Source organism: Hyperoodon ampullatus, assembly GCF_949752795.1.
Source record: "Hyperoodon ampullatus genome assembly, chromosome: 4".
NCBI classification, from domain to species: Eukaryota; Metazoa; Chordata; class Mammalia; order Artiodactyla; family Ziphiidae; genus Hyperoodon; species Hyperoodon ampullatus.
In genome coordinates, this window is record NC_136917.1 from 29,851,736 (window position 1) to 29,977,138 (window position 125,403).

A 125,403-nucleotide genomic window follows, 5' to 3' on the forward strand; every position below is an offset into this window, starting at 1 on the left:
GGACAGCCAATCAGGACAGAAGGAAGAAAACCTTCAGTGTCCCTTAAGGTTCTAGATATCCAGAGGTACCCCTTTTCTTTTAGTTTCAAACACCAAATTATAAATCGATCAGAAATGTATGAAGACGCTCTCCTCGCAAAAAGCATTTGATGCAGGTAAGGCTAAAGCCCGCCTCCTCAATTTGGCAAGTTTTTATGTTCTGAATATGTAAGTAGAGTCGACCCTCTTTATTTGCAGGGTCCATATTTACAAGTTTGCCTGCTCACTAACATTATTTGTAACCCCCCAAATTAACGCCTGTGGTGCTTTTGTAGTCACCTCTGGAAATGCGCGGAGCACTGGCAAATTTTAATGACCCAACATGCACGTTCACGGCTGAAGGTCGAACAAGGTGCCTCCTTGCTTCGGCTCAGACTGTGAATGTGTGTCTTTTGGGGGTCGATTTAGTGCTCTGTTTTTTTGCATTTTTGTTGGTGATTTCACTGTTGAAAATGGCCCCCAAGTACAGTGCTGAAGTACTGACTAGTGGTCTTGAGTACAAGAAGGCTGTGAGGCGCCTCATGGAAAAATTATACACATGTTAAATAAGCTCCATTCAGGCATGAATTATAGTGCTGTTGGCCATGAGTTCAATGTTAGTGAATCATCAGTATATCTTAAGGTGTCCCTGAACAGAAATACACATTACACAAGGTATGTACTGATCAGCGGATAAAAATGTGACCGGGGGGCTTCCCTGGTGGCGCAGTGGTTGAGAGTCCGCCTGCCGATGCAGGGGACACGGGTTCGTGCCCCGGTCCGGGAAGATCCCACATGCCGCGGAGCGGCTGGGCCCGTGAGCCATGGCCGCTGAACCTGAGCGTCCAGAGTCTGTGCTCTGCAACGGGAGAGGCCACAACAGTGAGAGGCCCGCGTACCGCAAAAAAAAAAAAAAAAAAAAAAACATCTACACGTGGGACAATTCTCACAGCAAACCGACTGGAAACTGACAGAAGAACCCTTATACAACCAAAGCTGCAAGAAAGATCTCTATATAACTGGGTTGGACAAGAAAGAAAAAAAAAAGCATCAGGACAGGACCGGCAACCTGGGAAGGATCTGTAAGGAAGAGAAGGTCCACACGGGCAGACCCTCGCCCTGGGGAGCCCCGCTGCCTGCTGGGAAACTCGCTGGGACAGATAGAGGGGCTGGAGAAGCCCAGCCTCCACTCACGAGGAGTGCATGCATGCCGGCTTGCTAATAGTCAGGGTGGGGAGAGACAATCAGAGGGCTGGCAGCTGCCGCCTCGCTGCACTTCTCCAATCCGAAGGACCCAGTGTCCTTGTCTCACACACTCCACCATAGAGCCTGGTGTAAGATCAGGGCAGAGATTCAGTCTAGCTGCGCAGAGACAGACCGGGGCGCATGGGGGTGATCCGGGCCAAACCAAAGAGACCACTGTCCACACACGCACAGGAGCGGCGGATGGAACTGGGCGGACACTGTCAGCGTGCACACGGGGCAGGGCCACAAATATTCACAGCCATGAGGCACTGAATCTCAGGCAGACAGGCCCTGGAAGAGGACTTGATCTACCTGCAGGGGACAGCCTTGAAGGCCTGGGGTCTCACCCGGGGGGGAATTGTGGAGCCCGCTGTCAGCACGCACACGGCAAAGGGGGTCTGGCACTGTCCGTGTGCACACCGAATGGCACCACGGAAACACAGAGCGGCTGGGCACTGAGTCTCAGGCAGAAAGGCCCTGAGCAGGAGCAGGTGGTGATTCGTTTCCAGCGGGAGCGCCCCAGCTCCACCCACTCTACACAGCAGCTTGGAGTCAGATCTGGGGCGGACAGGTCTTGTGAGAGGCCTGCCACGAGGCAGCCCAGGTCTACTCCACGACATAGCCCGGCACTAGGTCTGGGATGAACATGATGGAGAAAGGGATGTGACCTTGGGCTACACTCTGGGCATCGCTGTGACCACAAGGGCCTCGCTTGCTTCAGCAGTCACCTCCTTGAGGGCAGGCACTCAAGGGCAAGGGAGTCTCATCAAACCCAACCCTCAAGACTTCTACCCCAATAACTGGGGAGCAGACCCCACCCCAGCAGGGTGGTGACAGCCATGGAGCAAAGAGGAAGCCCTGCCCAACACCCAGCACAGGCTCTGGATACCACAACACCAACCAAACCCCCTATCAAGGGGGTAGCTGCCAGCACACCCCGAGGAAAGATGTGGTTGGCTCCATACCAAAACCAGCCCTTGCGCCAAAAGTACTGGACTCAACACAGTCTACACAGGGATGCTCCCACAGAAAAACTCCCCTTCAAGACCACAGTAGATAACTGTTTCTCCTAAATTCATGGAGACAGAGAAACTTAAATAAAGTGAAAAAGCAGAGGAACTACTCCCAGTTGAAAGAATGAGAGAAATCCCCTGAAAGAACAAATAATGAAAAAGATGTCACCAGTCTACTAGACCCCAAGTTCAAGAAAGAGGTAATAAAAATGTTAAAGGAATTAAGAAAGATTATTAATAGAAATGCAGATCCCTGTAACAAGGAAGTAGAAACTATAAAGATGAACCAGTCAAAATTAGACAATTCAACTGGTGAGATAAAAAGCAATCCAGAAGCAATGAATAGCAGACGAAATGACACAGAACATATAAGTGATCTAGAAGACAGAATAATGGAAATCACCCAATCAGAACAGCAGACTGAAAGACAAATTAAAAAAATGAAGATGACATAAGAGCTCTATGGGATAATATAAAGCATGCCAACCTATGCATAATAGGGGTTTCAGAAGAAGAGAAAGGGATCAAAAATGTATTTGAAGAAATTATGACAGAAAACTTCCCAAGCCTAAAGAAGGAAACAGATATCCAACTATAGGAAGCACAGAGGGTGCAAACAAATAGGCACACACAAAGACATATCATAATTAAAATGGCCAAAGTTAAAGAGAAGATTTGAAAGACAGCAAGAAGAAAACAGAGTCAGTTATAAGGGAACCCCCATAAGACTATCAGATGAATTCTCTGCAGAAACTTTGCAGGCCAGAAGGGAGTGGCATGATGCACTCAAAGTCCTGAAAGGGAAAAACCTGCAACTTAGGATACTCTACGCAGCAAGGTTATCATTTAAAATAGAGGGAGGAACTTCCCTGGTGGCACAGTGGTTAAGAATCCACCTGCCAATGCAGGAGACACGGGTTCAATCCCTGGCCCCGGAAGATCCCATATGCCGTGGAGCAGCTAAGCCCGTGCGCCTCAACTACTGGGCCTGCACTCTAGAGTCCACGAGCCACAACTACTGAAGCCCGTGCACCTAGAGCCCGTGCTCCGCAACGAGAAGCCCACGCACTGTGACGAAGAGTAGCCCCCGCTTGCCACAACTAGAGAAAGCCTGCACGCAGCAACAAAGACCCAACGCAGCCGAAGGTAAAAAATAAATTTATTTAAAAAAAATAAAAAATAACAAAATAAAATAGAGGGAGAGGGACCTCCCTGGCAGTCCAGTGTTTAAGACTCCACACTTCGACTGCAGGGGAAGCAGATTTGATCCCTGGTTGGGGAACTAAGATCCTGCATGCTGCATGGTGTGGCCAAAAAAAAAAAAAAAGGAGAGATAAAGGATTTCTCAGACAAGCAAAAGCTAAAAGAATTCAGCAATACTAAACATACCCTAAAAGAAATATTGAAAGAGCTTCTTTAAATAGAAAGGAAACAAGACTCTATAAGAAAGGGAAAAGCACAATAGGAAAGGCAGATATAGAAAAGGATTGAAAATCACTTAAGCCAGTATACAGATTTTTTAAAAATCAAAAAGTTTTGTAGAAGTGATTCTAACTACAGTTAACAGCAAAAGAAGAAGCATGAAGACCTAACATGGGACATCAAGATCACAAAATGTGGGGGAGGGGAGTATAAAAATGTAGATCCTGTAGAATGTGTTTGAACTTGTATGACTATCAGTGTAAAGCAAGTAGATACAGTTATGGGTCAGCATACTTGAAATCCAGGGTAACCACAAATCAAAAACATAGATTCACAAAAAACAAAAAGAAAGGAACTCAAGCGTTTCCCCCCCATACATAAAAACCCCATCAAAGCAAAAAAGGAAAAACAAAAAGACAAAATGAACAAAAAACTACAAAAACAACTGGAAAACTAGGTTTAAAATGGCAGTTAAGTACATACCTATTAATAATTACTTAATTCTTTTAAATTCATTTTTATTGGAATATGGTTGCTTTACAATGTTGTGTTAGCCTCCACTGCACAACAAAATGAATCAGCCACACACATACAGATATCCCCTCCCTTTTGGGCTTCCCTCCCATTTAGGTTACCGTAGTGCATTTAGGTAGAGTTCCGCTGTGCTATACAGTATGTTCCCATCAGTTGTCTACTTTATACACAGTATCAATAATGTATATGTGTCAATCCCAGTTTCCCAATTCCTCCTACCCCACCCCTTTCCCCCTTGGTATCCATACATTTGTTCTCTACGTCTGTGTCTAATAATTACTTTAAATGTCAAAGGACTAAATGCTATGGTCAAAAGACACAGAGTGGCAGACTGGATAATAGAACAAGAACCTACAATATGCTGCCTACAAGAGACCCACTTAAGGGCAAAAGACACACGCAGATTGAAAGTGAAGGGATGGGGGGCTTCCCTGGTGGCGCAGTGGTTGGGAGTCTGCCTGCCAATGCAGGGGACACGGGTTCGATCCCTGGTCTGGGAGGATCCCACATGCCGCAGAACAACTAAGCCCGTGCACCACAACTACTGAGCCTGCGCTCTACAGCCTGCGAGCCACAGCTACTGAGCCCCTGTGCCACAACTACTGAAGCCCGTGTGCCTAGAGCCCATGCTCTGCAACAAGAGAAGCCACCACAATAAGAAGCCCGTGCACTGCAACAAAGAGTAGCTCCTGCTCACCGCAACCAGAGAAAAGCTCACAGGCAGCAGTGAAGACCAAACGCAGCCAAAAAAAAAAAAAAAAGTGAAGGGATGGAAAAAGACATTTCATGCAAATGGAAACGACAAGAAAGTGGGTGTGTAGAATACACATATCAGACAAACTAGACTTTATCATCTTTTTTAAAATTTAATTAATTTTTCTATACAGGAGGTTATTAGTCATCCATTTTATACACATCAGTGTATACATGTCAATCCCAATCTCCCAATTCATCACACCACCCCCCACAACCCCTGCCACTTTCCCCCCTTGGTGTCCATACGTTTTTTCTCTACTTCTGTGTCTCAGTTTCTGCCCTGCAAACCGGTTCATCTGTACCATTTTCCAGGTTTCACATATATGCATTAATATACGATATTTGATTTTCTCTTTCTGACTTATTTCACCCTGTATGACAGTCTCTAGATGCACCCACGTCTCTACAAATGACCCAATTTCGTTCCTTTTTATGGCTGAGTAATATTCCATTGTATATATGTACCACATCTTCTTGATCCATTCGTCTGTTGATGGGCATTTAGGTTGCTTCCATGACCTGGCTACAAAATAGACTTTAAAACAAAGTCCACAAAGAATAACAATGAAGAATGTTATATGATGACAAAAGGACCAAAACAAGGGAGGATATTACGTTCGTTAACATATATGTACCCACTGTAGGAGCACTTAAATATATAAAACAAATACTAATAGACATAAAGGGAGAAAATGACAGGAATACAATAATAGTAGGAGACTTTAACACCCCACTGACATCAATGGACAGATCTTCCAGACAGAAAATCAATAAGGCAACAGAGGTCCTAAATGATACAATAGACCAATTGGACTTAAATGATGTCTACAGGGTACTACGTACAAAAAGAAAAAAAAAACCCAGAATACACATTCTTTTCAAGTGATCACTGAACGTTCTCTAGGAGACCACACAGTAGGTTACAAAACAAGCCTCAGCAAATTTAAGAGGATAGAAATTATCTCACGCATCTTCTGACTACAATGGTATGAAACTAGAAATCAACCACAGAAAGAAAAACCAGAAAAGAATGAACACATGGAAACTAAACAACATGCTGCTAAAAAACCAATGGGTCAACAATGAAATCAAAGAAGAAACCAGAAAATATCTAAAGACAAGTGAAAATGACAAGACAACCTTACAAAATCTATGGGATGCAGCAAAAGCAATTCTAAGAGGGATGTTCATAGTAATACAGGTCTTCCTCAAGCAACAAGAAAAAAATCGAAATAAACAATCTAAACTACCCCTTAAAAGAATTAGAAAAAGAACAAGCAAAACCTAATGTCACCAGAAGGAAGGAAATAATGAAGATCAGAAAGGAAATAAATAAAATAGGGATCAAAAAAACCCAGAAAAGATTTAAAAAACCCAAGTGGTGGTTTTTTTGAAAAGATAAACAAAATTGACAAACCTCTAGCTGGGCTCACCAAGAAGAAAAAGAGAGGACCCAAATAAATTAAGAAATGAAAGAGGAGAAATAACATCTGATACAACAGAAATACAACAATAACAAAAAATACACAAGAGAATACTATGAACAATTTTATGCCAACAAACTAGACAACCTAGAAGAAATGGACAAATTTCTAGAAACATACAGCCTGCCAAAACTGAGTCAAGAAGAAACAGATAGTTTGAACAGACTGATCATTAGAAGTGAAATAGGATCTGTAGTTTAAAAAACTCCCGGCAAACAAAAGCCCAGGACCAGATGGCTTCACTGGGGAATTCTACCAAACATACAAAGAAGAACTTATACCCATCCTTCTCAAACTATTCCAAAAGATTGAAGAGAAGGGAAGACTCCCAAACTCATTCCATGAAGCCACCATCACCCTGATACCAAAACCAGACAAAGACACTGCAAAAAAAGAAAATTACAGGCCATTACCTTTTTTTAAAATTTATTTTTATTTATTTATTTTTGGCCACACTGGGTCTTCGTTGCTGGGTGTGGGCTTTCTCTAGTTGCGGTGAGCGGGGGCTACTCTTCATTGCAGCGCCCAGGCTTCTCATTGCGGTGTCTTCTTTTGTTGCAGAGCGTGGACTCTAGGCGTGCAGGATTCAGTAGTTGTGGCACATGGATTTAGTTGCTCCGCAGCATATGGGATCTTCCCAGACCAGGGCTTGAACCCGTGTCCCCTGCATTGGAAGGCAGGTTCTTAACCACTGCGCCACCAGGAAAGCCTCCGGGATGTTATCTTTGATGAACACAGAGGCAAAAATCCTCAACAAAATATTAGCAAACCGAATCCAACAATACATAAAAAGGATCATACACTATGATCAAGTTGGATTCATTCCAGTGTTGCGAGGATGGTTCAACATATGCAAATCAATCAATGTGATACACCACATTAACAAAAGTAAAAACAAAAATCACATGATCATCTCAATAGACACAGAAAAAGCATTTGACAAAATTCAACATCCATTCATGATAAAAAAAACTCTCACCGAAGTGGGTACAGAGGGAACATATGTCAACATAATAAAAGCCACTTACAACAAACCCACAACCAACATAATACTCAATGGTGAAAAGCTGAAAGCGTTCCTGCTAAATTCAGGAACAAGACAAGGAGACTTCTATTCAACCACTTCTATTCACCACTTCTATTCAACATAGAATTCGAAGTCCCAGCCACAGCCATCAGAAAAGAAGAAGAAATAAAAGGTATCCAAATTGGAAGGAGATAAAACTCACTATCTGCAGATGACATGATACTATATAGAAAGAACCCCAAAGTCTCCACACAAAAACTATTAGAATAAATGAACTGAGCAAGATAGAAGGATATAAGATTAATATACAGAAATGGGTTGCATTTCTTTACACTAACAATGTAATACCAGGAAGAGAAAATTTTAAAAAAACAATGCCATTTAAAATCGTGTCAAAAAAAAAAAAAAAAAAACCCTAGGAATAAAGTTAACCAAGGAGGAGAAAAACTTATACACTGAAAACTGTAAAACACTGATAAAGGAAACTGAAAATGATTCAAATAAATGGAAAGATATCCCATGCTCTTAGATTGGAAGAATTAATATTGTTAAAATGGGCATACTACCCGAAGCAACCAACAGATTTAATGCAATCTCTATCAAACTACCCATGACATTTTTCACAGAACTAGAAGAAATAATACTAAAATTTATATGGGAACACAAAAGACTCAGAAATGCCAAAGCAATCCTGAGGAAAAAGAACAAAGCTGGAGGCATAACCCTTCCAGACTTAAGACATACTACAAAGCTACAGTAATCAAAAGAGTGTGGTGCTGGCACAAAAACAGACATATAGATCAATGGAACAGAACAGAGAGCCCAGAAATAAACCCACACACCTACTGTCAATTAATCTATGACAAAGGAGGCAAGAATATACAATGAAGAAACAACAGTCTCTTCAACAAGTGGTACTGGAAAAGCCAGATAGCTACTTGTAAATCAATGAAATCAGAACACTCCCTCACACCATATACAAAAATAAACTCAAAATGGTTTGAAGACCTAAATATAAGACAGGACATCATAAAACTCCTAGAAAGAACATAGGCAAAACATTCTGGGACATAAATTTTCTTATATCAGTTTTCCAAGGCAAAAGAAATAAAAGCAAAAATTAACAAATGGAACCTAATCAAACTTAAAAGCTGTTGTATAGCAAAGGAAACCATCAACAAAACAAAAAGACAACCTATGGTATAGGAGAAAATATTTGCAAACAATGCAATCAACAAAGGGTTAATACTCAAAATATACAAACAGCTCATACAACTCAATGTCAGAAAAACCCAAACAACCCAATCAAACAATGGGCAGAAGATTCAAACAGACATTTCACCAAAGAAGGCATATAGATGGTCAACAGGCACATGAAAAGATGCCCAACATCGCTAATTATTAGAGAAATAAAAATCAAAATCACAATGAGGTACCACCTCACATGGGTCAGAATGGGTACCATCAAAAAATCTACAAATAACAAATGCTAGAGAGGGTGTGGAGAAAAGGGAACCCTCCTACACTGTTGGTAGGAAAGTAAATTGGTGCAGCCACTGTGGAAAACAGTATGGAGAATCCTTAAAAAACTAAAAATAGTGCTACCATATAATCCAGCAATTCCTCTCCTGGGTATATATCTGGAAAAGACAAAAACTTTAAGTCAAAAAGATACGTGCACCTCAATGTTCATAGCACTACTAATTATAACAGCCAAGACATGGAAACAACCCAAGCGCCCATCAACAGATGATTGGCTTAATACGATGTGACTATATATATAAACATGTGTGTATACACACACACATCTCACGTATAATGGAATATTACTGAGCCATAAAAAATAATGAAATATTGCCATTTGCAGCAACATGGTTGGACCTAGAGAATTATTATATTTAGTGAAGCAAGTCAGACAGAGGAACACAAATATTATATCACTTAAATGTAGAATCTAAAAAATAATACAAATGAATCTATATACAGAACAGAAACAGATGCACAGGTTTCCAAAGGGGAAAAGGAGAGGGAGAGAGATAAATTGGGAGTATGGGATTAACAGATACAAACTATACATAAAATAGATAAGCAACAAGGATTTACTGTATAGCACAGGGAACTACATTCAATACCTTTTAATAACCTATAATGAAAAAATATGAAAAAGAAAAATATATGTATAACTGAATCACTGTGCTGTACACCTGAAACTAACACAGCATTGTAAATCAACTATACTTTTTTTAAAAAAGTTGTCAAAGCAGTTCAATGCAAAAAAGATAACTTTTTCAACAAACAATGCTGGATAATATGCAAATAAATAAATAACTTAGAAAACTTAGAATTTTACCTCATACCATATACAAAAATTAACTCAAAATGTATCATACACCTATAATATAAAATCCAAAACTACAAAAGTGTTGGGAGAGAAAAAAACATAAAGGAAAATCTTCGTGCCCTCAGATTAGGTAATGATTTCTTTTCTATTATTATTATTATTTTACTTAAAATTTGGTATTTGTTAATTACAATTTGTATACTCTTTTTTAATTTTATAAATAATTTTCAACAGTTTGGAAAAAGATAATATTTGAAAACAAATGTGAAAATAATTTTAATTTTTGGTTTTTCACATTTAGTATATAATTTTTATGACAGTATCTTCAAATTTTATACATTTTAAATAAAACACATTTTATTTCATTTTTTAACATATTTATTGGAGTATAATTGCTTTACAATGTGTTTTAGTTTCTGCTGAATAACAAAGTAAATCAGCTATACATATACATATATCCCCATATCCCCTCCCTCTTGCGTCTCCCTCCCACACTCCCTATCCCGCCCATCTAGGTGGTCACAAAGCACTGAGCTGATCTCCCTGTGCTATGCGGCTGCTTCCCACTGGCTATCTATTTTACATTTGGTAGTGTATATATGTCAATGCCACCCTCTATGTTCCAGCTTAGGTAATGATTTCTTAGACATTACACCAAAACACAAACCATAAATGAAAGAAATGACAAAACTGGACTTCATCAAAATTTAAAATTCTTGCCCTTCAAACCATACTGTCAAACAAATGTCAGCTTTGAAAATGAAGACAAACGTATTTAAGAATCATGTATCTGCTGAAGGACTTGTAGCCAGAATACACAAAGAACTCTTACAATGCAATAGTAGAAAGACAAAAGATTCAATTTAGAAATGAACAAAGGATTTGAATGAACATTTCTCTAAAAACATACAAATGGCCAATAAACACATGAAGAGATGATCAACATCATGAGCCATCAGGGAAACTCAAAGCCAAACCACAACGAGATACCACTTCACAACTACTATGACAGCTAACATAAAAAATCTGATAGGGCTTCCCTGGTGGCGCAGTGGTTGGGAGTCCGCCTGCCGATGCAGGGGACACCGGTTCGTGCCCCGGTCCGGGAAGATCCCACATGCCGCGGAGCTGCTGGGCCCGTGAGCCATGGCCGCTGGGCCTGCGCGTCCGGAGCCTGTGCTCCGCAACGGGAGAGGCCGCAGCAGTGAGAGGCCCGCGTGCCGTGAAAAAGGAAGAAGAAAGAAAAAGGGAAAGGAAAAAAAAAAATCTGATAATACCAAGTGTGGCTGAGGATGTGGAGGGACTGGAACCCTCACACATCACTGGTGAGAATGTAAAATGGCACAGCTACTTTGGAAAACAGTTTAGAAATTTCTTAAAATGTTAAATATGGAGTTACTATATGACCTAGCAATTCAGCTCCTAGGCATATATACGCCCAAGAGAAATGAAAGCATATTCACACACAAAAAGTTGTACATGAATGTCCATAGCAGCATTATTCATAATCACCAAATGCTGTGGAAAAGTCCAAATGCCCATCAACTGACTTGATAAACATGATACATCCAAATAATGAAATACTGATCAACCATAAAAATGAATGAACTATTGATACATGCAAATGAACTTGTGCTAAGTAGAGAAAGCCAGACACAAAAGACTACAATGCTGTATTATCTCATTTATGTGAAATTTCTACCAAGGGCAAAACTACCTTGACAGATCACAGATCAGTGGTTTCCTGAGGCTGGGATTAGGAGCAGGACTGATCTCAACAGGCACAAGGGAAGTTTTTGGGGTGATGGAAGTATCCCCAAAGTAGATTGTGGTGATGGTTTCATGCTGTAGGAATTTATTAAAAGTCGTTGTACTGTTACAAGAGGTGAATTTTATAGTTTGTAAATCATAGCTCAAAAAATCTGGGAGATGGACTTCCCCAGTGGCACAGTGGTTAAGAATCTGCCTGCCAATGCAGGGGACACGGGTTCGATCCCTGGCCCGGGAAGATCCCACATGCCATGGAGCAATTAAGCCAGTGCACCACAACTACTGAGCCCACACACCACAACTACTGAAGCCTGCATGCCTAGAGCCCATGCTCCGTAACAAGAGAAGCCACTGCAATGAGAAGCCCGCACACCGCAACAAAGAGTAGCCCTCGCTTGCCGCAACCAGAGAAAGCCCGCATGCAGCAACAAAGACCCAATGCAGCCAATAAATAAATAAATGAATAAAAATTCTTTTTAAAAATCTGAGGAAAAAAAATCATCGGTGGGGCTGGAAGAGTATGTTCCAAAAACAAGCCCTAGTTCACCAGTCTAGAAGGCTCCATCATCATCTACAGCAGCTGACAGTGGAATCACGCTGTACCTGCTGTGACCAGGAAAACGGCTTATACTCAAGAGGCCGCTGAGTCAGGAAACTGTCGGCCAAGGCAGAAAGCTGATGCCACTGCTGCTGGCCCCAGAAGAAGCTCAGCAACCAACCTGGCTCTCCCTGTCACATGTGGCACTTCCAAATTAGTCATGATTAGCAGAACCCAAGTTATGCCCAGAAACTTCCCTGCATGGGATTCTGGGGAATACAGTTTTTAGCTTTCTAGCTTCCGACTGTTAGAATAGGGTTGGGATCCATCATCCTCCAGGCAGTAGTGGTTGTCCTAGTGGCTTCTCTCAGGTAGCATAAGTTCATTTGTGCATATCAACAGTTTGTTTTTATGGCTGAGTAGTATTCTATTACCTGGATGTACCACATACATCCATATGCATATCTTCTTTGGAGAAACGTCCATTCAAATTTTTTGCCCATTTCTGGACTGAGTTCTTTGTCTTTTTATTGTTGGCTTACAAGAGTTCTTTGTATATTCTGGTTACAAGTCCTTCATGCTGTTTTAATGATTATAGCTTTATAAGGTGTTTTGATTTTGGCAGGACAAGACCTCCTTTGTTATTTTTTCTTGGAATTTACTATCTATGTAAACTATTTTTTAATATTTATTAATTTTACTTATTTATTTTCTTTATTTTTGGGGGGGGGCTGCATCAGGTCTTAGTTGAAGCACGCGCAGGGTCTTCATTGAGGCATGCAGGATCTTTCGTTGTGCCGTGCAGGCTTCTCCCTAGTTGTGGCATGTGGGTTTTCTCTCTCTAGTTGTGGTGTGCGGGTTCCAGGGCATGTGAGCTCACTAGTTGTGGTGCGCGGGCTTAGTTGCCCCGCTGCACGTGGGAACTTAGTTCCCCAACCAGGGATCGAACCCACATCCCCTGCACTGAAAGGCGGATTCTTTACCACTGGACCACCAGGGAAGTCCCCCTGTGTAAACTTTAAAACCAAGCTAAGTTCCATAAAAATTCCTGTTGGGATTTTTATTGAAATGGCATTTATATTGATTAATCTGTGGAAGAATAACCTCTACAATGTTGATCCAGCCTTCTCATTCATTAATATGATGTCTCTTTCAATTTATTCATGTCTTTTCTTTAGTAAACCTTAATAATTTTGTTTTTTGGCCATGTCCCAAGGCTTGTGGGATCTTAGCTCCCTGACCAGGACTGAACCCGTGCCCCCTGCAGAGAAGGCACGGAGTCCTAACCACTAGACTGCCAGGGAATTCCCTAAACATTAAAAATTTTATCTTTAATTATCTCGTATAATTTCTAGTCAACTTAATTCTAGTTTATAGTTTGTTTCCATCGTGGATGTGATTTCTCCCTTTTTCTAGGTGGTTAATGTTGATATATGGGAAAGCTGGGTTTTTGTGTGTTAATATTATAACTAGACACTTCACTGTCAACGTATTTCTCAAAACATATCGGTTTTTTTTTTTTTTTTACAGAGATGAGCATATATCTTCAGCAGTATTTTTTTTACTTTCTTTTCAATATTTATCCCTCATAAAGGAAATACATATAGCTGATTATATTGTACAAAAAATGCTCAAACTCAGTAGAGAAATACATGTATTTTCTCAACGGCTCTCATCCTGGCCTCACTGTTCTCTTAACAGCTGTTCTTTAAGAAATGAAAGGCTACTAAGTTCAGAAAGGCTTATATATATATATATAAATTTACTTATTTGCTTTTATTTTTGGCTGTGTTGGGTCTTTGTTGCTGTGCACGGGCTTTCTCTAGTTGCGGTGAGCGAGGGCTACTCTTCGTTGAGGTGCACGGGCTTCTCATTGTCATGGCTTCACTTGTTGCGGAACATGGGCTCTACAGCACAGGCTAAGTAGTTGTGGCGCACGGGCTTAGCTGCTCCGCGGCATGTGGGATCTTCCTGGGCCAGGGATCGAACCCGTGTCCACTGCATTGGCAGGTGGATTCTTAACCACTGTTCCACCAGGGAAGCCCAGAAAGGCTTTTTTTTTTTAACTTATTTTTTAATTTGTGGTAAACACAAAACTTACCATTTCATGTTAATTTACCATTTAAAAATACCTAGTTCAGTGTGATTAAGTACATTAGGTTGTTGTGCATGTTGCAAAGCTGAAGCACTATTCACATTAAACAACTCTCCACACCCCCTCTCCCCTGGCAACCACCATTCTACTTCCTGTCTCCATGAATCCCACTAATTTAAGTACATAATAAGAGTGGAATATTTATCTTTTTGTAATTGGCTTATTTCACTGAGCATAATATCCTCAAGGTTCATCCACATCATAGCATGTGTCAGAATTTCCCTCCTTTTGAAGGCTGAATAACATTCCATGGGACCACATTTTGTTTTTCCATTCATCTGTCAACGGACAATGGGTTGCTTCCTTTTGGCTACTGTGAATAATGCTGCTGTGAACATGGGTGTGAAATCTCTCTTCCAGTCCCTGCTTTCAATTCTCTTGGATATATACCCAGAAATAAGATTACTGGGTTATATGGTAATTCTATTTAATTTTCTGAGGAACCAGAGAGGTTTTTAAATGATTTCTCAGTTTATCAATCTCAACAGCATCCAACATATTTGAAAATGCAGCTGTACACACACAGGAGACTATCTATAGATCATGCCTGGTGGGCAAATGAATTCATGAACCCCCAGGTACAGCGACTCAAAGTCCTTGATCTTTTGGGAGCCCTAGGTCCTGTTGACCCTGCCTTGCTTTTGGAAACCCTCTGCTTCCTTGGCCTCCATGACACCACACCTTCCGAGTCTGCCTCCTCCATCTCACTACTCCTTTTCAGGCTCCCTTATGAACTCCTTCTCTGAAAGCCAACAATGAACGCTGAGCAGTGACTCTGGAATCCCTCTAGCTGTCAGACTTGAACCCAAGACTCTGCCGCCAGCTCTTCCCTGGATACTGTCACCTTGGGAACCATGGGCTGTAGGGGCACAGGGTGAAGGGGCTTCTTGGGTGGACCCCTGCCCCCTAAGACTGGCCTCTGCAAAGGCACAGCAGGCTGTGTTGCCATGATGGATGCAGGCAGCGGAATCCACAGTGATGTCATAAGAGCCGGCCTCAGGTAGGAATGTTCTGGATGTCTAGGCTGGAGACTACTGTTCCTCCTGTGGCTAGGCCGGCGGCGGCGGGGGCGGGGGGAGCGGCGGGGGGTTGACCACAACAGATGAAAAGAAACTGGCGACAGGACTAGGCACCGCCTTCCTAACGACAGAGAGGGGTGAAAATGTGTTGTGGGTGGAAGGCAGGGGCTGGGAGCCCAGCTATTTCGGCGTCCACCAGGGATGAATCTCTGCGCGTGGGTTGGGGGGGTGCCGAAAATACCAGAAAACAATTCTTTACTAACACGGCCAACAGGACCCCACGTGATCTGGCCCGCACCACCTGTCTTGTCTCATTTCCTTCCACACCGCCCACTTTTCCTTATCCTCCAGCTCCAACCATCTACGTCACATCACTCTCTTCTCAGACGCTTCTCGCTCCCTTTGCCTGGTCAACTCCTACCCACTGTTCAGAGAAGCCTTCCCTGACCACCCCGTGATTCGGGGTGAGCCCAGTGCCTCCCCATCGCTGGTCACTCCCCGCCCTCCACTCGGCTGCAACTGTGCTTGTATGAATATCTGTCTGCCCAGTCCTAGGAGACCAGGTGCCCCGCAGACAAGTGCAAACAGACGTGAAAGTAACCTGGACACCATGTCCTCGGCCAAGATACTGAGTTCAACAAAGGAGAGACCTCACCCACCAGTAATGAAAGCCAGTGGTGGCGGGCTCCTTGGGCCCTGGCTGTGGTTGGTGAGGCTCCCAGACAGACTAGTTTGAGGGTTGGGCCCCTCAGAGACGACCCAGGGGCTCTGAGCCAGCTTTGGGATCCTTGAGGTCCAGTCAAGATCTTTTTTTTGGAGAGGGGGACACTGTCTCTCTGCCTGGACGCTAGGAGGGAGTATGTGTGTGTGCAGGTGGTCACTCACGGTCAGAGGCGCCTGGTCCGGGAGGGGAGGGGTCTAGAGGACCAACAGTTAGACTGAGTTGCCTGCTTGCTGGTGGGTCTGCTGCTGTCCTCTGCTCTCTGGGCCAGTGCATCTGTCCACGTGTCCCTGTGTCCTTTCGCTATCAGCGAGCCCCTGTCTTTCTCACTGTATCCCTCACGCCTCTCCCCTCACCCCACTCTCCCTCAACTTTCTCTGCCTGCATTGAGACAGGCTGGGACCTGGGACCCTTTGCTGCAGTGCTTGCACCTGGACACACCTCTCCTAAAGCAATAAAATACAAGGAAGCCATATGGGACTAAAAACTGCGTGCATAAGCAGATGGGGCAAATTATGAACAACAAGATACAAAACGACCAAAACCCCTCACAGTACCACCAAGGGGGTGGGCCAACCGCCTGAGCCACCCCTCGCGCCCGACCCCTGTACCCACACCATATAAGGAACCAGCAAGCAAAGGGACTTGTGACTTGTTTTTTGCTCGTTCCTGCTGCAGCAGGAGCCGCAATAAAGCCTTGCCTGAATTTCCCTCACGCCTCCTATCAATTTCTGTAGACTAAGGAAGCCAAGATCCCTGGTTGGTAACACCATCAGTGCCACACCCCCGCCCCTGTGCCCGTCCTCCCCCGTCTTTCTCACCTACCTGGGGTCTGGGCCTGCCCTCACACCACCGCGGTTGGACCACAAAGCGGGATGGCGACGTGTGCCTGCTGGCACGAGGTCTCCTTCGTCAGAGAGGCGCCCATCACTGTGCACGAGATGGTCTCTGGCACGGCCATCAAGTACGCCAACTACATGGCGCTTGGCTCCAAGCAGAGGCACACTCTGGCACCTGCGACCCCCCATCAGGTACCACGAGGAAAGCCAGCGCGCGGACCGGGCCTTCCGCAAGGTGCCCTCCTGTGCCTGCGCACCGCCCCCTTCCCCCTCCTGCGCCTGCGCGCCACTCCTTGGCGCCGCTCCTTCCCTGCTGCGCCTGCGCACCGCTCCTTCCTTCCTGCGCCTGCGCACCATCTCTTCCCTCTCGCACAGGGCCCTCGTTCCCCTCTGCGTCTTTGGCCGGTTTCTTTAAGGCTGCCCGAATTCATGGGTTTGAACCTCAGCTCCACCACTACCCGCGTATTCTTGCTCAAATCACTTAGCTTCACTCATCAACATGTGTACATTAAATTCGTGTGATTTTTTTGTGGAAAAAAATAAACCTACTTAGCATCACGGTGCCTCAGTTTCCCCATCTGTAAAATGGGGTATTATAGATAGATATAAATAATATCAAAATGTTAAAATTTATATGTGAACAGATCCATTTTATAGTTTAAATTTAAAATGTATTTCTTATACTGGCATTTTTACATAAATATATTCAAATGTATGATAGCACCTAGCACAAAGATTTGCTACAAGGATTCCGTGAGTTTATGCATAGCAAATAGATCCTGGACTTCCCTGGTGGCTCAGTGGTTAAGAATCCGCCTGCCAATGCAGGGGACGCGGGTTCGATCCCTGGTCCGGGAGGATCCCACATGCTGCGGAGCAACTAAGCCCGTGTACCGCAATTACTGGGCCCACGTGCCGCAACTACTAAGCCCGCACGCCTAGAGCCCATGCTCCACAACAGAAGCCACCATAGTGAGAAGCCTGCACACCACAACAAAGAGTAGCCCTCGCTCGCCGCAACCAGAGAAAGCCCGCACGCAGCAACAAAGACCCAATGCAGCCAAAAATTAAAAACAAAAAAGACAAAAGACTCAGGAAGTCTTTCTTAAAATATAATTAATTTTATAATTAATTTTAAAAATAGCTCCTGGCACACTAAGCATTGCATCAGCATTAATTATTGCTGATGCTAATTAATAGTTGCTGTTATTAACTATGTCTCTTCTCCAGCGAGTCTCATCCATGGCCAGGTCGTTCTTGATCACCCTGGCTCCCCAAACTCACCACCCAGACTCACTCTCTGTCACACACCCTTTTAAAATGTTCTGCCCAGCCCTATTGGCCGCCTGCTACCATGGTTGTATCATTTATTTGTTTAGTTGGTCAATTTCATAAGGGCGAGGGGCGGGGCTGCCTTGTTCCACGTGGGCCCCAGGATCTAGGATAGCACTGGCCCCTCAGGTGTGTGTTCAATGAATAAATGTTCATTTTCCAGATTCGGACAGGGGATAAGAGACTTCCAGGGGCTTGTCCAGTCAACATAATAAAGTATCCAGTGAGTACACAGTGATCCAGAGAAAACTGAAACGTGAAGGGGGTGGACTAGTCAGGGCTGGGGCTTGAAATTTTAACATATGGTGGCCAAGGAGAACCTCTATGAGAGAGAAATTTCAAGAAAGACTTAAATGAGGTGGGGGAGGGAGCTACGTATCTGGTGGAAGGTGCTCTAGGCAGAGGTAATGGGGCAGTGTTAGGGCCCTGGGGCAGGAACGTGGCTGGCAAGCTGGAGGAACAGAGAGGAGACCACTCTGGCTGGAGCAAAGTGAGGGGGTGGGGGGAGTGGGAGAAGGTGAGGGCAGGAAGGGGACATGGCCTCGTGGGCTGCAGGGGCAGGTGAGGGGAGGACCTGGGGCTTTTACCCCGAGGGAGCCCTGGAGGGCTGTGGGCAGCCCAGAACCGAACCTGACTCAGGTGCTCACAGGCGCCCTTCGGTGGCTTCAGGGAAAACAGGCTGGATGGAAACATCAGTTGAGGTTGAGATGAAGATGCTTTGGACCTGGATGGTAGTTGGGGAGGGGATGAGAAGCAGTCAGATTCTGGAGGCAGAGCCTTGACGGATCAGGTGTCTGAGAGAATGAAAGGCGCAGAGGATGGCCGAGATTTCTGGCCTGTGCAACTTGCAGGATGGAGCTGCCGTTAACTGAAATTGTGGAAGGCTGGGGTAGGAGATGACATCAGGGATTCTGTTTGGGTCATGTTGAATTTGAGATGCCTGTTAGACGGGGACACAAGGAGTGGGCAGTTGTAGCTGACAGTCTGGAGTGGAGGGGAGAGGCCCCACCTGGATCAGAGGGCATCACCTGGTTCTGTCAAGATGAATGAATGGTGTGCCATCTTGAATTTTCAAGTCAATCCAGACAACAGCACAAGTAATCATGTGTGTAGGCATAGCTGAAGCTACGAGGATGTTCACCCTGACACTTTTATCTAATAAAAGTGGAGGGAAGAAAACAACCCACCTAAGTATCAAACAATAAGGGGGATCATTGAATGATGATCGGGTGGCACAGGGCTCCCTGACGGACATGCTGCGACAGGTGAAGCCCACCACGTTCTACGGCGACCCCTGGGTTTGGGACAGATTGCTGGATGACCTGAAGACCAGCCAGCTGGCCTTGAACCCGTTCCGGAGGAAGACTGACCAGTGTGCCATGGGGCTGGGGCTCAGGGTCAACAACAGGCGGCTGTCCAGGGGAGGCTGGGGCGCAGGTGCCCACCGAGGTGCCCACCTGAGCCGGGAATGGGAATCCAGAGAGATGGCAGGTGGATCTGCGTGTGGCCCGCCTGGCCCCTAGGAGGCAATGGGGGTGGGGACCCAACCACCCAGGGTGGAGGCGAGAGTGACACATGACCTGAGAAGGGGAGCCCCCGGCCTGGGAAGCTGGGTTTGGGGGCTGCTGGTGGATGCAGGGGCGGCTTGGGAGCTCCCTGACCCCTCAGTCCCAAACAACAGTGCCCGATCAACGTGCACACGGGAGAGCCTCAGGATGTGCTGATCAGCGAGGCCGTCGCCTTCTGCCGGCAGCTCAAGAGCCTGTCCAGCGGGCTGTCAGACGTCGTTTACGACGGAGACCCTGTGGTCATGGAGTTCATTGGGCAGGCAGGGCACTGACACTGTGAACGTGGAGGTCACCTCAGTGCCAAGATCCTCAAGTGGACCATCCTCAAGCTGGGTGAGCGGGTCCGGGCAGGGTCGCTGCACCTGAGGCCCTGGGGTGCTTCTTAAAATGCCATCTCCCTAGCGGGGACCCCCGGCATCTGCGTTTTAAACCAGTGCCTCCGGGGAGTCTGACACGCAGGGGAGGCTGCGTCCACGACAGGATGGAAGTTCTCCTGGCACCTTGGGATGGGCCTATTGCACCCCTGTTCTCGGGGCTCCTCAGTCAAGACCTCCCGCCATTCCGATGCTACTTGGCCCCCTGTATCCTTAGAGCAGACTCGGCTACTGACACCTCGTCCTGTGGTGATGGGGGCTCCTGTTAGGGGTGGAGGGAAGGCCCCACCTGGAACTTGATGCCTTTACAGGGGTGACCATGAAACTGAAGAGGGCTGTGGTGCCCAAGGAAGCCTAGCTGAAACTGCAAGATTTTACAGGGAATATGACAAATACTAGGGGCCGGGAGAGCACTGTGGGCTCCTTTCCTCAAGGAAGTGGCTGCCAACACCCACCCCATCCCCTGCCCACCTGTCTCCTGTTTGATGATAGAGGAGCCGCCTTCTAGAGGGAAGGGAGCTGCTCCCAGCGAGGGAGCCGGTTTGAACTAAGATGCCCCTCTCTGGGGAAGCATTTTAAATGTAGGAGAATAATAACCTTGGTTTCACTAGAGCAGTGGTTCTTACCTGGGTGATTCTGCCCCTCCTAGCCCCAGCCCAGGAGGCACCTGGCAACCATATCTGGAGACATCTGTGGTTGTCACAGCTAGGCAGGCAGGTGCTCCTGGCAACTGGTGGATGGGGGGCCAGGGATGATGCTCAACACCCCACAGTGCCCAGGATGGCCCCTCCCCGGGAGGGACTGCCCGGCCCGGAAATGTCCATAGTGCTGGGGTGGGTGAGGAGTTTCACGCTGAGGGCTCCAAAAGAGACAGCGAGGGGGCCTGGCTGGGTTCAGGGGTTCACACACTGGACTTGTGGTTCAAAGGGTACATACTAAATGCCACCCAGCACCTGACCCATAGAAAAGAGGTAAGAATTAACTGGTAGGTGTGATCGTGCTGCACAGCAGGGCCTCTGGCTCAGATAGGGGAATGGTGGGGGAGGGGTGGGCATGGCTGAAAGCAAGGCTCAGAGGGAGGCTGATGAGGCCGTCACAGCCCAGGACACACTCAAGGGAACCCTCCTTCAATAGTCGTGTTTACAGACTTCCCTGGTGGTGCAGTGGTTGGGAGTCCTCCTGCCAATGCAGGGGACATGGGTTCGAGCCCTGGTCCGGGAAGATCCCACATGCCGTGGGGCAACTAAGCCCGTGCACCACAACTACTGAGCCTGCATGCCACAACTACTGAAGCCCACGAGCCTAGAGCCCGTGCTCTGCAACAAGAGAAGCCACCGCAATGAGAAGCCCGTGCACCGCAATGAAGACCCAATGCCAGCCAAAAATTAAAAAAAAAAAAAAAAAAAAAGAGTCGTGTTTACAAACAAGGAACATGAAGTGTCCAGAGAGGCCAACATCAGGAGACAAGAGGCTGACACAGAAGAACTGACACCCAGGGAAACAGAGCTATTTCCTTGGAGGGGGACTAGGAAATCACATCCAAGAGATAAGCTAGCGGAGTTGGTTAGAGCAGTTTGCAGTCTGACAGGTAAAGGACTTGGAGGCCGGCACTTCTGTACTCACAACAAGAATGCTGAAAAACTGAGAATTGATGACACTTCTTGGGTCCGTCAGTGAGTTGAGGTCGCAGAGCAAACCTCTACCCTAAAAACAGGAGAGGGGTGGATACAGAGACACTCCGCTTACCTGGAGCAGAAACCACAGCTGGAGCCAGTGTCCGGTGGGGTGTGGAGTTGACTCACTGCTGGAGAGTGAGCGTGGAAGAGCTTGAGGGGTAAGAACACCTGGAGACCCAGGCTTGGGTGGGGGGGACATATTTCAAGAGCCCTCCAGGTTCTCACAGTGAAGATCTGAAAGAAAAAGTAAAAATAAAATCAACGCTGGTGCTTCCTGCAGAAGGAGAGGGAAAGTAACTGTTTTGAAACACGTCTCAGAGCACTCTGTTCTCCTTAACAAAGGCCTGCCCTCAAGGGAAACTATCTTAGCAGGGCCTGACCAAAGTGGGTTTTACCAGCATTTAATTGACCTGGGGGAAGGGAAACACCCATCTCCAGCCCTCTCTAGGCTTCCTCTCACCTAAGGATACCAAACAAAGCAAAACAAAAAGCTGAGAAGCACTTGTGAAGGTCACGGCCCAAGGGCACAAGCTCCCTAAAAGGTGGAGACCACAGAATGCTTCCCCTGTCTCACATTTTACCACCACACCAATAGGCCTCCTGTATAACAGGGTTTTACAGATAAAAAGGACCGCAAGGGGCTTCCCTGGTGGCGCAGTGGTTGGGAGTCCGCCTGCCGATGCGGGGGACGCGGGTTCGTGCCCCGGTCCGGGAGGATCCCACGTGCCGCGGAGCGGCTGGGCCTGTGAGCCGGAACAGGAGAGGCCACAACAGTGAGAGGCCCGCGTATGGGGGGTGGAGGGGGAAGGACTGCAAGACTCAGACCCTATTTTAAATACAAAGAGTCACTAGGGAAACCCACGGTTTCAGGATAGACAAAAACAAGAACACCTCCAGCTACAGCAAACAGTGAATGCAGCCTAACTCCTGGCCAGAGGAACATAAACCCTCATCCTAAAGGCCTGTTCAGCTGTTCCTTTTCTCCAGTATACTGTGTCTAGCTTTCAACAAAAAAATTATAGAACATTCTAAAAGGCAAAAAACACAGTCTGGAGAGACAGGGCAAGGGTCAGAATCATACTCCAAGGCAGTGGAGATTTTGAATTTATCAGACTGTGAACCTAAAACAACTATGATTAATATGATTAACGTGCTACAGCTAAGGCCCTATTGGACACCATGCAAGAACAGATGAGTCATGTGAACAGGGAGATGGAAACTCTAAGAGAAAATCAAAAGGCAAGGCTAGAAATCAAGAACTTCCCTGGTGGCACAGTGGTTAAGAATCCACCTGCCAATGCAGGGGACATGGGTTTGAGCCCTGGTCCGGGAAGACCCCACATGCCGCAGAGCAGCTAAGCCCGTGCACCACAACTACTGAGCCTGCACTACAACTACTGAGCCTGCATTCTAGAGCCCCCTAGCCACAACTACTGAGCTCGTGCGCCACAGCTACTGAAGCCCACATGCCTAGAGCCCGAGCTCCACAACAAGAGAAGCCACCGCAATGAGAAGCCCGTGCACCCAACGAAGAGTAGCCCCCACTCACTGCAACTAGAGAAAGCCATGCACAGCCATGAAGACCTAGTGCAGCCCCCCAAAATAAATAATTTTTAAAAACCCAGAAAATTAAAAAAAAAAAGAAATCAAGAACTATAATAGAAACGAAGAATGCCTTTGAGGGTCTCATTAGTAGAATGGACCAGCTGAGGAAGTAATCAGGGACCTTGAAGATATGTTAATAGAAACTTCCCAAACTGGAAAGTGAAGAGGAAGAAAAAAAAAGGAAAAAAGAAAGAAAGAAAGGAAAGAAGGGAGGGAGGGAGGAAGGAAGGAAGGAAGGAAGGAAGGAAGGAAAAGAATATCCAAGAGCTGTAGCACAATCACAAAATGTATAACATATGCATAATGGGAGTTGGTTAGAGATCTGAAAGGTGAATAATCCTGGAGGTTCCAATCTATGTCATAGGAGGTCCAGAGAGGGAGAAGAGAAAAGGGGACAAGCAACATCTGAAGACACATGGTTGAGAGTTCTCTGGGAGTCTACCAGATGCTACCCAGGATATGGTTTTTTTTTTTAAATTAGAATTAAAAACAATATTAATGTGAAACTTCAGAACATGATAAAGAAAAACATTTTACAACATAAGCTGATTAGGTTATATGGAAAACAAACATGCAAGAATATCTGGGAAATTTCTTTAAAAAGAATATTGATGAAGGGGGACTAGACCTACCAGATATTATATAAATTACAAAGCAGCAGTAACTAAAAGCTCAGTGATGGGGCATAAATAGATATGCAGAAGAGAGATGTCAGGGACAGACAGAAATATATGCAGGAATTGAGTAACGCATCAGTGGGGCCCTAGCTCACGGCAAACTGGAAGGTGAGAAAGAAAAAAGGAGAGAGGGAATAAATCATGAGAGAACTTAAAAAAATAGAAAAATCATCCTAGACAAGAAGTAACAACCTCTAAAGCCATTGAAAGGAAAGACTTCAGCACGGTGGGAAATGTCATAAACAAAACCTGCAGGCAAACTGGGGGGAACAGAATACATTGCAAAGTCCTACATTTCACATTCCATAAGGAGCTCCTAAAAATACACATAGACACACAAGCACACAGACATAAATACCAAGAAACTTGGTAGAAAATAGGCAAGTCCACTGCCAAAGCTGTTAATCATAGATGCTGTCACACACCTGCACATGTATAGTTATGTGTGGTCACAGAATTAAATGAGGGAAAATAGTCTAAATGCCCACCAGCAGGACTAGTTATGTAAATTACTGTGCATTTACACAACATGCTAATTTGGAATGAACTCTTAAGATATATTAAGAGAAAAGGATGCATGTATGCTACCACTTGTAAAGGAACTATGTCTTCTTCATGCACAGATGGCTCTCAAGAGCTGTATAAGAAAGTGGAGAAGGAAAGGAAGTAGGAATGAGGTTCATTGCTTACTGCACATGTGCCCTTGAAAACTTTGAACTTGTGCTTGCATCGCCAAAATATACATTTAAAATTTGGAAAAAAAAAAGATTTGAAAAAATTCAAGGCAAAACATTGAAAAGGGCAGAGATGTCACATCGATAGAAGAAACAAATCACTAAAATGTACGAAACTGTTTCCAACTAAAAGACAAAATCTTAAAGACACCAGAGATGAAAGTCACACGATACCCACAGGGGCAACAATGAGACTGAATGGCTGACTTCTCCACAGAAACAATGGAAGCCAAAAGACGATGGAGCAGCACGTGGAAAGTGGGGACAGACCATACCTGCCAATCTACAATTCTATACCTAATGCAAATATCCTTACAGAATAAAGATGAAATGAAGATGTTTATAGATGGAACAAAAGCTGAGGGAATTCATTGTTGCACTAAATGCAATGCTAGTGAGATTTTTTCAGGCTTAAGGAAAATGATTCCAGATAGAAACACAGAAAGAAAGAAGGGGACCCCAAGGAGTCAGTATATGGGTAAATACAAAGAAAGATTGACTGTAAGCAACAAAATTAACACATACCTGGTCTTGAGTCTGAGGAATGTGCCTACTAGCTGTATTGTTGTAGGCAGGTCAACGCTTGCAGGCTGTTTCTTCATCTGTCAGTGGGGATTCTGACAGCAGTCCCTACCCTCATCGAGTGTTTGTGGAATCTGTGAGATAACTCTCAGCCCAGCGCCTGGCTCGTAGCAAGCCCTATTGTATTTTTGCATGTAAGTCGTCCTTTACTCTGTTATGGGGGTCTGGGAGCTGTGGGAACCACTCTAGACCCTCTTTCACTCTGTGTCCCTAATTTAGGAGCGCATATGAGAAACTGTCCCAAAAGGCCTACAGAATCTCTGGTAGGAAAGACATAGCCTTGATGTTGGAAATGGAAATTCTGGCTACTGACTAGAAGAAGAAACGCTCCCGAGTACCCTGGTGTGGCCAGCTGTCTCCCCAAGTGGCTGCCAACTGACAAAAGTGATTTTAATTAGCTGCTGTGGGCAGAGGGTATTGGCCTGAAATGCTGACCACTCAGGAATGGAACTTCTGCTCCGTTGGTGGGACTGGAGCCCACAGAGTGGACAGGGCTGCTTAGATAGGGCCTGGGAGAGCCATCTCCTTGGGGTTCACTCAGCTTTGCCACACCAAGTCCAGAGCAAAACCTACCATAGACAAACTGGCAGACAAGCACCCTGGCCCCTGGCAAAGGATGTCTCACATTTTCTATCATCCATCTACCCACCTATCCATCTATCCATCTACCTGCCCATCCACCCTTCCATCCACCACCCCCCTACCATCATCCACTCACTCATCCACCCACCCATTCGTCCACATTGTGAAGTTAGGCTTGCTTTTCAACCCAAAACTTGCTGCCTGCTTTCAAGAAAAGAACACACCATCAAAAGCAGGACCAGACACTTAGTTCTCTGCCATCTCACGCCTCTTGGGTTTCTGGTGGTGCCGGCCAGGATGCCAGCCTTGCTCACATTCCCTGTCCCCACTCCTCATGCCCAACAGGCTTGGTTTCAACCCTCTCTCCTCTTCCTGGTCATTGATCTGGAAGCACTGGGACAGGAAGAGGAGACAAGGAACCCCAGGGTGCTTTGTGGCTCCACCCACCAACTCCACAATGGAGGGAACCAAGCAGATGCATGAAGATCTACACATAACTCTGCTTTCCCATCTGACTTTATTTCACTTTTTTTCTATAAAACTCCTCCATAATTTCACAATTTAACAAAAAGTTTAAAATCCAGGACAGAAACAATCCTGTAACTTATTACAAACACAATTCTCCTTTATTCCTCTTATCCAGGAGTTGGTCTCGGGCCGTTGAGTGTCCTAGTTCCTAGTTAGACACATTCTTTGTAAAAACCCTTGTGGGTAAGAAAGGTATTCGATACCTTTTGCTTTCAGGCGTCGGTTTACATTTTCTTCAGGAGATAGCAAAACACCGGGATTTGCACTGGGGTCAGGGGGCTTAACACTAAACACACGGCAATCACAAAGTGCCGGCCCCTTCCTATGGAAGCGTCCCCAGAGCCCTGGTGGGCCCAGCTGCCGGGCAGCTGGGGGTGGGGTGGGGGGAGCAGCTGGGAATGCCATGGTCGGGGCCCTGGCTGCCTGGCACGTCCATCAGGTGGTCACAGGGCCAGCACTGGGCCCAGAGTAGCTCTGGAGGACAGCACTGGGGCCTTCTGGCCAGAGGAGGTAAAAAAAATAGGTTGGTGCTTCCAAAGGCCCTGGAAACAGCAGGCAGGGCCAGATGCTGCTGCTGCTGCTGCTGCAAAGGGCAGGCCCGAGAGCCCGGCCTTCCTCTAGCTGCCTCAGGGGCAGAGCCTGGCTCCTGAGCAGAGGGCTGCCCGAGTCACAGAGCCGGGAGGACCTACAGCCCCTACCAGATCCTCCAGAAGGAGAAAGACTAGCGCCCTTGGGCTGAGGCTCCCACTTACGACCCCCAGCGGCCTCTGTGCACAGAAGGCCAGGCAGCTGCTGCTCTCGGGCCAGTCCTTTCTGTCCAATGTCTTAGAGTTTCCAGAGAAGAGAAGTGCCCCACTTCGGAGTATTGTTGGCCTGCCTGGAGAAGGGGACGGTGGCAGCACGGAGCCTGCCACACAGGCCTGCCCTCTTCCTAATACCTCAAGGCAGTGGGGCTGGGAGAGAATCAGAGCAGATGGCGAGGAGTCACGGCAGTTTCCTCTGGAAGTTCTCGGGCCTTCCCCGAGTCCTGGGATCTCACCAGGAAGGCTGGCATTCGGGGAAGCCTTGGAGGCGGGGCTCCCAAGGGAGTGTTTGGGGTCTGCCTGACAGACAGAATCGGAGCAGTGACAATGGTCAGGGACCACAGGGAAGGGGAGCGTGGCACGCCCCACGTGGGAATTCACAAACTGGGGGGAGGAGGGTCCGTCCGACAGTGGGTGGGAGAGAAGTGAGCCTGGCTCCAGCCCCGGCCTCCTCTCCTGGAGCCGGTGGGGACCAGAGGAGCCTTGAGTCGAGGTCCCCAGCCCCCAGGAGCCCCCCACAAGGTGGGCTGACTCTGTGAGGGCGTTCTGGCCAGGAGGGAGGAGCTGGCTTGGCCCTTGGAGAGTTTCAGGCGTGCGAGGAGTTGGGTCTCCAGCCCCGGACCGGCGTGAATCGCAGGGGTGGTTGGGCCTACCGCCGGCCGGGGCCCAGGCACGAGGGGCTGGTTCTGAGTCCTGACGCTCCTCAAAAAACTCCACAAACTATCCCGTCTTATTTGGCAAAAGCTCATTTTTTCCAAAGTTCGAAGACTCGGTCAACAGAAGGAAGAGGATCCTATGGAAGGAGGAAGAGGACGAGCCCCAGGACGCCGACCCAGTCTCGGCCCGCGGCTGGCTGGGGGCCGGGAGGGCGGCTCCTGGAGACGGTGGCGTGCAGTGTTCACCGCCCCAGGAGCGGCAGGAGGCGTCCTCCCTGCACCTGGAGAGGGTGAGCTGGTGCTCCAGCCCGGCCTTCAGCCCGACGCCAAGGCCAGTGGAGACATCGCAACCTACAAGTCCCGCCTTACACCCCCCACCCCCACGTGCACTGCTGCCCTGGAAATGCACACCTGGGAACCGCTCGGTACCTACAGTGCAGACATATATATATAATAGAGAGAGAACTATACAGCACGGAGTCCCAGCACAGTGAGAGCCGACACGGGACCATGTCTGGCTGACGCGGAGGACGAGCCGGGCCCGTCCTGGTGCGGCAGGAGCCCTCTGAGGTCCTGGGGCGCGGCGGGGTGTTCCGAACCATTGGGGGAGGCCGGAGGCAGTGCCCCAGCCTCTCAGAGGGGCCCGGGCAGTGAAGCTGTGCCACACACCCCACCGAGGAGCGAGGCCCCCACCGCAGGGCACGTTTCTTCCCCCTCGGGAGTACACAAGCCACTTTCCAAGGGGGGCCCAGGTGACGGCCCCAGGGTGTCGGGGAGCAGCAGCGCCGGCCTGGCCCCTTCGGCCCCGGGGCTCCCGACGAGGAAAGTGCAGCTGGCCGTGTGGGCCGAGGACAGGGCGGTCACTAAGGCAGTGCTGCGGGCGGGCAAGTCGAGAGAGGAGGGAAGGCGGGGCCCAGACGTGGCCTCCCAGGACCCCGGGGACGCGGCCCGGCACCCGGCCCAGGGTCATGTGGCCACCGCCTCCAGGTAGCTCTGCAGCTTGCGCACGGTGGTCTCATCCAGGGAGAAGAGGTCGAAGTCGAAGGTGGTGTTGGTGACGTTGAAGTGGCCGGTCTCCTCAATCAGGTTCACAATCTGGAGGGTGGTGGCAGGTGGCTTCAGCGGACAGGGCGCTAGGCTGGGGTGGACCCCGTCCCCCACCAGGCCCTCGAGGAGAACGGAGGGTGATTCCCTGGGGCTGCCTAACAGGGTCAGCAGCCCACGGGCCTCAGGGGCACCCCGCCCGGGATTCCTCTGAGATGCTTTGCCCTCACGGGGCCGTGGGGTGGGTAGCTGCATCCAGTACCTGCTGCAGCACGTTGCGCTCCCGCAGTGCCATCAGCCTCCGGTGCAGCTCCACCAACTCGTCAGTGTAGGCCTGGGGGACAGAGAGGCGCTCAGCAGGCGGCCCAGCGTTGCCCTGTGACCACACCCACGTCAGCTCCAGGCTGATGCTCCCCCATCAGCTCCAGGCTGGTACTCCCCTGCCCCGCACCGTCGTAGGCCCTCCCCACTTCCCCAGCCCCCACCCTGTCATAGCCCCCCCCAACACTGCCCCAGCCCCGCCTTGTCGTAGGCCCCTCCCCACTCCAGCCCCACCTTGTCATAGGCCCCTCCCCACTCCAGCCCCACCTTGTCATAGGCCCCTCCCCACTCCAGCCCCGCCTTGTCATAGGCCCCCCCCACTCCAGCCCCCACCTTGTCATAGGCCCCCCCACCCACCCAGCCCCCACCCTGTCATAGCACCCCTCCCGCCCCAGCCCCCACCTTGTCATAGGCACCCCTCTTGAGGATCTTCTCGGGCTTGCTGCAGGGCTCCGGGCTCCGGCGGCCTGATGTCTGCAGGGTGACCCCCAGGTCTGCGTGAGCGCTAGCCCACACCCGCTTGCCCAGCCCCCAGGACCACCGCCTTCCCAGGCCCCAGGCCTGCTTGTCCTCCCTCTGGCCCTGGACCCAACTCTAAGGGCAGCCCCTCCTGGAGACCAGATGATCTCTGGGGCCTGGGGGTGAAATGACCTTCCTCTGTGCCCACCACCCTGAGCCTCAGACGCTTGGAGAAACCCCAGGCCCGACCCTCAGCCGGCTTCTAGGACGTTACCTTGCTGTTGGGTGGGGGTGGCTTCTTGGGTGGAGGGGGCTCCCGGCTGGGGAGGCAGGAGTCGGCACTGTTGTCGCTCTCGCTGTCACTGAAGCTCAACCTGAACGCAGACACGACACCCTGTCAGGCCACCCTGTGCTCAGGGGAGGGGCCCACCCTGCAAACAATGCTCTGGGGCTCTGGGACGGACTTGGCCACTCCCTGGGGCCAGGCCAGCGCCCAGCGCTCCCCCTACAGCTCAGGAGACCCCCCTCAGCCAGCTCTAGGCGGCCACTGCCAGCTTACAAGAAAAGGAAAGAAAGAATGCTGCATCTGAGCTGCCTTCAAAGAGCAAAGAACCCAGAGATGAGCACGCTCGCTCTGAGAGGCTCTGGGACCTGGCGGGGCTCGCTGCTCGCGGCAGGCTCAGAATGCCCGGTGCGGTGAAGCACCCTGCAGGAGAGTCACTGCCGGTGGCAGCCTGAGCCCAACGCCCCGGAGGGAGGGAGGGAGGGAGGGACACAGGTGCCAGCGTGGTGACATCAGACGCCTGCCCCTTGCTGGGCGGGGCCCAGACCCTGAGTCTGCTGAGCCCACCCCACAGTCCTGGGGCCAAGGCTGGCACTTGCACTGGGCTGGAGGCTGAGAACGCACAGCCATCCCTGAGGTGGGCTCGCTCCCAAGGCCTGGGGGTGTCCAAAGGAGGGGCCTCAGCTTACCCCTCTGGGGGAAGGCCACACGTCATCTTCCCTGGGCCAGTGCACCTGGGGAAGGGGGAAGGGACCCCTGGCCCGAGATCAGAGGAACCAGCCCCCATTGCCCCATACGCCTGGGACCAAGGCTGGTCCTCGGGCTGCCGGGCACCGCCTCGCCCTCCTTCTCAGGTGGTGATGGACTCCTCTCCCTGAGCGTCCTGCCCCTCCCTGCCAGGCAGCCACACCCTGCAGCAATGGGAGGAAGGATGCCCCCCGAGGCCCCCAGGCCCACCTCAATGCCTAGGCAGGGCGCCACCCGGTGGGCTCAGAGGCTCCCTTTGCCTCACCCCGGGGAGCCCCTGCCCTGGCCCACTTCCTGGAGGCCCCACGATTACAGCAGGGCCAGGCAGAGCTGCCGCGGTGCGCCCACGCCCACTCCTCCCCTCCGGCCCAGGCACCTGGAGTCCCTCCCTGCGTTAGTCTTGCCAGCGGCCTCCTCGCCTGATGAAGAGTCGTCCTCGTCAGATTCCTCGGACTGCAGGTCCTCCACCATGGAGCGCAAGGGTCCTGGTGAGGGCCGCGAGGGAGGGATGGAGGGAGGGAGGGAGAGAGAAGGGGATTCAGGGCTCCACCTGCACCCCAGAGTCCCCTCCACCCCCAGGGCCACATGGAGCTCCTTGACGCCACGACCCCCAAAATGCACCCAGGCAAACCCACCTCGGAGGTTCCTCTGGCCAGGTGGGGCCTGCCGCCCATCTCCAAGCACTGCCCCCGTGGCCACCCCCTCCTTAAGAGACCCCTGGCTCCCCCCACCCCTACCTTCCTGGCCCTGCTCACAGGCCTCTGGCCCCTGGCCCAAGACAGAACCGCAGGGCCCCTCCATTGCAAAGGGAAGGAGCAGCCCTCCTCTGCTGCGGGTGCTGGGATCAGAGCTCTGCCTGCACGCAGGACGAACCAGCCCTGGCTGAGGAGGGCGAGGCGGCCCGAAGCGTGGGCCACAGAACACCAGCCCCCCAGCCTGCGCCCCTCCTCGGGCCTGCCCAGCCCCGTGGCAGGCCCCTCCACTGCTCCCGGCCCACCGTCCTCCCCTTTCTCCAGAGACACTCGGTTCCAGTCCCCTACAGACGGCATCTTGGTTTATATTCCTGTTACCAAGGCAACAGAGGGACACAAAGCCCTCAATTACCTTGGTCATGTGATCCCGTGCACGGCAGGTTTCCCCCTCCCTTCCCCGTAGATAAGAACCGTTGGAGAGAGTGTGGGCTTGGAGCACCCCATCCCCCAGCCCCCTCAGGACTGCATGTCTTTATGTCAGGCCCCCGGACTACGCTCGCCTCCCCCAGCTCTCCCCCACCCTCCAAAAAGGACTGCAGGCCGTGGAGGAAATTCTCAATCCGATCCACCAGAAGAGGTGCCTCCAGTGTGAGGGTGGGCAGGGGCCGATGGGCCGGGGGCCCTATCCACTCTGGGGCAGGAAATGGGTCTGGTGCCGCCTCCCCACAAGTACCCCAGGCGGCCTGCAGGGAAAAGGCAGCACTGCAGGCTGTGGGGGCCTGGGCGGAGCGCTGGCCAGGCACGCGGCAGGAGCGGAGCGCTTGGCTGGGTGGCTGAGGCAGAGGAAGGGACCCTGCGCTGGCCAAGTGAGCCTCCATCTGGGAGGAGCTGGAGAGGAGGCTTCTGGCAAGGGCAGGGCCCAAGTCACAACAGGGCCCTCCGCCACAGACCCACAAAGCACAGCACAAAGCCCTGTCGCACAGATGGGGCAAAGCTGAGGGTCCAGGCGACGGACAGCTGGTGGTCGGGTGACCTGTGCCGGTTTTGCTTTTAATACCGGCCTCCTGAGCGTCCACACACCTATGGACACGGATCTCTGGGGCCCGGTCCAGGCAAACAGCGTATCCTGAAGTGAAAACCTGGGCAAGCTCAGCCCAGGCCCGAGCCTCCCTACCCTCCCTCACCCCCTGCCCTCGGGTTTTTCCGGCCGTGGCAGCAGCATTCAGACTCAGGGTGTGCTGAAACTCAGGCAGGAGCAAGTCCACGTCGGGAAATTCCTGTGAACCCCTGGACTCCATACCAGACCCAGTGCCCCACTGGCCTCCGGAGAGGTCAGGGGGCTGCTCCCAGAGCAGTGAGCCTTTCCACCAGCAACCAGCCCCATGCGTCCCCACCCTGGCTCTCTCCTTTCCCAGCACGCACCTTGACTGTGGTTCTGAGACGGCTCAAAATCTGAATCCGAACTGGAGTCGGAGCTGGAGCTGGAGTTGGATGGGCTCGACTGGGCGGACTTCACCCCACGGCAGGGCAGGCGGGGCAGCAGGGAGAGAGGACAACAGTCATCTTTCAGTCCAAAGAAAAGGAGCCCTCCGGTGGCAGGGACAGCCAGGCAGGACGCCCCAGATACGCACTCAAAAGGCCGCCAAGGCGCCAGGCCCCGGCACTCGAGACCCTGACCCCATCCCACCTCCTCCCCCCAGCCCCAGGATGCCGCCAGTGTGCATTCAAAATGCAACCAATGACCTTTCTTTTCCCACTGAGGGACTTTAAATCTCCAGCCACGCCTGGTGCTCCCACCTGCCCAGGCAGGAGGACGGGGCCAAGGCAAGCTCTCGCCGCAGGGGGACTGGGGGCGGGCGGGGGGCAGGCGACTGTGGCTGCTCTCACTTGTGGGCCCTGCCCTCCTCCGGCGAGAGCACAGCTGGCTGGTGTGCGCTGCGGCGCTGCGGCCAACAGCTGGAAGGTCCGAACAGGAAAGGTGGGTGCGTTCTCATCCTGCCCCTCATTTCCTCAGTCTGTCCTGAGGCTGAGTAGCGACAACAAGCTGTCTCCCTGTCACTGGGTGCCCCTGAGGTGATGATGAGTGTGTGGGCAAGTGGCAAGCACTTGAGGACATGGTGGACTCACAGCCAGCCCCACTGCATCCAGAGCTGGTCACATCCCCCTTCCCCTCTTCCTTTAGCCCTGACTTGGCCACCAGGGGGCGGTAAAAGCCCAAACTAGGAGCCCAGGCCCTAGGATACTAGGGCGTAAGTAGCGTGGGGCGGCACCTCCCACTTGAGAGGCCTGCGTGGGGAAGGGGCTGAGCCAGAACTGGGTGGCGTCTGCTCTGGGCCCTCAGGAGAAACCGACAGGCTCCTGCACAGGTATGCGCAGCAGAGTGATAAGCCCAGGGCCGGGGGCTGAGCCAGACTGGGCTCCACTGGGCAGTCCATGGCTCAGAAAGCCTGCCAGCCCAGGGTGCCCAGACGCCGTCCAGCCGTCTGTCCTCGGGGACTTTCTGGGAGAGCTGAGCAGCCTGAGCACCTGGAAGGGGCCAGGAGACAGGCGGAGGCACCCAGCAGTGTCTCCTCAATCCTGGCACGTGCCGCAGGAGAGGAGACCCCAGGAGAGGAGCCCCTCCCGCTGGCCCGTGGGCCGAGGGCAGCCCCAGCTCCCAGAAGGAGACCCGGGAAGGCTCAGGTCTCTCCTCAGCAGACTCAGAGAAGGATCCCACCGCCTGGGCACAGAATGCTTCCCAGCTGAAGAGCTGAGGGCTCCCTCCTCTGGGGTCTGCCACCGCCCAGCCCGACCTGCTCTGGGCTCTCCCAGCAAGCCCCTGCCAACGTCCCCGACTTGCTACCTTCACACGGGCCAGTGGTGTGCCCTGAGGAACCCTCCCCGGGAAACCCGCCTAGACTGCCATCAACCACTGTCCACTGGGTGGGTACCACTCAGACCAGTGTGTGACCCTCCCCACCCCCAAAAACGGGCCTGGGGCCACATGGTCCCCCCTGCATGCATATCCCTGAGTTCTTATTCTGGCTCGGAGGTCCTGGCTTCTGACCTTGGCTTTCTCACCAACTGGCCAAGGCAGCCCCTGTTTTTAAGCCTCAGTTCCCCCATCTGTAAAAGAGCTGCCCTGCTGGCCTCTGCTGAGCACATGGAGGTGGATGCCAATTGCTCTTCCGACCTCTGGGGCAGGGAATTCGGACAGAGCTCCGGGGCAGGGAAGACCTGGCTGGGAGGCCACCAGCACGCAGGCTTGAGCCAACAGGCTCAGGAAGGTCCAGGGCAGGGCAGCACCTGCTCTGTCCTGACGGCCCAGGCCAGGCGGGCTTCTCAGCCACACTCATCCCCTTTCCTTCCACATGAATCCAAGGGGTGGGGTGTGGAGGGGGGCGGGAATCTGGAAGTGGTTTCAGCCCCAAGAGCCTAATGGTTCCTGGGGGTCAGAAAAGCCCTCGAGGGGCTGCCGACGTGTCCTGGGGCTCAGGCCACACGGGGTGTCCGGAAGGAGGGTGGAGGGCCTGCTGTGCTCCCAGTGCTCCGGGGCCTGTGACTGAAAGGGACTGAGTGTCAGGAACCCCACAGCCAAGGAGACCCCACAGGAGCAGCCAGAGGAGCTGGGGGGCTCGGCCTGGGACTCAGACGAGGAGCTGCCTGGCCCCTCTGAGGGCCGAGGGCGAGGAGGAGACTCGAGCTCCACGCAGCGGTCAGAGCTTTCCGGCAGTGGCGCCCACTCGGCCTCCAGCGTGGGACGGCTGGAGACAGGCAAGGGCAGCTGGGGAGGCCCGGGTCTGGAAGGCCGTCTCGCCCCCTTCACCATGGCCATCTGTGCCTCGCCAGGTCCCAGGGTCAGGACATGTGAGTCACTGTCCAGCAGCCCTAGAGATCCCCCGGGCATGCTGACGGCCCAGGCTCGCCGTTCAGAAGTCTCTCAGCACGCGGGATGCGCCTCTTCAGCCAGGAGAAAGCCCTGGGCTTCCTTGAGAGATTCCAGCCTCAGGGCCGAGGTGGCCAAGGCCACAGACACTGGACACCCAGCCAGCCCCCACCCTCCACCGAGCAGGCGGAGGTAGCTGCCCACAGTGGCACGGGTGCTCACAACCATCACAGCAGGACGTCAGGGTGGACACCCGGGGCCAGGGCGCCAACATTCAGCCGGGGAGGCAGGGCTCAGGGAGGCCTCCACCTCTTCCCTACACAGGTGCACCAGCCCTAGGCATAGGAAGGTCTCTCTGGAAGCACCTGAGGCGGACAGGAGGGAAGGGCACCAGACCAGAGCTCTGGGTCTGAGCAGACGGAAGAGAAAGATGCTAGATGGGGCGCTATGAAGCACCCAAAGAACCTCCGGCAACCGAGAGGTGGCTGGGAGGGCCCTGGACTCCCAGGAGTCTCCAAGTAGGAAAGACGTTCCGGGATCCTGCCATCCTCAGGTTCACTGGCAGACAGTCTCCCGGGCGCAAGAAGCACTAAGCATGTGACATCACCAGCCCTGTGTGTGTCCCTAATTGTGGGGATGCACTGTTACCCAGGAGCCACACTGTCACCCCCAGCCACCTCCAACGAGGTGCCCCTGGAAGCCGCACGCTCACAACATCGGTGCTACCGACACAGACCACCTCTGGCTTCACCTCTGGGAACCACTTGCAAAGTCCCAGTGGCTCTCTGAGCAGCAAAGCTGGAGACAAAGCTTCTGCCTTTGAGAGTGAATAAGAGTCTGGGAACTATAAAAGGCCACTGAGGGCTTCCCTGGTGGCGCAGTGGTTAAGAATCTGCCTGCCAATGCGAGGGACACGGGTTCGAGCCCTGGTCCAGGAAGATCCCACACGCCGTGGAGCAGCTAAGCCCGTGTGCCACAACTACTGAGCCTGCGCTCTAGAGCCTTTGAGACACAGCTACTGAAGCCTACGTGCCACAGCTACTGAAGCCCGCGTGCCTGGAGCCCGTGCTCCACAACAAGAGAAGCCGCCGCAATGAGAAGCCCGCGTACAGCAACGAAGACCCAATGCAGCCGTAAATAAATAATTAATTTTTTTAAAAAGGCCACTGAGGGCCGGGGCTGGTGATACAGGTGAGGGGGTCAATGGCTCACTCATCCATCCGTCCATCCAACTATGCGTCCATCCATCCATCCCTCCAAGTCCCTGTTCGCTGAGTACCAGAGGCCAAACAGCATGCAGAAATGACATGGCCCTCCAAGGCCCAGAGAGGTCTGGCTACCCAGTCAACAATCTGGCTCCTAGCTCCTTTGTGACTCAAGCCGTCTCTGATGGTGACATTCAGACCCGCATGGAAATGCTGCTGCAGGAAAAACCCAAAACCTCTGGCTCCCAGACCCAGGGAGTGGGATGAAAACACACAGGGACACCACACCACGGGTGGAGGGAGGGGGTGCCCTGGCTGACCGAGCCTGCGGCAGCTGGGTAAAGACTCCATGGTGAGACACAATCGCCCACCCTGACCCCAAAGCGGCCAGTGAGACCCCGGCCCACACAGGGGGCAGCCCGAGAAAAGCTGTGAATGCAGGTACCAGTATCACGCTCAACTGGGACCCGTCATCCCAAGCACCGTCCACACAGATCTCACGAGGCAGTTTCGTCACCCCCAACGTAAGGGGAAACTGAGGCCTGGCAAGGCACGGAGGCTGCCCAAAGCTACATGGAGCAAGTGGGTGCCCAGCCTCCTTGTAACCTCTGGGCGGCTCAGAGCCCGCAGAGAGAGGGTGAGGGTGGGGTGTGGGAAGGGGAGAAGGGTGGGGCAAGGAGCCACCTCACCTCGGTCTTGAAGGAGGCCTCGTCCTCCGAGTTGGACTCCTCCACCTCCGGAGGCTTTTTGATCTCTCTGGGCTCGTTCTCAGCCTTGACTTTCTCCCCTTTGGCACTGCCCTTGTCCTTGGCCGGCTTTTTGTCCGAGAAGGAGGAAGATGAGGTGCGGGGCGAGGTGCTCGGGGCGCTCCTGGACCCCTTGGAGCTGCTCTTCTTCTGCTTTTTGGCGCTGGGCTTGGGTGAGTCGGCGGCGGCCGGCCGCTTGCTGGAAGACTTGGGCGGGGGCGGCGGTGGGGGCCCGCCTTTGGGGGACATGCTCTCCAATTTGGTCTCCTTCAGGGCCATCTTGGGCTCCTTGAATGCGGCCTTGGGCGGCGGGGCCTTCTCCTCCTTGGGCGGCCGGCCCTCGCCCAGCTTCCGCGCGGCGTCCTTGGCGCTCCTGGCCTGCTCGCGCTCCGGCTCCTTGGAGGCGCCCCTGCTCTCTGAGTCCTTGCGCGGCCGCTCCCGGTGCTCCTTGGTCGTCTTGTGGGCCTTGCAGGCCTTGCCGCTCTCCCTGCTGGCGTCCTGCAATGCCAGGCAGGAGGGGGACACGGTCAAATGGCATCTCGGGGCCGCCCTGCTCCGCCTCCCACGACCCCTACAAAGTATAATCCACCTGATTCAGACTCAGCTAGAGAAAATCTTCCATAAAGCGAAAAAGTAAGGCAGCAGGTGAGAGTTTTAAATGGAGCTGTCCCTTTAAACTACTAGGAAGTGTCAGCAGGTCCCAGGCGGCTGCAGGCTAAGACTCCCCTGAGGGATTCAAGAAGAGTACACGGTGAGTCAGATACAGACAGGCAAGCCACACCGACCCACTCCCGCTCCAGCGCCTCGCAGCTTCCCGCAGGGCCGCTGCGGCGCGGGGGCTGGGGGCGCCAGCAGGCGGGGCCTCTCCTCTGTCCCCACCAGAGCCAGGTGCCTCCCCAGGTCGCCGCCCCCCTGCCTGGAAGGCCTGGCTCCGGCCTGGCCCGGCCTGGCCCCAACGCACGCCGGCACCGCAGCTCTTTGATCACCCTTTAATCTCCACAGTCAGCATTTACTGAGCGCCTGCCCGGTTCCCAGGCACTGCGCATGACTAACGGCTCCTAGACATCCTGGAACCCCAGCCGCCTGGGCAGCTTTTCTAAACCATGTGCAATGCCTGAACCTCCGCCTCGGAAACTGAGGGTTGAGGGTGGAGCCTGGACTCTGGCGTTGATGAACCAGGTCAGGGGGGCTCCCACTGGGGACAGAGGCAGTGAGCAGCCCTGCACCGGGCCGCCGGGAAGGCCGGGCTGGTGGACTCCAGCCTGTGCTCCCTCTGAGCAGGAGCAAGACCACCTACCTCACCAGGCGACGGTGCAGGGCGGGCAGGGCAGACAGCGAGTGCACAGTCACCCCGCCCCCAGGCAGCCAGCGCGCCCTTGGGTAGGAGCCCCGTCTGACACCTTGCCGGGCCTGCTCCTCATCAACACCGCGTACACCGCGTCATCACCTCGCCGCACAGCCAGGGCTGCGGGACAGGTGCCCGCTGCCGTCAGCTGCCAGGATTCTGCCCCCGACTCTGTGGGACAGGTGCACGGCTGGGCACCACCAGCAGCTAGACCACAGGGGCCCACCTGGGTGGGGCCCCCCAAAGCAGCCTCCCTCTACCAGCTCACCCCAAGTGCTGAGGGGACGGGCAAGCCAGGTGAACACCCAGCAGCTGGGCCTCTGCTTCCTGTCCTCACAGCCCCCAAGGGTCCAGCGACAGAAGCCTCCCAGCAAAGAGCCACAGGGTAAGACGGCACAGCCTAGAACCACCTCTGACCTACTGGAGTCCCCGTCTTCTTGCAGATCCGCTACCCACACCAGTGCCAAAGGTTCAGGGCCAGCCCCACGTGGCCATGGGCTCCTGCCGCCTCCCTGGAGAGAAGTCGGCCCTGTGCCCTGGCCCCGGCCGTCATGTCACCACGGCAGCGGGAAGGGGTGCTCACACCACAAGCACCCCTTTAGAAGCCTGTGTAAAGGGGCACCCCTGGGGGGGGGCTGGTGTGTGGAATGGGGCCGGTCTCTGGGGGCTCCACTCTCCAGCAAGCTGTTCCCCCAAGGAGGGAGGCAAGAAGCAGAGACCTCCCGCGCCATCCTGGCCTCTTCCTGCAGCGTCCACGAGCCCGCCTGGGCCGCACAGTCCCAGCCCCGAGAGGTGGAGCGGAGCACCCCGATGGGGACGACTGCCGACGGCCCCCCGCCCGGGTCGGCAGAGCCTCCCTGCTGTCCAGGGCCTGCCCAACTAGCAGGGGCCTCGGAGCGGCGGCTCTTCACCCGGAGCTCTGGACGGGCACCCAAGAGCACAGGCCCTCTGAAGTCACACACTAAGTCTGTAGCATAATGTAGACGTTCCTGGGGCAAAGCTCCACTGCAGTCATGTTCTCAAAGCTGTCGAGGACCCAAAATGATTAAGAACCAAGTGTTAGAGAAAGGCCCACCAGGCCGACTGGCTGACATCAGACAAGGAGGCAGGGCACCCTGAAGCTATAGGTGCACGAGTCCAGGGGGCGGCGGGACCAAAGGGAACAGCCACCTGCACAATGAGCCTTCAGGGGGTCCCGGTCCTCTCCTAGGAGGCTCCACTTCCTGCCTGCCAAGCTACCCTCCGGGGGTCTGTGGGAAAAAACAGAACCACAGGGACCAATCCACCTGGGGCTGCAACAGCCAGACTCTCCACCGGCCCCCAGGCCCTATAAGGACCACCCCCCCCCCCCGCCTTCCTGGCCCTTCTGCCTGGAGCATGCGGTCCAGCCAGTCAGAGTCTGCAGGTCCAGGCAGTGGAGAATCCGTCTGGGGGAAAGAGCCGGTGCTTCCTCAGCTGGAAGAAGAGGCCGATGACTCAGAGGCAGGGCTGTGACAATGGGAAGAGGGGGTCTGTGGGAGAGCCATCAGCAGAAACCTTCGCAGGGACTCCCTATGTCACAGCGTTCAGGGGCTGCAGAAAGATGCTGGACCAGGAGGGGTGAAGACGGAGGACCCTACCTGCAGGCCTCCCAAGCCTCGCAGATACACCCACTGGCTTGGGGGTGTCCCAGGGGTCTCAAAGACCTCAGCAAAAGATGCCACCAGCAACCCCAGCAGACGTGGCTCTGTCGGCCACTGGAGTGTCCTCACCACCTGGGAGGGCACTTCTTAGGTGACTTGCAAGCGACAGGTACAGAAGAGATGGCAGTTCCCACTCTTCCTATTTTGCACCGACTTCCGAAAAACCGTGGGTGGCTTGGAGAAGCTGCCAAGATCGCTAGCAAGAATTTTTCTTCAAGTCCCGTGAGGTTCAGGGAAAGACCTAGGAGGCCGGTGAGGGGAAGACCCTGGAGCCACACTCTGTACTTGAAGACTCTGGCCTCACGCGTCCAGAGGGCTTAAGTCAGACAGATCTGAGGATTTCAGAGACCTAGTGGCCTTGTGGAAAGTGCCAGAAAGACCTTGCCTGGGTGGCGTGGCCCTCCTCCAAGGTTGCTGATGAGCATAAGGCTGTAAGATGGCCCAAGAGCTCAACCTGTCCCACCTCAACCAGGCCCCCGACACCCGATAGGGAGTGAAGCAAGAAAACTGCCAAGATGAGAAATGGATAAACTTGCAGGGTTGGTCGTGGACGACCAGCAGCTGCCCTGAGAGCCAGGCGGAGCTTGGCCTCGGGGACACAGCTGTGTAGGTGGCTGCAGCATGGGATGCATGCTCACAAGCTTCCAGGTCCACTGCGGTACCAGCCCGAGGGCTCCGGAGGCCACTCTGGGACAGTTCAGAGAGAGAGGTGTCGGGAGGGCAGAGTGCCACCTGCCCGACTGGCCGAGAGAAGACGATGAAACGTTTCTTCTTGGGGCGAAACAGTTGGCTCTGCCACATGGTTCCACCTGGCCCTTCCCCCAGGTGAGCTCTCTCTGCCCAGAGCTGCTGCCAAAGAAGGAAGCGGAGCCTGGAGCAGCCGCGGGAGGGAGCGCCAGCCCCGACGGATGGGGCGTCCCAGTTACGCCAGGAGGCAGCGGTGGACACGCTCTGTCCACGGCCCCCAGCCACGCCAGCCTCTCAGGGTTCTGTCCGAGTGGCCCTAGGCCCTCGGACTCGGTGGACAGGAGAACGGGGCAGGCTCTCTGGCCTCAAGAGGAACGGGGGAAGAACCTGTGATCACTTGGCTGTCTGAGCGGTTCAGGAGGGCAAGCCTCCTGACGAAGGGCAGAGCAGCCGGGCGGAGCGCAGAGATGTGCTCCGAGAGAGGATGCCAAGGGAGCGAGTCCAGGGACGGAAGGTCCAGCTCTGCGGAGGGGCGCCCTGAGCCCAGGCCCCGCCGCTGGGCCCCAGCGCTCCCATGTGACTGGGCCTTCCGCCTCACTAACCTTGGAGCCGTGGGACGGTTTGGTCTTCTTGGGGTCAGAGAAGGCAGAGAGTGGAATTGTGGGTAACATGGGGTAGTCGGGGCTGGGCCTGGACACCGTTTCTGCTCCTTCGGGCATTACCATCACCTAGTGATAAAGAAGAGACAGATGTTATCAACGAGCAAGGAGGCAGGCTGGAAATTCGATCGGCAAGAGGAAGCCGGCCCGCGGAGCTTCCCTCCGGGAGGGGCCAAATGCCGAGCGCTGGAGCCAAGCGGGGCCGGGCAGAGAGCGAAGAGAAGCCAAGTCCCAGGATGGCTGGGCGCGGTGGGCCGGGCTGGCCGAGAAGACGCGGAGCTGTGGCCAAAGCTGCCCCGCACGCGGCGGTGCAGACAGACCAGAAGCGCGGTTGGCACGGGCGGGAAGCCGGCCGGACACCCAGAGCAGGCAGCTGCGGCGGAGGGGGCAACCTGTGCGGGATGTGTGTGCCTGATGCCCTCCTCCACCGTGAGGTGGGCGGGGTGGACAGACAGGGAGAGTGCGGCCAGGCCAGAGGAGAGCAGCGTGGGGTGGGCGCAGGGGGGAGGGCCCAGAGGAGGGAGGGCCCGGGGTCCTGCTAGGAGGTGCACGGGGAAACACCTGCCCGGCTCCAGCCAGGCTCCCGAGGCCCCGGCTGAAGCGGGAGAAGGCGGCGGGCAAGTCCTCGAAATACTGACACCGCAAATTGACCCTAGTAGCAGTCAGCGCTCAGAGGGAGCCTTCCAGACGCTGATGAGACAGAACAAAAGAATAAAGCGCACACACACAAAAAAGAAGAAAGCATTTAGCTTGGTAAAACAGGCACCATGAATAACCCTGAGAACCTGGGATTCCCCGAGGAACCAGCGTTTCATATGGGGGGGGCCAAGGTCACGCCTGGCTGCGGGGACACCGGGTTGAAAGGAGGGCGGTGGAGACCCTCGCCCCCTAAGCCCCGCAGCGGAGCCCGAGGCGGTGCTGCTCACGGGAGCCTGTCCGACCACCATGCTCTGAACCAGGCTCCCAGAAGCCACCTGCCCCACCAGGCCCAGGATCACGCTGCTGGCGACCCGCACACTCCAGGCCACAGGGAAGCAACGGAGAGCGCAGCCCAGGAGAACGGCGGGGCCACGGGACGCCTTAGTGCATCCACCCGAAGACCTTTTCCTTCTACTTTCGCTGCAACTTCTCTCCCTTCAAATGAAGGTCCCCGACCAACCCTATCCCAGGACAGCGTGTGGAGGCCTCCCGTGTCACTGCCTGTCTGTGACAGCCCTTTGGGGCACATGGCTCCACGGGGACCCGTCTCACCCCTGGCCTCTGAAGGAGCCTCTACCTCTGCGCAGCTCACCTGCCGACGGGGCAAAGGATGAGACACAAGCTGAGGGGCTGGGCAATCGCCTGGCACAGCGGAAAGTCACCGCTGAGGGTGTCTGAGCCTCATGCGAGGAGCAACAGGGCTCAGGCAACCCCGGGGGAAGGGGTCGCACAGAAAGCAGTCCTCGTGGGCTCACTGACGGCCCGCTCCTCCCGTGCTTCCAGCGCCGACATCTACGTCAACGCATGCAGGCTCCGGGCCCATCTGCCACTGGATGGCAAAGGCGGCGCCACTGGGACCCAGAGCCCCAGAATGGCAAACAGGGACCAGGACTCAGGGCTCGGGAGCCACCGTCCCATAAAGGTCTCGGGCAGCTCCTAGGACCAGCAAGCACTGCTCTGCCATCAGCCTGGGGCCTGAAGCCTGCAGCCCCAAAGGGCGAGAAAGTTCCTGACCAGCCAACCGGCTCTCCAGGCAGCCCCAAAGGGCCAGAACAGCAGCCAGCAGAGACCACAGGGCAGCAGCTCGCAGGCCTCCCTTCCTCCCTCCCAAACTGCAGGCTGTGCCTGCCCTCCCCACCTCCCTCCCCCGCCTCTGCGCACCTCCTCCTCCTCCTCCTCCTCCTCCTCCCGCCCTCCAGTTTTATGTGTTTAGATGATGCTCACTGAACCTGCATCTCCTCAGAGCAAAGAAAACATCTTTTTTTTAAAATTTCAAAACGTTTTAGTTTTTAAAAAATAAAATAAATGACTATAAATGATACAACCAGTTTTCCCATGTGACTCTAAAGGTTAAAAAAAAAAAACAAAAAACAACTTTACGTGGGGAGCCAAGGTCTCGGTGCCTGGGTTCTGGGGCTCTGAGAGGCCCATGGGCGCTCTGTGTGTCTGTCTCCCAAAGAGAGGTGACCATGAAAGCTTTGAGGGAACACCCGGGAACACCTCGGGAAATACTTTGGAAAATATTTGGCAGCGAAAATAAGGTAGAGGAGCAGAGCCGGGGGAGGACCACTCAACCCAGCAAACTCGGGGCCAACATCTGGGTAAGCTGATGCTGCACCTCCCGGCTCTGTGACTGGACTCCGTCAGCCATCATGTGCTAGATTAGAATCGCACACTAATCTTTTACTAGGAACACAGCATAACCTCATCACGTATTCTGCGATGAATACGTGATTGCTTTCATATTTTTAAAAAAGTTTATAGAAAGACCCAACTGAATTAAGTGAACAGGAAAGGACTGCTCCCCAGAGCCGAAGAAAACCAAGCCAAACGCCCTGCACGCACTGGGGAGGTGGGCCTGCCTCCACGACACACACATGCGCACACACAGGCTCTCGTGCCCCCGGCCCGACTCCTCCGTCCCAGGCTCGGGATGCCTGTGTGCTCAGCCCACCGCCCTCGGCGCAGTCCAGTCCCCCTCCACGACCGAGCACCCCACCCCGCTCTCCAAGGGCCCTGCCACGTGCACGGGGATCACTGGCCACACAACTCGCCACGGAGACCTAAGTTCTGAGAGGCTGTGTCACCAAGACAAAACCGCCAGGAGCGCGCATCAGCAGGGAGCCCCTACAGAGCCGGGGCTGCTCCCCGCCCCACCGATGACACGGCCCCCACGAGGCCTTGCTGATCTGGTTAAAACTGGCTCCAGTGCTGCGCCAAGCTGACAGACTGGCCTCGCGCCCATTCCTGCCCCCTCCCCCCGCCCCGCCCCACCTCCATGGAGGAGGATGCTAATTACCCACAGCCAACAAGAAGCTACAGGGTAACTAGATACTAGTTAGTCACTCGCAGCGGACAACACCCTAGTGCAGGCTCGGGACGCCTGGGTCCCATCCAAAGCTGCTGGGCGCCACCCGTGCAACCTGCCCCTCTGGGTCTTGGGTGCCCGACCACACGCTGGAGAGCCCCAGGTGCCCCCAGCACCAGGGCCGCCCAGCGCTGGGGGCCATTTTGGGGCACGTGGAGCAGCACACTCACCCCGCCGGCCATCAGCAGCTTGTACCGGAACTCCACGGTGGGGTTGTTGAAGGTGAGCTTCTCACAGCGCAGGTGGTTGACGGGCGGGTTGCCCTCCAGGTTCAGGAACAGGTCGTAGGTGAAGCAAACCTTCCTTGGCTCCTCCTTAAACAGAGAAAACAAGGAAGTCCACTCAGAGGGCTGGGCAGGAGGCTGCAGGGCTGCCACGGGCCAGGCACAGGCACTCCCTGCCGCCGGGCCTGCCCGCCTCTCCCCTTGGACCCTCATCAGCTTCTCTGTGTGTGTGTCTCCCCATCGCTCTGCTCATGCAAAATAAATCAACTTACTATTTGCAGAGCGGCAAAGCAGGCACCACGACAGAAATAAAGATCATCAGGATGATGTTCCCAGCTGGTTAATGAAGCAGTCCTGCTCGGAGCCCCGCACACACGTCCCCCTCAACCCTCAGTGCTCGGCCCATGAACGGGGAAGACGACGCTCCAAGACACACAGCTGCTCAGCGACAATGCTGAGACCGGACCCCAGGCCCTAGGACCAGGATCCTGCAGCCTCAACCCCCGGTCCTTTTCCTGGAAGGGAAATTTCTCCAAAGACATACAGGTGGCCAGTAAGCCCACAAAAAGATGCTCAAGGGCTTCCCTGGTGGCGCAGTGGTTGAGAATCTGCCTGCTAATGCAGGGGACACGGGTTCGAGTCCTGGTCTGGGAGGATCCCACATGCCGCAGAGCAACTAGGCCCGTGAGCCACAACTACTGAGCCTGCGCGTCTGGAGCCTGCGCTCCACAACAAGAGAGGCCGCGATAGTGAGATGCCCATGCACCGCGATGAAGAGTGGCCCCCTCTCGCTGCAACTAGAGAAAGCCCTTGCACAGAAGCGAAGACCCAACACAGCAAAAATAAATAAATTAATAAACTCCTACCCCCAACATAAAAAAAAAAAAAAAAGATGCTCAACACCATTAACCACTAGGGAAATACAAATCAAAACCACAAAATACTGCCTCACACCCACTAGGATGGCAATTATTTTAAAAAAGGAAAATAACAAACCTTGGCAAGGATGTGGAGAAACCAGAATCCTGGTGCACTGCTAGCAGGAAGGTAAAATGGTGGTCCCTTTGGAAAAGTGTATGAAAATTCCTCAAAATGTTGAATACAGAGTAACTGCATGACCCACATATCTCCCCTAGATGTATACCCAAAAGAAATGAAAATACACATTCACATAAAAACTTGTACGCCTATATCCACAGCAGCATCACTCACAATAGTCAAAAAGCGGAAACAAACCCAAGTGTCCATCAACAGGTGAATGGATAAACATATTGTGTTCCATCCATATAACAGAATGGTATCCAGCCACAAACAGGGATGAAGCACTGACACGTTACCATGTGGATGAACCTCAAAAACACGATGCTCAGTGAGAGAAACCAGACACAAAAGCAGTGTGTGATTCCATTTACACGAAGCATCCAGAACAGGCAAATCCAGAGTCAGAGTGGCTTCATGGTTGCCAGGGGCTGGGGGAGGGGAACGTGGAAACTAACTGCAAATAGGGATGAGGTTTCCTTCTGGAATGATGAGACCGTCCTGGGAACTAGAAAACTGTGATGACTGCATGACACTGTGAACACGCTAAAACCAACAAACTGGTGTGCTTTAAAAAGGGTGAATTTCCTGGTATGTGAATTACACCCCAATTTTTTAAAGTGCTATCCGTGGGAGAGAGAAAACTAGGAGTACGGGGAGCCAGTGGCGGCCTCTCAGCAGTGCGCAGGAGGTGAGGAAGGAGGGCAGGTTGGGCCGGGGTCAGGAAGGAGGGGCAGGGCAGCTGAGCCCTCTCGCTGGCAATTCCCGGGCTGGCTTCTCTTTGCCCCTTCCTCCTGTGGTGGGGCACCAGGGCCCCGGCGGCCCCGCCATCCCTGGGCAGATGGCGCGTGGTGAGCTGGTGATGCGGGGAGCGGCAGCCTGGCTGGCCACACGCCCGCTTCTGAACAAAGGGGACAGGAGTGAGGTACTGCAGTTGCACTTGGACGACTCTGTCCCCCCATCCAGGCCACAAAGGTAGAAGGTGCATCTGTCACGCGATGGAGCCGCTAACCCTGCCCTCCAGGAGCTGCCAGGCCTTCTCGAGCCGACCCGACGCCAGCGACACTGACCCGGCCCCTCCCCTGGCAGCGCCTGGCCCCAAGAAGAGTGGGTTTCTACCCCGCCCATCTGCACGAGACTTGGAAATCAGTCCCCTTGTCCAAGGTGGACAGTGACCTAGTTTGAGGTGATGAGATAAGGGAGGTCAGCCTAGGGAGGGCTTTCCTTTTCAAATCAAAAAAGTGCAAGAAAGTCTCAGCATTTCTCTTCTTCCTGCCTAACTGTGAGACGGTACACGGTACACCTGCAGGCCAGCATCAGCCACGGCACAAGCGTGGAGGGAAGCCGAGAGCACCCCAGGCGGGCAGCCCTAGCACCACAGAGCTGCTGCCTCCCACTTCTTGTTAAGGAAGAGAAAGCAGTCCCCAGTAACCACTGTTATGCCCCTACATGCGGCCAGTGCCCCTCCTCTGTGTCCATCCATATGGAGGCATTTGTCACACTGGGTGTGTGTCCCCACTAAGCTTGGAACCCCTGGAGGCAGCGGCTGTGGGGACTCCTGTCCTGCACCCCCCTCCCCGGGTGCTGGCCCTGGGGAGGCGCTCCATATTCGCCAAAAGAATGAAATGTGACCACTGATAGGAGAGGGGCCTGACCCAACAGTGGGGGTGGGGAGGGGGCCACGAAGGGCCTGTGGAGGCTGTGACAGGCTTGGAGAACAGCTAGAGGGTGCAGAGAAGCGCCACAGGCCACAGCGTCCTCTCTGGGACCCCGAGAGCCCACGTGGCTGCAGCTGGAGGGGAGGGTGGACAGCAGCGGCAGCAGGGGACCCAGAGAGAAGGGCCTTGGCCGCCACTGAGAGGGTGAGCCTCATCCTGGGGGCAGAGGGCTCTACGGGGGTTGAGGCTGGGGAAGAGAGAGCACAGATCCGTGTGCTGGGGAACAAACAGCCTCTGGCCGGCAGAACGTCTGTGGAGACTGGGAGCAGGGCCTGAAACTGGCAAACAAAGGAGGCGGGAGGAAGCAAGCATTTGTCTCGCTTTCCCACTAGGTAAACACACAGACGATAAGAGGGGTAAATGGCACAAACGTATCCTGGCTACTACATGAAGAAGGAACAAGATTACCAGCCATCTGTGACTCCTGACAGGTCGGTCACCCAGGTGCTGTCTGTCAACCCTGCCAACATCACCAGCATGGACCACCTTCCCGGGAAGACCTCACCTCCAGATTCAAGTGCACGTTGTCAGGGAAGACAGAGATCAGGGGACTGTGCTAAATGCAGACACCATGGGGACAAAAGCAGCAACAAGGCAGACGGTACCAAACTCTACGGGACAAATGACGCGGCTTCTCCAACAAATAAAGTGCAAAGAAACAAAAAAAAAAAAAGAAAGAAAGAAAGAAAAAGAACGTAGAAGGAGAATCTATAGATTCAAAGAGACTTAGGAGACAACCCCCTGAATCACAATGTGTGGGTCCGGACAAGATCCTGATTCAGACAGGAAAGAGCTTTAGGCTGGGGATTAAAAAATTGATAATTTGCAGGCGTGACACTGGTATTGTTATACTATTAAAAAGCAGCCCTGGGACTTCCTTGGTGGCCCAGTGGTTAAGAATCCACATGCCAGTGCAGGGGACAAGGGTTCGAGCCCTGGTCCGGGAAGATCCCACATGCCGCTGAGCAGCTAAGCCCGTGCACCACAACTACTGAGCCTGCGCTCTAGAGCCTGTGCGCCACAACTACTGGGCCCGTGAGCCACAACTACTGAAGCCCGTCCGCCTAGAGCCCACGCTCTGCAACAAGAGAAGCCACTGCAATGAGAAGCCCGCGCACCACAATGAAGAGCAGCCCCTGCTCGCGGCAACTAGTGAAAGCCCGCGCGCAGCAACGAAGACCCAACACAGCCAAAAGTAAATTAATTGATTTTTTTAAAAAAAGAAAGAAAGAAATAAAAAGCAGCCCTTATCTTTTAGAGACACAGTCTGAAGCGCTGACACGTGAAATGGTGATGCCTGGGGTCTGCTCCAAGATGACGCAGGCGGGGGCAGCAGGCCACAGACAGCTCCCAGGGGCCCGTCCATCACCCCATCCACTCCTGCAGGTGCTTCCAACTTTCCCCGGTCGCCTTCCGAGTGGACACAGGGCAGTGAGGCTACAGGCTAGGGGGAGGAACTCGGCTGAGGGCACCTGTGTGTTAGCAAGGGGAGGTCAGCAGACAGCTGGCTGTCCCCCTTTTAGGGCACAGGGTCAGGCTGGGCCTGGGGCTCGTCTCTCCGTGCACAATGCCTGCCCTCCTGAGCCTCGGCTTCCTCACCTGTAAGGTGGGAGGATGAGCTACAGCCACAGGGCTCAGCTCTGCACCATCAAGAAACGGAAACCACTGTTTTCACCAGGAAGAAGCGGAGGCTTGACGAGGGCACGTGGAGATGCAGCCCATACACGGGACCCCTGCTGCCAAACTTGGGTGCCCGAGGCTCAGAACCAGGCCCTCCTCTTGCCTCTGCCCTCTCTGGGTGACACCCCCCCGCCCCCGCCCTCCAGCCGCAGCCTGGTGATGCAGCTGCAAGGCTGGTCCAGCCACTCCCCCAGTCCCTGGCCCCTCAGCCAGCCCCTCCTCGTCTCCTCTGGACCACTCGCTGCCCTACCACCCAGCTGCTTCTGCTGCGGCCTCCTCTCAACTCATGGAGTTTGAACCGGCTCCTGGCTCATCCCCAACCCACTCCTTTAAAGCCCGCCAATGGCTTCCCTCCGAGGGCCTCCTCTGACCATTATCCCCAATCACAGCCTTCGTCACGGTCCACAGGATGCATGTCTGTTTTCTGTCCACCCACCCTTCTGGACAAAGGGACCCCTTCTGTTCCTATGGGGCAGCGCTGAGCAAGCACCCATGTCTGCTGAACGTGCCCACGTACTCGTCTGTCCTACAGAAACTTCACGGGTGCCCGCCATGTGCCCACAGCACGGCCAGGGCTGAGGAGGGTCTCCAGTGTCCCGAAGCCCTCAGGGCAGCAGCGATGCTGACGTGACGCCAACTGCTCTGTAACAGTACTTCGTGGAGCATCCCTGAGGCCAGGCACTCTTCCAAGCACAGGTGCTCTTACTGTCCCCATTTCACAGATGAATAAACTGAACCAGAGGCAGAGCACATGCCCGGTGCCAAGAGGCCGGTCAGCAGGGAGCCAGGACGCCCTCCAGGCAGGCAGTATCCTCTGGAACCCTTGGCCCTTGGAGCGGTTCTCACACCCACACAAACCAAACAGGGCAACACGCTGGCCCAAGACGGCGCCCAGGAGGAGTTCTCTGGGATGCCCAGGTGAGTGCTGAGGAGCAGCGCCGGGGGCGGCACGTGGGCTGGGCAGGGGCCTCCCCCAGAACCCAGCATGTGCCCCAGCACACACTGATGGTCAGAGCTCCCTCGGGACAAGACCTGGGGCCTGAGAGGCTTAGGAACTTCCAAGAGGGTGGCGGACCACTTCCTGCCCAGCCCCCAGGAAACCAGCCTCCTGAGAAAGCCAAGAGGCAGGCTGCACCACAGCACCCCAAGAGCCAGCAGCACACTAGGTGAGGGGTGGCCGAGCTCAAGGCGTGCAGGGCAGGAATCCCAAGAGTAACTAACATCCTTAGGCATTCCAGCGGGACCCCTGGACCCTCGGGATCCTGAGGCCGGCCTCAGGGCTTCTCAGGCCAGGCCCTGGGCCACTGGCCACAGGCCAGCATCTCTCTCCAGCCTCAGCAAACTAAGATGCGGAGGAACTGGCCAAACTGGTGTCAGTGCCCAAAGCCGGTAGCACACATACCTGTCCACTGCATGGGGAGTGTGGGCCATGGGGCCCGTCCGGGCCAGCAGCCCCCAGCCCTGGGCCGGCTGACTGAAGCTCTGCATTGGGCCCCGTCCACCACCTCAGAACCCACCCCCGGGGCCATCTCCAGGGTCCCCCTCTGCTGCAGCTGGCAGGGCTGGCCCGGAGGACCCCCAGGTCAAATGGAAGGCTCCCGCAGCCTCACCAGCCGAGGAGGACCCCTGGTTCCTGAGGACCCTGTGGCTGTTTCCTCTGCCCTCGCTGGTCCCTCGGGCCTGTTCCACGTTCCCTGTGAGAGGTCCCGGGGTTCGCATATGCTGAGCTTAAAGGACAACCAGGTAAATCTGAATCTGACTTTGGCTCTAGACCTAACTGGCAGTTTACAGGGCTGTAGTCAGCAACATCCCTATAGGACCACAATACAGCGTCCGAAAATGCTTTGCAAGGGAGAGAAAGGGAGAGAGATGGAGAGAAAAAAGATTTAAAGACACTTAAGAGACACAGCAATTAGTAGCAATGTACTGACTTTATTTGAATCCTGATGTGAACAAATTATTTAAAATATATATATGTGAGACAGGGAAACTCTGATATTATTGGATATTTGACAATATTAAAGAATTATTGATTTATTAATTTCTAGATTTGATAATACTGTTTTAGGTTTGTTTGTTTTGTTTTTAAAGAGTCTTATCTTTCATAGACATGGGCTGAAACATTTACAGAGTAAAAAAATAGGATGCCTAACACCTGATTCAAGACATGCTGGGTTATATAGCAGAAACTAACACACAACGCTACTCCAATAAAGATGTTAAAAAGAAAGAAAAAAGAAAAATAAAAGACATGCTGGGAGCAGAGACGAGAACAGCACCGCCTGCAGGTGAGTAAGTGCTGAAGCTGGGTGGTGGGCGCTATGTGGTGGTTTGCTCTGCTGCCCTCTCTGCTTCTGCATCTATTTCTTGGTTTTCTATATTTAAAAGTTTAAATATACACACCTAGCCCCCCCAGCCTTCCCCACAGCTCCGCATTCGAGCATCTACTGACTACCTACGTGGGCTGCCTGTATCCTGGTACTGGGGACAAGGGTGCAGGCAGGCCCGCGGCCACCCTCCCACCGTCCCCAAGATCCTCCGTGGCCGCAGGTTTACGTCTCCCCCATCCCCCCACCCCTTGCGCCGCCCTGCCGCCAGCAGCCCTGCCAGCCCTCCCTGGGGTCAGGCGCCAGGCGGCAGGTTTTACTCAGCGCCTTATTTCATCCTGCAAAAGCTCTGAGAGTTAGTCACTGCTCTCACCGCTCCTCGGGCAAGGAAACTGAGGTTTTGCAGCATTTAATCATCTGCCAACGCCACACGGAACCAATAAAGGCCGGACACTGGGTCGGCACACCAAAGCCTCGGGCGTGTGCAGACCCAGCGCTCCTGTGCACTCAGCTCCTCTGGCCTGGCCCGCGAGTCCCCGGCCCAGGCCGACCAGAACGGGGCTTCCAGGCGGCAGGAGAGAATCGCGGACCGCCCGAGAGAGCGCGAGGGAAGCAACGCCTGAAATCCCACTGCCAGGATCGAGCCTACACGCCTAGTAAACAAGTGTTCGGGGAGGGCCACTGAGGCAGCCTGCAGGAGTGACGGTGGCCCTCAGCCGGGGAGGGCAGGTCCATGATGGCTGGTCTAAGCTGAGGGGCTCGCTAAGCAGACAGCGCGAAGAACTCGGCAGAGCTGTGGGTACCGGCACAGCAGGGTCCACAGGTATTCAGTTTGAAATCGCATCTCTCTCTCTCCCTCCCCCTACCCCCCCACTCACTCATACACATACACACAGAAGATGATGTTGTTTCTGGAAGGTGACTTACAGTGGTGACAGTGGCCACTTCAAGGAAACAGGCTGGAGAGGAGACCCGGATTCCTCGCAGCCTCCACATATCACCTTTGCAGTTAGAAGTAAGAGAAAAACTTTTAAGAAGCGTTAAGGAAAGCAGTGCAATGTGGGCTGAAAACCGTGGGCTTTGGGGTCTTGAGACCTCCCGGGTGTCACACCGTTGCCTTGCTGTGTGACACCGGACCCGCCACTCCACCTCTCTGAGCCTCAGTGAGAGGAGGAAATAAACCCCCAGGGTTCTGGGTGCACAAGGGAAGGCAGGAGGAGCGGCTGTGACTGGCTGGCAGCACGGCACGGGCAGCAGCTGTCGGGCGGCCCAAGAGGCCAGGAGGCCGCCCCGCGGGTGACCTCGGGGCCTGCCAGGGCCGGCTGCAGGGGGCACGGTCACTGCAGTGCTGTGGGAGACAGCCAGAGAGGCAAACCACCGAGACGCCAGTCAGGACGGCCCGGCTGGAGGTCAGGGGTGCCAGAGACATTCTCTTTCCTTGAAAATGTACCTCTGACATCTGAACATAATGGTGCACGCCCACTGAGGGACGCTCAGACAGAACACAGTGACCCAGGGGGCAGACTCCGGAGCCCGCTGGCTCCTGCACTTGCTGGGGATGTCGAGCAGGTGACATCAGGCAGGTGACACCACCAGTTCCTGCTCCAGCTTCCTCACCTGTGAAATGAAGTAACAGACCCCAGAAACGCTGGTCATCATTCCACAAGGACATGGACAAGCTCCAAGCCCCGCTGCCTGTGGAGGAAAGCAAGAGCAAACCCACAAATCCAGGACAGGAGGAAAGCCCACTGTTCTAGAGCAAAGCCTCACTCACACACGAAATGTAAAACCCACGGGGGAACAGCTGGAGACACACACACCACCACTTATCCCTTAGGAGCAAAGACGCTGGGGGATGGAGACATGGAAAGGGAAGAGTTTCACTTTTTTTTTGCTCTGCATGCTTCAGTGTTGTCTGAATTTTTGGTAACCTATATTCTGAATATATCAGTGTACTGATAATCAATTAGAAATTAAAACAAGGTAGCAGAAAGGCAAAGACTACAATTTAAAGAGCTTTGTATGGAAACAAATACTTTTATGCTTAAAGTTAGCTTCTATTATCTGAAGCCCTAACAGTTCACTTAGGCCCCAAGCGAACACCAAAAAGGGTGAGAAAGGAGCCAACAATACGAACACACACGTAAAATGGCAACCTGACAAGGAAACCTGGACCAAAACAGACAAAAAAGAAGAAAGGGTGAGGCGTCCTGGGACGAGCCCATGAGTGCTTGGAGCCCAAGGGGACCCAGGCTTCGCTGGTCTCCTCCCTGGACCTCACTGCCCCCCATCTAAGACCCCCCCATCCCCAGTGCTGTCAAGACAAGGAGACACAAGAGCCAGGTATGCAAAAACACGGATCACCTCTTAACCTGGGACTGAGGCTGCCTGAGCCGAAGCTCCATTCAAGAGAGCACCCGGGCTGATGTGGACAAGCACCCTCCCACTGCCTGAGCCCCCCTCACTTTGGGGGGTGACAGTGCAAACGGCTCGGTTACACAAGTGGGTCAGGCTACACCTCTTCTCTCACTCATTCGCTCTTTCAAGGCATGCCTCTCCGGGGCTCCACACCCACCCTCTAGGAAATACAGATGCTCCTGGGGTCCCACACGGAGGAGCAGAGGGATGCTACAGGGAAAGACGAACCGAGGCACAGCTGGCCGGCATCCACGCGGCCTGTCACAACTTGGTAGCCCCTGACCTCTTCCCTGGTCTCCTCCCACCATGTCCCCTCTGTCCTGGGTCCTCGGGGATCCACCAGCGAGGCCGACCCCCCCGTTGCTTCAACCAACAATTGTCCCTGGCACAGAGCAGCCGAGGGCTGCCCGCCCCCTGAACCCAGCAAGGCCCCAGAGAGCCTGGGAGCCGAGGGGGTGTGCGGGGCTGGTGGTCCCACCAGGGGCGAGGGCCTAATCACTCAAGACCCACTCTCGCCCGCCGTCTCAACCCACACTGAGGGCAAGTGGGGAAAGCCTGACCAGCCACCACCAGCAAGCCAGGCACCCAGAGCCGCTTCTGCCCGGGGTGGGGCTGAGGACCTGGGGGCCAGAGCACCGCCCACAACATGTCGCCGGTTCTGCCACGCTGCCCACGTTGTCATCCCCCCAGCACAAGTCAGCGGGAACGTCAAAGACGAGGTCTCTGAGGGCTTCCGGCTCAGAAGCCAGCCTCGCTGTTTCAACTTACTTTAAAACAAACAAACAAAAAATCCTTTCTGAATAAAACCACGCAAACTTGCTAATAAAACGTACCAAGACGCCCTTTCTGTGACTTCAGCTAATGGCATCTGAGAAAAGTCACGGAAAGTCAGTGATGGTGAGCGCTCAGTGTCCAGTAACAGTCTGCCGGGGGGCGGGAGTGGAGGGCAGGGAGGATGTCTAATATCAGCAGAAAACCACTGGAGTAAATTTCTTCACATTCTACGATTCTGAAAATCGGGCTGTGTCCTGAAGTCGGAAGGCACCCATGATGTGTTCTTTTTCTCCTCCCAAAGTGTGTCATTAAGTGGACGGTACATCTCACAGTGAAGGAGGGCAGAGACCAGAGCAAACGGGGCCAAGGTCAACTTCGGGGAAGTTTTCGCAGCCCAAATGGCCCAGCTGAGGGCTCCACATCCATGTGTGCCCAGGCCAGCGTTCACTCCCTACCAGACATCCGCAGGGCACAGGCGAGGGCCGCCGGCCCGATGTGGGATATGACAGAGCAGGTGTCTCTGAACTCAGACGACCTCTCATCCCCACCCTGCCACTGACCCTCTTTTCTCCTCTTGGTCTCACCAATCGCTTCAAGCCAGAAACTCAGGACTAAGGGGCAACCAGCTTTAATTTGAAAAAGAAAAAAATGAGATTAGCTCATCCGCACCTGCTCACACCCGAGACCAAGCCCCCAAGCCCCCCTTCACGTGGCTACTTCAGGGCCCCTGAGCCCTGGACACCGACACTGCTTCCCCAGGACACGGACAAGTACTTCCCGCTTGTCAGCCACTGAGTTACTCCCAGGAAGGCCTGGGCCAGGTCTGCCCAGTCATGTGACCGTGCTGCCACCAGACAACCTGGACAGGCCCGGGAGAGGCGCCTCACCGCGGAGTCTGAGGCCAAGGCCGAAAGATCTCGCGAGCAAAGAGGCAGATGGACCCAGAGGGGTCAGAGGGATCGACCCCTCGCTAAGGGTCTAGAGCACACCCACCTGCCGCGCACGGGCCTGAGGGGTCTTTTACACAGCGAGCGTGACCGCATCACACACAACTGGGCTCATCTCTCCAATGCTCCCCAACGCGCTCACCCCTCCCATCCCGGCCTGCCTTTGAACTCACGTGTCCCCAACCCTCACCAGGAAGGGTGTCTTCCCATCCGCTGTGTCCTGCGGACTCCCACCCACACGCAAGGCTCTGAGTAAGCCTGGCTTCCTAAGGGAAACCTTTCTCGGCACCTCCCCGCCGCCCCCTTCTAAGCGGGTCCCTGCGACGCGCTGGCAGCACCCGCGTCCCCGCTTCAGAGCACTGAGGACTGGTGCTGACCTCGCTGCCCTCATCCCTGCTTGTCCAGCGCCTCTTGCCCCGTCGGTCTGGGCGCTCCACCAGACGTGGGACCAGATCCACTTTGGTCCTCATTGTGTCCTAGACTCGGTAAATATCTGCTGCTTGAATAAATCAATGAAACTGCAGCAAAAACAAAATAAAACAAAAACACACCCAAAACAGGAGAAAAGCAATTCCCCCTCCTCACTGTAAATAAATAAACTTTTCTAAAAACCCTCAACTGCAAAGAATAAATGACAATGGCATCGCCTTCTAGATACCATCTTCCTACAGGCAATTTCCTTCTCCCTCTTTAAACAGCTGTTTCCGAACAGGCTGCCAGTGAGTGGGCTGCAAAAACAAAACTCATGGGTTTTTAGATTCCCTTTGCCAGACCCAAAGCACAAGCCATTAAAGAAAAAACAATGATAAACTGGGCTATCAAAACGTAAAACTTTTGCTGGGCAAAAGATACTGTTAAAGAGAATGAAAAGACAAACCACAGGCTTGGAGAAAATATTTATAAATCATGTACCGGATAAAGAACTTGTATCCAGAGTATATAAAGAACTACTCAAACTCAACAATAAGAAAAAAACTAACCCAATTAAAAAAAAAAAAAAGACAAAAATTCTGAACAGTCACTTCACTTCTCCAAAGAAAATATATGAGTTGCAAATAAATACATGAAAAGATGCTTAAGTGTCATCAGCCATCAGGGAAATGCAAATCAGAATCTAATGAGACACTACTTCACGCCCACCAGGATGGCTGTAATCAGAGATACAGAAAGTGTGGGCCACATTGGAACCTTGGACGTTGCTGGTGGGAAGGTAAAATGGGGCAGCTGCTGTGCCACACAGTCTGGCAGCCACTCAGAAAGTTAAACACAGCATTACCGAAAGACCCACCCATGCCATGCTTAGGTATATGCCCAAGAGAAATGAAAACATATAGGCTCAGAAAAACTTGTTCACAAAACAGCTAATAGGTGGAAACACCCCAAACGTCCATCAGCCGATGAATGGATATACAAAAGGTGATCCACTCTGAATGGAATATATTCAGCCATAAGAAGGAATGAAGCACTGACACATGCTACAATGTGGATGAACCTTGAAAACATTACACTAAATAAAAGAAGCCAGTCACAAAAGGCCACAGAGTGTGTGATTTCATTTATGTGAAACATCCAGAACAGGCAAACCCACAGAGACAGACACTGGATTAGTGGTTGCCAGGGGCTGGCAGAGGCGGGAATGGGGAGTGACTGCTAATGGGGACGGGGTTTCTTTTGGGGTGATGGAAATGTTCTGGAGTTAGTGGTGATGGTCGCAGTGTATGTTTTTAGCTCTGAATATGCTAAAAACCAATGAAATGTACACGTTAAATGGATGAATTATATTGAATATAAATTATATCTCAATAAGGCTACTGAAGAGAGCTACCACTATCTGCCCATTAGAAAGGCAAAATGGGGGACTTCCCTGGCGGTCCAGTGGTTAGGACTTTGCCTTCTAATGCAGGGGGTGTGGGTTTGATCCTGGTCAAGGAGCTAAGATCCCACATGCCTCCCGGCCAAAAAACCAAAACATAAAAAAGAAGCAATATCATAACAAATTCAATAAAGACTTTAAAAAAAAAAAAGGCAAAAAGAAGGCAACAGAGCTTATCAAGCGCTGGCGAGAACACAGGGCAGCAAGACCCTCCTCCACTGCTGGTGAGGGTGCCAAGTGGCAGCCACCTCAGAAGGCGGTGGGCAGTTTCTCATAAAGTCCAACCTACCTGTACCGTGTCACCCGGCAACCCCCCTCCTGGGTATTTACCCAAGGGGACTGAAAACTTACATCCACACAAAAACCTGTCTGCAAACGTTTAGGGCAACTTTCTTCATAATCACCAAAAACTGGAAACAACCCAGATGTCCTTCAACCAGCAAATGGATAAACAAATGCAGCATTATCCACACAATAAAGAGGAATGAACTATTCATTCATATGACAACACAGATGAATCTTAAGTGCATCTCACCAAGTGAAAGAAACCAGACACAAAGGGCTACATATTGTAGGAGTCTATTTATGTGACATTCTGGAAAAGGCAAAACTCTAAGGATGGAAAACAGATGAGTGTTTTTGAGGGACTGAGGGTGGGGGGAGGAGCTGACTTCAAAGGGACAGCGGGAGGGGGTCTGGGGAGGAGTGAAGGGATCTGTGTGGTGACGCTATGGTGGTTGCATGACTCTATCATGTCAAAACCCAGAATGAACTTCACTGAAGACAAACTAAAATGGTGATAATAATAATAACCAGATGGGTGGGGAAAGGGAACCCCAGACAGAGCTCAGACAATGACTAATGAATCTAACTGTATACACACGAATGACAGAACCATACCAGCAACGATGGAAGAAAGGAGCTGCCACAAAGAACTTTTAACTGGATTCTGGAAGGCTGAAGACAAAAACTGCATGCAGACCCCGTTACTTTACTTCTCACAAGAATATGGCTTAGAGATTCTGAAACTACTTTCCAGATACACTAAGGTTAAACAAATAAGCAAGTATATTGCAGGTAAGGAGAGCCAGGTGTCTCCCTTCAGAGAAAGAAGTTAAAATCAGCAAGGGTGGGGGTGAGGGGTGTTCGAGTGAACTCGGTGGTGCTGGACTGGAGGTGGAGGCAGAGGCCTGAACTGATGTTTACTTTTGTGTTTACATATACAGACAGCAGAGGGATGAGCACAGGCGGGGCGGTTAGTATACATGCATACACTTCTCAGATCTGCCCTCTGAGGGGCCTAAAAGCAGTGACGCCCCAGGAGCAACGAACACGCTTCGCTCCCAGATCTTGGTTTTTAAATACCCTTCTCTAATCAAAGGGACCAAGGCTCCTTGGATAAAGGGCTGATTCTAGGGCTGGTGCAGGGGAAAAAACCAAGATGAGCTTGGAGTACCCTGTGGTGCCAGAAAGCGAGGAAGCACCCCAAAAAGCACAGGAACATGATGAAAAGGCCCAGGGGCCAACCTGAGGGAGTCCCCACCCACCAGAGTGAGAACAATTTGAACCACCAAACAAATGACAATAGGCCTGGATTATAACCCCCCCAAAACCCCACAAAGATTCATGAATCCATACTGATATAAATAAAGGGCTGAATAAATAAATAAATGCAGAAGGGACAACTACCTTACAGAACAATTCCAGCTAATAAATGTAGAAGGAACGAGTGAAATGGAAATCACCATAGAACACACTAATGGATGACAAAACTAGTGGATGAAGCTTGAAAAAGAAACAAGTGATCTACATAGTTTCAAAGTATCTCCCCCAAATAGATATTAGTTACTGTGGTGGTTTTAACTCTGCCCACCAGGATGTGGAGCTTAATTTTTCTGCCCTTGAGTGAGGGCTGGCCATAAGTGACTGGCTTCTAACAGTATGGAAAGGGACAGAGAGTAATTTCACAGGAGAGACTGGCAGATGCCCCTTAACCAGATCAAGGTAACAACCCTAGTAATAAGTCAAGTTGGTATCAGGTCCACACTACTGTGAGGTAATGATGGGGGGGGGGCACAGAGAGGTGGGGGGAGGGTGGGCTCCTCACCTCTGTGGTCTTCTTATCAAAACCTACAACCCCAGTCTAATCATGAAAAAACAAAACCAAGTTGGGGAGCATTCTTCAAAATGCCTAGCTAGTATATTTCAAAAACATCAAGGTCATGAAAGATAAGACTAAGAAATTGTCACAGATGGAAGGAGGCAAAAAAAGAGACACAACCACTAAATGCAAGGTAGGGTCCTGGATGGATTCCAGAACAGAAATGGGGAAATCCAAATGAAGCCTATTAACAGGAAGTACTGTACTAATGTTAATGTCTTTGTTTTGATCACGTACGGTGGTCATGTAAGATGTTAACATTAGGGGCAGCTGGATGTGGGGTATATAGGAACTCTCTGTATGATCTTTGCAACTCTTCTGTGTTTCTAAAGTTATTTCAGAATTAAAAGTTAAAAAAAAATTCGTGATGATGAGCCAGTCCATCCTGGTTGGGTTACTCAAGACACCCTTATGCACATTTGGAGCAACTTGGGTTTGCAAAGCTACCTCTTTCTTTGACTGTGAACGTTATGGAACCTAAAGACACATCAAGTCCTTCCAATAAAATCTAGTGTCCAAACTGAGATGTGCAGTAAGTGTAAAGCCAAATTTCAAAGACTTAGTATTTTTTAAAAGGAATATAAAATAGCTTGCTAATATTAAAATACTGACTACACATGTTGAAATGCTAATATTTTGGATATATTGGGTTAAATAAGTTACAGTACTAAAATTAATTTCACCTGTTTCTTGTAACCTTTTTTAATGTGGCCACTAAAAAGTTTCGAGTTACATACGTGGCTTACATATTTCTACTGGACAGCCAGGGCACAAGATATAATTCACTTGTTGGAACAAGAAGGGCTTCAAGGACCTCGGGACACTTCTGGGACAACGAACAGATATCAAGGGAGCATTTCAGCAAGACTCTGTTCATTCAGTTGGTCCTAGGATACTTTACTCATCCTGGACACGCTGCCTTGTCCAGGCATGCTCTCTCAGGCCACAACCAACACCCCAGACCACTTTCCAAAGGAACAACTTGGCCACAGCTCGTAGGGTTTTCTGGGTCATATGTGATCAGAGGGTGACCATCTGGATCCCCCTGAATGAGCTCAAGCTCCCAACCCAGAGAAGTTCATATCACACATTCATCCTGCCCAGCAAATTCTGTCAGCATCTAAAAACGGGCACCTATCCAGGATTCCCAAAGAACTCTTACAACTCAACCACCAAAAAAACTACCCAATTCAAAAATGGGCAAAGGACATGAACAGACATGTCTTCAAAGACGATATACAAATGGCCAAAAAGCACATGAAAAGATGCTCGACATCGTTAGGCACTAGGGAAATGCAAATCAAAACCACAATGAGATGCACTTCACACCCACTAGAGATTGTGTGAGGGTTATAGGAACTATTTGTAAAATGCCTAACACAGCCCCTGGCCTATTATCATTCAATACTTTTCTCCCAAGTATAAAATTATCTGAGGTGTAACAATATTATAAGTAATATTGCTCAATAGTTATTACATCTCCATAAGTGTAGAAGAAGCATATGACAAAATTCAACACTCGTTTGTGATAAAAACGCTCAACAAACTAGAAATAGAAGCCACAGATGAAAAGCCCACAGCAAACATCACACTCAACCGTGAAAGACTGAAAGCTTTCCTCTAATATCAGCAACAAGGCGAGGATGCCCACTTTCACCACTTTTATACAACACCTATGAAGTAATAGCCAGAACATTAGGCAAGAAAAATAAAAAAAAAAAAAGGAAGAAAAGAAAAGAAAGGCATACAAATTGGAAAGGAGGAAGTAAAATTACCTCTTATTGAAGATGACATAATCTTACACGTCGAAAATCCTAGATTACACACACAGACACAAAACTGTTAGAACTAATAAATTAGCAAAGTTACAAAATCAACACACACCAAAAAATCAGCTGCAGTTCTATACACTAACAACGAACAATGTGAAAAGGAAATTAAGAAAACAATTCCACCTACAACAGCATCAAAAAGAATAAAATACTTAGAGATCAACCAAGGAAGTAAAGATTTGTACAATAAAAACTATAAAACATTGCTGAAAGAAATTAGACATAAATGAAAAAATATTCCATGCTCATGAATTCAGAAGACTCCATATTGTTAAAATGTCAAACTACCTAAAGTAATCTAGGGATTCAATGCAATCCCGATCAAAATACCATTGACATTTTTTTTTTGCAGAAATATAAAAATCTACCCTAAAATTCATATAGAACCTCAAGGGACCTCAAATAGCCAAAAAATCTTTAAAAATAAGAATAAACTTGGAAAACTCACACTTCCTGACTTCAAAATTTACTACAAAATAGGGAGCCCAGAAATAAACCCACATATTTATGGTCAATTAATCTATGACAAAGGAGGCAAGCATATACAATGGAGAGAAGACAGTCTCTTCAATTAAGTGATGCTGGGAAAACTGGAGAGCTACATGTGAAAGAATGAAATTAGAATGTTCTGTAACACCACATACAAAAATAAACTCAAAATGGATTAAAGACCTAAATGTAAGACTGTAAACCATAAAACTCCTAGAGGAAAACATAGGCTGAACACTCTTTAACATAATTGTAGCAATATTTTTTTGATGTCTCCTGAAGCAAAGGAAATAATAGCAAAACTAAACAAATGGGACCTAATTAAACTTAAAAGCTATTGCCCAACAAAGGAAGCCATCGACAAAACAAAAAGACAATCTAGACAATCTACTGAATGGGAGAAGATATTTGCAAATGATATGACTGATAAGGGGTTAACAGCCAAAATACATAAATAGCTCATACCACTCAACATCAGAAAAACAAACAACTCAATTAAAAAATGGGCAGAAGACCTGAGGGGACATTTTTCCAAAGGGGACATGCAGATGGCCAACAGGCACAGGAAAAGATGCTCAACAACATTAATCATCAGAGAAACACAAACTAAAACCACAATGAGATAGCACCTCACCCGTCAGAATGGCTATCATCAAAAAGAACGCAAATAACAAATGCTGGCAACAATGTGGAGAAAAGGGAACACTTGTGCACTGTTGGTGGGAATGTAACTTGGTACAGCTGCTGTGGAAAACAGAATGGAGGTTTCCTAAAAAACTAAAAATAGAACTTCCATATGACCCAGCAATTCCACTCCTGGGTATATATCTGAAAAAATAAAAATAAAAACACTAATTTGAAAAGATACGGCAGCAGTATTTACAACTGCCAAGATACGGAAGCAACCTAAGTGTCCATCAACAGACGAATGGATAAAGAAGATATGGTGTACACACACACACACACACACACACACACACACACACACACACACGGAATACTACTTAACCATAAAAAAGAATAAAATTTTGCCATTTGCAACAACATGGATGGACTTGGAGGGTATTATGCTAAATGAAATAAGACAAACACTGTATGATACTACTCATATGTGGAATCTGAAAAATAAAACAAACTAGTGAATATAACAAAAAGGAAACAGACTCACAGATATAGAGAACAAACTAGTGGTTACCAGTAAGGAGAGTGAAGAGGGGAGGGGCAAGATAGGGGTGGGGGTTAAGAGGTACAAAACAAGCTATGAAGATATATTATACAACACAGGAAAAATAGCCAATACTTTATAATAACTATAAATGGAGTGTAACCTTTAAAAATTGTGAATCATTATGTTGTACACTTGTAACTTATTTAATATTGTACATCAACTAGACTTCAATTAAAAAAAATTTTTTTAAACACTATAAAGCTATGGTAATTGAAACAGTGTGGTACTGGTCATAAAGACAGATATATGGACCAATGAAATAGACTAGAAGGCCCAGAAATAAACCCTCATATATGTGGTCAAGTGATTTTCAACAGGGCATCAAGACCATTCAACAGGAAAATAAGTCTTCTCAACAAATGGCGTTAGGAAAACTGGATATCCACATCCAAAAGAATGAAGTTCAACCCTTACCTAACACCGTATCCAAAAATTCATTCAATATGGACCAAACACCTAAATGTAAGAGCCAAAGCTATAAAATTCTTAGAAGAAAACATAGGGCAAAAGCTTCACAATACTGGATTTGATAATGATTTCTTGGATATGACACCAAAGGTACAGGCAAGAAAAGGAGAAATAGACAAACTGGACTTCATGAAAATTAAAAACATTTATTCATCAAAGTACATGACCAACAGAGTGAAAAGGCAATCTAGAGAAAGGAAGAAAATACTTACAAATCATATATGTGATAATGGATTATTACCCAAAATATATAGAGAACTCATAAAACTCAACAACAAAACAAAACCAAACAACCCAATTCAAAAATAGGCAAAGGACTCAAATAGATATTTTTCCAAAGAAGATATACAAATGCCCAATAAGCACATGAAAAGATGCTCAACATCACTCATCATTAGAAGCAGCAAATCAAAACCACAATGAAGGAATTCCCGGGCAGTCCAGTGGTTAGGACGCGGTGCATTCATGGCCGAGGGCCTGGTTTCAGTCCCTGGTCGGGGAACTAAGATCCCACGAGCCACGCAGTGTGGTCAACAACAACAACAACCACAAGGAGATACCACCTCACACATTACTATTGATGCTATCAAAAAAAAAAAGAGAGAGAGAGAGAGAAAGCAACAAGTGTTGACAAGGATGTGGAGAAACTGCAACACTTGTGTACTGTTGGTGAGAATGTAAAATGGTACAGCTGCCATGGAAAACAGCATGGTGGTTCCTCAAAATATTAAAATAGATTTACTATATATATTATCCAGCAATTCTATTTCTGGGTATGTATCCAAAAGAACTGAAAGCCCACAACATTGTAAATCAGCTATACTTCAATAAAAAATTTAAAAGAATTGAAAGCATGGTCTCAAAGAGATATTTGTATACTCATGTTCACAGCAGCATTATTCCCAGTAGCTAAAACATAGAGGCAACCCAAGTGTCCAAGATAGATGAATGGATAAGCAAAATGTGGTATATCTATACAATGGAATATTGTTCAGCCTTAAAAAGGAATGAAACAAGGACACACACTACAATGTGGATGAACCTTGAAAACGTTGCGAATACAAAGGACAAATATTGTATGATTTCACTCACATGAAGTACCCATAATAGGCAAATTCACAGAGACAGAAAGTAGAATAGAGGACTGACGGTAGGAGAGGTTATTATTTAATTGGTAGTTTTATTTGGGATGATCAAAAAGTTCTGGAAACAGATAGCAGTGATGGCTGCACAACACTGTGCATATTCTTTTTTTTTTTTTTTTTTTTTTTTACTTTTTTGGTGAATTTTTTATTGTGATAAAATATATGTAACATAATAATTAACATTTTAACCATTTTCAAGTGTACAATTCTGTGGCATTAAGTATATTCACGATGTTGTGCAACCACTGTCACTATCCATTTCCAGAAATTTCTCATCGTCCTAAACGAAAACTCTGTACCCATTAAACAATAATTCCCCCAGTCCCTGGTAACCACTATTCTACTTTCTGTCTCTGTGAATTTGCCTATTCTAGATACTTTATACAAGTGAAAGAACATAATATTTGGCCTTTTGTGTCTGGCTTATTTCACATCGTGTGTATTCTTAATGCCACTGAATTATACATCTAAAAATGGCTAAAATGATAAATATTATGTTACAGACACAGATACACCACAAACCACACATGACAAAATCAAGCTGAACTACATCAAAATCAAGAACTTCTGCTCTTTGCAGGACACTAAGAGACTGAGAGACTGAAAAGACAAGCCATAGATGAAGAAAATACCTGCAAGAGGAAGGTTTGATAAAGGACTGGTATCTGGAATATCACTATTATACAATCAATATATTAAACACTCTATCACAGCTATACACTCAATAGTAAGAAAATAGACATCCCAATTTTAAAAAATGGTCAGACACTTCGAACAGACACCTCAAAGAAGTTAAAGGCAAATAAGCTATGAAAATACACTCAATGCCGTAAGTCATTAGGGAAAAGTCCAGAACCAGATGGTTTCACTGGTAAACGCTACCAAACATTCTAAGAATTAACAATTCTACTCAAACTCTTCCAAAAATAGAAGAGGAAGGAACACTGCCTAACACATTCTATGAAGTCAGAATTATTACCCTGATACCAGAGCCAGACAAAAATACCACAAGAAAACTACTGATCAATATTCCTTGTGAATATAAAATTCTCAAAAAATACTAGCAAACCGAATCCAACAGCACATTAAAAAAGATTATACACATAACCAAGTGGAAATTTATCCCAGGAATGCAGGAATGGTTCAATCATTGTAATATACCACATTAATAAAATAAAGAAACCCACATGATTATCTCAACAGAGGCAGAAAAAGTGTTTGAAAAAACATTATGCCCTTTCATGAAAACACTCAGTAAACTAGGAATAAAACTAGGAATAAAACAGCCAGACAAAAATACCACAAGAAAACTACTGATCAATATTCCTTGTGAATATAAAATTCTCAAAAAAATACTAGCAAAACGAATCCAACAGCGCATTAAAAAAGATTATACACATAACCAAGTGGAAATTTATCCCAGGAATGCAGGAATGGTTCAATCATTGTAATATACCACATTAATAAAAATAAAGGAAAAAAACCCACATGATTATCTCAACAGAGGCAGAAAAAGTGCTTGAAAAAATGTTATGCCCTTTCATGAAAACACTCAGTAAACTAGGAATAAAAGGGGACTTCCTTAACCTGATAGAGGGCATTTATGAAAAAAACCACTGCTAACATCATACTCAGTGGTAAAAGACTGAACATTTTCCCTCAAAGGTCAGGAACAAAGTAAGAAAGACCACTTTCATCATTACTATTCAACACTGTACTGAAGTCCTAGCCAGATCAATGAGGCAAGAAAAAGAAAAAAGGCATCCAAACCGAAGAAAAAAGTAAAACTATCTCCATTTGCAGGTACCTTTTATGTAGAAAATCCCAAAGAAGCCACAAAAAATTACTAAAGATAATAAACAGATTCAGTAAAGTTGCAGGGTACAAGATCAACACACACAAAAATCAGTTATGTTTCTATATACCAGCAATAAACATTCCAAAAGGAAATTAAGGAAACAATTTCATTTACAATAGCATGCAACAGAGTAAAATATCTAGGAATAAATTTAACCAAGAAAGTAAAATACTTGTACACTGCAAAGTACAAAATGTTTCTGAAAGAAATTAAAGAAGACCCAATCACACGGAAAGACATCCCATGTTCTTGGATTGGAAGACTTCAATATTGTTACGATGGTAATGTCTCCAAAGTATTTACAGATTCAATGCAATCTGTATCAAAATTTCAGTGGTCTTTTTTGCAAAAATGGAAAAGCCAAGTGTCAAATTCATACGTAACCCCAAGAGGCCCAAGAAAACCAAAACCATATTAAAAAAACAAACAAAAAACCCCCAAAGTTGGAGGACCCACATATCCTGATTTCAAAACTTTCTACAAAACTACAGTAATCAAAACAGTATGGTACTAGTATAAGGACAGACATAAAGACCAATGGAATAGAATTGAGAGTCCAGAAATAAAACCAACCATACACAGCCAATTGATATTCAACAAGGATGCTAAAGCCACTCCACGGGGGAAAACAATCTCTTCAACAAATGGTGCAGGGACAACAGAACGATCACATGCAGAAGAATGAAGTTAGACCCTACCTCATCCCACACACAAAAATTAACTCAAAATGGGTCAACTATCTAAATATAAGAACTAAAACTATAAAACTAGTACAGGGAAACATAGGGGTAAATCTTCATGACCTCAGATTTGGCGATGGAGTCAGATTTAACACCAAAAGTGTAACAGAAGAAGAAAAGTAGATAACTTGAGCTTCATAAAAATTAAAAATGTCTGTGTATCAAAGAACATTATCAGAATGTGATAAAAACCCAAAGAATGGCTGAAAACATTTGCAGATCACACATCCGGTAAGAGTTTAATACCCAGAATATATTAAAAACTCTTACAACTTAACAATTCAAAAAATAAACATTAAAAAAATGGGCGAAAGATGTATACAGCCATTTCTCCAAAGAAGATACATAAATGGCCAACAGCAGGTGAGATGTTCACCACCACTGTCATTAAGGAAATGCAGATCAAAACCTCAACGTGATACCACTTCACACCCACTTCGATGGCTACCACAAAACAAAAACAGGAAATAACAAGCACTGTTGAGGATGGGGAGAAATAGGAACTCTCCTACATTGCTGGTGGGAATATGTAGAGAAGAGTTTGCCAGGTCCTCAAAAAAGTTAAACACAGAATTACCACATGACCCAGCAATTCCACTCCTAGGCATACGCTCCACAGAACTGGAGACTGGAACGCAAACATGTACACGTCCACGCACGACCACAGCAGCATGAGTCACAGCAGTGAGTAGGCGGAAACAGCCCAGACGTCTACAAACAGATGAGTGGATAAACAAACTGTGGCACAGTGGATCTTCAATATTCGTGCGTTCCCTGTTTCTGTATTCAGCTACTCACTAAAATTACCTATAAACCCAAAATCAGTCCTCGTGGCTTTCATGTCCACTTGCAGACAGGCACCGAGTGGTGAGAAAGCAGCTGGCTGCAGGCTCGTCCCCGGCTGCTGTGAAACAAGCTGCACTCGGCCTTCCCGTGCAGTTCTCACACTGAACGAGTGGCCTTTTCACCATGTATGTAGTGCCATTTTTACCAAATTTTTGTGCTTCTGCCATCTGAAATGGCCCCAAGCACGGTGCTGAAGTGCTGTCTAGGGTTCCCAAGCCCAGGGGGGCTGTGATGTGCCTTACAGAGAAAATATGTCTGCTGGACAAGGTTGGTTCAGGCATGAATGATGGTGCTTGGGCTGTGAGTTCAATGTTAATGAATCAACAGTGTACAGTAAATAAGGAGGCTTCAAACAGAAGCACTCAGGAAACAAGGTTATGTATCCATCAGTTGACAAAACTGTGACCAGAGGCTCGCAGGAACTTAACCCTTTAGGCCCCCTATAGCAACCGTTCAGTTTTCACTAACTCCATGTTCCTGGTGACCTTACAGAGAGCATAACTATTTCGAGTAACGAAAATCAACTGTATATACGTGTGTATCTCCATACAGTGGAATCTTTCATTCAGCCATAAAAAGGAATGAAGTACTGGCACATGCTACAACTTGAATGAACCTTGAAAACACTATGCTAAGTGAAAGAAGCCACACACAAAAAGACACATGTTGTATGATTGGTTTTGTATGAAATATCCAGAATAGGCAAATCCATAGACGGAAAGCAGATTAGAGGCTCCCAGAAGATGAGGGTCGGGGGGACGGGGAGATGAAAAATTTGAAACTAGAGAGGCAGTGGCTGCATAACATTATGAATGCATTAAATGCCACTGAACTGTACGCTGTAAAACGCTTAACTGCACGTTACGTGAATTTCACCTCAATAAAAATTTTATTTTACAATTGTGGCATCATAGAAAGATATTTGGCATTTGTCCTCAGTTCCCGGTCTTGGAATTTCCTGAGTGACGGGGTGACAGGAGCATCTTTTGTTCTAACGAGGCGGCTCTTGGTGGATCCCTAGATGGTTTCAGGATGGGGCTGGTCCCCAGAAAGACAAAGTCTTGATTAGAAGCTCATCCCCCCTCCCGACCTCCAAGCTCCGGGGAGGGGGAGGGCTGGAGGTTGAGTCAGTCAGCAGTGGCCAATGACTGACTGACTCATGCCTACACAACGAAGACTCCATAAAACCCCTAAACACGGGGTTCGGAGACCTCAGGGAGGGCAGGTGAGCGTGGAGGTGCCAGGAGGGCGGTGCATGGAAAGAGAGGCCCCAGAAGCCCACCCCTGCCCACACCGGGCCCCCTGCCTCTCTCCCACCTGGCTGTTCCTGAATTACATCCCATACACTAAACCGGAAACAGGGAGTAAAATGCTGATCGGAGTTTTGTGAGCTGTTCTAGCAAATTCCGAAACCTGAGGGGGTTGTGGGAACCCCCGATGGATAGCTGATCCGTCAGAAGTACAGGAGGCACAGTGCAGATCTGTGGCTGTCATCTGAACTGGGGACAGCCCTGTGGGGCTGACCCCTGACCTGCAGGTCTGCGCTAACTCGAGTGGCTAGTGTCAGAAGCGAACTAAACTGCTGGATACTCCAATGGTGCCTGGAGAATCAGAGCCGGAGGGGAAGTGCTGGGAAGGACACTGTGCATTTGGAGTCAGAAGCACGTGAGTAAAAACCGCTCAATGGACGTCCTCGGTGGCGCAGTGGCTAAAGACTCCACGCTCCCAATGCAGGGGGCCCGGGTTCCACCCCTGGTCAGGGAACTAGGTCCCACATGCTGCAACTAAGAGCCCACGTGTGGCAACTAAAGATCCCACATGCCACAACTAAGACCCAGCGCAGCCACATAAATAAATAAATATTTTAAAAGTATTAAAAAAAAGAAGACACACGGAGATTATACTTTTATTAAGTCAGACAGACCCATCCCCCACACCGCTTCTTTTCTTCGCTTGGGGGAAAGGAGGGCTTTATCTGTAAAAGAACATCCTGCCAACAGGTCAAACGGAACGTGGCCTCAGATAAATTTTAGCGCCAAACACCACATAACACAGAATTTCTCCATTTCACAGCCAGTGCCACTGAGGCTAGAATGCCTCACGCTCACACGAGAAAACATCCCGCGTCTGAGAAAGCGTCCTTTCTGCTCTGGGTGCAGATCCCCCCACTGTCCAGAGAGGCCAAACGTCATCCTGGGGCCTGAAGGCCTCAGAGGCTGCCTGCTCCACTCACCCCGCTCACCCAGGCGGACCCAGCAGTGACATCAACGACACACATGGATGAAGCCCTTACTCTGAGCTGGGTACCGGGCCACACGCTCTACCTTCCATCACTCCAAATCTTCCCAACAGCCTGAGAAGCAGACACAATTAGGAACCCATCTCGTGGACAGAGAAACTGGGGCCAAGAGAAGTGGGCTGTCCACAGCTGCTCCGCCTCTTCTTAGCAGGACAAAGATCAGCTCACCTTACTGACAGCTGAACAGTAAGGCAGGGCTGAAACCCAACGGCAGCCCTTGCCTATGGCAGGGGGGAAAAGTCACCAGCAGACGCTCTCACGATGTCCCTGGTTCACACGCATCCCACGCCTGCAGAAGCTGCTTTTGCCATGAACCGGCACTCACTTTTCCACACACGTCCCTCAACAGGGACCCACATTTAGACAACATCTGTACGACACGATACATAAAACAATACTGTCCCTGTCACCCAGAAGCAAGTAAACAACAGAATTCATGAGGAGCTGCCATCCCGGGTCACGCCTGTCTCAGGTATTGAAGCAATGGGTGCGCACATGTGAACACACGCTCCGCTGGTCCAAACCCCAGCTCCGCCAATCATGGTGCAGCCCTGCCCACACGACTGGGCATGCAGGCGCCCCTTCATCCAGACTGGGGAGATCACCGTCCTCCGGGGCCTGTCCGGGTACTAAGTAATAAGCACCGCTCAGCAGAACGCCTGGCACAGCACACGCACCCCACAGGACCTGTGACGGGACCTGCACCCCTTCCCGCGATGGGCCTTGCAGCGCAGGGCTGCCCGCTACAGCCCTGAGGGCAACGCCTCCACCAGGAACAGAGGATTCTAGTAACGGGATGCAGGGCACAGGAGAGCACCCAGCACTTATCCTGAGAAAGGGCTCACGGGGCCATGCCGGACCCAGCGCCCAACCCTGCAGATACCAAGGCACCCGCGGCTCAGCGCTCCCTCCCAGCGGACTCACTCTGTCTCCCTAACCACCCAGAGGGGCTACAATCAGCATCCTGTTTGCACAGCCTCCCCACGGGGGGGCCCCTGGACTCACCCCAGCACTGGCCCCCCGCCCCACGTGGACGCCCCCTTCTCCACACTCCCGGAGCAGCAGGAGGCCTCCCTGAGCATGGTCCCTAAGCGGCAGGGCGCCAGCCCCCTCAGGGTGCAGTATCCATCCCCCACCCGTGCAGACAGGCTGGGCTCTCCTCTCAACAGTGGCCAGTCACCGGGACTCTCAGGCCTCGATGCCCAGAGAGCCTCAGGATGACCCACAGGCCCCGCCGCCAAATCCCACTGAGCCGCAACCGCTGAGATATCCCTTGGTGCCCAGGGGACCGCGGTGCCAACCTGAGCTCCACCCCAGAGGCCTCTGACGCCACGGGTTCTCAGAACAAGGGGCTCGTTAAGTGAGTGGTGGCACCCTTGGGCCCCCCAGGGGGATGTCCTTCCTGAAAGATGGCAGAGCCGCCCACAGCCAGTCTAGCTGGACTTGTGGAGGAGCACCAGCCAGCCAGCCACCTTGGAGCCAGCGAAGGTCACCGCTGGCTGCTTGGTGGCACCTGTGAGGATCAGCAGAGGCACGCTGCCAGGGAGGCAACTGTTAAATGTTGGTTACTGGGCTTTAAAAAAAAAAAAAAAGCTATGGCCTGAATGTGTCCCCCGCCAATTCCTACGCTGACTCCCACCCCCCACGTGATGGTGCTGGGAGGGGCTTAAGTCACGAGAATGGAGCCCTCGGGAATGGGATTAACACTTCCAGAAAGAGTCCCTAGGCCCCTCACCGCTTCCACTCTGTGAAGGCACAGCAAGAAGCCTGTGACCCAGAGGACGAAGGACAGCCCTCACCCGACCACGCCGGCACCCGATCCCAGACTTCCAGCCATCAGGATGCTGAGCAAACAATTTCTGTTGTTTATGAGCCATCCAGTGTGTAGTATTCTGTTACAGCAGCCTGAACGGATGACTATTTCTATTTTTTTCATTGTAAATGTTTAGAAAATACACATGGAGAGAAATAGTACAAAACCCCGCTGTGATCCTGCCACCCAGATTACCTTTGGTAACATCTTTCATGTATATAATTCCTTTTTTCTATAAATGACACACATATAACTTGCTTTCCTCATTCAACAACATTAAAAGCTCTTTCCCCCAAGGTCGTCAAAGATTCTGTTCAGAAGATGCATAAGTGCATCCAACCAACAGCCCACTGTCAGACACCTAATAACTTCCAGATCTTCGCCCCTCCTCCCGCGAGGTGACAACCCCTCTAGGACAGGCCACAGACTCCGGCCCCGCCCCAGCACGTGGCAGCTGAGCCGGGGACCCCGCCACTTTCAGGACGACTTATGGCGACGGGCCCCGGTGCTCCCCCACCTGCCGCCGCAATGTGCCCGGCTCCCCGGCCCCGCCACCACAGGAGGGATGCGCGCGACGCTCCGCCCGCGGGCGCGCAACATGCAGTCTCTGCTACACATGCCAACATCCACCCGGCGCTTCCGGTCCCACTGGCCCTTGTGTGAGCTGTGCATCCTCCTTACTGCTAACTGGACTCCTACCTTGTTCTTGAAGTACACCTCGATGGGCATGATGAAGCCTGCGTAACCCGACTCCTCCACTTTGTAGGGGGGCTCCTTGCACACTGAAAAGAAAGGGAAAACCGCTGTCAGCACTAGGAGGCCAGCTCCCCCAGCGTGGGAAACCCCAGGCCCCGTTCTATGTCAAAGGGGTCAAGAGGAAGAGAAGCAGCGGAGCAGGAGAAAGGTGACCCCGTGGCGCCAGGGTGGGAGAGCACTGGGGAAGGGGCATGAGACCAGCTACTGCACCACAGCCAGCACCGGCCATGGGCCACACAGGTTCCACCGACTCAGGGCAGCACAGCAGTGCGGCTCAGCGAGGCGCCGGGCCAGGGGGCCCCTGGTCTCCCAGCAGGGCAGGCACTCTGCCGTGCCCTCCTCCTGCCATCGCCCACTCAAACATGGACACTGAGGCCCCGCTTGGGGCCAGGGACATGGACTCCAGGAGATGGAGATGGCCCGGTCCCAGCGGGGGCTCGCCTGGGTTCCACCTCAGCACCTAAGCAAAGCATTCCCAGGTGACGAGTGATGAGAGATGGAGGGGGAGAAAGAAACTAAGAAGAACAGTAAAATAGAGGTAAAACAATCTCCCGCAGTCTCACCCTCGAGGATGAACTGTCAATGTTTTGACAGGTATGCTGTCATCATGCAAGTAATGTGACAATATTGTTCTCCCGCATGCAAGAAAAAAAAACCAGAACAGTACAGATCAAATCCTTGTCCTCCGCCCCTCCCTCTCCCGAGGCAACCAGACCCGGAGATAGGAAAGGATCCTGCCAACTATTAAAAACCTTTACAGACGTATGTCTGTACTGTAATTCTTAAGGGGGCCAAAAATTGCCGGAAAACAGTGCACTGGAACATAATGAAACATGACTTTTTTTTTTTTTTTTTTTTTTAGCTAATTGGGCCTCTCACTGTTGTGGCCTCTCCCGTTGCGGAGCACAAGCTCCGGACGCGCAGGCTCAGCGGCCATGGCTCACAGGCCCAGCTGCTCCGCAGCATGTGGGATCTTCCCGGACCGGGACACGAACCCGTGTCCCCTGCATCGGCAGGCGGACTCTCAACCACTGCGCCACCAGGGAAGCCCGAAACATGACTTTTTAAAAATTAAAACCTTGTAAGATTTTTCTTAAAAAAAAATAATTTAAAATATCATATACCTCAAACATCTCACGTGTCTCATCTATCTGCGCAAACAAAACTGGTGAGGGGGTGGGTTTAGAGTAACTGGGGACCCTCAAGGCCAGGGCTGGCTGGACAGCCTTGCACAGGACCCCGCTCTGCAAACCACAGGGGCGGGGCTCCAGGGAGCTGCGCGGACTGACGGGTAAGCCGGCCCCCGGGGCTCCCCCGGGGGAGCCCCTGCGCCAGCCACCTGCCCTCCAAGCCCAGCTCCCGCTCCCCCCACGCCCCCCCAGGAGGGCTCAGCCTGCACTTCAGGCTCCAGTCCCCACAGCCCGGGGCGCGAGGTGTGCTCAGCTGGACGGACTTCCCTGCCAGGGGCGAGGGGGCCGTCCCAACCCGGCCGGGGGACCCACCGCCCCCGCAGCACAGCCTCCTGGGGGGCAGCAGTAGCCCGGCTGCCTCGGCTGAGCGCCCTGAGTACTGTCACCTGACCTCGGGGCCCGCACAGAGTCACTACTGCTACCAAACGCTGCACTCGCTCATTCGTGCGGTCACTCCACCACTATCCGCATCTGACAGTGTCAGGTGCCCGGCTGACGCCAGAGGCCAAAGGGACACCTCTGGTCCCCAGGAGTAAGCTCAGTCACCTTCAGTCTGACGGTCAGCCCACCTGGAAGTAAGGAGTGCCCCTGCCTGCAGGCTGGGTCAATGGGCGGTGGCCCAGATAGCCTGGGGACACTGTGGGGTTGACCTCGGCCCCAAATCCCTATTCGAGCCAGCTCCTATCCTGCTGCTCCTCAGAGAGCCTCCTGGAGGTGCTGGCTGGGCATGCCCGAGGCAGCCCGCCCCAAGACACCGCCTCGTTCCCTCTGAAGCCCACAGTTCCCGGCGTCGTGCAGGTCAGGGCCCCAGCTGTCCACCGCTCCCCCGAGGCCCCGAGGACGCCTCAGCCCCTCCTGCCCCTACGGCTCGCCCGCCACCAAGCGCTGTGAAGGCCACCTCCAAACATCTCTGGGCTGCACCCCGCTGCCTGGTGCCCTGAGCCTCCGCTCCAGCCCCTCACCAGCCGGCCTGCCTCAGGCTTGCTCCCAGGCATCTTCTGCAGGGGCCGCGGGAAGGACCCCTCTGAATCACAGATGTGTGTCCCCTGATGGCTCCCCACTGCCCTCAGGACCAACTTCCAGCCGCTCCAGGGGGCCTGCACGGCGCTCCATCCCCTCCAGGCTCATCTCTCACCAGCCCTGCCGCGCTGCCCCTCTCAGATCACAGAGCACTTCCTCTGGGACCCCTTCACTGAGCAGCAGCCCCCGCCCCCCATCAAGCTCCAGGCTGGGGCTCCCTCCTCCGGCCCCGAGCGTCCTGTGTCACTTGGTCTCAGGACCCCTCGTGCTTACTGTCTCCATCTTCCTCAATCCTACACGAGCTCCGGTTCACTCAGTGTGACACCCCCAGGGCCAGCACCACGGCCAGATCTTTTGGAAACATTCACTATATATCTGTCAAATACCGCTGAGCAGGCCACATGTCACACCTCTGCCAGGTCATCTACTGAAGTGAGAGGCCTGTCCAGGGACAGGAAGAAATCTGGGCAGGGAGGCCAGGTCACGGCCCGCCTCTCCCCGAGTCTCTCGATCCCGTTTGAGCAGACTAAGGGGGGGTTTCTTCAGCTGCGTGAACCCTGCCCACCTAGTGCCCAAGTCCCCCCACTGTGAGTGGCCTTCAGTCTGCCTCATGTGCCCCGGCCTCACACAGGGCCGGGCACCTGCTTGCTTGCTGAATTAACCTGCATCCAGGAAGGAAAGAGGAAGTAGAGAGGAAGGGTGGCCTGTTCTCGCTGCACAATCCCCCAGCATAGGAGGGAGGGACCGGGGGCCTGCCTGCACGCTCCACCCCAATGTCCATCTCCCCCCGCCCACCCCCAGTCTGAATCCCCTCAGCCATGAAGGCCCGAGTCAGGGCCCCCTCCCGCAGGGACAGCCCTGGCTTCCCTCGGCCTCTGACCCAGGTCACTTACTTCCACTTGTGTCACCTCTGATCTTCATCTCTCTACCAGATGACAAACCCCTTCAGGGAAGGGACCCTGCTTTGCATTTCTCAATCTCTCTCCAAAGGCCTCTCGGAGAATGGGCACTCCCAGGCTGAAAACCACCTTATCCGTTCAGAGACGGGGCACAGGGGCCAGAGTACAGGTTTCCAGACGTGGGAGACCGAGCAGGCACCACCAGCCTGCCTGCCGTCCCACCTGAGGGCCCATGGCAAGCAAAGCGAGGCTAGTAGGAAACCAAATAATGCCGGGAGAGTAACGGGGAGGGAGGCGATGTGAGCAGTCAAGAACTTTCTAGAAGGCAGAAAGTGGGTGAGAGCATGCCGGGCAAGGAAACAGGAAGAGGAAGCTGCAGCCGGGGACATGGCACAGGCGCTGCAAGGGGGGCCTGAGCCCCGGGAGGCCTGGGCTGGGGCGTCCGCAGGCGCAGTGGAGGGTGGGGGTGGGGAGTGGGCGGCTAGGGGTTTTTCTTGGGTTGATGAAAACATTCTGGAATGAGAGAGGTGATGGTTGAGCCACTGTATGAACACACTAGACACGCGGATCGTACACATTAAGGGTGAATTTTATCATGTGTGACTCATACCTCAGTAAAGCAGTTATTTAAAAACAAAAAAAAAGCCAAACAGAGCGGCCGTGACTGGAACAATAGCCCTGGGTATCCCTCCTGCGACCTTCCCCCACCCCACGCCCTGAGTCAGGCCCTTCTCATTCAGGAAACTGGGGGGACCCACGTCCCTAACCAGAAGCCGCTGGTAAAGCGAACCCATCCTGCCCTGAACAGAGCACTCGGTAAGAGTTCCCACTTGGAGGAAAGAGGCCAGAGAAACAGGAATACTTTGGGGCCCACAAGAGAACTTGGGAAAAGGAAAACAAAAACAAAAACCTGGAGTCAACGCCCTCAGATGCAAGACTTGCTCAACAAATGAAAACAAAATACTTTTAAAAAGGAAAATTAGAGAGTAACAAAGGGCTCTTAGACCTTAGTACAAATATAGTACTTATAATTTTTTAATTCAACAGAAAGACCAGAAAATAAAGTCGATGGAATCTCCCAGAATGTACAGCAAAAAGACATTTTTTTTAAAAGGGTGAAAGGTGCAAAAACAACTCAGCAGATTAAACAAATGTCAACAGCAGCTAATATTCATAAAGCACCTACTGTATGCCAGGCAGTATTCTCAGCACTTTATACATTTAACTCGTTTAATCCTCCCAACAACATTGTGAGGCAGATGCAATTGTTCCCATTTTACAGATGAAAAGACTTAAACATAGAGAAGTTATGTATGTAATAAGCATCCTAGAATGCGAAAAAAGAAAGTAAATAGGTGGAAAGAAATTGTCAAAGAAATAGAAGCTAAAATGAAGGACACCGGGACTTCCATGGTGGCCCAGTGGTTAAGACTCCACACTCCCAGCGCAGGGGGCCAAGTTCAATCCCTGGTCAGGGAACTAGATCCCACATGCCACAGCTAAAAGAGCTCACATGTGGCAACAAAGATCCCTCACACAGCAACGAAGATCCAGCATGCCGCAACTAAGACCCAGTACAGCCAAATAATTAAAAAAATATTTTAAAAAATAATAATAAAAAATAAAATAAAATGAAGGACACCAAATGTCTAACATGATGAACAAACACACAACCAAAAAAGACCCCAGAAGCAATGTCATAAAAACCATCTTAAGTCCTTCTAAAGACAAAACAAAAAACTAAAAAACAGGTCATCTGCAACAGAACAAGAACCCAATAGCATCAGACTTCTCAGAAGACAACGAAGCGACACTTTCAAAGCTCTAAGTGATAGTAATTCTCCAACTAGAACGTTACACCCAACTAGACTACCATTCAAGTGTGGGAACAGAACAAGGGCACTTCAAATACACTAGGAGTCAAGGAGTTTATTCCCCACACACCTTTCTTTGGAAATTGCTTCAGTAATTAATCTCCTGGGAAACTTCTTGAGAAACTACTCTAGTAAAACAGGAAAATAAACCAAAACATAAGGGTATTAGGTAAATCCCCCCAGGAGAAAAGTAAAGGAAAGTCCCAGCGTGATGGCTAAAGAGGAGCCAGTTCTGATTAGAGGAGGAAGAGACCAGAATGAAATATCTCAAAGGGGAAAAAACTCCACTGAATAAATGAAATGATGGGGAGGATGGAAAAAAGGCAAAGCACCTTTGATGAAAAAGACACAATGCAAGGATGGGAAGAGAAGCAACGGGCCAAATATGAAGCGAAGTAAACGGGGCCAAATTTTAGCCAAATTTTAACCAAGGATGATAAAAAGAGCCCATCTGACCTTGACATGACCTTCAGCGTTCCCCTTGGAGTGGCCCAGAGTTCAGAGAGGATCCCGACCAGCCCGACAATGGAGAGAGTCACTACAGTCAGTGCCCTTTGCCAGCTACCAACTTCTAGACTTAATCTCTAATCCTGGAGCGGAGCAACCTTAACGAAGTCAAATGTAGCTCCCAGAAGGAGGGACGTAAGGTTCAAGGAAGACGGGGTGCTCCTGCCCTTCTCTTCCTAGATGGAAAGTCAGGAGACCTTGGCCAAAGTTGACAGCATTGAAGAATGCATTCGTTCTCTCAACGAATACTTAGTAAGCACCTAAGTATTACTTAGGATGCAGCAGCAAACTATATGGCCAGACACAAACCCCTCACTTGTCGGGGATGAAAGGGGGAGAAGCTTAGGAGAAAGTCTAACCCTTCACGCTAGTAAGTTAATAAACAAATTTTAACGTGGAAAATCTAGAGATAAGAAGCAAATCTGCTTCTACTGCTTTAAGGTGTTAAGGAAGGACACGACCCAGAAGGTCTAGAAATGTTGCCCCTGGGGTGACACCACCGCTGGTGAGTTGGGAGGTGGGAACATCCCACCTGGCTCATCTCTGCTGGGTCTGTTACGGGTGTATATTTTGGTGTAAAAGATACTTTTTAAGCACATAAAGTATAATTTCAGAGGCTGGAGCCCTATAAGAAATTCACTGGCTGCTTCACCTGATCTGTTTTTCACTGACCACTAAGCAAATGGTGAGTGAGCATTTACCATTCGATACACGTGACGCAGCTGCCCTCTGTGTACAGGCCGCACAGACTTTGCAAACATGCACGATTCACCTACTGAAACTCTGTCTGCAAAATGACACTTCAAAAGAGTGCGCTTCACTCAAAACCCATTTTTCAGACATCGGGAGCTCAGAGAATGTGCCGCTTCCTTGTGACCACAAATAGGTGACTGGGCCTCTCGGGACCTCAGCTTCCGCATCTAGATATGGGAGGGGATCCTGGGGGGCTCCCTGCATCACACAGCACAGAGCGAGGGCAGGACAAACATAGGCCGCTCTGTTACTTCTAGCGGCTGCTTGGTTAAGGACCGGAGGGGAGGAAGATGAAACAAGCAGCTGAAAGGTAGATAGGAGTCACCACCTGGGGCCCCTCCTGGAGAGAAAGGGAGGGACGGGAGAGGGCGGTGGTGAAGGAACTGCAGTGGCAGCTGTCTGGGAAAGCAGGCACCTGGGCCAGGAGGGGGCAGCCCGGCTTCTGCTCTGCGTCCCGGCACAGCGACCACGGGCTCCCCCAGAATGAACAGGCATGACCAAGCGCCAAGAAAAACAGGCATATTCAGCCCACAGCGCATAGACTCCTGCTTTAAAGCACAGGCAGCTTACCTGGCCCCAAGCTTGCCTCCCCATCTGTAAAAGAGGGTCGCAGGGTGAACGAAAAGAGCTTGTGAGCAGGACATGCCTGATGAGTGGCATGTATTACTATCATTATTATTAGCAGGTGCTTTACAGATACCTGATGTTGTCAGGAACCAGGTGGGCTCTCTCCAAGAGGCTCAGAGACGAAAAAAGGAAAAAGGGAGAGAAGCTGAAGACTCAGGAAAGGAGAAATGAAGGAAAAGGAACAGCGGAAAGCTGATGGAAGAATCCAGAAGAAAAAGAATCTCGAGCTGCTTCTGAACCAGGAGTTTCTACTCCTGTAACACATGTCACTTCCCCACTGGACAGTAAGACACCTGCCGGCCCAGGCCCCCAGCGGGTCCCGGGACGGGCTCCTGCTTCCACTCGAGGCTCCATGCTGTCACAGCGTGACCCCCGGCCCCCTGGCCCACCTACTGCGGGTAGAGGGGGCAGCAGCCCAGCAACGGCTCTCCCAGCCCTGAAGCCCTTTCCGAGCACAGAGTCCTTTGTTCCTTTATCAACGCGTCCATTCGAGAACTATTTACAAGACCCCTGTGAAGGGCTGGGCTTCACATGGGAACCGAATGGTAAAAACAGGAGGCAGGGCCCGGCCCCCATAGAGCTCCCAAGATCACCTCCAACTTCGCTCCAAATTCCCCAGGAAGTGGTCTCTGATCGGGCGCCCTGGGTGAGTTCTCGGCTCTCTGCCCTGTCAGACAGCCGGGTCGCATGTCACCCTGTACTTCGCAGATGGCCAGGCGCTCTGAGGGGTGAAGCCAGGGAGGAGGCAGCGGCGAAACGCAAGCCTTTTCTGCTTTTGCCCCACATACCACGGGCTCTCTAAAGGGCATCTCTCCTCCAACGTGGGCCCAGTAAGCAGCTTCCTGCTTACTCACCAGGGGGTGTAAGTCGCCCTTCCCACCCTCAACCACAGGGCTACATTCTCTGGAAGCTTCTCAGAGCCTGAGTCTAAGTGATGACACAAGACGCTGTCACCACCTCCGTTGGGTTTTCCCTACAGCCAAGTCCGCGGCCGAGGGAGAAGCAGAAGGGACGGTGGAGGGCGAGCTCTCGCCTCGGGCTGCGGGGTACAGGCCACCTGCTCCCCAGGGAGAGGGCAGGCGGCCAGGGTGGGGACACTCACCACGCTTGGGCTTGGGGAAGCTGTCGTGCAGCCGGAAGACCACCTTCTCCACGAAGTGCTGGATCTCACACTGCTCAGGGCCGCGGACAAACACCATCCAGTCATGCGTGAACCCCTCCGTGGTGGGTTTCTTGCGTAGTTGGGCACGATGTCCCAGCTCTAACTTGACCTGGACAGTGCACTGGAGGGAGAGAGAGGTGGGCACAGGGTCAACGCAGAGCCCAGGGCAGGGTGCTGCAGGCCATGCCCTCCCCCCGGCCCCCCGCGGCCTACAGAGCTTGCAAGTGAAGGGATCCCGCGCAGGGGCAGCGCGGTCACAGGAGCAGGAGGAGCCTGCACGTGCTCAGGTGGACGGGGCCCGGACGGCTGTGCATGCCTTCGCTCGCCAGGAGGCCCACGGGGCCCCGCGCCTCCTCCCCACCCTGCCCCAGGGCCTTGGCACCTGTGGTTCCCGCTGCCTCGGATGCTCTCCCCCAGGCCTCCCCACGGCTGGCTCCATCCTGTCACCGAGGTCTCAGCTTGACTGTCGCCTCCTCAGAGAAGCCCTCCCTGACCACCCAACCTAAAAGCACCACCACCACCCCATGGCTCTTTATGACACTGTCTTCTCAGCAGTCTCCATGATCAGACATCATCTTGCTAGCAGTCGGCCTGCTCTCCTCGTGCACTGGCTCCCTGCCCGGAGTAGCAACCCTCACCAAGATCTCCCGGAAAACAACAGCGTGACCCGTGGTGCCACTGCAGTCGCCCCTCAGTACCCATGCGGGATCGCTTCCAGGACCCGAGGATACCAAAATCCACAGATGCTCAAGCCCCTTAGGTAAAAAGGTTTAGCACTTACATGTAACCTACGGATATCCTCCTGCATACTTTAAATCATCTCTAGGTTACCTATAATACCTCGTACAACGTAAATGCTAGGTAAATAGTTGTAACTACATGTAAGTACTATGTAAATAGTTGCTGGGGCACAGCAAATTCAAGGGTTGCTTACTGGCACTTTCGGGAATCGTTTTCCCGAATATTTTCGATCCGCAACTGATTGATTGTGCGGATGCAGAACCCACGGATCCGGAGGGCAGACTGTACCTCGTTCTATGAATGAGGCAACCAAGGCTCCAAGAGTGAGCTGTTGAGTGGCACACACGAGGCGGCTGAGTTGTAAGGGAGATTCAGGCCCAGGTGTGTGTGTGTCACCCAAAGGCCACGGCCTTGGCCAGTGTGCCATCCTGCCATCCTTGATTAAAGCATTTTCATTCTCCATCATCCCACAGAGTGCCTCCCGGAAAAGAGAGACCCCTGGGGTCACCCGAGTCACCTGCACAAACGCTGGCTTTGTTTTCAAAGGAGAACAGCGGTTCACAGTGAGAATGGGGGGCAAGTGTGAAGCCAGCTGGGGACAGGTGCAGGTGGGCCCGCGGCCTCGGCAGCCACGCTGCCCTCCTCACACACATGTTGGCCACTCGCCTGAGACAGGAAGCAGCTCGTGCCGGCCCCCCGCCACACACACACACTAAGCAGGCAGAGCCCCGACCCTTCGCAGAACCTGCACCAGCGAGGCCAGCTGAAACCGCCGACAGGGACCCACTGTACACATCCGCTCTGGCCTGTTAAAACCCTCTCTGGACTTCACAGAAATACAGCCTGACACCTAGTATCAAAATCAAGAACGTTACAAAGAAAGCAGAGGCCAAGTGCACACTTGCTCCTAAGTATTGAGATAACCAGGGACAAGCAGGCCAGTGGCCTGGATCCCACGCATCCGGAAGGAAACTCCCCTGTCGGGCTCACCAGCCCAGGCCCAGACCAGAAACCTCCCTCTGCGCTCTCTTTCTCACCACCGGACCCCAGGCACCCCTGGGGCCACAGTCCCTCCAGGACCTGCCTCTTCCCTGGGTTCCAAAACCCCGTTCAGACCACCACCGGCGTGCTCCCCACGCTTCCAGCCCTCGCTGCTCGGTCACTGCCGGGAAAGCAGGGCCTGCCGCTCTCGGTCAGAATCGAGTCCGCAGGCCTCAGCATACCTCCCATCTCCAACCTGTGCTTCCTCAGGTCTGGGGTACTCCTCGTTTACCATGCTTTCACCCAAGATCAGAGAGTACGTCGCAAAGCCGTGCAAGTTTCCCGCGCTGCAGTCCCCCGTGCATGCGCGCACACGTGCTCGCGCACAAAGAAGCTGCTGCTAAGTTCTAGCCAGGGCTTAGAGGCTGGAACCGAGGAAGCACAGGAAAACGCACACACCCTGCATCCCAGCTCAGTCAGACACCAGCGATCCCCAAACATACCGGGAACGTCCACTCCCATCCACCTCTGCTCCTTCCGGCCCGCAGCCGGGGGCGCCCTAACTCACTTCTCTCTGATTGGAATTCCACTTGTCCCTTAAGCCCTGGCTCAAGTGCTACTCTCTCCAGAGCCCCTTCTGATAGATCCACACCGGAAACCAACCAGACCCTCGTCTCCACAGCAGTCTGTGTACAACCAACTCTGCTGTGCCGCTTCATCCCGACCCTGCTCCTGACTGCTCACTGCTGTCTCCCCCAGGGCCACATCCCACCCGTCCTTTTAACCTCTATCCTGGAATCACGCTGCACGAGGCATCAACACTGGATTAAACCAGAGAGGCTTCCTAGATCAGTGAGTTCTAAGTGGTGTGTTCCAAGAGGGAAGGGCCAAGGTGACAGATAAGGACAGGGTGGTCCTGATGCATGGACTGTCGGGGAGGCAGTGGGTACTTAGTGAGACAACTGTAAAAACAGGGCAGAAGGCCCTCCCCTGCCGGCCCAGGACGACAGTCCCAGTGGTGTAAAAACAGGGCAGGAGCCCCCCACCCCGCCGGCCCAGGACGACAGTCCCCGTGAGGCTGCTTGGGAAAAGAGCAGAGACCCCCGGGACCGGTCCACTGCGGGGAGGGGTGGGGATCAGGATGGAGCATTTAGATTCCACGCTAGAGAAATGAGAGCCAACGGTATGCAGGTGACGGATTGGAGGAAACAGCATCTAAGTGATAAAGCACCCCAGCAACTGTGTACACAGTCTGGGCTGAAGGCAGAAAGGACAGACAGACCAACAACAACAAGCCTGCTGGGAGGCAACCAGAGGGAGTGGCTGGAAAAGGAGCCTGAAACAGGAGAACTGGGAGGACCCAAGGGCGGATGCAGAAGGAGAGACAGGAGACCCGGGCAGCTGGGTGGCTGTGATGATGTCCATGGAGGCCGGGTGGGTGGAGCGGGGGTGGGTGGATGGGGACATTTGGGGGGAAATACCCCCGACAGCTGGAGAAAAGGCCTGGACGTCTGGATAAACAAGTCATGCTCGAATCAACCACAAGCTTCTATCCGCAGAACGCTGCTTATGGACGACGTTCAAGATAAACAAACCCCAACAATATTTACATGATCCCAAATAGGCCATAATCGCCCCATACACTTACGGGTGTGTAACAAACTCTGCCTTTCTCTCTGACCTGTTTTCACACTGAGGAGTCGGGAGACAATCCCTGGATTATGGGAAACCAGATCCACCTAATCACAATGACAACAGGACACTGTTGAATGGCTTCTGGTATCAATACTTTCGAGTTAACTCCTAGGTGATGAGATGCCCCCTCAGATTCCGCTGTTCACCAATCCGGAGATTAACAACCCTGCTCCAACCCCAGCTGCCTTCCCGGCATTTCTCATCACGTGGGGTTCCTACCCAGGGCACATGAGCAAGCCCGGCAGAGCAGTGATTGTGAAAGAAGGGAAGACCACAGTTCCATCCGAGGGGGAAAATGGAAGCGCCAAAAAGACGCTCCAGAGGCCAAAGTAAACAGGAAGGTTCTGAAGCGAGATGGGTAATCTTTGCAGCCGGCGGGCCATGCCCAAAGCTCCGCCCAGGCGGCATCTCTGCCTCAGGGGCCGGCGCCAGCTCAGCCCCGACACCCCCAGACCCCAGGTGCCGATGACTGCATACGCCAGTGCACCCAGGAGAAGTGTCCCCTGAATGCTGGAATCTTCTAAGAAGTAAAGATGGTGGAATATCACAGATTTGGGGACACTATATTAGAAAAGAAATCATTGATTCCGTAGGACACTCAGCTACACTGAAGCGGAGGCAAGCAAAGCTGAGCCCTGGCCAACTACTCCGACTCCGCGAGTCACGGTAATTCCACCTCCTGACAATTCCACCTCTGCGGGCTCTGCCCCCTCCTTCCTTAATCCACCTGGACTCCTTCCCCGTCCAGCAGAACTGGAGAACTGAAACACATCAGTCAGCTGCTTCTCCAGGAAGGGCGCCTGCTGGAGAGGCTCGCTGCTGGCTGGATTAATAAGCCCAAGCTGGACTTCCCTGGTGGCGCAGTGGTTAAGAATCCGCCTGCCAATGCAGGGGACACGGGTTCAAGCCCTGGTCCAGGAGGATCCCACGTGCCACGGAGCAACTAAGCCAGTGCGCCACAACTACTGAGCCTGGGCTCTAGAGCCCAAGAGCCACAACTGCCAAGCCCACGTGCCACAACTATTGAAGCCCACACACCTACAGCCCATGCTCCGCAATGAGAAGCCACCGCAATGAGGAGCCCATGCACCGCAACGAAGAGTAGCCCCCCTGCTCACCACAACTAGAGAAAGCTCGTGTGCAACAACGAAGACCCAATGCAGCCAAAAAAAAAAAGAAAAAAGAAAAAAGGAAAACTAATAAATTAAAAAAAAAAAAAAAAGCCCACGCTGCCTGGAGTGACACCCCTCAACTGCCCCGCGGCTGCTGGGAGGCCCCTCGCAGAGCCTCCAGAGGGAGGGCCCAGCCTTGGTCACTGCCACGTCCCAGCATCTTGGGGGCCACTTCGCCACCCACTGCCCCCACAAAAGCCCAGAACAAAAGGGCACTTTCCAGGCTGCCCCAGAAAGGGTTAACTATTCTACCTCTGGGAAATCATCTCTAAGACCCGAGATGAGATGGAGTGGCACAAGGGCTCCCAGGGCCATCTAGGGACAGTTAAGCTTGGGCTGAGGGCCTCCGCTGGGCACTGCCCTTGCTCCAGGCCAACTGGCGGCGGACACTTGGAACCCAAGGGCCAGAATCCTAAGTCCTGCGAGCCAGGCAGACGGATCAGCCAGCACAGATCCCTGCAGGTGTGGAAGGGGAGGCCCCACCCAGCAGAGAGAGAGCCAGTCTGGTGTCAACAGCGCTGCCGGCCTCACAGCCCTCGCTTCCCGGGATCCTTCCCGCATCCCTCGAACCCTGCCCTCAGCCTGGCCCCAGGAGACAGGTCTTCAACAAGTGTATCTGTAAGATTTCCCCGGATCTTCTGGTGGGAATTCTCTTTACCAGATGCCCCCCCGCCGTCCCCCCGCCCAGAGAATTCCCACTTTACCAAGTGGCCTAATTATGCCTGGCGTCTGGCTACTGCAGCTAATTCCCTCAGATGAGCAATCCCCTCCCCTCCCAGGAGGAGGAAGCACCCAGGGGTCTTCTCCCTGATCAGCCTGGGACGATTTTGCCAAGTCTGATGACATCCAGCAGGGTCACTGGCAACGTGGTCCACACACCCACAAAGGGGGACAGGGGCTGGGCCCACAGAGCAGCGGCCACACAAGCCCAAAGAAAGCACTCTTCACAGAACTTTCTCCCTCTAGACCCAGTGGGGGGCTCCCAGGAGCAGCCACTGTATCAGAGCACAAGACAGGGAGAGGACGACCGTCCCTCTCAGACAATCCTCTCAAGTGGAGACTGCCTGCCCGGAGGCTGGGACCTCTCAGGACAGCCGCAGGAGACCCTGGTCCTCTAACGGCTGGCCCAAGGGGGCTGGTGGCTGCCCCTGCACTCTCTTAGGGCTCCGTCCGGCCTCATTTCTCTGACGCAGGGCACCAGGTTAATGACAAAGGGACAAGAAGGGGCTCAATGAATGTGCCTCTGGAAACTCTCTAAGGTAAGTGTGCAGACCGTGAGAATGTGCAGATACACCCAAAATCTTTAGAGCTGTCAGGCTGCTGGGAAGCCTCACCCCTGCCAGCCCACCAGGGAGGCCTGGGACAGGATATGCATTAATATGTAGGAAACGCACACAGACATGTAGATGATGCATCGGCCATCCCCAGAGTTCTCCAGGGAGCAGTCTTGGGAGATTTTGAACACGAACAAGCCCAATAAAGGCATCTGTCACCCGGCCAGGTGGGCCCGGTGACAAAGGCAGTGATTCCTAGTCACTTTTATTTAACCAACAGTTGGCGAAGCTAAGTGCAAATCTTCGCATTACAAACTACGAGGGACACAAAGGGGAGCAGGACTCTGGTCGCTGCTCTCAAGCACTTTACAACATGCTTCACAACTTTAAAACCTGGCATCGACCTGCTGTGACAGCTTCAGAGCCAGGTTGGGGGGGAACCCGTCACCCTCTCATTAGCACTCTGCACAGTCCTGAGGTTCTCTGTGCAAGGTCTGGGGGAAGAGCGAGCGCTCCCTAAGCATCCCACCAGGCCTCGACTCCTTGCAGAGCTGCCCTGGGCCTGCGTTTGCACATCCATGAAATGGGCCTTCCCCATGAGAAAGAAATCTCCCTTCTGCAACAGTAGAGTATGGTCACAGGCAGCTGTTCCCAAATCCAAACTTAGGAGATGAAGAGTCAGCGTCAGTTCAACCACGTGGCTCAGCGGGTCGGCCGCCCGCCTCACAGCCAGGCCCAATGCTTTTGTGAAGGGAGGACTCCCTGGTCCTTTGGGGAACAGGACTCCCCAGACGCTGATACCACTTCTAGCTCCCTAGGCAACCCCCCGCCCCCTGAGGCTCCCTTCCCAGCCTCCTTTCCATCTTTTCAGCATCTGCTCAGTCTGTAACCACGCCCATTCCTTCCCCACCATCCTTGGAGATAAATCACATGGCTCCCAGCCATGCCCCCTGCGTGAGCAAAGACCTGCCCCCCAAAATACATCACCACGTCCCCCCTAAAAAAATACAAATCCCGCAGATGACGGATGTGTAAGTACACGCTACAGGTCAAGGGATCAAACAGGTGGGGGTGTGGTCAAGGCAAAGGGTACCAGAATGACATTTTCCTGGGAGCCAGAGCCAAATGCAGAATCGCCCTTCTCAGCTGGGCCTGAAAGTTCTAGAGAATACAACAGGAAGGTCAAGAGAACCAAAGTCTCCCAGAGCAAGCGGGCCTGGGGGAGGGGGGGAAGCCCCGTTGTTTCCCATCACACTGAGGCATTCACAGGTTTGGGGCATCAGGGGGGAGACAGAGAAGGCCGACTCTGCTGGATTCACAGCGTTTCCCCCGCCCCTTCTCTCCTGCCTCCCCAGGGGCTGCTGCCCCCTGAGGAAGGGACAGAGGTCCTGGGCCTCTCCCAAATCTGCATGAGAACACAGCCGGGCATGGAGAGTCAGACTCCAGGGTGGCTCAAGCTTTCCTCTGGGACCGGTTTCACTTGTCAATACGTGTGCAAGGATCCAGACCAGCGCTGTCGAGTGGAACCTTCTGCCCTGATGGAAAGGTCGCCTCTCCGTGCCGCCCAATGAGGTGGCCGGCACCTCAGGAGTGGTGGTTCCTGGGCACTTAAAATGTGGGTGGTGCAACTGTAGGGAACTGACTTTTTCGTTCCCGTACTTTTAAGTTTAAACAGCCGCCAGGTGCTAGCTGCTGCCGCGCTGGGCAGCGGTGAGGTCCCTCCCTTTGGCCCAGGGTGCTCACCTGCTCCCCGCACCCCCAGCAGGACCGCTGTCTCCCTCTGTCACCGACCCAGAATGCCGCCCCTTCTCACCGCTCCGCTCACACAGATGACAGCCACCCAACCAGCCAGGGCGCCACATATCACAAGGGGAATGGACACAGCTGGGCCTGAGACGTCTCCCCGGGGGGCCCGGCGGGTGGGGTGAGGGGCGGGAGCCATGCTCTACGCCCACAGGGTGCCCAGCAAGACTTCCCCAGGGGCCAGCTTCCTTGAAAGTGGACCCTGAAGGTTTATTTTGTTTTGTTTCTTAACTCAATACAGATCGGAGGCAACGAGCTCTGTCCCTTCAAGGGAAATGAACTCACACCACTCTGCAGAAATCCCCCATTCAGCTGTCATGAACTATTCCTTACTTCTCAAGAAAGAGGTGCAACATCAAGGCTAAAAGGAAATCGCGGTAAGAGGGTGCCCCCAAGCACAGGCCTCAGGGATCCTGGGCCACCAGGCCGCTGGGATGGGCAGGGGGGGAGGTCTCCCACCCCCCCACCCCTGAAACCCGACGGCCACACAGCACCTTATGAGCCAGAGCTGCCTGAGTGGTGCCGGCAGCCAGGGATGCCCCAACCTGCCCTCACTAACAGCGGGGATTTCGGCTGCCAGCCCCACTGCCCCCACACTGCCTCTCCTGGCTTCGAGCCCCTGGAAGGCAGGGGCAGCAGGGGAGGGTGAAGAAATAAATGATCCTATGTGGGGGGGTCGCAATGGTCCTGGGCTTGGGGAGGGGGAAGGGGCTTGGGTACTGAAGAGGAGAACAGCCTTGGGTTCGCCAGGACTGGCTCAGGGTTTCCAGATAGAAGGGAAAGGGGCCATGGGGAGAGTTTAGGGAGGCTGGAGAACACCCTAGGTTTGCAGCAAGGCTCTCGGTGGCGGCTCCAAGATGCTGGGGAAGGCAGGGAAAATGGGGTGTGCTAGGGGGAGAGGGTAGTGGGTCAAAGTCACGGCATCAGACTAGGGGATGCTGGGAGGAAGTGGGCGACCCTGAACGTAAGGAGAGAGACACATGGGTTCAGGAGAGACTGCAGGTCTCTGCAGGGAGAACGACTATGGTTAGAGGAACCAGAGAGAGGAGACCTGGACTCGGGGACAACGAGCGGAAGCGTAAATCAGAGTCACAGGGGCAAAGAGGGCCCGAACTGAGGGGAGTGAGGCATCTGGTGTCTGAAGGGCGTGGAGGCTCCAGGTCCGAGCAGAAATGGTCCCTGGACCTGGTCAAAGAGGGTCTGAAGGTGAAGAAACAAGACCCTTGGGGCCCTGCGGTCCAAGGGAGAGTGATCAGGGCCTGAAAGCAGAGGGGGCTGAGCAGCAGAGTGGGTCAAAGACATCTGAAGAAGAAAGCCCAGGTCCAAAAAAGGGGGCCGCTCAATGCAGGCCTGGGTCCTGGTGGGAAAAGACCCGGGACCCTACCAGGGTTTGAGGAGGAACAGATGCTCAGGCTGAGGCAAGGGCAGGACCAGAGAGGAGAGAGGTCAGCGTGGGCCTGGGTTCAAGTAAGGAGGAGGCTGCAGACCAAGGCCCCAGGAGTTGTGGGGAACTCAAATCCCAGCAAAGGTTTAATGCCGGGAGTCTGAGAGGATTCAGGGCCAAGGGGCCAGAGGGGGTAGGAGACACCGACTGGCCTTGGATTCAGACAGGAAAGGGGGTACAGGCCGGATCAGAGGAATCTAAGGGGGCCCCGCGGGGGCTGCGGGGACTCAGGACTGTGCCGGGATCCCGAGGGATGTCCCAGGGGGCGCTGGGTCGGACTGGGGTCACAACGGGCGTCCCAGGGGGATGTGGGCCAGGCCGGGGTCCCGAGGAGCGTCCCAGAGCGTTCTGGGCTGAAGTGGAGATCACGGGGGTGTCTCACGGGGATCTGGGCCAGACCGGGGTTCCGAGGGGCTTCCCAGGGGACTCTGGGCAGTGGGGCACCGTGGTTCCCGGGGGGTCCGAGGCGCTCTGACCCGGCGGGGGTGGCGGATGGGGGAGGGGCGCCCCCGCCCCACATAAAGGCCCGGGGAGCTGCGGGCGCGCACAAAGCTGGGCGGGCGGGCGCCAAGCGGGGGCGGGGAAGCCGGGACCGAGGAGGGTCGGGCCCGGCCGGGCGGGCGGGTAAGGGAGGGAGGGAGGGAAGGAGAGAGGGGGCCGGGCGGGCGGCGCGGGCCGCGCTGCGGCGGCGCGGCCGTTCCTCACCTGATTGTCCATGGCTGGCTCCCCGCCCCGCCCCCGGGCCCCGCGTCGCTCGCCGCCGCCGCCGCCGCTCAGCGCCGCCGCGCCGCCCTCATTGTCTGTCAGGCGCCGCCGCCGCCGCTCTCGGCCGCCCGCCCGCCCGCCAGCCCCGCGGAACCGGAAACCACCGCCAACCCGGGTCGCGCACCGACTGCGGGCCCCCGCCGCCGACTCGGGCCCGCTGCCCGGACTGACAACTGCCTAGGCCAGTTGACGACGCGGAGGGCGACTTGGGGGGCGGGACTTCCGGCCTGGCGGGGGCCTGCCGGGCTGCGGTCGGAGGGACGAAGACCGCAGCCAATGGGAGGCCCGGACCGGAGGGGCGGGAGGAGGGAGGGAGGGAGGCGCGAGGCGAGCCCCGCAGAGGGGATCGCGAGGTGTGCGCCGCACGTGGAGGGGGGCGGGGGCGGAGGCGGGACGGGAGCGCAGCGCCTGCGCACTGTGGCCCGCAGGGGGCGCTGCCCAGTGACCGGAGCCTCCCGGGGCTGAGCCTCCCCCGGGCCCCAACCTCCCCGGTAGGGAGGAATCCCCAGGGACACTTTTGTTTCCTGGCCACGTGTTGCTGCTGTGTGATGGAATGAGACCTGGGCTCTGGAACTGCAGATTAATTTTCCAATCCTGGATCTGTATCATGGTCAACTCCCTTCTTACCCTGAATCTCAGTTTGCGTCTGTAGAATGGGGACCATCACGGTGTGATGCTAGTACGTGGTAATCTGAATGATACAAATCTAAAATCTAATGCATTGACATAACCGAGAAGTTCTCATTTTATCCACGAGATTTATCATGCTAATCCCTCCAAAAACCGTTTTTTAATTTACCCATGATAATATACCGCGACTTGTAAACTGTTTATATCGAACGTAAACATATCGCCCCATCTTTTTCAGGATCCTGTAAGCCACTTGTCTCTTGGACCTTAGGACTTCTACCTACGATTTGGGGTCCCTCGTGCAGTTATTTTAAATCCCTTCTTATAAATAGAAATCAGGGTTTTTTTGTTTGGCTATTTTCCCCCCTCCACATCTCATTTAAGTGTCAGGCAAGTATTCATTAGGTGGTGTGGCCTGTGCTTTGCGCTGAAGAACAGCGCCGGAAAATCAGTTATTTTGGGATAGAAATAAGTCCAAACAAAAACTCTGAAGAGGGCCAGATCACTGTCATAATACATAGTAACACCGTACTTTTTAATCTACGGCAGGGCGAGCTGGTTCGTGGGGGAAGAGGGGAGGGTGGAGGTCATGCTGAGAAAATAAGCAACTTTTTTTTAGATATTCTTCATAATTATACCCAATCACCATCTATTTTATTTATTTATTGTTTTTGTTTTGTTTTGTTTTTCTGTGGCCGTGCCCTGGCATGTGGGATCTTTGTTCTCCTAGCCCGTGCTGCCGACAGTGGAAGCGCGGAGTCTTAACCACTGCTCCGCCAGGGAAGTCCCAGCAGCAACTTTAATGTGGGTACAACTTTAACTTTTTTTTCTTTTTTTTTTTAAAATCCTGTAACTGGATGTAAGTGGATCAGTGGTTCTAAGTGGTCCTTGAACCAGGAGGTTCAGCATCTCCACGAACTTTGTTAGAAATGCAATTTCTGGTTTCTCTTGATTTATGGAATCAGAAACTGGGTGTGTGGCCAGCTGGGGGTGGGGTGGTGCAGCAATTTGTCTCTGAAGGAAGCAGACAGTGAAGAACCTTTAAGCTACAGTTGTTGCAAAGAAAAGCTTCAGGAACTCAGCCTCCTCCCTCTTACTCATCTGGAAATTATCCTTAGATTAGATTCTGAATTGTTGGGGGTTTTCAAAACTACCTCCCTGGAGCTCCAACTAGATCAGGTATAACTTTTTGAGCATTAGAAAGGATAATGGGGAAACAACCCAAGTGCCCATCAATGAATGAACAGACAAACAAAATGTGGTCTATCCATACAATGGAATATTATTCAGCCTCAAAAAGGAAGGAAATTCTGACATGTGCTACAACATGGATGAACCTTAAGGACACTGCGCTCATTGAAATAAGCCAGACACAAAAGGACAAATACTGTCTGATTCCACTCACATGAGGCCCCTAGAGGAGTCAAATTCATAGAGACAGAACTAGATGGTGGGGGCCAGGGGCTGGGGGAGGGGGATGGGGAGTCAGTGTTTCATGGGGACAGAGTTTCAGTTTACGAAGATTAGAGAGTTCTGGAGATGGATCGTGGGATGGTTGCCCAACAATAAGAATATACTTAATACCACAAAACTGTGCACTTAAAAACGGATACAATGGCAAATGTTATGTTGTATATGTTTTTACCACAATAAAAAAAAGGACCATTTAACTCTGTGAACATACAAATATACATGAGTCCATAGTGATATTAAAACAACAAAGCACATTTGTCACCTTCGAAGGTGACAATTGTATGAACTCCTCATTTACCAAGGCTTTACAGCATGAAACCAGCTCCAGTTGATGAGGGAAGAAAGCCCTTTTTGCAGAAAAATGCCAACAAATAATGTTAAAAGGAGGACAGAAAAATCACTGTTTTGAAACCCCTAATGAACTAATCATCACAGACAAGAGTCGTCAATGGATGCTAAAACGATTAACTGAAAGGTTCATGGGAGACTGGATAGTATCATGTCCACCAGTGGTCTCCTCATAGATTGCCTGCTAGATGCAAAGAGGGAAAAAATAACTTTCCAATGGAAGCATCATACCGTTGCCACCTTTGTTCAGTGACTTTTAGCAGCAGGGCAGTGGGACAGGCAGATGACAAGTTCCTACTAGGTGCAATGGGAAATACACAGCACCAAAAAAGTGTTCATGCCCCGAAAGTTTAACTTGAATCACACCTCTAGTTCCAGTTTACAGAAGAAACACAAAGGACAGAGGCACACGGCAGATGACACCATGAGAAGCAATCAGACCAATCCAGAAGGCGGAACTCTCAACAGCCTGGCTTTCTGGAGTCAACAGGATGGGAGGAAAGAAATGAGGACCGCCCAGAGTTCAAAGAGAAGGTGTCACAACCAAATGCAATGTTGGGCACTTCATTGGATCTTGGCTTTGAACAAACCAGCTGTGTCAACTGGGGACATTTGAATTTGAATTATATTGGATCATGTTTAAACTTGTATTTTGTTAAGTGTGATCATGGAATTATGGTTATGTAGGAAAATGGCCTTATTTTTTAAAGCTGCATAGGGGTGAAATGCCACCAGGCTAATCGCCTTTAAAATACATTAATTTAAAAACTAGACAATTCAAATATGGCAAATGTTAAGAATTGTTCAATCTAAGTGATGGGCATATGGGATTTCATTAAACTGGTCTCTATACTTTTCTGCATGTGGGACATTTCTATAATAAAAAGTAAAAATGTTAAAAATGCATCCTTTGCCTAAAATTGAACCACTCTTTTCCTTCCTCTGGAGGCAAACAGAGGGCTGCTCCATTTTGTCATTAGTATGGCCATGTCCTAGACAAAACCTGCTGTACACAAACTCCAGAGGATGAATTTTAAACTCATTTCATCCTGACAATTGTAAGAGGTAGGTGTTGTTGCCCCCATTTCACAGGTGAGGAAACTGAGGCCCAGAGGAGGTGAGTTAGCCAAAGTCCCATGCTGAGTATATGGCAGAGCCAGGGACCCTCTGAGAGTCCAGAGATACATATCTGCCACCCTGTGTCTTACCTTAGTGCCTACTAGCAGCCTCCCCCACAAGAGCATCTGTACACGTTTGCTGAATAAGGATATCAGGGAAGACTTCCTGGTGGTGGGGGTGGGGGGAGGAGATTGAAACTGAGACTTGAATTGCATGGAAGGTGAATTCTGATTTCTTTTGGAGGAATGAAGAATGTTTAGATAGTAAGTTAGAAGGTGGCATTGTGCACAATATTGCTCTGGTTGTCATTTGCTATATAACAAATCACTCTAAACTGAGTGACTTAGAACAACACTAATCATTTATTGTTGGGGCCCAGTTGTTGGACCTTCAGAGATTCTGGTTTCATTAGTCTGGAGTAAGACAGGGCCACCTCCCCCTCCCCCCTTTTTTAAGTTCAGCTGGGGATTCTCATGTGCAGACTGGGTTGAGAATCACTGAGCTGAAGTTAATACACTTTTTGTTGTTATTGTATCTAGTTTTGTGGTTATTTTTGATCCATGTCAAATGACTTCTGGAAGTGACACAATGTTTCCTATTTACTTCAGTAAGAGCAAAGGGAGTAGGTTTAAAGAAGAACATAAAGCAAATGGCAGTTTGAGCATTTGACAGAATGCATGATTGATACACGTTATCCCGAAGTTGCAAGCATCTGCAATTCAGGCAGGACTTGGCAGAAACGGCTTCTCTGTGCCCCTCATGATGTGAACTTACTGAGGCCGAAGAATCTCTCCAACACAGCTCACTCACCACACCAGCAAGTTGGTGCCAGCTATTGGTTCTTCTCCATATGGGCTCCTCCACAGGGTGGCTTGGGCTTCCTCACAGGATGGTGGCTGGGTTCCAAGAGTGAGTGTCCCAAGAAAATCAGGAGATAGCTGCATTGCCTTGGATGAACTAGCTTCAGAACTCACCTGGAGTCACTTCTACCATAGACTAAGCCCACCCACATTCAGGGGCTCCTTCACAGAGAAGCATAAAGGTCACATTGTAAGAAGAACATGTGGAATGGGAGATGTGGTTGCAGCCATTCTGGAAAATATACCATCTTCCACAGTTATTAACTCCAATATCTGAAGACCAGGTCCTGGGTAATTATAGATTATAGTGATAAACTTTATTTAATTTGCTGTTAAATAAAGTAAAGCCCAAAGTCTGTATAAATATCTACAAGGTCACAGATGAGGGGGACAGGGAGGCACAGACCTCCCCTATCTCCCCGTTGCTCACTCTGCTCCCTATACCCTGAACACACTGCCTGGTACATAGTAGCTGCTCAAAAAAAAAATGTCTGTTGCGTGACATGAAATAATAGTGAATCACATCGTGAGAAGGTTAGTTCCTGATGATTTCTCTTCTAGTCTTTCTAATTCCTTCAAGAAGAAAGTCTTGGCTTTGTGTTCACAACTCTTAAATTCGTCTCTGGCACCCTCTTATCTTCCTAATGTCAAGAGAACAGACCAAGGGTTCAGACCCTGGGACAGGTGACTTACCTTGTACAGGGCCGTGACTGTTCATTGATGTCTCTCGAGGAGCTTCAAAAAATACCAGTGCCCGAGGCCCACCTTCAGAGATTCTGGTTTCATCAGTCTGGAGTATAGACTTTAAATTGGGGTATAGTTGACTTACAATATTATATTAGTTTCATATGTACAACATAGTGATTCAATATTTTTATAGATTATACTTCATATAAGGTTATGACAAAATATTGGCTATATTCTCTGTGCTATACGTCACATCCTTGTAACTTTTTTTTTATACCTAGTAGTTTGTACCTCTTTATCCCCTTCACCTATTTTGGCACTCCCACCACCCCTCTTCCCTCTGGTAACCACTAGTTTGTTATCTGTATTTCCACCCTGCCCCTGACATTTCTTTAAAATCAGCTGGGTAAACAACACGGTCCTACTATATGGCACAGGGGACTATATTCAACATCCTGTTATAAACCATCGTGGAAAAGAACTTTTAAAAGAATGTATATATATGTATAACTGAATCACTTTGCTGTACAGCAGAAATCAACATAACACTGCAAATCAACTATAATTCGATAAAAAATTTTTAAAAATCAGCTGGGGATTCTCATGTGCAGACTGGGTTAAGAATCACTGAGCTGCAGTTAATGGGACTTCCCTGGTGGTGCAGTGGTTAAGAATCCACCTGCCAATGCAGGGGACACAGGTTTGATCCCTGGTCCAGGAAGACCCCACATGCCGTGGAGCAACTAAGGCCATGGGCCACAACTACTGAAGCCCACACACTCTAGGGCCCAAGTGCCACAACTACTGAGCCCACGTGCTGCAGCTACTGAAGCCCGCATGCCTAGAGCCTGTACTCGTTAACAAGAGAAGCCACCGCAACGAGAAGCCCGGGCACCACAAGGAAGAGTAGCCTCCGCTGGCCACAACTAGAGAAAAAGCCTGCGGAGCAAGGAAGACCCAATGCAGCCAAAAAAAAAAAAAAGAATCACTGAGCTGCAGTTAATAACACTCTTTGTTGTTACTGTATCTAGTTTTATGGTTATTTTTGATCTATGACAAATGACTTCTGGAAGTGACCCAATGTTTCCTGTTTAAATACATCAGTGTGAGCAAAGGGAGTAGATCCTAAGAAACAAAAAGCAAATAGTAATTTGAGCATTTGGCAGAATGCATGATTGATACATGTTATCCCGATGTTACAAACTGAAATCCAGGCACAAGTCCCACAGCTAGAAAGTAACATTTTGGACCTGGGGGGTCTAGCTTCCAGTGTGTAACTGAACTGCTATATTAGGTTTCTATCGCCCTCTAGTGGTCCAGTTTATTTGCACCCAAAAGGAGGACTTGGTATTAATTCCCCTACTTTTCACCTTGTAGATGGTTCAGCCCTCGAAGACTTTTTTTGGAACCCTCTTTCTGGCCTTCAGCACGTTTCCTGTACCTTCCCGTTTCCTGCCAGCCACAAATGTACACACAGCCACTCATAGCAGTATCGAATAAGACCAAGCTGGCGCAGAGCCTAGTGGGGTGTTGGAGACCTACCCCAGATTAACTTCAACTCAGAGCAGAGCTTGAATATCACACTGAGACACTTGTCTCTTATCCCATTGGCAGTGGGGAGCCATGCATAGTTTTGGAGCAGACCAAAACTATGTGCAACAAGGCATTTCCCCAGCAAAGGGCACTACACTGGACATTTGAAATTTTCTACCTCCTAGCATCATTCTCCCTTTTTTATTTTCTGGCAACAGTCCCTGATCTGAGGGCTCCCTCCAGTATGAGCCTGTAAGTCACCTTTGTGTGAATTTTTAAATGGCAGCCCTTCTGGGAGGATGCCAACTCATGACAGGCACAAAGCTTAAGAGAGGACTTCGACCCCCACTTGCTCCCTCTTCCCCCCAATCAGACTCACAGTCAGAGTGAGGGTCCCACCCTCCACAGAGGAAGCACATGCCCAAGTCTGGCCACTCAAAGGGCTGCATCCTTCTCGCTACTGGGATCGGCGGAGGCGGGTGCGAGAGGGCATGACCTAACACCAGCCAAGAGTGACTCTGGGAGCTTTCTTAAATTTTAATTGAGGTAAAATTCACATAACGTAAAACTAACCATGAACCATATTAAAGTGTATGATTCAGGGGCATCTAGAACCTTCCCAGTGTTGTGTAAAACCATCACTTCTATCTAGTTTTCCAAGACATATTCTTCACCCCAAAAGGAAACCCTATACCCATTAGTAGTCACTCCCCATTCCCTCCTCTCAGCCCCTAGCAACCACTAATCTGCTTTTGCCCTTATGGATTTGCCTATTCTAGACATTTCATGTAAGTGAAATCATAGAATATGTGCCTTTAGTGTCTGGATTTTCACTGAGTGTAATATTTTCAAGCTTCATCCATATTGTATCATGTGTCAGAGCGTCATTCCTTTTTAAGGAGGAATAATATTCCATTGTATGGATGCACCACTTTTGTTTATCCATCTATGGACACTTAGGTTGTCTCCACCTGTTGGTTCTTATCAACAGTGCTGCTATGAACATTTCTGTGTGCATATTTGTTTGAATACCTGTTTTCAATTCTTTGGGGTATATGTCTAGGAGTGGAACTGATGGACCACATGGTGATTCTATGTTTAACTTGTTAAGGAACCAGTAAACTCTTTTCCACCACAGCAGTACCATTTCACATTCCTACCAGCAAATCACAAGGGTTCCAATTTCTCCATGTTCTTATCAGCACTTATCTACTGCCTTTAAAAAATATTATGGCCAATTTAGTGGGTATGAAGTGATATTTGTGGTTTTGATTTGCATTTCCCTAATGATTAATGATGTTGAGCATCTTTTCATGTGCTCTTGGAGCTTTAGTGTATACTTTTCTACTTGGAAGGCTAGAAGCCTAGTGCTGCTGGCAGCCACCTCCTACCCATGAGGCAGACCAGAGGGATGGAGGGAACCTGGCCCTGGTGACATCATTTGAAGCCTAGATCCAGCCATACCTGCAGCAGGTTAACATCAAAGGTATATATGCTGATTATCCTTTTGTCATTCCAGCCAGCTAGAGTTGAACATTTTGTCCTTTGCCACCCAGAGTCCTCCATGATGGAGACTGGGACTTGCCAAGGTCCCATGGTTAGTTAGAATTACACACTGGATGAGTACCTAGACCTCCTTCCTACCTACCCATTGCCTCCATGCCCCAAGAGGAGGCTGTAAGGAGGGGTCAGCAGGGGCCAGGAGACAGAAGCTGGGGACAAATCATGGCCATGCATTTAGGGATAGAGGCAAGAGGATTAGGAAGCAGACGCTTTTCTATCTGCCTGCCCCCAGAAGATTTTGAATTGAGATTCTTAACTATCAGAGTGTCAGATGCCCTTTAGAGAATATCATGGAAGCACAGCTGCTCTCCCCACCAGAAACACCAGGACACAACACTTTGCAGACAATTCACAAGTCTGTAGAAATTCCCACCGTCTCCACCCCCTCCTCCCACCACAATCCATCCTGAGGCCATAGGTGAAGAACTTCTGGTTTCTAGAACAAGAAAGTCAGAAAGACCCAGAAGCAGGAGACCTGAGATCCAAACACAGTCTTTCTTCTGACTCACTGTGGAGCAAGGAATTTGGGGGAAGGACAGTCCTGGTTCAAGTCCAGGCTGTGGGGGCCTGGGGAGCCACATCTATAAAATGAGACTATTCTTGTCTATCTGGGGGGGGGGGTCGAGGGTTATTAGGTTCAATGCTGTGTGTCATGGACATGTAAATATGAGGGGCCCCTCTCCTTCCAATGTCCCCATCTCTCCAGCAGGCTAGAGGGTGTTGTTTCTTCTCCTTTTGGAGTGATGCAATCCAGGGGCTTAGATAACATGCCCAGAAACCCATCTTCTGCAGAGAACGTCAAGTGGTTCATGGATACGAAACCCATCCTGGTCCCCCAGGTTAAGAACCTCTTACTCTGAACTCTCTCTCATTTACTAAGCTCCAACAACAGCTTCCTTTCTGTTCCACTTCATTCCCACCCCAAGAGTTTCACACGTGCCATTCTCTCTGCCCAGAATGGTCTTGCCCAGCTCTTGGAATGGCCGGTTTCCTTGTTATTGAGGGCTCAGCTGGAAAGTGCATCCCCCACTGATCATCTATTTGAAATGGGTGCTCCCCCACCCCATGGTCTTGAGAACATCACCATGCTTTATCTTTTCTGCAGCACCCATCAGTGTCTTGGTTATGTGTCTTTATTTATCCAATGTATGTCTCCTCATTAGGGGAGGGACTTTGCATGTCTTTGTTGTCATATATCCCCAAGGACTAGTGTCAAACATATAGTAGGAACTCAGTATATATTTGTTGAAGAGATGAATGAATGAATGAATGAATGAACAGGAGGGATGACTGAATAATTTGGATGGATAAATGAATAAACAGATGGCTAAATATGGATGGATGGATGAATAAATGGATAAATAATTAAACAAATGGTTAGACAGAAGGATTAGTGCATATAAATGGATGGCTAAATATAGATGGATGGATGGATGATTAACAGTTGGATACATGGATGGGTGGAAGGATAATGAGTAAGGGATGATGGAAGGATGAATAATAAATATATGGATGGATGGATGGATGGATGAGTAGATGGATAAGTGGGTGAGTGGGTGGATGGATGGATGGGTGGATAAGTGGATGAGTAGATGGATGCATGTATGGTTCAATGAATGGATCATACATTAATGAATAAGCAGTAGATAAAAAAGATAGATAACAGATAAAAGGATGGACAAATGAAGGAATAAATTAGTGGATGAGTAAATTAAAGGATAGCTATATGGATAGTTCAATGGACAGTTCAAAAGATGGATGGGTGTATAAATGGATGGATAAATTACAGAATGAGTAGATGGATGGATGTTTGCCAGACTCCATGCTAAGCACTTTATATGTTATCTTGTTTTATCTACACAGAAATCCCAGGAAGGAAGGAATGTTTTACAGACAAGGTCCTTGAACTTCAGAGGCAGGAAAAAATCGCTTACCCCGGATGATACAAGTAGGAGATGGTGGAGCAGAATTCGAACTTACATCTGCCTGACTCCAAGCCCTGGGCTCTTAACCACCATGGAAATCACCCTCCCCTTCTCCCCTCACTTTGAGAGCCTGTACCAGCCACTGCAGCTCCCGTACTGATGCCCGTGCCCCAACAGCACCCAAATCACCCAGTCCCGGCCTCCAAGTTGCTCTGCTGTCAACCCCAGAAGTCCATGGGAGCCCGTGTGAGCCTGTGTGAGGATCTGTGAGGTCTCTGCACGCATGTGTGAGTGTAGAATGAGGTGACTGGAAAACATGTCCCTTCTCTGGGTTGCCCCCCAAGTACCAGTGACATTGCACAGCCAAAGACAGGTCCAAAGAGTCTCATAGTGACCGCCACTCTTTATAAGGTGCCCGGGGACCAAGCCCCAGCCTGAGCTCATTCCCAGTGGCTGCCACAGAACCACAGCACCAGGTCATCCAGCCTGGTCATGTGACAACAGTGAACCCAGGAGAGGAAGTGAAAGAGAACAGAGGCAGGTTGTGGAGGGGAGCTCTGCCAGGCAGCCGCCCAGGGTCATCAGACTACAGCACAGAGAGGTTGTGAAGTCCATCCCCTGCCTCGGGATGGGGCCACAGAGGACCAGGAGGATGGGGAAATGGAGCTGGAGGGTGGAACTGCAAGTGTCTCTCAGTCTCCCCATTCAGGTTTCTGTCCTCAAGACGCAGGTGGCTGGGTGGTCAAGAAGCTGGCGGACCTCAGCAGCTCTTGTTGTCATCACTGATCTCCACATAGGGCAGCCCCATGGGCCAAGTGTCCCGAGGCCAGTAGCAGACTTTGAGAGTTTTGTCCGGCATCTCATACGTGGCATCCACCATGGCCATGGTGACAATGCCACAGGGGAAGGTGATGCTGATGAGTACATGCCTATGTGACAGGGTGATGAGGGGACAAGATGCCCCTGCAGCCAGTTTGATGACCCCATCCCCACCTCTCCCTACCTCTCATGGATCCTGACCATCCCAAAGGACCTCCTGGACCTGATCTCCTGACTACACTGTCCCCCAACACACACAGACATACATACACACACACATCCCAGTATCTGTCCCTCCCCACTCTGCCCCCAGGCTCCTGCTCCAAGCTCTGGCATCTGAGATTTTCTGCTTCTAGGGCCCAAGACCACAGGGCAAATGCTTACCAGATGCTGTGCAGGTAGGAGAAATTAATCCACTGCCAGAAACTGCAAAGCAAGCGGTCACCGATCCAGCTAGTAAACGCAAAAGCCCATAAAACCATGGTGACCTCAATTAGATGCCGAAGCTCCTTATTACTGGTCCTAAGGAGGGAAGGAGGGAGATCAGAGCCTGACTCAGCTAGTAGGGCCCAAAGGAGCTGATGGGAAACTCCTCCATCCAAGGAGATGAGGCTGGGAGGAGGGAAGGATCAAGGGGGCAAGAGGGGGAGAGGGCCAGATCTGTGCTAACACTTGCTGAGCACTTACAAGATGCCAGGTCCTCACAACAATGCTATTATTCCCATTTTGTAGATGAGAAAACTGAGGCACGTGAGATTAAGTATGTCCCAGCCCCACCCCAAGGTTACACAGCTGGTAAGTGGGGTCTGATTCAGGTTTGTCAGAATGCAGAACCCATAACCAACAAGGTTTTCCGTGTTTGTGTTTTGGGGTGTAAGTGTGTGTGCCCCTGTGGGTCGGTGCATGAGAATTTATGTCTGTGTGGTTATGAGAATATGTGTCTATGTGTGGGAGGGTGTATTCTCTGAGGCCATGTCTCAGGACAACTGAAGATTAGAATCTGTGTTTCCCAAACAACAGAGCTAACCCATTGTCCCTTAGGAAACAGCTTATCAGGGATTAATGAGGCAGTAACTCCTTTATGGTAAAAGCACAAGCCCTGCTAGCCTAAAATGGGACAGTTTGAACACCAAAAAAAATCATAAGAATTGGTGAAATCTAAGGAATTCCCCAGAGGTCCAGTGGTTAGGACTCTGCGCTTCCACTGCAGGGGGCACAGGTTCGATCCCTGGTCAGGGAACTAAGATTCCGCATGCTGGGCAGTGTGGCCAAAAAAAGAAAAATTAAAATTAGTGAACTCTGAATAAAGTCTGTGCTCTAGTTAACAGTATTGTCCCATTGTTAATTTCCTCCTTTTTGAGGCTGGACTGTGGTTACATATGATGCTGCCATTGGGGGAGCAGGGGGGAATCTGGGTAAAGGGTACACAGGACTCTGTACTATTTTTGCAACTTGCTCTGAGCCTGTAATTATTTCAAAATAAAAAGTTAAAAATATAGGATAGTGACTGCAATGGATCGAAACACTTCAGAGATATAAACACCCATGAGTTCATAATAATACTTAAAGAAAAAACCACTTCATTGGTCCTTACTAGAGATGGCTAAGGCACCAACTCATTGCTCTAGAAATTGATTTTTAAAAGGGAAAGAATCAGTGCCCTATCCTGTCTTTCCTGTCCAAACTGTATTTCAAGGTTGATGAGCAAAAGTCCTTCTATCTGGATGGATGAACTCCAGATAATCAATGCAGAAGGAATAATAGAATCTGAAAATCACCCTTTTGCACGGATGGAGACGGCATGAAACAGCTGCTGGAGTCATCAGGGGAAAGGTCAGTAGAAAACTTTACAATGAAGGGTGTGGATGACAACATCCGAATCTACTGATCAATCTTAATGGCACTAAACGTGGGACAACCATTCATCATGGGGTCTTAATTGGCTGGAACAAGCAGCACCCAGTGCCACACATGAAATGAAAAAATTAAACTTAAATCTAGATCTATTAATTTTCAGGAAATAAAAAAGAAAGAAGGAAAAAAGAAGAAAGAAAAAGAAAGAAAGAAAGAAAGAAGGAAAGAAAAAGAAAGAAAAGAAAAGAAAGGAAGAAATCACAGGAATCAGTCGGCCAAATCCATAATGCAGGATGTTGTACAGGACAAATGATAGAGTTTCTGTTATCAAATCAGAGGCGTGAAGAAAGGGGGAGGGGGAGGGGGAGGGAGGGAGGGAGGGAGGGACTGCTATGGAATAAAGAAGGTCTGACAGACTGTGTTTGCCTTCTGATTTAAACAAGACCAGGTGTAAAAAGATGTCTTTGGGAAACTGAGGAAAGTTCAGTGCAAAATGGGTATTAGATGCTATTTTAAGGAAGGATCTTCTATTCGTCCCTCTAGATCCTTCCCTGCCTTTCTCCACTCTGCCCTGTGCCTCAGGGGGCAGCAGGGGCAGGGGAGCTAAGCTATGTGGACCATGAAATAAATATTCCAACAGTATCCTTCATCCACCCTCTGGTTCCCTACTGGGGCTCCCCATTGGTCAACCCAACTGGAAACCATTGGCCAACCCAACTGGAAGCCCAAGGACAAGGGAGCCCCTGGATTTGGTCCACACAACCTCCCTGTGGGATTGGCTCAGGCTGGCTGCAACCAACAACTGGAGGCCACAGCTCCTGCCAAGGAGACCCCCCTCTGCTAGCTCTCTCCTTCCAGATTCTTGCAATCACTCCCTCCCATCACTCCCCATCCCAGGTCTCCCGATGATCATAGAATCCCACTGTTATTAACACAGAGCTTCTAAATGATCCCTGGTGATTTTCCTACAGTCTGCCCTCTCCTTTGTAAAGAAACGCTTTATTCAACTCTCCTCAAATGGCCCCATTTGAGAGTCCCCTCTCTAGCCTGCTAAGACCTAGTATGGGTTACAAATAATAATTATCAGGTGAGTGAAACCCTGAACAATGAATGGGTGACATTATATGAAATCTGGGGGGAATATAGAACGCAGGTCAGCAAAATGCTAATGTTTGTTGGGGCTGGTTAATGGGCACATGGAAGTTTGTGATACCATGCTCTCCACTTGTATGTGTGTTTGAGGGTTTTCAGAATAAAAGGGACAAACTCTGCAGTCAGAGACAGCCTTAGGTTCAAATCCCGGTCCTGCCCCTATTTGGTGAATGATCTTGGGGAAGGGACATCGCCTCTTTAACACAGTGAGGTGTTGTGGGTTTTTTTGGTGGGGGGTGGGGGCGTGGTCCTTGGAAGGGAAAGGGGAGCCCCCTCCCCGGGCACCTGCAGCCACCACCCACTTTTTATATTCCTGGGCCACGATGTAGACGATGTGCAGGGCAATGCTGTTGAGGGCGTACGCGTTGATTGTGGGCCTCAGGAAGGACAGGAAGGTACTGACCACGGTGGCGGTGATGACCAGGCAGATGTACTGGGGCCTGGGAAGAGAAGGGCTCAGCCGTGGGGGGTGGTTGGGGGGTGTTCCTGTGGGGTTTAGGCAGAGCCATAGGGCGCTCTTGTGGCAAAGATGGATGAGAAAAGGAAAGCTCAGAAAATGGTCTTAAGACCCCCAGGTGGGCTCAGTAAAAGGTCTCAGGGGTCCCAGGAGGATCACATGAAATTTCCCAGGGAACCCAGGTGGGCACAGGCAGGGTCCGAAGGGGGTCCCGGGGTAGGAGATGGGTAGAATGACAAGGGGGTCTCAGGGAAGCTCAAGGGGGCTTAGGTTAGAAGAGGGTTCCAGAGCCCAGGTGAGTTCAGGCGAAGGATTCAGGTGAGCCAGGTGGAATTAAGGAAGGAACTACAGGGGTCCCAGTGGCTATTAGGAGAGGGGTCCTGGAAGGCTCAAGTGGGTCACACAGGGTCAGGAGAGAGATTCAGATGGGTCTTGAGGTCAAAAAAAGGGGCCCAGGAGGATCCAATGAAAGATTCCAGGGAACCCAGGTGACAGGCTCAGGGAAGAGGTCTCTGGGCCCCAGGTAAGCTTAGGCATGGGGTTCTGGGGACCCCGTAGTAAGTTCAGACAGGGTCTGGAGAAAGTCCCAGCTATCCAGGTGGGATCAGAGGAAGAATTCCAAATAAGCAGTAGGATAAGGGAAGGACTTCCAGGGGTCGCAAGTACACTCAGAAGAGGGGTCCCTGGAAGTCCAGTTAGATCAGGCAGGGTCAGGAAAAAGTCCTGGGGTGTTGAGGGGAAGGATTCCAAACACCCCAAGAGGGCCAGGGCAGGGGACCCAGAGGATAGGTGGGCTCCAGCAAGATCGACAGAGGACCGGCCCTCGCCCCACCTGTTCTCCCCTAGGAAGGCAGGAAAGTAGCAGCGAGGCATCCATATGCTGTAGCCACTGGCCAGCAGCCACAGAATAGCGATCTCATCCAGCATCTGGCCCAGGAAGCTGAGTGTCATGTGAAAGTACATAGAGAAGAGACCTGGAGCAAAAGACAAAGGCAGGTGGTCAAGGGAATTGTCCCTTCCCACCCCCACTACCCCACTGTCCCAGCCCCCCACCTACCTACGACTATGAAGAGGATGAAGATGACATAAATGTAGCGGGAACGTTTCTGGACATATGGGTGCATCAGAAACATCATGAGAGGCCCAAAGATGAAGAAGGTGGCATTGCTGAACTGGAGAAGGAAGGGGGAAATATGGGGAGGGTGTTGTCAGACAGAGGAGGAGGAGGGGGGCTGCCCTTAGTCATTACCCAGTCGGTCACCTACCACCTTTCAGGCAGTTAATCAACCCAGGGTCTATCCATCTTTCAGCTGACCTTAACAGCCAACCAGTCATCAGTAGATCCATAACTCCATCCATTATTCTATGGGTTCATTCATTCATTCAATGCACGTGGCAAAGTCTATCTACTAACTTTTCACATTTTCCTTTCGGCAATAGCGTTCCCCAAGTTTGAGCTGGGCGTCCAACTACTCAACGAAAGACTACATATCCCAGCCTTCCTTGCAGCTCACTGTGGCCTTGGGACCTGGTCTAGCCAATGGGATAGGAATGTAAATGAATCTATTGCTTCCAGGTCAGTCCTTAAGAAGCAGCTTAAGGCTTGCACTCTACGTCTTGTGGACTGAAATGCAAACTTGGTGGTCATGAGCTGGCCTTGGCTTTGTAGACAAGGAAAGACAATGCAATACCCTAGTGACTTGCTTCTAAAAAACAACAGGAAGCAGAAGTGATGGGGCATGACTTCTGAGGTTGGGTCAAACAAAGTACTGTGGCTTCTACCTGATGGTCGCTATCTCAGAGCACGAGACATTGGAGCTCTAGCCACCATGCAGGGCTTCCCTGGTGGCGCAGTGGTTGAGAGTCCGCCTGCCGATGCAGGGGACACGGGTTCGTGCCCCGGTCTGGGAGGATCCCACATGCCGCAGAGCGGCTTGGCCCGTGAGCCATGGCCATTGAGCCTGCGTGTCCGGAGCCTGTGCTCCGCAACGGGAGAGGCCACAACAGTGAGAGGCCCACATACCGCAAAAAAAAAAAAAAAAATGTGTGTACTCTAGCCACCATGCAAGAAGACGGGGTACCCTTAAAGCTGCCATGCTGGAGAGACCATGTGGAGAGACCACAGAGAGATCGAGAGAGATGCTGGAGGAGCCCCAGCTATTCCAGTCCCCAGAAGTTTGACTCTTCCCAGCCCAGCTACCACACACAGAAGTGAATGAACCTTCAGATGATTCCAGTCCCCTTCCCCGCTTCAAGTCACACCAACAGTTGCCAAGTGGAACATAGATGAGCTGTCCCTGCCAAACCCTACCCAGCTTACTGATTCATGAGCAAAAATAAATAAATAAATAAGTGGTCATTGTTTCAAGCCACTAAACTTTAGGGTGATTTGTTATGCAACATTAGCTAGCTGAGACAAAGAGGAAATATTACTGTGGGCTGGGGTAGGAGAGGAGAAAGGTGCATGGAGGCCAGCTGGTACCGCACAGCTATGCCTTGTCCAGAACCCCATGATGGCACAGCTATGTTGTCTGTGGATTAGTGATTTGCGTCCTTATAAGTAGACATTCACAATGTTCTGGGGCCCAGGCAAGGTTTATTATTCCCAGAATCTTTTCTCATCCTCAAAACAACCCTTCCAGGTAGGTTGTGCATCACCACACCATAGAAGAAGATACTGATTCTCAGAGTGGTCAAATGGTCCAGCCCAGGTCACCCAGCCAGGAACTGGATAATCCAGGATTTGAAGCGAGATCCCACATGAGTTTCTTGAGAGAAGAATCAGAGTGCTGTTTATCACAGAAGCAGAAATTGCTTCATAGACCTCTATCGATGTTTGATAATAAGACATGATTCAAATAACTAACAATGACCACTAAGAATATGGCAGTTATGGCAGACAGTGGGAACTGAGCACTCAACAACCATCCTCCCTTCTTCCTCCTTAACCAGACTGATTTGGTTCAGTATTAGGAAGACACATCCTTCTTGGGAGGCAAAGGGGAATAACAAAGGGCACAAGCTAATCTGATTCTCTCCTTCTTCTATGTAACAAGGCCACCGAGCTAAAGACTACATTTCCCAGATTCCCTTGCAGCTCCACACAGCCGTGTGACTGAGTTCTGGCCAGTAAGACATGGGCACAAGACATAAGTACAGCTTCTAGGTTGTCTTCTTAAAGGGAAGGGGTGTGCCTTCCCCTTAATCCCTTTCTACTGGGATGCAGGTGTGGTGGGCCACACAGATGACAGCAATGGCCTAGAGATGGGAAAACAACCATATAGAAGGAGGCTGGATCTCTGGTACCCCAAAGCTCTCACACCAGCCCTGAGGAGCTTATGATTGGACGTTATGTAAGAGAGAAACAAATTTCTATCTTCATTAAACCATTATTATTTTGGGTCTCTGCTACAGCAGCTGGACTTTTATAGATACCCCCTTTCTTCCTTGTTAAATAAACCAGAATTTTGTTCAGGCATCAGGAAGACATGGCTTTTAGGGAGGCAGGATTTAGCCCCAGGGCATAGATCATCCCTATTGCTAAGGATTGGTTAAGGAATGAATGTGTGAGATAATTCTGGCCAATGAAACATGATGGAAGATCTGATGAGGGGCTTCTGGGAAATTTCTCTTTACAGAAATCAGACTGAGTGAAAAGGCCTTTGGAGATTGTTGTGATGTTTCAGATGCGGCAGCCATTTTGCAACCATGAGGAAACAAGGTTGACAGCAAAAACAAATACTTGAGGACAGTGGTCTCAAACATTTTGGTTTCGAGAACTTCTTATATTCTTAAATATTACTGAGGGGCTTCCCTGGTGGCACAGTGGTTAAGAATCCGCCTGCCAATGCAGGGACACGGGTTTGAGCCCTGGTCCGGGAAGATCCCACATGCAGTGGAGCAACTAAGCCCGTGCACCACAACTACTGAGCCTGTGCTCTAGAGCCCATGAGCCACAACTACTGAGCCCACATGCCACAACTACTGAGCCTGCACTCCTAGAGCCCGTGCTCCAAAACAAAAGAAGCCGCCGCAATGAGAAGCCTGCACACCACAACAAAGAGTAGCCCCCGCTCGCTGCAACTAGAGAAAGCCTGTGCACAGCAACAAAGACCCAATGCAGCCAAAAATAGATAAATTAAATAAATTTAAAAAAAAATTACTGAGGACCCTGAAGAGCTTTTGCTTGTGTGAGTTACATCTATCAATATTTACCTTATTAGAAACTAAAACCCCAAAACTTTCAAGACACGTGACTACACAAGCCCACATTCGTTTGGCCATCAGATAGATGATGTCATCACACGTCATGCAGCCTCTGGAAGATTCCATCGTACCCTCGTGAGAGAATCAGAGTGGGAAAAGGCAAATAATACCTTAATATTATTATGAAAATAATTTTGACCTTGAGGAAACCCTGAAAGGGTCTCAAGGACACCAAGCAGGTGGTACTTGGACAATATTTTGAGGACCACTTCTCCAGGGATAGCAGAGAAGAAAGATGGGAAGAACCAAGTAGCCTGATGATGTTGGGCTCTGAGTTAATCTATTCTGGAACCATCTACCTCCAACTTCCATTTAAAAAAAAAAGATACTGTCCTTTCTATTTAAGCTGTTTTAGTTGGTGTTTTATTTGAAACCAAAGCATTCCAGTGAACAAGCTTTGGGATCCAAGTGGTGTGGGATTGGATACATGTTCCCTTGCTCATTAACTGTGGAGCCTTGAGAAGGTAACTTCAATCCCTTAACCTGCCATCTCTGCATTTCTGACATATGCATAACACCACCTGCCTCTTCCCGCTGTTGACCCAAAGGTCCCCAAACCTCACTGGACTCATAAATACAATTAAGGTCACAAGAACATTTGCACCAGAATTTCAGTGGCTCAAAGTCCCCCAACTGCTGATGCAGGACTTCGATGCCCCTCCAAGTCTCCCCCAGATATGTTGGGGTCACAGTGAGTATCTCACACGGGCTCAGAAACAGGTGTTCTCATGGTCTCAATCCACCTGCCAATTTGAGGTCAACCAGCTTGCTCACTCAATGATACCCTTTCCTCCCCCCAAAAATCTTCCCCTTGTAAAGGTCTCCTAAATTGTCTGCATTCCATCTTAGAAGGTGAAGAAACAGCACCCTCCTAACTAGGATGCTCTGTTATTTTTCAGAACCCCAGTATTAACGATGCTGACTCAAAAATACAGGGCACAGTGGTGGGTGTGGGGAAAATCATTCACCGGATACAATGTCAGCATCTACTAGCCTAGGTCCTGGGCACCTGTACAGGTTCCCAAGACAGGAGGCCTCCTGATTCCAGGAAAGTCCACAGTTCTCCTGGGGCAATGGTAGAACCAGCTCAAAGGTCACAGTTTGAGAACCCAGCCTTGGCAAACTGGTTTCCCAGCCCATGGTCCCACCTATGTCCTTGTTTTCCATGCCAAGTTCTCTGGTGTTTGTCAATGGACAGGGTCAAACACATCTCCAGGTGGGTCACCCAGTTCACAGTGGCTACCCCAGAACACAGAACACCCCCGACCTGTTTGTATCATGAGACCCTACCCCACTGGAATAGACACCTATCCCAAAGCAGGATATCAGACTTTTCTTTGGGGAATTTGAAACTTGGAGCAGACACAAAGCCTGGGAGTCACCATAATTGTGTTGCGCCATTGGCAACTCTCTAAAGAGGCCCTGGGATATTGTCATGATGTTTAAAATATGGCAACCATCTTGCCACCCACGAGAAGACAAGGGTGAGAAAAGAAAAGCAAATACTCAAGGGTAGTATTTGCCCTTCCGCTGAATCCTGCACACCTACCCTGGGTCCCAGCCTTCCCAAAACAACTCTTCTTTCCATTTTCTAAGATATCCCACAATCTTTCCAATGCCTTCTTTCTCCTCCTCTGCCCCCCTTTGGTTTGTTTCTTTGTTTTGGTTTTTGCTTAAGCTACCTTTCTATTGCCTGAATCCAACAAACCCATCAGCATTGGTAATATTAGCTAGGGTTCTTTGGTAGCAAGCAACAGAAAATGATTCTGGTGAACTTACACTATAAATATAAATGTGTGTGTGGGGGGGGTTACTTATTTAATTAACCAAATAATTCATTCGTTCATTCGTTCATTCATTCATTCATTTATTATGGGGAGCTCATTAATCAAAGGAATTGCAGAGGACAAGGAAAACCAGAAACCAGAACAGCTTTGACCCTCTAATGGACAATCTCTTCAGGGGGCAATTTTGGGTATGAATGAAAACACCTGTGTCCAGTCCTTCTGTCCAAGCCCAAGCTTCAAATTCTGGAGACTGTAGCCTGGGCCACGTCCCATCCTTGGCCAGAGGAGGGAGACCACCTTGATTGACCATCCCACCGAGACCATAACCAGGTGGTTGATGAAGGGAAAATGGGGCCATGGATACTGAATGGGCAAAACCCCAAACAAATCTGATGTTCCCTCTGCCTTCAACCAAACGGCAGCCCTTGGGCAAATCAGGCATGCCTGAAGATGCTGAGCCATCTAGCCTCCCAAACTGTTAAGCCTCCACGTAAAACACATCTGTGACTCTCATCTATAAAATCCAGATTCTTAAGCTTGGCTTATAAACTCCCTCCATAACTCACCTTTCTCCACCTTCAACTTTATAATCTGGGTGGAAGGAATAACTCAGTTCTGAATGAGCCATACTTTAACCTCCAGGAGTTCACATATACTGTTCCCACTGCCTGGAACACTCTCATTCCCACTTACCCCTCTTCGCCAGGCCAACTACTCCGCCTTTAACCTGGGCATCACATTCTCCTTAAGCCTTCCTAATCCCCCAAGGCAGGGTCAGGTGGCCTTCCTTTGTGCCCCTGTGCCATCCCACTTTCCTGACACTTGTCTGGCTGTTCTGGAACCGCCTGGCTCTCCCCCGAAGCCTGGCTTTGAGAATGGGGACTGTGGCTTCCCCCTTCTCCATTATAACCTCAGGAACCAGAATATAGTAGGTGCTCAATAAATCCTGTTGGCTGGATCTCAAAATAATTCAGGTGGATCACCTGTCACACACATGAAAACACTTGGCAGAGGGTCTTGCATCTAGAAAGTTCTGAAGAGAAGGCGCTACAACTGTCACTTTCCAATCTATTGACAGCCTGACTTTACAGATTGTTCTTAATCCTAGCACATCCCCTCAAGGTCCAACTTTCTAGTTCTTGCTTGGCAATGGGGAGCTTGAGTCTCAGAGAGGTGGAGTGATTTCTCTGAGGTTGCACAGCTCTGGGGGACTCCGAAGTTTGCTTTGAGCCCCTGCTTTGAAAGATTGGAGGACTAGATGGGTGGTGAAGATGAAGAGGGGGCTCCCTGCTTCCTGGCTGTGTGATCTAGTGTCTCTGGGTCCCCCTTTCCTGTACCAGTGAAGTAGGAGAGGATCATCAATGCTACCAGGAAGGTTGTTGGGGGCGGGGTACGCATGAGGCCAGGCATTGAAAAGGTACTTCGCCAGGGACATAGTTTTGGCTCAAGAAATAGCAAAGGCTGCTGCTGCTCTTGTTACTGCTGAAGGAGATAATAATAACAGGCTTGTGGTTGGTATCAATGCTCCATGCTAAGTGGCCTGCAGGATGAAGAGAGGTGTTCTCAATAACGTCCCTGAGTGTGCAGAATGAGGACAGAGCAACGGGCAACGCCTAGAACTAATGGGCTCTGAATGGCGCCGGGCTTTCTGATAGAATCAGAGACCACCCTGACACCAGCGTCTCCCTCTCTGCCCTCTGGGGCTGGGCCCCCGCATTTCCCAACCACCGTTCCTACCCAGACTCAGAGAGGCAGGCAAGGTACCCGCCCGAGATCGTGGCCAGTCCTGAGCTCTGGACACAGGTGAGCTGGATTCCTTGGGTCCCAGCCCCAGCAGGTGACTTCACTTTCATTCATTCATTCATTTGCTCAACAATCATTCCTTCAGTACATACTATGTGCTCAAGGACCTTACCAGTGCCTGAAAACAAAGTCACTGCCTTTACGGTGCATCCAGTCAGAGTCTGGGGGATGCTCTATGCTTTATTTTCCTCCTCTATAAAACGGAGGCCCTATCTCTGAGCGCCATGGTGAGGATTCGAGAACTGAGTGCCATGGGACCAGGGGGGTTGGCAGTTTTGTTCACTGCTGCAAACCCCAGGTGTCTAGGACAGTGCCTAACACACAGTAGGTGCTCAGTGAATTTTTGTAGCGAATAATGCATGCAAAGAATACGTGTCAATAATGCACGTGTCTGATGCATGTGCTGTGTACCATGGGGTGACTATTATTCTAGAATGCTTTGATGTTTTGATCACCCATACCCAGCAGGACGTCTGGTAAGTGTATGTGGCTGGATCCTTAGGACTGGAAGGAGGAAAAGGGGGAGAGATGGAGGGAAGGTGGGGAGAAGGAGAAAGGAAGGAAGCAAGGAAGGAAGGGGATTGACCTGAGTAGACGCCTCACCTCAGCCTTTTTCTCATTTACCCCAAACACCCTGGGCTAAAACCACACAGCCTGCACCACCCACTCCACACACAGCTTCTCTCCTGAGGCACCGCTTCACTTAAGGATTCCATTGATTTCACTGTTTACTGCTTTATCATCTCTGCCCTCCCCACCGGACTGTGACTTCCATGAGGACAGGAAACACCTGTTTTATCCCCAGCTGTGTCCCCAAAGCCTATCACACTGGGCACCCAGTAGGCTGGCATGCACTCAAGAAAACTTTGGTGACTCAGTCAAATCAAGAAACATGGCCGGGGGTGGGAGGGATAAATTACAGTTTGAGATGAACAGATGCACACTACTGAATATAAAATAGATAAACAACAAGGTCCTACTGTACAGCACAGGGAATTATACTCAATATCCTATAATAAACCATAATGGAAAAGAACATGAAAAAGGGAATTCCCTGGTGGTCCGGTAGTTAGGACTCCGCACTCTTACTGCCGGGGCCCCGGGTTCAATCCTTGGTCGGGGAACTAAGATCCCACAAGCTGCATGGAGCAGCCAAAAAAAAAAAGAAAAGAAAAAGAGTATATATTCTTTTTATATATATGTATATATCTAAGTATATATATATATATATATATCTGAATCACTTTGCTGTACACCAGAAACTAATACAACATTGTAAATCAACTACAGCAAAAAATTTAAAAATAAAACAAAAAACATGGCCAAACCTCCCCTTTCTCTTTCTCCCCAGTGCCAAAGCTCAAGCTCCCACCACCCACCCCTGGCCCTGTCACCTGCCGAGGACCACCATATGCATCCATTCCACTCATGCACATGAGTGTAAGTGCTGGGCTGGGGGCACGGAGCACCAGCCACAGTCCCTCTCCACATGGGACCTACTTGCATGAATTAAGAGGCACACGACATTGTTAATCACTCAGTAACTGAGTGGCCTCACAGCGTGGTGGGTAAGTGAGAGACTCTGAGACTAGCTGGTCGGGGTTTCACTCTGGCACTCCCAGCATTCACACGCTTGCAAGTCACATGCTGTGCAACCCTGGGAAGGAAATGTACCCTCTCTGAGCCTTTATTTCCCCCATTTGTAAAATGCGGAGAATAAGAATTTTATGAGGATCACAGTGTTATTTTATTTGACATTAACAAAATTAATGTCAAATAAAATTAATATATTAAAATTTTCTCATTTCTCTGTGTTATACTTACTTCTAACAACAACAATAATAATAGCTTCAACTTATTCAATGCTTAGGATGTGCTGAGCTGTGAGTGTTTTGTTTTTGTTTTTGTTTTTTTGTGGTACGCGGGCCTCTCACTGTTGTGGCCTCTCCCGTTGTGGAGCACAGGCTCTGGACGCGCAGGCTCAGCGGCCATGGCTCATAGGCCCAGCCGCTCCGCGGCATGTGGGATCCTCCCGGACCGGGGTACGAACCCGTGTCCCCTGCATCGGCAGGCGGACTCTCAACCACTGCGCCACCAGGGAAGCCCTGTGAGTTTTTTTTAAATACCTCTATTTTTAAAATTACAATATAACTCACAGACTATCAAATTCATTCTTTTCAAGTGTACATAATCTATTCAAATGTTGTGCAACCATCATTGCTAATTCCAGAACATTTTCATCACCCCAAAAGGAAACCCTGTACCCATTAGCAATCACTCTCCCTTCCCTTCCCCTAGCCCTTGGAAACCACGAATCCACTCTCGGTCTCTGTGGATTTGCCTGTTCTGGATGTTTCATATCAACAGAATCGCATACTGTGTGGTCTTTTGGGTCTGGTTTCTCTCACTGAGCATCATGTTTTCAAAGTTCATCGATGTTGTAGCATGTGTCAGTGCTTGACTCCTTTTTAAGGCTGAATCATATTCCATTGTGTGGATGGAGCACATTGTGTTTATCCATTCATCCACTGATGGACATTAGGGATGTCCAGTAGCTGTATCATCCTTTCCATGGTCCTATGAGTCAAAAATTACTAGCACCTCACAGAAATCCCCTTTTTGCACAGGTACTCAGTAAATATTTGCTGAATAAAAGGAATGAATGGGGACTTCCCTGGTGGCACAGTGGTTAAGAATCTGCCTGCCAATGCAGGGGACATGGGTTCGAGCCCTGGTCCGGGAAGATCCCACATGCTGCAGAGCAACTAAGCCTGTGTGCCACAACTACTGAGCCTGCGCTCTAGAGCCCGCGAGCCACAACTACTGAAGCCCGTGTGCCTAGAGCCTGTGCTCCGCAACAAGAGAAGTCACTGCAATGAGAAGCCCGCGCACCGCAACGAAGAGTAGCCCCCACTCACCACAACTAGAGGAAGCCTGAGCACAGCAATGAAGACCCAACGCAGCCAAAAATTAATTAATTAATTAATTATTTTTAAAAAGGAATGAATGAATGAGTTTTTCTTCCCTAGCGTGTACCACCCCCTGGCATCCTATACTCTTGACTCCTGTTTACTGCCTGTCTCCTCCATCCCCCAGGACACCAGCCCCATGAGAGCAGGCATTTTTGTCTGCTTTGATCACCACTGCATCCCCAAAGCTGACACAGTGACTGGCTGCACCAATTCCCAATGAATGAAGAGTGAAATAAAGGGGTCATTTCAATCTGACCCCTGCGTCAGCCCCGGGAGGCCAGGAGGTTGCAGATCAGCGATGCCTGTTTTTCCGAAGGAGAAAAGAGGCCCAGAGGGACCTATCGAGTCTGGGTCTGGGATGTATCATGAGTATGATCACCAGTTTCATGTGTGCAATTATTCAATTAATCTCATCTCTCCTCCCTGAGGGCAGGAACCATGCCCTCCTCAGTTCTGCGGGACCTGGCATACAAGAGTGTCCCTGTAATTAATTGCTGTGCTGTGAGTTTTGAGGAGGAGAAAGGCAGAAGAGGGAGGTGTGGTTTAGAGCTCATGGGACCTACTGGTCACAGCCAGTTGCTCAGAGAGGGGCGGGCCTCCCGCCTGGGTCACACAGCATCCAGGGAAGAGAGAGACTGGAGTTACTAGCACACTGCAGAGGCCAACAGTGCCAAGGCTGTCGGAAAAGAAGGTGGGGACACTGTCAGAGGTGTGCACTGCAGCCTACACCCTCCCACGCAACCTCCCCGCTCTTATCTCCCTGTTTATTTGATACCCACCCACCCCCAGACTCCCCCTACTCATCCCCACCTCTGTGCCTTTCCTATGCAGTTCCCCACGCCAGGCACACCATCCCTTTGTTCTGAATCTGAGCATCTGAGAGGGAGTTTTCTAGAGAGGATGAGATGCGGAGCTTCTGAAGCTTTGGCAGGATCCCAGGGAAGAAATTCAGCAGCACAGCTGCCTCTGGGAGCCGGCGGGAGGGGGGGGGGGCCTTGAAACATCTCCCCACACCACTTGAAACTCTCCTAAGTTGTCAGCAGCCCAGAAGGAGGCCACACCTGCAGGCCACCAGGCCAAAGCAAACAGGTGCCAACTAGAGCGGCCCACACCTTGACTTCTCCCCCTGCCCCACCTGCCCCAGCCCCTCCCACACCCCCGACCTCTGCTCTTGTTGGATCGCCCTTCCTGGCTCTCGGTTAGACTGTGAAATGCAGCCAGGTGTCCCAGCCGCCCACAGATCATCAACCCCCTCTTGCTCCAAAGTCAGCCATGGCTCCCGCGTGCCCTCATGAGGCAGCACGCACTCTTTTGCCCTGCTTTCCTGATTTAGCCCCTGGAAACCCCATCAGCACTTTTTCTCTCCTTCGTTTCCTCCCCCTCAGGCAGGCAGCCTGGGCGTTGGCTTGAAGCTACCAGTTCTTTTCTCTCACCTCAAGACCTTTGCATATGCTGTTTCCTTTGCCCCATACACCTTAGAGAACACTTACTCATTTCTTAAGCATCAAGGTTCCCTCCCCATTCAACAAACAGAGGCCTCACGCTCCACCCCATGGTTCCTCCCCATCCCACATCTGTTTTTCTCCCTTTGCCACGAGCTAACTATGGGGGTGTCCATTTCTAATTCTGAACCACCAGCCCAACAACCTGGGGGCACTGAGCCTCTCTGGGACCCCGGCATCACCCAGCACAGGTCGGTTTACAGCACTTTTGTTGAATGAATGAGTCCGTCAATGAATACAGGATAAATTTCAAACACTCCAACTCAGCATTGAAAACTTCATCTTTATCTCTCCCCGTATTTTAGCCACAGAGACATACTTTCCCAAACTGGTTGTCCCTCTTTTACTTCCAGGACTTAGCACGCCCTTTTCTTCTCTTCTGCTCTCTTTCTCAGACTCCTGCCCTACTTGGCGAGGTCCTATTCATCCTTCAAAAGCCAACGCCTAGGTGCCCTCTTCCAAACACCTAAGCCAAGTCCTCCAGTGCGTCCTTCGTCTATACCCTGACCGTGTGTTGGGCTGGGCTCTGCTTCCTCCAACGCCAGGCTCAGAGCTCCTTGCACGTAGATCAACAAGAAAGCAAAAGATTCTTCAGAGAACACTGTTTTCCAATTATGAGCTGTGATTCCTAAGTGGATCATGACAAAATCCATGTGAACAGATTTTTAAAATTTTTCTGCTATATATGTGGTCTTTCATTGACATACCTAGATCAAAAGCATGCTTTTAAAAACCTGCGTAGGGCTTCCCTGGTGGTGCAGTCGTTAAGAATCTGCCTGCCATGGCAGGGGACACGGGTTCGAGCCCTGGTCCGGGAAGATCCCACATGCCATGGAGCAACTAAGCCCGTGCGCCACAACTACTGAGCCCATGAGCCTAGAGCCCGTGCTCTGCAACAAGATAAGCCACCGCAATGAGAAGCCCGCACACCGCAATGAAGAGGAGCCCCCGCTCACTGCAACTAGAGAAAGCCCACGCACAGCAACAAAGACCCAATGCAGCCAAAAATAAATAAATAAATTTAAAAAATTAAAACTAAAAAATTAAAAGCTGTCTAGTAGTTTGACATCTACTCAAGCCCTACAAAGATTAGTGAAAATGTTATGGCTTTTGTGTGGTCCATGTGCTAAGGATGATGTTTCCAATTTTAAAAGGGATTTCCCTGGTGGTCCAGTGATTAGGACTCGGTGCTTTCACTGCCAGGGCCCGGGTTCGATGCCTGGTGGGGAAACTAAGATCCCACAATCCCTGAGGCGCAGGAAAAAAAAAAAAGGTTGAAGGAGGATGTCATGGAGGGGAATTTTGCATGAGAGCGCATGGATGCGGGAGCAGCCTACATCTGAGCTAGCCCTCTCTCCGTGCCTTCTGTGGGGTGGGCTGGACAGGGGACTTTCTGGACTGCAGGGACTGCTAGGGAACGCAGAGAGGAGGAGTCCAGAACCCCACACCCTCTTCTCAGCCTCCAGGCACCAGCACATTCAGCCCTCTCCCATTTTATAGGGAAGGCCACCGAGGACCAGAAAGGGTCGGTATCTCTGGCTCAGGAGAAGCAAAAGCTGGGGCGACCTCAGGGACCCCTTGAAACTCAAACTCTTGCCTCCCAGCTCTGGGAAGTGGTGAGGTCAAAGGTAACAGAGTCAGAACAACCTGGCACTGAGCTCCCCTCCCCCCAAAAAACACCTCTCCCGGATAGGCCAAGTTCAAATCCCACCTCTAAGTACCACGGTTACCCTGGGCATATCCTTCAATCTCCCTGAATGCCTCTTTCTTAATCTGGAAAATGGGATTAACTAACTCTATATACTATACATGCTGCCTAATTCCCAATGTCATGGTGAAGATTAAATGAGGTTATTTCAGGCAAAATGTTTTGGGCAATGCCTGGCACACAGTAAGTGCTCAATAAAGGCCATTATTTGTGTGAATTTATGCTCACCATTTATTGAGCACGTACTATGTGCAGGGCACAAAGCAAAGGACATTGCCTCATTATCCACCAATCTGGGAGCTCCAGGAAGGCAAGCCCACTGCCTTATTCACCACAGTGTCCCCAGCACGCCGCACAGGATAACTGTACGTGTCTTTGGTCGCTTGCATCTTTCAAGCTTCGGTTAAATGCCACTGCCGTTGAGGCATCCAAGAGTTTTGAGCCCTTCCAATGTGGTCCTGGTAGCAGGGGCTGGGTGAAGGATGACCAGCCATCCTATTTTGCCTGGAACTGAAGGGTCTCCTGGGACACAGGACTTATGGTGCTAAAACAGGACAGTCCCAGCATACTGGGATGAGTTGGTCACCCTGGGCTGGGGATACAGCTGAGAACAAGGCAGACACAGCCCTCTCCTCCAGGAAGCCCTCCCTGATCCACCCCTCCACCAATGGCTCAGGAGCTGCCTCTAGGCTTCCCAAAAGCTGCCTGTGCACCTCCCATTACAGCACCATCATCCTGGGTTGGGGACACCTGGAGTCGTACCCGTATCCTCTGCTCTGGGAGGGCAGAGGCAGCTCTTTTCCAGGTTACTGCTGCGTTTCCAAAACCTACCACAGAGCCTCACGCCTAATAAAGACAGTCTAATGAATGAAAGCCAGAAGGCAGGCCTTGCCTAACACATGAGCAAACTGAGGCTCAGAGAGGCGGGCTGCTTGGGCAGGATTTCCCAGCGGGGAGGTGGAGGAGCTGGGGTTTGAACCCCTGTTGGCTGAGACTCTGTCCCACGAGTCCTCCCGCCCGGCCCTTACCGTGTTGTAGAACTCGGCCACCAGCTCCAAGTGCTGGAAGTTGCTCTCACACCAGTCCACCTCCGAGCTCTGGTAGGCGAAGATGCTGGGCATCCTGACGCAGTGCCTGCCATCCGCTGGCTGCGGCTGGCAGAGAGGAGCACGGGAGCCTAGAGAGGGCCGGCCCGGAAAGAAACGGTGGGGTGCCCCACAGCAGGCAGAGAGGAAAAACCTGCTGGACGGCTCCCTGGTGGCACCAGGACAGCCTGCCCGGTGTGGTGCCGGCCAGCCACTGCCCTGGGCATAAGCAGAGGGGTTGGCACTGTCCAGGCAGGGCAGGGGTGAGTGGGGAGGGGGCCTCCCTTCCCTGCCCCCCTAGGAGTGGGAGTTAGGGGGACTGTTTTTTGGAACAGTAATTTAAAGTAATGGTGATGGGGACCTCCCTGGTGGCCCAGTGGTTAAGACTCCACCCTCCCAATGCAGGGGGGCCCAGGTTCCATCCCTGGTCAGGGAACTAGATCCCGCATGCTGCAACTAAGACCCAGAGCAACCAAATAAATAAATAAATATTTTAAAAAAAATCAAGTGATGATGATGATGATCACACTGGATGAGTACTTTGCCATCCCCACTTTGCAGATGGGCAAACTGAGGCAGAGAGCAAAGTCATTTGCACAGAGCATGCAAGGTGATGACACCAAGATGTGAAAACAGACAGGCTCCAGACTCCGAGCTTCTTTTTTTTTTTTTTTTAATTTATTTTTTCTTTTATTTTTATTTTTATTTTTGGCCGCACTGTGTGGTTTGCAGGATCTTAGTTCCCCAACCAGGGATTGAACCTGGGCCACCGTAGTGAAAGTGCCAAGTACTAACCACTGGACTGCCAGGGAATTCCCCAGACTCCAAGCTTCTAACCATTAGGTTTTACTACCTCGACATCGCCAAGGCTCCACGCTGCTGCTTCCCAGATTAGGGCCAACAGCTGCACACCTGCCCCAATGGACTCCGCTCAGCTCCCTTAGAATCCTTGGTGATAGAACCTCCTTTGGGTGCCTCAGTCTTCCTGTCTGTGCTATGGAAGGCTAGGCTGGATTGAAGTCATTTCTCTTGGGTGGACAAGACCTCATACACCTAGAGTGTCCCAGCTTCCACCAAAGCATCCCTCAGGGGAGGAATCTGTGGAGTTCTGGGCCTGGGGTCCCCAGTCCTGGCTTCCCAGGGCTGTGGAAAGCTCTGGTTTGAGAGTCAGACAGGCCTGAGTTTGAATTCTGAGTTCCTCCTGTTCCTAAGCTGTGTGGCCTTGGGCAAGTGAATGCACCTCTCTGAGCCTCAGCTTTCTCACCTGTAAGATGGGAATAATAACAGTACCTCCCTCTTAGGGCTACTGTGAAATTTAATGAGCTGATACAGCATTTCCCTAGGAAGAAAATTTTTGGTGATGGTGGCCCTGCATTTAGAATCACTGAACTGTGTGGCAAGAAATCTACTTATCCCTTTTCAGTTCTCAATAGTTCCAGAAGAGGGGCTCAGTTTGTGCTAATACATGTTTATGCCTCAACATTTAATCCCTTTGTTTGTTAAAAAGCCCTTCAGCAGGCAACAGTATCCAGCTAGACTGTCTTGATATTATTTACGTGGTATTTATTCATTTCTTTTTTTTTTTTTTTGCGGTACGCGGGCCTCTCACTGCTATGGCCTCTCCCGTTGCAGAGCACAGGCTCCGGACGCGCAGGCTCAGCGGCCATGGCTCACGGGCCCAGCCGCTCCGCGGCATGTGGGATCCTCCCAGACCGGGGCACGAACCCGCGTCCCCTGCATCGGCAGGCGGACTCTCAACCACTGCGCCACCAGGGAAACCCCATTTCATTTTTTAAAATAAATTTATTTATTTATTTTTGGCTGTCTTCGTTGCTGCGCACGGGCTTTAAGAATTAAAAATGGTTAACATGGTACATTTCATGTTATGTATATTTTACCACATTTTTTTAAAGTAATTGATTTAGGTTTTTAAAGGGGGTGTTATTTGACAAAATATCTTAAGTAAATAAGAGTTTGGGTGGGGGGTGGATATAGGAAAACCCCGAGGGTCGTCTGTAAATTCGAAACTTGGGAACTATTGAGGTTGTGTAGGCTGAGGCCTCAGCCCAGAGTTGGCACTGAATGAAAAGAGGCTATTAAACCATCATCATCATGATCATCATCGTCATCATCATCTACAACAGCGGTTCCCAACATTTTGGGCACCAGGAACCAGTTTCGTGGAAGACAATTTTTCCATGGAAGGGGCCGGGGGGATGGTTCAGCCTTTAATGCAAGTGATGGGGAGCACGGCCTGGGGGTTGGGGATCCCTGATCTACAAGGTGTAAAATGCTTCCATGTTCACACTCTTCCAGGTACACAGAGAGCCGCCTTCGAGATCCTCTGGAGGGATGAGAAAGATGTCACGTTTAGAGGTGACACAAGTTTCCAGAGCCTGAATTAAAAGCTCGACCTGGCTCTCTACTCCCCTAGGTCAGCAAAAAACCCACCTGTAGCCATAGCCCTGGCCCCAAATTCCTTCCCTAGGTGGACCAGGAGAGCAAACACACACCACTGGGACTTCCCTGGTGGCACAGTGGCTAAGACTCCGGGCTCCCAATGGAGGGGGCCCGGGTTCGATCCCTGGTCAGGGAACTAGATCTCACATGCCGCAAGGCAGCTAAAGATCCCATGTGCTGCAACTAAGACCCGGAACGGCCAAATAAAAAAATAAATATTAAAACACACACACACACACCGCCACTGTACTGCACCCTGTACTGCACACACGCACGGGGGCAACAGGACGGTGAGACAGGTGTGTGGGTGCTGAGGGGGTGGTGCTCGCCCTCTACCAGCGAGCAGGTATGAAGGGCCAGAGCTTGGGTGGAGGGGTGACGCGTCTCCATGGCCGCTGCAACGAATTAGCACAAACAGTGGCTTGAGACAACACGCGTTTACTATGGTACGGTTCTGGAGATCAGGAGTTCAGAAGGCGTCCTATGGGGCAAAAACCCAGGTGTGGGCAGGGCTGGCTCCTTCTGGAGGCTCCAGGGAAGAATCCACATCCTGGCTTTCTCTAGCTTCTAGGGGCTGCCTGCATTCCTTGGCTCATGGACCCTTTCTCCATCTTCAAAGTGCATCATCCGGGACTTCCCTGGTGGCGCAGTGGTTAAGAACCCACCTGCCAATGCAAGGGACACGGGTTCGAGCCCCGGTCCGGGAAGATGCCACATCCCCGGAGTAACTAAGCCTGTGTACCACAACTACTGAGCCTGCACTCTAGAGCCCGCAAGCCACAACTACTGAGCCCGCATGCCACAACTACTGAAGCCTGTGCATCTACAGCCTGTGCTCCGCAACAAGAGAAGCTACTGCTATGAGAAGCCCACGTGCAGCAACGAAGATCCATCGCAGACAAAAAAAAAAAAAAAGGAAAAAGAAAAGAAAACCAAAATGCATCATCCCTTCTTTTGATGCCATAATCTTACCCCTTTTCTCTGATCTGGACCTTCTTATAAAGACCCTTGTGATGGGGACTTCCCTGGTGGTCCAGTGGCTAAGACTCCGTGCTCCCAATGCAGGAGGGCTGGCTTCGATCCCTGGTTAGGGAAATAGATCCTGCATGCCGCAATTAAGACCTGGTGCACCAGATAAATAAATAAATACATATTAAAATTTTAAAAAGACCCTTGTGATGACACTGGGTCCACGAGGACAATGCGAGACAATCTCCTCCTCTCAAGATCCTCAATTCAATGACACCTTTGCCATGGAAGGTGACATATTCCCAAGTTTTGGTAACAAGGATGTGGCCAGTTGGAGGGAACCAATCATCTCATGGAAGAGGGTTAGTGGGATGGGGGCTGGGGCTGAACTAAATTGAGGTTGAGATAGACACGAGGATGGAATTGGGGATGAGAATGGATACAGGGTTGGGAACTGGCCTGGGGATCAGGTTGGGGTGGAGGGTGGAGGCTGAGTTGGGATTGGAGATGAGGCTAAAGGTGGCATTGGAAACGGAAGGCGTTGGGGATGGAAATGGGGACGGGGACATGGACAGCGTTGGGGGTGAGTTGGAGAACAACGTTGGGAGGGGTTTGGGGATGAGGATGGACTTGACAGCATGGTGGGGGATGGGAATGGGGACCTCACCTCATTGGAAGTGAAGCAGTGGGTGGGACTTTGTCCATGATGGACATGGGCATCTCACCCCAGATCAGTTCCCACGGGGCTTGAAAGGGTGGGAGGTAGATGCCAGTGGGGTGGTGAGGAGGCTGACAAAGAGCTGACAAGAGAAAATGAAACTTGCTGATAATCTTACAGTCCAGAGATAACTGCTGTTAATATTGGGTTAGGGTTAGGGTTTTCGGCTTAAACAATCATTAGTATTATTATTATTTTTTTTTTACAAAGATTTGGGTGCCGTTGTATGTCGTTGCTAATTTTTTCACTTAAAATGCCATTAACAGCCTTCCATATTTTGAAGCCTTCTTCACTATAATTCTTTTAAGTTTTATTCCTACTTTTAACTATGGGAAAATACACAGAACATAACACTTGCCATCTTAACCATT

General features: G+C 51.0%; 2 protein-coding genes across 2 annotated transcripts; both read right to left on the bottom strand.

The window, feature by feature from the left end:
- Positions 1-28,965: 28,965 nt before the first annotated feature.
- MLLT1 (MLLT1 super elongation complex subunit) lies at positions 28,966-81,906 on the bottom strand (the record flags this gene model as incomplete). The annotated part of the gene is made up of 12 exons (XM_079701476.1): positions 28,966-29,094; positions 29,306-29,377; positions 29,767-29,838; positions 30,098-30,197; positions 31,230-31,338; positions 32,968-33,064; positions 37,305-37,859; positions 41,678-41,803; positions 44,972-45,115; positions 73,379-73,461; positions 81,408-81,588; positions 81,850-81,906. 12 exons carry the CDS (start codon positions 81,904-81,906, stop codon positions 28,966-28,968), a joined length of 1,725 nt encoding a protein of 574 aa, XP_079557602.1.
- Positions 81,907-101,880: 19,974 nt separating this feature from the next.
- Positions 101,881-120,921, bottom strand: ACER1 (alkaline ceramidase 1; the record flags this gene model as incomplete). Its single annotated transcript, XM_079703516.1, has 6 exons — positions 101,881-102,409; positions 102,684-102,821; positions 105,608-105,745; positions 106,595-106,736; positions 106,820-106,934; positions 120,829-120,921. The coding sequence occupies 6 exons, from the start codon at positions 120,919-120,921 to the stop codon at positions 102,241-102,243; spliced, it is 795 nt and encodes a 264-aa protein (XP_079559642.1). The 3' UTR covers positions 101,881-102,240.
- Between the last annotated feature and the right edge of the window lie 4,482 nt (positions 120,922-125,403).